Source organism: Silurus aristotelis (genome assembly GCF_946808225.1).
Source record: "Silurus aristotelis genome assembly, chromosome: 17".
In the NCBI taxonomy this organism is placed as follows: Eukaryota; Metazoa; Chordata; class Actinopteri; order Siluriformes; family Siluridae; genus Silurus; species Silurus aristotelis.
This window is the reverse complement of record NC_139590.1, coordinates 11,370,593-11,480,422: the sequence shown is the minus strand read 5'-3', so window position 1 is coordinate 11,480,422 and position 109,830 is coordinate 11,370,593. Positions and strand designations below refer to the sequence as shown.

Here is a 109,830-nt window from a genome sequence, read left to right as displayed (position 1 = left end):
GAGCACAGCTTAGAGGGAAAATGGCGTAAAGCAAATCCAGCAGGGAGACATGAATAGTGATGGATGATGATTAGTGATTTGGTTTATATATAATTACTATTCATAGATAGATAGATAGATAGATAGATAGATAGATAGATAGATAGATAGATAGATAGATAGATAGATAGATAGATAGATAGATAGATAGATAGATAGATAGATAGATAGATAGATAGAGCTATCTATGACATTAAACTTGACAGTGGAGACAACTTTTCCTTTATTTTCATAATCTTTTTAACATCATATACGTTGTATATGAATACTGAAGACATCTAAACTATGAAACAAAACGTATATGAAATTATGTAGTAAACGTAAATATGTTAAATAACCAAGAATATGTTTCATATTTTCAATTTTTCAAAATAGCCCCATTTTGCGTTGATGAGATTTTCTCAGTCAGCCTCATTTGGTAGTCACCTGGAATGGAGTTTCCAGAGGTGTTGAGTGCTAGTTGGCTGCTTTTCCTTCAATTTTCGCTTCAACGCATCGCAAACCATTTCAACTGGATTTAGATCAGGTGATTGTGGAGGCCAAGTCATCTGACTAATCCCTCCTTTGCTCTTCTTTGTCGTCTTCTTAGCTCATACATAACCTAGAGTAGTGTTTGAGGTCATTGTCCTCTTGGAAAACAAGCAATGGTCCAAAAAAATGCAAACCATATGGGATGGAATGTCGCTGTAAAGTGCTGTGGTAGCTATGCAGGTTAAACATGCCCTCAATTCTGCCTAAATCTCCAACAGTGTCACCAGCAAAGCACTCCCACACCAGCACACCTCCTCCTCCATGCTTCACAGTGAGAACCACACATTCAGAAATCGGCCGATCACCCTGTGATATGACTCATTAGACCAAGGGACAGTTTTCCACTGATCTATGGTTCATTCCTTGTGTCTCTTGGCCCAAGCAAATCTCTTCTGCTTCTTGTTTTTCTGAACTAAGTGTTTTCTTTTACCGCAATTCAACCATGAAGGCCTGACTCACTAAGTCTTCTCTGAACAGTAAATGTTGAAATATGTCTGCCACATGAACTCTGAGAAGCATTTATTTAACTGTGATTTCTGAGGCTGATGTTCTTGCTATAATATGGACTTGTAGTTGTAGTAGCACTAATAGGGCTATTGAATTGGTACTCACTTATGTCCTTTGCACAAGACAACTGGTGGTCTAAAGCACATTAAGAAGGCTAGAAATGTCACAAACGAACTCTTGACAAGGCACACAGGTTAATTGAAAACCATTCCAGGTGACTACTTTGTGAATCTGATGAAAGAATATCATGAGTGCAGCAGTCATCAAATCTAAAGTAGCTACTTTGAACAATCTGTAAACATTTATAACCCAGAATAAACACTGGAGGAGATGTGACCAAATGATCAAGTATAACATTATGCAGAGATGGCAAAAGTACTGTACACACATCCTTCACTCAAGTAGAAATACACATGTTTTAAAAGACTCTGGAAAAGGTTTATCTGATTATCCTTTTTTTATTTATTTTTTTTAAGTAAAGAAGTTTGGTCACTGGCATGTACTTGAGTAAAAAGTAGCCATTACTACTAACTGTTTTAGTGTCATGCTTATAACTGGACCTCAAGTCATTTTAATATATTAATACAATACTTTTGCTACCTAATGAATGTATTCAGGCTGAACATCCACCATATAGAACACAAGCAGAGAAAAGATGATGATGGGAATGTCTCTGGAATGTCTTTGTTCTCAGTCATGTTTACATCACTGTCTCCCTCTGTCTCAACGTTAACCCCGTACTTTGTGTTGCCTTCTGCCTTGCTCAATATTAGCTTCGTAAACTAGTCTACGTCTGCGGTGTGTGAGAGCCAGGAAATGATACACCAGTGGTAGATTGAAAAAGCTGGACAATGAGAGGAAATGGGTTGATGGGCTGAAAACGGCGCACAATCAGATGAAAAAATATTCACATTCCACCAAAAAGATTAAATCTAAAATAACGAGCCTGTTTTGAAAATGTATGAAGTAGAAAGTACAGATATTTATGTATAAAATGTAATGAGTGAAAGTAAAAAATGAATAGTGAAGTAAAGCACTGATAACAGAAAAATCTACTTTAGTACAGTAACAAAGTATTTCTCCTACATTACTTTTCACCTCTGACATTATGACATTATAAAATGAGCAGTGAAGTGAATAACACTGATTATCTCTTCATCATGGCACCTGTTAGTGGGTGGAATACATCAGGCAGCAAGTGAACATTTTGTCCTCAAAGTTGATGTGTTCGAAAGAGGAAAAATGGGCAAGCTAGTATGCTCAGATTCAACAGATGAGTTCCTGTAGCTCAAATTGTTGAAGAAATTAATGCTGTTACTGCTTGATGGGTCAGAACTGTTTTGGCATTTGGCAGCAAAAGGGGGACCAACACAATAGTAGGCAAGTGGTCATAATGTTATGCCTGATTTGTGTATATGCATGCGAGCGCACACTGACCACTAAATACAAACACTTGTACCCCAGCTCATTTATGTAATTAACATGCAAATACAAGATTGTCAGTTTGGGTTAATGTTCGCAACAAAATGTGAAACATCAGGGAATTTCATAAAAATAAAAAAAACTCGCCACACTTCCCAAGGAATGGTGTGCAAAAGCAAAAACATCTGGAGAAGCATCTCTTAGGGCAAAAACGCCTTCGAGAGAGAGAGGTCAAAAGAAGAACTGTTTGCTCCCCATGCTGATTAGAAAAGCATCTCATTATACACAGTGTGGTACCCAATACACCTTAAGAAAACATATTACACCTGGGCAGTTTAAAATCGATCAACACCTCTATTCCCCAATATAGGATTCATCTTCATCGTCCTCCTTTCTTCTTTACTCGATACTCCTGCTCTCTGGATGACATTGCAATTGAACCTGTAGAGGTGGGAAATGTGAACAGGTAGTGTGTAGACACGCCTTGTGGGCGGAGCTTAAAACAAGGGGGCGTGTTTCCCCAAACTGAGAGAGTTGTGTGAATTACCGCAGCACGGTGGGCGCTTCTCAGCCGCAGCTCCTTTAGAGCAAAACCAAAGCGCGTTTTTTTAGTCAATACTGAGATTTATTCCTTTTTTTTTTTTATTGCGTCCTAGGAGGCGAAAATCTCAAGACGTGTTTCGGATAACCGTTGTTTTTTTTTTTTTTTGGGTGAAGAGTGTGTTTATGGTTTGGACTGAAGATCTCACCATGTCTCGTACCGACGAGGTCCAACGCGTTACGGAGAATGTCTACAAGGTAAACTAGATTATCATGAGCTCGCTGTCTCTCAGTCGAAACCTGGGATTTAGGAATAATTACGGGTATTTTTAATAGAATCTAAATGTATCTGGAGCAATACTGCAGCAGTAGTTTGACTGCAGAATATGTGCTTCATGTGTTCACGTGTGTTTTAAAGCAGCAGTGTTGGGTGTGAGGGAGGGGAGTGTGGGGGGGGGGGGAACCAAACACAGGCGTTGCAACAGACAAACTTGTTCGCATGATGAGGTTTTTTTTAAATAAATCCTGCTTTTATTTAGTAAAATATATAATAATATATTCTTTCTCTTTATTTCTGCTCTCTGTCTTATATGGCTTTGGCTTGGCTCCATACTTTCTTCATACCTTTCTTCCCAGCTGCTGTGCTGCAACAGGTTTTTTGGTTCGTTCTGCCCTTGAGCAACTCTCACATAAACTCCATCTCCACACCCAGTTTCATCCTGTATTCCTACTTATCTTCACCCCACACACACACACACACACACACACACAGAAATCCACTGGTATATAAGCCTGTTAAATAGGCCACCTGAAGTCCAACACCTAAAACGAGGACAAAGCAACTATTCTGAGATCTGGAGGCCAGATGCATGAATCCTGTATTAGGGTGCTGCTTTTTTGCAATGCAGTGGATGGAAAAATCCACCGCCTCGCCATTCACACCATTCTTTCTTCGGATTTTGGGTTTTTATCTTTCTTTTTTTTTTTTTGATCACTGGTGCTATCTTTCTGAATCACGTTATATCCTTTCTCAAATACTGATGAAATAGAGCAGCGTATGACACACTTCCATGTATTCACTTGGCAGGTTCTTTCTTCCCCCTCTGAAGTAAGACCACGGCCTAATTCTGAGGAACTCAGGGTTTAGATACATACATCCATCCATACATACATCCATCCATACATAGATAGATAGATAGATAGATAGATCTATACATACATAGATATACATACATACATACATATATACATAGACATACAGATGTAGATAGATAGATAGATATAATATAAATAAAAAAAAGCTACATATTTATCTGCACTAGTCTATTTGCACAACTGCTACTTCTTGCATATCTCATCTATCTATCTATCTATCTATCTATCTATCTATCTATCTATCTATCTATCTATCTATCTATCTATCTATCTATCTATCTATCTATCTATCTATCTATCTATCGCATACAATTTACATATGTACAGTGATATGGTGCACTTCAGGGATAATGTCAGTAGATGTTTTCCTCTGTTAGAGCACTAATCCGAATTCAGGACGAATTGTAACCAAGTCCTGATGCCTCAGGAGGTCTTCATGTCTCCATGTTTTCAAACACAATGCCAACAAGTAAATGACCCTGTGTTTTGGCATCAAGGAATGAACATTCGGCGGGTTTACCAAACAGATCTCCACCCAACAGCTCTCCAAGTTATTTTCTTAGCTAGGCAGATAAAAGTGCCAGTATTATGCACAGGTACATTTTTGGTAGCCTGACCCCTGACTAAGCAGTGCTGGAATGTAGTAACAGACTGTGAGCTGATTAGATGCATAAGGGAAAAGTTTTCATTTTTCTTTGCTTTACATGCAATTGACGATATTCACGTCTGGGTACCACTTTGATCTCTTGTCTAAATGTTCAAGCACAATGTGGAAAACTGTTTAATGCTCTTGGTTTTTCCTGACCGGAAACGCTAATTAACCAGTCCGGTTGAGCTTCTCATTCTGCAGTCAGCCATCTTGTGGCTGGTCTGGTGTATGTAGTGGGAGTGGAAACTTTAAACGTACAGTCCAGAGGTCTGACAGCCTTTAAATTTTGTTACTTATCCTTGCAACTGATAATACTGATAATACATGGCGTAAAAAGTAAAATCTTGTCGACTAATTGCATAAATCTACCAGTTTGGTAGGACTTGGTATGTCCTCTGTGCCTTTTTTATTTATTTATTTTTTGCTTTACTGGTGTGCGCTCGGACAGGGATTCCAGACGTTTTTTTTGCAAAACCTCGTGATCCATTGGAATGTATTCTGAACACATGCTTCAGTAGAAGAGATTAGATATTCGGAAAATCTGACCTTTTGTACAAAGCAGTTAACATGGTCAGTGTCGCATTTGCTTACATTAAAATATGGACCAGGAAATAGTGCAGAATTGTTAATAATTGTTGTGGAAGATTTTGAACTTTGCCTTTTTTTTTTTTTTTTTTTTTCAGAAACCTAGTGTTTAGTTTTTAATGAAAAAGCAGTCACATGTTCTCAGACCTTTGGCCCTCACTACATACAAAATCTTTTTGTCAATAAAAAGTTTGGCCACAAGGTGATAATCAATTACCCTGATGTGATATCTGGTTGTCCTGAGTTACTGATTCACCTTCTCATGGGTTTGGCTTTCTGACAGGAAGGACAGGCAAAATTTGGAATGAATGACCTGGAAAACACTTTCAGACATTGGATATCCCAGATGTCCCTCAGTAAAATACACTTTCCTACTATTTCTGTTCTGTCGGGCAAATCGGGTTGCAGAGAAGTGTTGTGGGAGGGTCAGATATGACATTCAGAGCGCCACTGAATAATCCCAGGAGAGTGGAGAATGACGAGCGCAGCACTCTTGACTGCTAAGGTGTGTTCATGTTTAAACACAGGGTGTGAATCCACCAAAGACTCCGTTATGCACACAACACGCACATGTAAATAAGGCACACCCTACCTGTGGTTACAGCTGTCACCCCGCTTGTGAAGCAATCAGCATCTTGATAAGAGTCACAGTCTCTATCGCTTCTGGCATTCGCTCTGCTGCCACAGTATTGCAGTGTTGACCCGGGACTGCGTTCGTTCACCAACACGAACATGAATAATCGTTCCCTGGATGAGAGGAGAACCTCAAGCAGCCTGTAGTTCCTGCCTAGTATCTCACAAACCTGAGTACACCCCTCACAATTCACCAAACATTTTAGATCTTCTCAAGGGACTATACTATAGAAATGAAACCTGGATATATTTTTGAGCAATCAATGTGCAGCTTGTATAGCATTGCAGATTTACTGTCCTCTAAAAAATAACTTAACATACAGCCACTTCGTCACCTTCACCATTCTCTTCCTCAGCATGGCAGTTGTCATCTTTGTCGGTTTATTTGGGGTCGTTATTTTGTTGGAAAACTGCCTCCCAGTTTTTGAACGTAGGGCATCATTTTCTGCTTCAGAATGTCACAGTACATGTTGGAATCCATGTCCCTCTCAATGAGCCGCAGCTCCCCAGTGCCAGCAGCACTCATGCAGCCCCAGACCATGATGCTACCGCCACCATGCTTGACTTCAGGCAAGACACAATTTTCTTGGTACTCCCCACCCCGATATGCTGGACACCATCTGAGCCAAACAAGTCTCTTAGTCTCATCAGACCACAGGAAATGGTTCCAGTAATTCATGCTCTTGGACATGTTGTTTTTCAGCAGGCTTCCTTGTGAGCTAGCTTCAGAAGAGGCTTCCTTCTGGGACCACGGCCATGCAAACTTGTTGTATGAGCACTGACGAGCCGGCTTTCCGCTTCTGCAACCTCTAAACTAATGCTTTAGATTGAGCCATAATGTAGAGCTGAACATTTATATTTTAAATCACCTGAACATATGAGGACAGCATTATTACATCATAAATATATGACCCAATCATAATCCTGTATGCAAATTCTCACCTTCTAGATTTCGCTGCAGTTGTGATCCCGGCAACACTTTCTTTTACTAAAGAAACCGAGGTGCCAAGGTGACTATAACATAGTACAGTTCCAGCATTACCGAGGTGTCACTTGTGCACACCGTGACCTGCAAGGTGTTTCACTGCCTGCTCCAGCTCATTATATACCTCCCGAGTGTCATAAACTTACGCTGGACAATTTGTCGCCTCGTGTCTCTCGAATCTCTTGTCGCTTGTGGATGCTCCTATCTTTAGCTTGCTTCTGGTTGCCATGGTTTCACTGGTATCAGTAGGTTGGTGTGATATCTGTACAGGTTACCTACAGAACATATACAAAGCCAGGCATGTACCAGGGATGTCGTGAGAGAAATAGTGTACAAAACACATCTCTGTAGTGAACCACAAGAATTTGCTGGTGACCATGGGAGCTGGGAGTATTCTGGTGGTGACCAGGACTTTTATCCCTGCCATTGCTAGATACCATGTTGCTTTGCTTCAGCTTTGCATAAAGGTTAACATTTGATGCCTCTACTCACATTCGCAGTTGTTCAGACATGGTGCTATGGAAATAGTAGGACAGAAACTAACGCTTTCTATCTTGTGTCTTTAGGATAAAAGATATCTGTTGAACCATACAAGTTGAGGTCTACTGATTAATTGGTTTTGCCAATAAATCAACACCTATAGTTGGTTTAACTTTCTGGAACTATCGGCAAAAATCCATACTAATAGTTTTTCCGGGTTGCGTTATACAGTCCTAGAGCGGCCTCTAGAGGTAAATAGCTATAGATTGCGCTATTTATTTGCAGTTAATTTTTGTTTGTTTGAATGCATGTCTTTCCCAATATTTATTAATATAATTAATATATTCATATTTATTGATTTGAGCTTTTTTTTTTTTTGGTAATAAATGTCACAAATCTGTTGATTTTCATCAGCAAGATCCAGCCTAGCTATCGTTATTATTACAAGGCAATAGGCTAACTCTAAAGAATAATATTTCTGTTGCCTTCTCAGGTAAAAAACAAAACACCTATGTTACATTTTATTTCTTTTCTTTTAAACCTAACCGGTTTCAACAGGAAATTAATAATTCCAGCTGCTCAATGCCTCCCGTGCTAGACTTTTCTGCATCCTGCCTGCTGTTGCACCACATGTGCATGAGTAGATATCCCCACTGTTGGGAGCAAATCCTTTTGGGTACATTATTTAGCTGAAATTTATGCTAGACTCTGGCATTTTAGAATCAGGAGGTAACACCAGTGCAGTGCAGCGCAGCATGAAATATGCCATTTATCTTTCTCTTGCTCTAAAACAACATGCAGTTTACTATACATTTTAAACCCCGAAAGTGAAAATGACTGCGTAGTAACAATTTCATGTGCTCACAGGCGGAATATTCCTGCCTTTTTGTTTGGGTCACAAAGCTCGAAGCCCGACCACTAGAGATTATTTATTTTCTGTGTTAATCTGTATTAATAAGATTAATTAGGATAGAATAAGTTTTTTTTTTCCGTTTTAGTTCAATTGGTTTTTGGCTTTTGTCCACCGTTGTGAGTGGGGGGAAAACAATGCCCTTTACGTCGATTTGGCCTTTTTCAAATGAGTGTTCAGCCTACTGTGGTTTATTGTATTATTATTCATATTTGGGCTGCATTTAAATAGTTAAAAAAAACCCCACCTAGATTGCATTCAGGACTTTTTTTTTTATTATTGGATTCCTGTTCCATTTAATTGCTGTTAAAATCTCTCTTTAATAATACTGTGTATTTGGAAATACTACCAGTTGGGGGAGTGGCCAAAAATCACCTCACAACCAATCAAATCCTGCTATTGCTTTGGCAGCGCAGAGCACACGTAGGCATTGTGAAGGGTGTGGGTGGATAAACACTACCTGGTTGCTGTGCGCCGGGCAGGGTGTGACTTGTCGGGTCCTCGGCTGAAAAACAACACTCAAAAAAAGGGGAGTGTCCTCGGCACCTCTCCCATAGAGTCAACCGTAGACAGGTTTGGTTGTTTGGGTATTGCTCTGATGTGTCTCCCAAAGGTGTGGCTCTGGTTTTGCACATACCAAACCCATGATGATCTCGGCCTGAATCAAACTTCTCTATATTGTAGGGTTCTGTTTCTAGTGCAGCGCCTTCATGATCTGGCTGATATTAGATTTCGCTCGTTCGGAGACGCGTTTTATTAGTTATCATCGCCACAGGGAGGGGTTTTTTTTCTTCTTCGTTTTTTAAAGAAAAGGACGAGGACTGCGTCGCAGTGTGGATGTGGCGAAATCTAGACAGGTGGTTTCTTAGCAACAACATGCCATTATGTGTTTCTGTCACTCTCGTGTCATATGAGAGAGGAAGGAAAAGAGAGAGACGGGAGTGGGAAGAAACGGGCGATGGGAAGGTGGGCTTTATTAAGGAATTCAGAATAAACAGCGAGAGGAGGGTTCAAATGCCTTCCGGGCAGAAACATAAACTCTGCTTTTGTTGCAGAGGTATTTTTCAGGAGCAAAAGGGCTTTCTTGTCCACTGGAATTACCTTTTGACAACTTTGACTTACAAGGCTTTTACATCAGAAAGTTGATTTGTTCCTGATTTCATTTAAGTGTTAAATGCTGCCTAACACCAGGCAAGGTGTAATGGGTAAAGTCCGTGCGTTCATTAGCAGCTTCCTGACTGTTTATGGCTGCATGTCTCATGAAGTGGGTTTTATAAGCATCCATACACCTACGTTCTCTCAGAGTCTGGGGGTGGATGGCTTGGAGCCACTGCTGCGTCTTATTGTCAGAGCTCTCTCTTTTTTTTTTTTTTCCTCGAACGCAAACACACACACATGCGCACAAAAAACTTTTAAAATGAAACACGACAAGCTTCCAAGCTAATCAGGCGAACCAATCAGGCTCAGTGAAGCGCCGCTGTACATCAGAGTTCCTCACAATATTGATGAAAACGATAATAAGCATCGTTACCTTATATCCGAGCGGTCGTTTCATTGCGCTCGGTTTAGCTGCCTTTTTGCGTCTGTTTCGTAAACGTTTACATAAGCGCACTTTCAAGCGAGCGTGAGGACGTAGGCACTCGAAAGGCACGAGCGCAGAGCTTTGAATTGAACGTGTCGGATTTGATAATCGGCCATACCACAATTAACTAAGCTCATCATTCAATTCATTAGTAACTAATGAACGGACGAAATGGCAGCCTTCTGAATTAAAGAAATCGAATAACGTGGGATCTCAAGTCCGTATCACTGGGTCAGATGTGTAGTCGAGTCTGTGAACGCCAGGATGGAGTGGGATGTCGCAGTGGCCTTTTGCGAGGAAAAGCGAGTGTGGGAGCGAAAGAGAGAGGGTGAGAGAGCGAGGGAGGGGAGAGCGTTTCTCCATCCTTGTGGAAATGGCCTGTAATTGCTACGTGGGGCCGTGGGCCTGTAATTAAGCGGAGAAGAGTAGCTGGAATAAAGGGGAAGGCTGCTCTGCGTCCAGGCTGCCGACGGCTCTCTCCGCTTTTATGTTCTCTCTCTTTCTTTCTTTCTTTTTTTTCTATTAAATTGCACAGAAATATGTTCAGGTCAGCGAAGTGAAATAAGTCTTTGCTGCTGGGGGATGTTAGTCTTGGTCACGTGACCTCCACACCAACCATCAGGAGGATCCTTAGAGTGTGTGCGTTCTTAGAAATATTCTCAGTGACACTACATGCTGGTTTTATTTTCGGTCTTATTAACTAGGGCAGGGCAATATGACACTAATATCCATATTGTGATACATAATGTCATGCTTCACATTATCTTTTAGTCTGATGTGTGATTATCATCATTGTTATCATTGTTGTTGTTATAAGCTCTGGAAGCAGATCTGATCGTTTTCCACTTCGTGAGTCTTTCTCTTAATCTTTAAAAGACGGCGCTTGACATCTGCCACGGCAGGGTGGAAATCCCAAACATTTCAACTGCGGGATGCTAACAAATCTATCGCCGTGAAGCTAGCGTGAGCCTTATCACGTTCCCTAGAAATGCTGGTAGCTGGCGAGGGCACTAAATGCAACCCGGAACGGATACAAACTCTGATGCGTTGTTCAGTAAATAGAAAATTGTGGACTCCTGACCATAAGCTTTCTGTGCTCTTTGCCCTGTTTTTTTTTTCCCCCATTCGCTGTTATAATGATCTCCACTTTTCTGGGAAGATGCTCCACTAGATCCTAAATTGTGCTTGTGCGGATTTGTGCTTGTTCAGCCACAAGGCCACAAAGATCTTCGCATTGTAAAGCAGGGATATTGTCATACTGGAACAGGTTTGGGTCTCCTAGCTGGTTAGTATGGTAAATTCTGTGTCCATAGACATCCTCGACAAGCGTGTCCCCTTCAACTTTGTGTCAACCGTGAAGACCCACATATGGCTGGAATAGTCTGGTTTCTCTTAACTTCTGTTCGTACTAATTATAGAATCGAGCTCATGTATTTCGGGTGTTTTAAAATGGATAATTTTATAAAAGATCAGAACATGGAGCCTAACAGACCCATCAGGAGAAGAGCATTTTAACTGCCCATTGGAGCACATTGGTGCATGTGTGTGTGTGTATATATAGAACATTTAATTGGCGTTAAGGATTTAATTGGCTGTCTGTTGACGTTCTGCCTCATTTATACGAGGATAGCAGTTGTCTAATAGCGCACATGCACAGCCAGTGAACACTTAACTCAAGTAAATGTAATCTGCTTTCCTTGTAGCGAGTAAAAAGTACAATATCTATCATTCAAAACCACGGTGGCCACTATAGAGCTACACACAGCTGGTATAGTTGAATGGATTCGAGAATGAATACAACCGGATTAAAACTTGGTTTTCTTCAAACCAACCATTTTGAGAAAAGCCATGCCGGTGAAACTCCTCCTGAAGCTGCATAATATATAACAGCAATCGTATCTTTTATTATTCTATTAAAATAAAAGGAATAAAAAATAAAGAAAACTCTTCCAGGAGCAAGTGCATTCAGACTGGTAATCTAATGATTAATCACTCGACTGCATCACCGATGCGTGTCTGAGCGCTTTATTATTCTTATACCATAGGAAATATAAAGGATTGCGATTTTATCAGCCTGTACATGTAATGTTTAGTTCCTGTTATCACTTCATATCCGGGTTCTGCAGCCAGAGGTTCACACACTCCCATGGGCTTGTTTGTGGCAAGTTTTCCAATGGAACCATATATCAAGACAAAAAAAGTTGTAAATGACTGAATCATTTCGACGTCCTGCCCATTATTTTCCAGAGTTACTTTGAATGAAAACATATATTCCTAAAGTGGTATATTCTTCAGTTTGTTAGTCTGGAACCAGTAAGTCGTAGTGAATTACATATTATGGAAATGCTTACGTGTATATATATATAACTCATAATCTTACACTCCAGGGCTCATGTTTTCACTCTCCAGTGTTCTGTACTGTTTAAAGACTATGATCACACTCTTGATGTCACCCAGATGAGGATGGGTTCCACTTTTGAGTCTGGTTCCTCTCAAGGTTTCTTCGTCATAACATCTAAGGGAGTTTTTCCTTGCCACAGTCATCAGGGATAAATACACATCATTCACCTTAACTGTAAAATTCTGTAAAGCTGCTTTGAGACGATGTCTGTTGTGAAAAGCACTATAGAAATAAACTTGACTTGCATATATTAGATCATGTACATGACCACAATCCCGTGCCAAAAGCACTGTCCAGGCTGCTGCGATAGAGAAATTATTTGCACTTCCTGACCAATCAGATTTGAGAATAGTGTCGGTGTAGTGCATCATATAGTATATCTGAACGGCGAAAACCTAAACCCTATATACATAATTCCAACACACACTGTATGAATGAAGAGTTCTTCTTTGTTTTTTCTTCTTAATGTGTTGTAAGTTGGCAGCACTTCAAAGTCTCATCATTGCCACATCTTCACATTTAGAAGGTTGAAAAAGTGATGAGGGCTGCAGACGAGCAGCAGCTGCAGTCGTGTGTGTGTGTGTGTGTGTGTGTGTGTGTGTGTGTGTGTGTGTGTGTGTGTGTGTGTGTGTGTGTGAGAGAGAGAGAGAGGAAAAAGCACATGATGTTCTGTACAATAGAGATCTGTTCTGCACCAAGCCTCTGAGTCATGTGCAGGTCCAAAAGTTATGTCTTTTTCTTTTTTTTTTTTTTTTTTTTTTTTTTGGATCACCTTAAATATTGCTGAGTTTCCAAAAGCTGTGTCAAAGAGGGCTGACGTTCAGCTCGCTCTCTCCTGACCTGTGCGCCCTATTGATTTCATTACAGCCCCCAGTGAGAGCCATGATTAGATTTCTCTCTTCGTAGATGTCCCGGGCGCTCCGCTGGACGAGGGTCAGAGGTACAGTGTTTACTGTATGCGCCCAGTCAATTAAAAACCAAAAACGCAGCGCCATTTAGTCGTTCGAAATCTCCTTCTCGTTAAATGCCCAAAAGAATCAGTCCAGAAGGAATGAGGCGAAGAACTAAACACACTGGTGTTGCCATGGACACCGTGTGTGGATTGTTGTGTACAGGGGTCAGGAGGTTACAGCACTGAAGAGCTCTGACTAATGACAGTTTCCGTGGGCAAGGACGCAGCGAATCCGTAAAGTACAGTCCTGTATCCTTTCCCACTCAGTCCTACTGTAAAGTACAGTAGAGTGTCCATTAGTCTTACTGTTATGTGCTTATTTTTTATTGTCGTTGTTTCTGTTAGAACCGCTGCGTATACTGTAGCATGAGGAAAGAGCTGTCTGCCCTCTTTTACACACATGACCTTACAGATGTTTGGGATTGGCTCACGGTGTCACACCGACGCTCTCGCGTCCTCCCCGTTACTACTAACCATGAAATGATTAGGTTTAGAACTCGTGGCTGTTTCTCGTGCGCTATTCTGGAGCCCGTAACGTATTCTTAATGTGTAATAAAGAACGAACCGATTTGAACAGTGGCGTTGGAATACAGCTACGTTTAAGGTTTGTTCTACTCTAGGACAGTCGTCTAAATCTCCTCATGCCTGAACACGAATGTTTATATTCTTAAGACTAACAATGTGTTACAAGACACAAGTTGACCTTTTCTGCTATGTTCACTGCCATTTTATTGATTTATTACTGACAGCATGGTGCTCCAGGGTGCAACGCCCTGCTTACTGTCTATGTGAAGTTTCAGGTGTCTTCTGTTACCTCTGGCTTTTCTTATTTCCTCTCACCCTCAAAAAAAAAAAACCCCATGCCAGTAGGTGGACTGGCCACACTAAATTGCCTCTGGGTATGACTCAGTGTACCCATGGTGCTCTGTGATGGACTGGCAATATATGTAGCGTGTATTCTTGGTTTGTGCCTGATGTTCACAGGATCCTCTATGGGTTCAGTCCAACCCTGACCAGATTGAAAGAACGAACATGTATTTGAACTTGTTTAAGCAATTTACTTGGACAGAATCGACACATTTCGAGTCCTACAGAGGGACTTTTTCTGTGCAGATCAGTTTGAAACGGTTTGATTGCTGAAATCAGGGCTTCCAAAAACTAACCCCCTTCAGCCTACATTATTTGCCCTAAATAGGCCAATTTTTGAGACTTTAACTAGGCTATCTGGAACTGTTTTCATAAATAGCAAGGTTGCCATGTATTAAAAAATATAGTAAAAAAAAAAAAAAAAAGATTACAAATTGAAATTAATTCTAATTTAATAAAGAACTCTTTGTGTTTCAGGAACGCTTTGTAAAACAAATAAGCAGTTTGTTTATTTGTAAAAACAAACCAAACCAAAACAAAAAAACAGCTATTCAAATAACAAAAAGTAGTAAAAAAGTCTCTGGTACCTCACGCGTAAGGCGACATGTTGAATTGTATTACGTTCGAGCACCGACGTGGCTGTTAAATCAAGCCGAACACGTTTTGCAGCTTCTCTCGGAGCGAAGTCATTTGCATCAAATTCAGCTAGTTAAGCCATAATAATGCCAGTTAATGCGTTTTTATCTAACAGCGTGTTACAATGTTAACGTGCAACGCTGATACTTGTACCGAAGGCTGCTTAGCGCTAACGCCGCAAAATCTTTTCTTTTTTTCTCGAAGCACCGAGTTCTCACACGTTCCTGAAAACAGACCTGCGCTTGCTATCCGCTGAGCGATTGTTGGCCTGGCAGGAGTTCTGAAAAAACTATCTAAAGCTAGAAACGATGATCCTGCAGTGCATTCTATGAATTACAGCATAATAATGAGGCGTGCACCTTTTTTTAATAGGAGCCGAAGTTTAACCAAGAGGAAAAAGTGCGTTGTGAGAGCTTTTCCGTTAAATGTTTAAGCAGAGAGAGACGTACACGCACATGTGCTCACCTATGCTTTCTGTCAACTGTCCAGTCATCAAATCGTGAGGCAGCTGCTCGGGGCATTAAATCAGCACCTCCCAGCTGCCACTGCTTGGCCCTTGAGCGAGCAAGAAAGAACGCAAGCAAGAAGCTTTATACTTGTCACATGTACTTTTTATTCTTTGGGTTGTCTTTGTATATGGTCTTTGTCAGTTCAAAGCAGTCTGGCCATTTTCTCTCTCTGACCTCTCATTTCAACAAGGTGTTTACACCCACTATGCTACCACACACTGGCTGTTTTTTTATTTTGCTTTGTTTGGATTTATTTTATTTTATATTTTTTTCCTACCATTTGTTATAAACGTGTGAAAGTCTTAGGAACTCGTTTTGCTCCAAACGGCCCATCTGGCACCGACAACCATACCACAAGATCACATGTTTTTTCCTCATTCTGCTGTCTGAAGTAAACATAAACTGGATGGATTGCATGCATTAAAAGTCTGTGCTGCGTCGGTGTATCCGTGCGCTCTCATGCGTCTGGATAATCTGCATTCCTACATGCCGAAGCATGCCTTTTGATCAGACGCGAACATCCGTTCTTTGGAAAAATGTATTGAATTCCGGCCACCTGGCAACGCTGCCCGCTGGGTGGCCCTCATAGAAAGAGAAAGGAAGTGTGCGTGATGTGATTAAGTCATGGGGTTGAGCAGAAGCCCTGAAGAGATACCGTTGCATTACTCTGTGTACCTTCATCCTAATTGCACACATGTGCTTTGGTCTTGTACATGCTGCCCCGCTACATTCCATTAACTCGCCGACGTTGCCAAACCACTCATTAAACTGGGGGAAAATTGCACCACAGGTGGCCACGGTGGTGTATCGCAACTATCTTTTTCTCTCTTGATGGGTTGGTGAGGCAAACGAAGCCAGATGGAGAGAGAAATGGGAACACTCCTGGAGGAAACATTTGAACAGCGTGACTGGGATGAAATCCTAACACATAAAACCCTCCCCAAGCAAGTTATCTAAAGCATTTCAATCACACGCTCCACGAATAAGAAATGCTATTTTGGCTATCGATAAGGGGGTGGAAAATTTATAGAGAACGTCCCCCTGTGGAGAAAAGCACATGTGCTACCAAGCCCTTTTTTCCCCCCCTTCCCCTTCAGGATGTATGCGAGTGCTAAAGCATTACTGCTTTCCTCAGGCCTCGCATTAGAGCCAGATCCAGCTGAAAACGCAAACCCGTGAGCGTTTCACTCGCGTTCAGGGGCTTCGGTTTTTTTTCTGCTGTCTTTCTGCATATACTGCTTGAGTGTTGCTCAAATTCATGGTAATACATAATAAAAAAATCTGAATTATTGGCACCTTTCAAAACAATGCGTGCATAAAAAACAGGAATTGTTCAAAGTTCTCTCTTACAGTTAAAGAAATGTCTTACAGATTTTATAGTTTATTCTCTCAAGAATTTTACTCAAAATGGGCCCTGATTGGTCGGAGTACACCTTCCAGCCAACCACTGAGGTTTGAGAAAGAAGGTGTTGCATCATCGGTGCTTTTAAGTTGTTTTCAAAAACACATTTGAGAGGAAAATAAAGACCTGGGCATCTGCAGCGAACTTGACCACACTGCCAAAGTCATCAGATGACCTTTTTTTTTTTATACCATTGGTGAAAAATGGGCAAGAACATAGACATGCAGACAAGAACAAGCCTTCCACCTCAGCCCAAAGCCAAAATTGGTGCAGAAGCGTTGACTATATGGTGTTTTGATGCTTGTGAAGGGTCTTGAAACTTCTGTACCAGTAGATTTCAGTCGAGCTCCTAGTTGTAGATGTAAAGGCATGATCATATATTGGGTTTTCAGATCTACATAAAATAGTAAAACTATTAAAATAATAAGGATTGAAGTGGCATTTGCATAGAAGTGAACCCTTACAGAAAGAGACTGACCGAACAAGTGCTTTCTGATTTTAATATTTCATCTTTAATCTTCAATTTATTTAATCCTATTGAACACTAGTCAGGTAAATGATGTAATCATCATAGAAATAAATAAGAAATAGCTCTCGGATAAATATAGCTCCGTAATTCTAAAAGTAAATAAATCGGAACGTTGATCACGAATGAGATCGGTTGGAGAAATCCGCATTATGCACACAGCGAGGAGCACGAGTGAAGCACAAGTCCGTCCGTCAGTTTCAAACAATGACGCATTGTATCTGGGTCATGCCTGAACGAAAGGAATGTAGAACGGAAGTATTATCTCTGGCACATGGTGATCAGTACGAGAGAAATTTCTTTACGGATATTTGCGATTAGATAATATTCAACTGTGGGGGGAAAAAAAGTCCCTTTTCAAAACAGGGTTAAACAGATTCATGCATTTTTTTTATTAGCCAATCGTGTGGCGCTATGCAGGCGTAAAAAAAAAAAATGATGGTAAATCTTGACCCAAAGAAAACATGCATTCTCTGACTTTGATTGTGGCATGGTTGTTCCTACAAAAGTATCTTCTAAACTGCTGATCTCCTGGGGATTTCACACACAAGTCTCTATTGTTTACACTGAATGTTGTGTAAAAAAAAACAAGTGAGCGAGAGACTGTGTGGAAGTGCCTTGTTTATAGGAAAGGTCAGGGGGAAGAATGGCCAGATTAGTTCGAGCTTCCAGGAAGGATCCAGCACCTTAAATAAGCACTTTTTATAGCAAAGGAGTGCAGAAAATGCATCTCGGTACACACATTATATTAACCCGTTTGATATGAAGCCTGGAAAATACCATTGGTAAAACGATTGGTACACTTCTAAGGCGATTCTACATGAATGCTTATGAAAGTAAATCTGCATAGCTGTCATTTTCCCTGTCGGTGCCAATTTAATTCCCTTTTCAATTAGCACAATTACCAGCATTTTTTTAATTGCCAGATGCTGGATATACTGTATATGTTTTTAATTAATGTTAAAGAACTCAAAACATTCTCCGTACTCTTTTTATTCATAACATGGGTTGAGCCCGTGGGACTCCAGATCATGTGAGAGATGAATATCACATGCACTGATTATTCTACATTTGATGCACTATACGGACAAAACTATTGTGGCACCTGATTTCTCCAACCATATGCGGTTCTTCCCCGAACAATTGCCACAAAGTTGAAGCACACAATTTAAAAGGGTGTCTTTAGATACGGGTGCATTACATTTTTCCTTTACTTCAACTTGGAGAACCGAATCTGTTCTTCCATGGCAATGCTACTGGTAGAACAGTGGCCTGCTATAGAGCACTGACCTCAACCTTATTGAACACCTTTGGGATGAATTGGAACGCTGACCGCACCCCAGGTCTCCTCACAATACATCAGTGCCTGACTTTACTAACACCCTTGTGGCCACAAACAATTCGATTCAATGTTTTCCATTTCATTTTTATTTGTATAGCAGTTTTAACAGTGGACATTGTCTCAAAGCAGCTTCACACAGATCATGTGGTAAGAAAGAATGAATAAGAACATTGTTTATAAGTGTACGTTTGTGTCTCAAGAGGAAGCCGGTGGAAACTGTGGTGAAGGAAAAACTCTGAGATGGCATAAGGAAGAAACCTTAGAGGAATCAGACTGAAGAGTGAACCCTTTCTCATTTGGGTGGAACCGAATGTCCATTTATTACAGCTAAATGATGTTGAGATGTGCAGTGATGATGATGATGATGATCATTTCAGGCTGTAAAATCTCAAACACACTCTAAAATGTAGTGGAACATCTTCCCAGAAGAGCGGAGGTTATAGGGGACCAAATAGGGGACTGTTTAGAAACATGCACATGCAAATCTTATAGTCAGGTGTCCACAAACGTTTGTAAGTAGAGTTTCATTCTATTTGACTGATTATTTATTTCATTTTGTTTAATTTCCACCAAAAAGAATTGGCCACATGTATTTCAACCACAATTTATTTCGCTTCCATGTGCCACTTTATGATTCTAGTGTAGTTCACTGGTTGGATTTATCAGCACAAAACATGGCAAAACCTGAATGCTGGAGAAAGAAACAGAACAGAGCAGCTATAAGAGCCCTGGAGTGATAAATGGGTTTCTTGATGCATGAGTTACGTCATGGCTGTGTTCATTCATATGCATGCAGAAATGCAAGCTCGGTGTAAAAAAACACAATAAAATCAAGTCGCATTGTCCCGCATTCTGCAAACGTTGAACTGATCGATCCGATAGACGCAACAATGCTGTTAAATGAACATTTTAAAAGCTGCCTGGGTTCAGTGTCATTGCATAAAACAAACACACTGTATAAACTAATGTCGGCGCGACGTGGTATCAGGCCGCCGCCCGTATCCGCAGCAGGTCTGATGCGAATGCAGGTCGGGGTGTGATTCCTGGGAGCGTTAATCTGGTACCTTGTGCTTATTTAACTCTCGCACACCTGTTTCAGCTCATCAGTTAATGACTAGGTTTAGTGGGGTGCGTTTAGAGCGAGGAAATCGCCCACCCGCACGATACGGGACTGCAAGAGAGCACGCTGTGTTGTTTATCTGCTGTGGCTTGTTAAAGAAAAAGAAAAAAAAAAGAGAAACGGCGTTATTTATTTATTTTTTCCCCCCATGTCTTATTTTTTCGGCTTTCCTGCCATGTCACTGAAGTAGAGATGGTATGAATGCCCCCCTTAACTCGAGTCAGGAATAACCCAGCTCTGCCGAAGTGCCTGCCGGCCTCGGGTTCCAATTAGCTCCTGCAATTAGCCTGGCAGATGTAGCACAAGAGGACTGGGATGGATGATAAATTTAGCACCACTGACAAAATATGGAGACTAGAACCCTGTTTCCTTCCTTTAAGCTCGCCTCGAATTCTAGTCCGATTCATAAAGCTCATGGAATTCGTACGGCGCCTGCGTCACACGAAACGGTTTCATAGCCACGGCGATGCCAACAAATGCTCCGGGTGCGAGATAACGATTCTCTTTGTTAAAGAGCGCGAGCGCGCGTTTGCACATCTTGTTCAGCAGGGAGCGAAGCGCGGCTGCCGTCCCTCTCACTGTTCTGAAGCCCTGTTCAGGAGTACTGCCATGGAGTCTGCTGGCTGTTATGTAAACCTCCCACCTTCTCTCTTTTTCTTTCTCTTTCTCTTCCCTGTTCTTATTCCTCCTATAAAGCTTGTTAAATCTGTAGCATTTCTCCGTGCTTCATGGGGGAAAGGACTGAGGGGAGGGGGGGCACATTAGCGACAAACCTACGAGGGAGGAAGACGACCTTGAAGTCCACGCAGCCCCCTAGCAGACGCAGAGGGGTCTTTCATCTGCCAGGGAGATTTATTGAAGTGCTACTTATCTCCGCTTCGCTTGCCACACACTTTTTCTCTCCACTATACTTTTAAATTTTTGCCTTTTATTCGATATCAGGCTGAGCTAACGAAGCAATGCATAATGGATCAAACAGTGTCAACACCTATCGAGCCCCATTAAAAGGAAATCGAATCCAGCATGTGGTATTCCCACAATAATCATATTCTCTCACGATATGTAAGAAAACACGTGGCCATCACGCACTCCGTGCTGCCTCTCCTTTATCCGATATTCTCGGGATCCGTCATTGGTCTCATTAGTATTCAGCCTGAACCTCGGGTGCGCTCTGGGATTTCTCCATTTTTTTTTTTTTTTAAGTTTTCTCCACTGTTCCAGCGAACTGTCAAAGGTTTGCTTAGTGTCTATACTATTGCACTACTCGCACTGAGTGCTATTGTGATTTTGGTTGGTTTTTAATACAACACTACGATTACACGATGTTTGTTTCTACAAACGTATTTGGACACTCGTTTATTCCAGTTGTATGCGGTTCTTCTCCAAAAGTGTTACCACAAAGTCAGAGGCACACAATAGTATAGGAGGTCTTTTGGATGTGCTAGCATCAAACATTCCCTTCACTTGAACTAGGAGATCCGAACCTGTTTCGGCATTGACGGTGCCCCTGTGATCCATGAAGATATGCTGTACGTGGGTTAGAGTGGAAGGTCTTGAGTGGTCTATAGAACTCCGATCACAACCATGTTGAACATTTCATCTCGAAGGTGGAGTACCCCAAGCACCCCAGTCCTCCTCACCCACCCTACATCATTACCTGACTTTACTAACACCCTTGTGGCTGAATGATCCCAAATCTCCATAAGCACACACTAAAATCTATTGGAACATTTTCCCAGAGGAGTGGAGGTAACCAGCAACTGGGACTAAATGTGGAATAATGCTGAATGTATGTTGAATAAGCAGGTCCCTGGTGTTCTAGTGGTTAGGATGTGGCACTCTCACCGCTGCGGCCCGGGTTCGATCCCCGGTCAGGGAACCAACCCCAGCCACTCTTAGTGCCGCTCCCAAGCCCGGATAAATGGGGAGGGTTGCGTTAGGAAGGGCATCCAGCGTAAAAAGATGTGCCAAATCAAACATGCGGATGATCCGCTGTGGCGACCCCTAACGGGAGAAAGTACGTTGAATAAGCACATTTGATTCTTAAGGCCAGGTTTCCACAAACCTTTGCCCATGTAGTATACAATACGTCTATTAGAATCAAATAAACCCATAGCATCATTTAGGGTTATGAGTCCACTCATTATGAGTGCACTAGGAAGATCATGGACAGAGTAGTAGTCAGAGGGTTTGTATTTTACATGGACGTACAGGGGCCAGAAAAGGTTCATGTTGGTGACTAATCAGCTTAAAATGATTATGATTATGAGGCAGATGTGTTGTGGTAAAGTTGGCACAGGGTCAGAAGTGATTTTGAAGAAGTGTGTTGCTGTAAGAAACGAATAACAAAAAAATGTGCAAAGTTGAATAATTCAGAGATGATGTAGTTCTCGGGCGGTTTTCCCAGCCTTTCCCAGGCTCTTAATGATAGCAGGATTTAAAGACGATTAAAAGCAGCATTGCTGATGGATCTTTTTTTTTTCTGCGTTCATTTCTGGATTATTAACAAGAACTACAGCCGGGCCGCTGAATGTTATGTAAATATCAAATGACGAGCAATTTGAATGTGGCCTTCACAAAGTCTTCAGCAGCATTTGGATGATGCTTTGAGGAGACGGGAGCGATTTGGAAACGATGAAAAGCTCGTCCGCATTATGGAAACCTTATTTTAAAAACGCAATTATTGTTCTATTTGTGTTTATGATTCACTTATTTGAAAAAAAAAAAAAACAAGGCGGTTCGGATTCTTGTTCTTGGCTGATACGAGTGTTCCGCAGTATCAGTCTTTCTCTGTTGTACTTCACCCACCTCTTGGTTTGACATGCTGTGTGTTCTGAGATGCACTCCTCCTCACCACGGTTGTAAAGAGTGTGTTTTTTTTTGTTTGTTTGTTTGTTTTTGTTTTTGTTTTTTTGAGTGGCCTTCCTGTGAGCTCAAACTCGTCCTGCCGATCGAAATCTGTGTGGAAATGTTCTTCAAATAAGCCTAGAAAGACCAAAACACTTTTCAGAAGCATCTCCTTGGCCCTGTGACTGGAAATGTGCATTAAGTAAGTGATCAGTTGGAGGACGAATGTCTACACAAGGTGGTCATTCAGGTCATAAGGAGTCACCCATCAAACAAGCGTTTCATCCAGCAGGCTTTTCTCCATCGCTCATTCGCTCTGTTCAAGCTCTTTCAAGTGTGCCGATTTGCTGAGCCATTCCAGGCATCTTCGTCCCCGTCAGGGCCAGACCCACTTCCCGAGCTGTGCAGAAACTTCAAGGTGACCTTGCTCTCTGGCCCATTAAGACAAAAAGGAATGAACCTGCTTTGTATGATCCACCCTTTGATTGCACAGACCACCGTGTTTTGTGATTTTACCTTTTTTTGTTAATGAATGGTGCATTGTAAAAAAAAAAAAAAAAAAAAAAAAAAAAAACCCAAACACAGTAGTCTATTATCTATAAATACCTGACCTAAATCAGCTCAAATCTATCTTTCACTCCCCGCATCCAACACGGGTCTTCTATTTTTCAACGCACTGACATTTACTAATGATGCAGCCAGCACTCAGGTTTACGTTCTATTTCGGTCCTGTTTTGGCGCTTCGCTCGCCCGCATTCACAAAATCAACGTTGCACAATTTCTCAGCTCAGGTTCCACTTTTGTATTTTGTATTTTTTTTTTTACCACTCCATTGGAAAGCAATATCGCGAGTAGGGGTGGGAATGCTTAAGGACATCGCGATTTGATTTTGATTCAGGGCATTAGTAAATTGATTCTATATACATCTCAATTTTCTAGATTGAATAGCCCATATTAAGGTTTTTTTTCTGTTCCTTTTTTTTTTCTGAGAATAATCTTTACTATTAAGTCTGTGAGGGGGGAGGGGGTTGGGGGGGTGGGGGAAACATTTGCTTTTTTTTTTTTATTTGAGTGGGGAAAAGTACACCCTGGATAGTCCCTGTTCTACTTTCAGTCTATTCGATCCTACATCCCTAAATCTTTGCCTAAATTACCTTCGTGTTACATGATTTGTAAAGAAGGCTGTGGTGTGTGTGTGTGTGTGTGTGTGTGTGTCATATTTCCGGATCCGTCTTGCCTAAAAAGATTGTGCTGTATTATTATTATTTTTTTTTTCTTTTATAAAATGACCAGGAAAATAGCTTCAGGTTTATACCCCATTTGAAGCGATGTGCTAGAAAGATTTCATTATATCCTGTCAGAGGGTTTGTCTGGTGGCCAAGCTGTATGCTGTTTAATTTTATTAATACATCTTAATACATTTTGCTGATGAAATAGACAGCGAATCGTGTATTTTTATCTAGGAAAGATCATGTCGGGGATTACACTGTTTGTAGCACTTGTTCTGGTGGTACAGGCACGAGGTGGTTTCAAAGAGTTTCGAGCCTAATGGTGCTATTCGGACTACATCTCGAGGTGTTTAGAGTGGCACGGGCTTCAAGAGCAGAAGAACATCATCGCTGGAAGACGGCGAGAGACGAGGAAGACCTTCAACGAGCTTGACCTCGCCAGATTTGGCTCAAAGGTCGTCGTTTTGACACCATTGCGGATATCCGTATTGAATCGCAGACGGCGGTCGACCCGCTTGGAAAAGGCGACTTCAAGGTTTTCCAGCGCTGTATTGCTGTGCAAGGGGACCATTTTGGAAAGCCATGGGTGCGTAAACGTAGATAGAGTACTTTCTTGTTGGTCTCGAAATTTTTCTATACCACCGCGTAAAGGTGGAATAAACGAGCTAGGAATTGATCCAGCCATTACATTATGTCAGACACAAAGCGTGAGAATTGGAACAGGACTGAGGAACAGAGCAGCACAGTGCACTTTCTGCTCTGGAAGTAGGTTAACCCTGTGGCCCAGGCACTGCTGCCTCTCTAATTGGAGAACGGCCTGAAGGAGAAGAGGACTAAATTGTGTGTGTTATGGCAGGTGCCTGCACAGCCGAGCACTCTTCTACAGTTATGGTATGGGGCGTGTTTATTTTTAGTCGCTTTTGAAAAAGGAACTAGAGAGATTTGCTTTGTTGTAGCCTTTCCCACCTCGCCAAATCCAAGCAATTTAAAGCGTAAAAGACATGCGACTTGTTACCTCTCGTTACTCAGGAAACTGGTTTAAAAGCCGGCTGTAGGTTTCTGTCTTCCACCCCCACAGTCAGCAACTGGTTTCCTCCTTCAGGAACAGATACAACTACACAAATAGCACGATGCGTACAGCAGCTATGCGCAGTGGGGTTGAGGCGTAATGGGGAGGAATATCGGTGGATCCTGTTCATTTTAACATCGTGCCCAGATCACACAGTCTTTTTCTCAGTGGATAATTTCACCAGGGTCCTGCAGACATGTATATACCAATTGCTGCTATAATTCTGAAGACCATGCCGGTACTGACGACCCTTTCAACGCTCTTAGCATCGTTTGAATTCATAGTATACAAATGTGCGAAACGAATGATCGTAACGATGAGCTGCTTTGTGAGTCTGGTTTCTCTTCAAGGATTCTTTTTTTATGTCTTCAGCTGCCCTTTTTTTTTATTTATTTTTTTTAATAAATTTCCCCTCCACCCAAGGTCGCCTCTGACTTGCTCATTAGGGATGACAAACGAATAAATCAACATTTCGATCTTTTTTTTTCCAAAAGCATGATATTAAATTGACAAAAGCATAATAAATTGACGATGCTGGAGAAATAACTGCATGTTAGCTGTAATTGCTTTTTTGCATCGTTTTATTATAGTCTTGCATCTCAGCCATGTTTGTGCTCTTGCCAAGTCATTGGACGACGAGGACGTACACTATGTACGTACACAAAAATATTGAGATACCCGACTATCCAGCTATATATGTGGTTATTCTCCAAACCCTTAAACACAATACTGGAGGCACGCAAGTGTTTAAAATGTCTTTGAATGTGCTAGCATTTCATTTTTCCTTCACTTGAACTAGTAAAGCATATGGTTTGGCTCTCCATGGTTTGGAGTGGAAGAGCTTGATTGGGCTGCTATGGAGCTCAATCCTAATGAACACCTTTGGGATGAATTGGAACACTGACTGCATGCCAGGAAACCTCCTTCTACTGTATATCAGTACCTGATTTTGCGAACACCCTTGTGGCTGAATGATCTCCACATGCCCACTCCAAAATCATGGAATATCTTCTCAGAAAAGAAAAGTGGAGGTTATTATAACGGCACAAGGAGAATAAATGTGGAATGTGAGGTTCATGTGCCTCTCCAAGGATATGCTAATAAACTATGAATCTTTCATGTGTGTTCATTCTAGTGCTGCTCATACCATTTACTAACTTCTCGCTTTGTTTTTTCCAGACCATCATGGAGCAGTTCAACCCCTGCTTGCGGAACTTTGTTGCCATGGGGAAGAACTACGAGAAAGCTCTCTCCAGTAAGTACCGGCACCATTTCCTCCCATTCTGTCCTCATTTAGCTGCTTCTTCTGGGCAACCCGCCAGTGCCGCCCGCCCGCCTCTCACCTCCTGCTCGCGCCACTTCTTTGAAAGACCGTCATGACAACGACGCCATTCAATTCATCATCCTGCCACTCGCGAACGACCACAATCAACCTTATCTGCTCCAGAGCAGCCGTCGGTATCTTCAGCACCACAGTTGTGTTCCACAGCGATGCAAACAAATTCACAGGACGCTTTTCAGATTAAAAATGATTCATCTCTGGCCAAAGTGATATTTAGTCAATGGGCGCACAGTAATTGGGTAGTGAAGAGTTTTTTTTTTTTTAAGACCCAGACAATCAGCCATTGGTGTCTCAATCACCATTCTTCTAATCTCTGATATAATGACAACAGCTCTTGGAATACAATACCTTTGAGAGTGATGAATAGACCGGTATTGAAGTAAAGATGGTCCGTTAAAAATGGCGTAATCTCGTACGCTATTGAGCGAGGTTTCTCTCCAATATGAGCGTATTATATTAGGTTTTCACGTCCACTTTTCATGACCTCCACCTAAATTTGACCAATATTAATATAACGCTGTTTCGAGATATGGTGGACGTCATAGGGTTTTATTAGGGGTGTGTTTTATTCATTACAATTAAAACTGTAAAATGTAAAAAAAAAACTATTCTAAGTACCTTGGTAAAATCATTATTACTGAATACCATATATTATCTATCTATTGATCGATCTATCGATCGATCTATCTATCCATCCCCATATCCATCCATCCATCCATCTATCCCCATATCCATCCATTCATCCATCCATCCATCCATCCATTCATCCATCCATCCATCCATCCATCCCCATATCCATCCATCCATCCATCCATCCATCCATCAATCCATCCATCCATCCCCATATCAATCCATCCATCCATCCCCATATCAATCCATCCATCCATCCCCATATCAATCCATCCATCCATCCCCATATCCATCCATCCATCCATCCATCCATCCATCCCCATATCAATCCATCCATCCATCCATCCATCCATCCATCCATCCATCCATCCATCCATCCATCCATCCATCCATCCATCCATCCATCCATCCATCCATCCATCCATCCATCCATCCATCCATCCATCCATCCATCCCTCCCTCCCTCCCTCCCTCCCTCCCTCCCTCCCTCCATCCCTCCCAATGCCACTGTGGTGCCCTGTATCGAGTTCTGCCACAGCTATTTTGGAAATGAAAATTCCAAAGAAACGGGGACATTTCTGACATCTTTCTGAGATGATCGGTAAAAGTTTGTTGTCGTTACTCGGTTCCCCGTATTGCAACGAAAAACCAGTCATGTGATCCCTAATCACCGATCATTTTAACCTCATTAAATACGTAAACCTGTAATTCCGCATTACTATTTCATCACCTGTGCTAAAGTCCACCTCCAGGAAAAAAAAAATTAATCCCAAATAATGCACACATGGGCGTGTTTGCTGAAAAGCTGGTGAATGATTTCCAAATCCAGCACGAAGTATTCTGTTCCTTTCCCACCAAAGCATCCATCGCTTTGAAATTCGGATCGATCAGCACCTTTTCTTTTTTATTTATTTATAATTATATTTACTGTTGTGATGCCGATGATAAATTGCTCCCTGAATAATAGTTTTTTTTTTTTTTTTTTTTTTGCTCGTTCTTGACGAGGCTTAACTGTAAGAGAAGCTCGACTTTCCCGTGGTGAAACGTCTACAGGCTGTTCGAAAGCCATGCCTCCGGAGACTCCGTCTATAAGTGCTTCAATAAACATCTCCGTACAGAAAATCTTAGCACATCGATTCGTGTCCTTTTGTGGCCGTTTTATTGACCTCACTTCCACATTTTACTACATATGAAACCAAGCACCGGGATCGAGACCATCACCAGAGGCAAGGAAGGTCATGCCGGTTTGCCATGTAAAAGAAATGATACAGGTTTTTTATACCTGTGATTTCAAAGAGCAATTTAAAGTAGACCTGTGAAGCCTGAGCTTAACGGCAGGCCACATTCTATGCCAACTTCTGATTTCAGGTGTGTTGTTACCTAATCACCACTCAATATGTGTGGTGTTTGTTTTAGAGCAGCAGCAGCAGGCGGAAGAGACCAAGAGAGAGAAAGACCCCCCTTATGTTTTTTGGGGACGACATTTGTAAAGACGGTCCTGTCGCAATGCTACAGATTATAATTTAATTAGTGCAGCATACGAACATGGGGCTCTCTCCAGCTGCTAAAACCGATTCCGAGAGGAGGACCCGCAGCTATCCGCAGGCAGCGTTCCCATCTGTCGAGAAGCATTTCGGCAGAACTGTCTGGCAAACGACCGCATACGTATGCGTGCAGAGGCAGAGCGCGCAACGGCGCCTGTCCTACTTTTCACAAAGCAGCCAGTCATTTAGCTCATGCACGCAAGTAACGGTGCTGTTCACGTGAACGTGCGGGAGGACGGACGGGGCGGCAGGAAAAGTCTTTCTGTGGCGTCAACAAAGTTCTGTATGAACCACACACACACACACACCCCCACCCACCCACCACTCAGGCTGTGTGAGCACTAGTCACGACTGATTACTCTTTTAGTTTGTTTTTTGATCTATTGTTGCTCATCTCTCAAGTTGACACTTTGTCGGTTAATGAGGCATGCTGTGCGAGTCGGGGGGGGTTGTGTGTGTACATTGTGTGTGTGATATATGCGTGCTCGATATTGTGCTTTGGCATTTGTTTTTTTTGTGTGTCTGAGTGAGATCTGTGCAGCCATTAAATGTCCCTGGTCTAAAAGCTGAGTGGCGAGTCATGCGCTTTGTCCCGCGCAGCGCCGAGGCTGAGCCGGAGATCCAGCAGGGTGATGAAGAGCCATAATGTGTTTACATCAGCAGTGCTTTCGCATCACCAGCAGGAAGTGGAACAATGAAGTCGACTATTAGTGTGTGTTCATTCTGACTTTCTGTTTTTTTCCCTCTGCAGCTGTGACGTTCGCAGCCAAGGGCTACTTCGACGCTCTGGTGAGGATGGGCGAGCTTGCCAGCGAGAGCCAGGGATCCAAAGACCTCGGTAAGTCTCGCCGTTAGTCTCCCAGGGCCATGAGCCTGAAAATGCACAGCTAGCAATTTAAATCAGGGTACAATACGCTATTTAGCTGGTTACGTTTAGGAAGAAATCTTTGCCGCATACGAGCATTGAGCACTGGAAAGCGTTTTCCTACTGTACGCCGATATTGTGTGCAGTGGTCAGCAGGGTTGCAAAGGGGCAGAAAATATATATACAGTTCATTTCCAGAAACTTAAACGCATTAAATATATAAACATTTTGTTTGGTTGACATGAATGCAAAATAATACAGATTTGAAAAAAAATGACATTTTTTACTTTGATTTAATTTGTTTTGATTTTGTGGCACAATAGCTCTCACATAGCATAAGGACGTTTTAACTATATATTCATAAAATATTTATATGTAATTTATCTCACCAAGATGGACATTTTTCAACATTATTTTGGTTGTAGGATACAGGACCTGATCTGTTATGTTATGGACTAATGCACGATGCATGTAGGGGGTGTGGCCTCAATAACCCTGTGTGTGCAGGGTAGATATTGTAAATATTTCAAGATATTAAAATTGCATTAACTCTATTTTTCCCAAGTTCCTATATATTCCCCTTAAATCCTATGGAAAGTTTTCAGTCTTGAAAATTCCCAGAACTTTGCAACCCTGGTGGTCGGTGGATGTGGGCGTGACAGAGTTGACGCAAACAGCTAGAAATCTCTGGTTGCCGTTATTGATGTTATTAATCGATTTGACAGCTCTCGATGTGCGTTTTTTTTTTTTTTTTTTTGCTTCTTTTCCTCACCTCCCACCCACAGAAAGACCTTTCCAGTAAATTGGTGTCGCTTAGGTTCGGATTCGGCTGTTCCTCAGGAACGTTAGCCGTACCCGGTTTGCTTGTCAGGTCCTCGACGATCATTTAGTATTCACAGCCTGAACCACTCTCTCCCTGATTGAACATTTAGAGATTTGAGTGAACTTTTTCTCATTTCCCCCCGCTGTCGCAGAGTGTGGGCGAGATTCTGATTCGAGAATTTGGACTCATCACGGCTCCTTTTCATAAAAGAAAGCCACATCTGCACAATTGGGTCTCTGGAGGGACCTTGTCAGGCTGGCAGCTGGTGATTTCAGGTTTAAAATGCCTCTCATGGGGTAATATTCAGACTCCATTCCAGTTTTTTCATTTAAAATCTGAAATGCCAATTAGCACTTGATTTTTTTTTTTTCTCTCTAGTCTTGCTCTCTAGCAGTAGTTCCTCTCCCTTTTTTTTTTTCTTTCATTTTCGCTCCCTTTTTTTATTTTCTCCCTCGAGCACACTGTTCAGTCTGGACCTCAGTGACTCATTACAGGTCCTGCGACACCCTTCACATTCATGTTTGCATTCTGCACGGTCTCGCTCACTTTTCAGGTCACGGATATGTTCAGTTCCCTGTCCCTCTGTGTAATTATACTTCACCACAGCCTGGTTTTCAGAGGTATGACTGAGTGACGATGCCCCGCTGAGCTTGTGACTAGCCTTTTTAAGCTGTGTTTACCAGCCTGTTCCCAAAGTTCTCAAGTGGAATGAGTCATTATTGTCTGATGAAGGCATCCGCGTGTGTAGGCGTGTGGGTGTGCGTACACACACAACATACATTATTCAATGTGCTCTAGAAACCAATTATAAAGCACAGAAAATGAAGAGCTATACTTTAGGAAAAAAAAGAATTTTAGGTGTGTGTGCTATTGGAATAATGACAGGGCAATAGTAGTGATGTTTTTCTCTCACAATGAGTGATCCACACCCTGGGGTTCAAACTTACCACCTCCCAACCTCAAACCATGAGTATACACAGAGAACACATTTACATACCCAATACACACTGCCATGTGGAGAGGTGATATTTGTTTTATTTTTTATTTATTTTGAATTAAGACACAATCTATAAGCTCAGAGATGTATTTTCTCCGTCTTTGCTGCATTGTGTTCTCTCTGCAGTGAGGAAACTTGGTGTCATGTAAGAAATTACATTAAGGTTGACACTGACTGAGATTTTATTAGATTCTTTTTAAATAAAGAAAATTCTTTGGTCAGATACAGAAAGTGTTTTCCCCTGCAGGCTGCCAGTGTAAAATATAAAATGTAGCTTTTTGACGTTTTCATTCACAAGGACATGTCAAACTTGAGAAAAATGCGCATATACAGTATATACCAGTGGTCCCCAAACCCCGGGCCGTGGACCGGCACTGGTCCGTGGGTCAATTGGTACCGGGCCACACAGAAAGAATACATAACTTACATTGTTTCCGTTTTTTTATTATCTGATTCTGAACGATGTTTTATTTTGGAAAATTACCGGATTCTCTCCGCCACATCTGTCTATGACTCACTCTTGATGCCTGTCAAGACGCTTGACTCGTTCACATGTCTTCCCTCTTTCTGCTACCTTCTTAAAGGGGCTGCTCCGGCCGCTAACACATACATTACTGCTAAATTCAAACCCCCAAGCTAGCAAAATGAACAAAAAAAAAAACAACACAGTTTATTATTAGATTTTGAAAATACCAGATATTATGCCGGTCATATCATTTTATTTTGTTGTATTTATCCGCCACACCTTAAAGGCCAGTCCGTGAAAATATTGTCTGGCAATAAACCGGTCCTTGGCGCAAAAAAGGTTGGGGACCACTGGTATATAGAGTATAACTATACTATACTGTGTTAATCTATAATCTACTCCCTAACTGACACTAATGCTAATTTGTCACTAGGCTAGCAAGCTGACGGCTCGACGTGTTCTTAACATTTGTTAGCATTGCCTTCTGCTTTTCATGCAATACATGTGTAAAAACGAATTTGTATTTTCCCGCCGATTATTTAAATATTCGTAATAAATGATCTAAACCTACTATATAAGGACAAAGGTTTGTGGACACCAGACCAAAAAAACGCTTTTCGAACATCCCATTTTATTTTCAGTTCCCTTGTGCTGTTATAATAAGCTGCAGTCTTCTGGGAAGATGTTCCACTAGACTTTTGAGTGTGTTTGTGGAGGCCCTGGGGTGCAGTCAACATTCCAGTACATTCTAAAAAGATGTTCGATAGTTTCAAGTGGTCTTATGTGCGGATGCCAGTGAAAGTTTGTACAATGAAAAGGCTTAAGTGAGGAAGAAAAAGGGGAGAAAAGTAATAATGAGACACAAGTTCTAATTATGAAAGTGCAAGTGGGTGCAGAAGTGTCTGTTCATATATGAAATGAATTATATGAAAATGAACATATGTGACACATTAGCATGAGGTATTTTTTATAAGAATATGGAAGATGGAGGAGGTCAGAGCTATACACTCAAGATCTTACACTCGGGAAAGTCAGGTGTCCCAATACTTTTGTCCATACAGTATAATTTAATATATAGGCACAGTGTGTATACTATAGTTATAGCTACATAATAGAATATAGATTTATTATTACTATGTTTAGTGTATATGGTGTTTTTGTTTATTAACTCGCCTCTCGTTTTTTAGTTTCATTCATTTCTCTTATATTGTAAACAAATATATACGTACATCTCTCGCACTCATCCCTGATGTCCGCTGTCCTTCAGAAAACAAACAAACAAACAAAAAAAATCACTAGGTTAACGGCTCGTCGTTAAAATGCGTGCCTTTTGTCTCGCGTTTGAATGCTCACTGTGCTGCTGTCATACAGAGATTCATGTTTCTGTCAATCTTGGCAGTGTGCAGCAAGACTTACGTGTGTGTTATGCACTCAGTGAGAACGCCACAAGGGTTCAGTCAGAGCCCAACTGTAAATGCTTTACACCTACACATGATGCTGTGCTTCTCTCTCTCTTTCTCTCCCTCTGTCTCTCTTATTTTCTTTCTCTCTCTTGTTCACTTTTGATTGTTTACCAATGCCCCCCTCTTTCCCCTGCAGACAAGTGCACTCAGTCACATAGACGCTTGTGCTGCAAGCATTGTACCAAAAAAAAGAAAAGGGTGCAGGCGCCTCTTCATTCCAAATCGAATCAGACGAGTTTTGTGTTTATGTATATGTTTTTTGCTCTCTTGCTCTATTCCTCCCCAACTCCCCCACACTCCCCCACACACCGTGCTGTTTAGGATAATGATCGCTCTGTCACTGTCCCACCCACTCAAACCCTCCAAGCTCCTTCTCCTGCTACGTTCCGCTCGCTCTCTCTCTCTCTCTCTCTCTCTCTCTCTCTCTCTCTCTCTCTCTCTCTCTCTCTCTCTCTCTCTCTCTCAGTTCACCTCTTACATCATTCTGGCACAGCCAGCAGTGTGGACAGTAATTGGACTACTGATAGGTAACATATCCCAGCTCTCTCGTCCGTCCTCTCTGCCTGATACTATACATCTAACAAGGTTGTACTATGTTCTGATGTGTCTATCTATCATCATGTCTCTTGAAACTTGAGTCCAGTTTAAATTGCACCCATTGGATTGTTGTCCATCACCTGCAATCGGTGCCTTACGTTCTTTTTTTTCTTTTTTTTTCTTTCCCCAATCATTTGGTTATTATTTTTATTTATTTATAAATATAAATTATTTATAAATATTTATTCATCACGAGAGATGAGGAGGGTAATGGATTTTGTTTCTTTATTAGATGCCACCATTGATTTGAATGTCCCTACATTTTCCCACTGAGCAACTATTCAAATAGGAATGAATGTGTTCACTAGTTTACAAGTAAAATATGCATCAGAACCCGAGGCAAGTTGCAGTTTGCATAATGAACCACTAGTCTGTTTCAAACGGTGCCTTTTTCATCATATAGAGCACTTCCTGCCTTTGTGTAGTGCTGCTCCAAAACCCGTGCAGTATTTTAATCCCCTGATTGCCCATAGTAGGTAGTGTACAAATAATCTGCCCTTTTTGGTCACAAAAACCCCCCAATTCCACTCCGTTGTTCGGTTCAATTCATACACATTCCTATCTGTCTTAGAGAAATATAGCCAGTTACTATGGCAACATCCTTGCACAGTTCCCCTTATAATCTTTTTTTTTATACAAAAAATTGTTTGGTCAGGTCATTTCTGTAGTCACACTCATTCTGTGTGTAATTAGCGCAATGTTTTTATAATCCCACGAAGTTTGATATGTCGATTAGTTTCAAATAAATGACGTATGCATTGCTGCAGATGTTCCACTGTAGAGAACTGCACACTTTGTAGGCAGGAATATCTACATAACGTTAGGTAGTTTATGGAAAATTATACTGCAAGCGAAATAGCAACATGCTGAAGATAAGGTTCATCTTATACACCTACAGGCAAAATGCAATGTCAGATCAGTGTTTCATTGCCTGATGTTACTGTAGTTCACTTACAATATGGTGTCTCCTAAACGCAAGAGAAAATCTACTCATTTATGAACATGAGGTTGTGTAGGTCTAAAAAAGCATTTCGCCTTTATTACGTGGACAGATGGATGGATCTAAACATCTGACTGCAAATTCTTTTTATCAATATATAACAACATTTTTCTCAAACAGGAGAATTTCTCCTTTTCAAACACTGAACAAGAAATAGTTCTATGTATACAAAGCTTACACATTCAGAATCACGTGTTCTGCACCGGTGGTGTGTTCCGAAAATGAAAACGCATTCCCGTAGGAAATACACGATCAATTCTGGAGAATGGATCGGAACGACAGGACGCAAATATTAGCCTGGCATAGGAAACACAGGACCGCTCGTCACCCCGTTCGTTCCACTAGTCAATCGTTCGGTTTCTGCATAAAAACTGATGGATTCTGGGATGATTGTGGCATTCTGCTGTCATGAATCCTCTGAAAAACGAAGGGGAACCCATGTGCGGTTACCATGAGAACAAAGCTGCTCGAAACGAGGCTCGATCTCGCGCTCATTAAAGTCAGATTCGCCACTTGTTTTTTTTTTTGTTTTTTTTTGTCAGCTGTCTGTTTGATATGGCGCATAAACCAATTTTGCTTCCTGTCCACTTCTATTAAGCGTCTTTAAATCCGTTCGAGAAGAAACAGGATGTCCTGTTTTATCCGCGACCATATCACCGATGTTTCGCCTCGGGGGAACAGACAACACCGGCTGCCGCTAATGAAAATTTTCCACCTTGCGAACACAGCATGGCGTGTGAACTCCTGCGCAGGGTGAAGGAGGAGCAACGGGTCAGGAATAAAACGTGACTGCTGTTCGAGAAAACTAGTCGAAAATGCGTTTTCAGCGTATAATAACATTTAATGCTGTGTAATGTCCTTGAGACAAATTATCTCCAGGTTGTACTTGTTGCTATAGGAACAGTAGCCTACTAGAAAGCCTGCATTCATATGAAACCTGGAGTTAGGAATCGATCCGGCACTATCATCAGAGCTGCTGCTGTAAAATCTCACACCTCTTGACCAATTAGATTGCACAAAATTTGTTTCTAAAGTTTCTAAAGTTCTTCATATCAAACTTGACCCCTAGCAATAAATAATGCGCACAAATAATACGGTTTGTGGGTATTGGGGGACATAGAGGCAGAATCGGTACTTTAGAGCACTTTAGAGTGTTTGACGTTCTGGGAAATGCAGAGCAAGAGAATGCTGACTGCTGTCATCGGTCTTTCCCCTAGTCTAGTCTTGTCTTGCCTGTTTAAGTGTCCTTTCTTCAGTCTCGCACACTGATGGAAGTGTTGGCCCGGTTGGAACGAGAGCAGCGGGGCTCTTTTATTAGCCCTGCACCGTGGTCCCAAAAGCCTTACTTTCCGCTCTATTTCTGAACGTTGTGCTGCATGCTGGGACGGCAGGTAAACCCATATAGTCCCTCACCTCGACCCTGATTTGCTTGCTTGACTCAAGAGATTGAATTAGTCTTGACACAAACATAGTTTGATGCAAATACACACACACACACACACACACACACACACACGTATATACGTATATATATATATATATATATATACACACACACACACATAAAACATACGAGTGTCAGTGGGTTGGATATATCAAGCAGCAAGTGAACATTTTGTCCTCAAAGTTGATGTGTTAGAAGCAGGAAAAATGGGCAAGCGTAAGGATTCGAGGGACAAATTGTGACTGCTAGACGACCGGGGCAGAGCATCTCCAAACCTGCAGCTCTTGTGGGGTTTCCCGGTCTGCACTGGTCAGAAGTGGTCCAAAGAAAGAACTGTGGTGAACCTGGTGCACATGGGGAGCAAAGGCTGGCCCGGGTTGGCATATATGCTTATTATATGCACACGTAGTCCACATGATTCTGTCCTGACACGAACTCCAGCTGAGTGCAGTGGTGCTATACACCACTCCTCTCTTTTCAAATTAGAGCCTTTCTCCTTTTCATCCTGTAGTGCTTTGTTACAAAGATGCCTTTTCTTCATAATTACTGCTATTTATCTCCCTCTCTCGCTCACACACTCGTTCTCATTGTCTTTTTGGCTCTTATTCTTTCGTGCTCTTTCTCTTGTACTGGCTCTTGCAACTCGCACTTTACCGGTCTCTTTCCCTGTAACTTTCTCCGAGTTTCTTATTTAGAAACAATAGAAAAAGGATGCAGGAAAATATATAATTTTTTCGAGGCCTTCGCTTTAACATGAGGAGGCTGGAGTTGTGTAATTAATACTTTGCATCTCTGATTTTAGTCTCGTCTGAATCCGTCCTGTTAGAATTATTTCTTCAAACACCATAATAGGTAATAGCTGGAAAATTCAGTCAGACCCCGTACTATGTATTATGTACTATATACTATGTACTTTGTTCTATGAGTCAACCGAGTCGGTACGCATTATAGAGTAGTCACTATTCTTGACTTACGACCATTTTTCCGGGCCCTGTCTACGTCCTAAGTTGGGGGTTGTCTACCTGTACTTAGGAGCCTATTAAAAACAACCTCAGTAATGAACAATGGGGAGAACTTTAGTTACTTCCAGTGCATATATGAATTGTGTCTTTTGGCATTGTAACTGTATTAAACAAAACTTGAATGGAAAAAACAGACAACTGTAGCATAGACCTCAAACATCCCTGTCAAGAGAATTGGTTTGATGTGAAACGGAAATTCGAGGAACCGCATCTAATCATCCTGCGAAACGCCACAGAGTTTATTAAGCATGAAACATTACACGTTATTGAAGGACACATGAATGATGTGCCGTGGCATATTGATGATAAAAAAAAATATATATATATGACCGTCATCTCAGGGGACTGATTATGATTTTATTAGTGATCCCAAACCTACAGTGTAAACAAAAACAAGAAGGTTCTTCAATGGCCAAACCAATCTACAGACTTCCTGTTTCCAATTGAAATTGATTAAGAATATTGATAGTGTGTGTGTGCGTGCGCGCATTGGAAATAACAGGTCCCTTAAAATGAACAAGTATCTTAGTGAAATGAACAAGTAAAATTTTATTGCTGAAATTGCACACAAGAATATCTGTGAAAATGGAACCCATTTAGTGCATTTGAGTGCCATATTACCTTAAAATGCAAATAAAAATATATTCATACATGTTAAATAAAATAATAATAAATAAATAAAAAAAGGTACTTTACTGCAAGTTCATTTGTTTTAGTTTAAAATGATCCCAAACTTTGGAAACTGTTGTTGTCTTTGGCCCGAATCGTATGGAAGCTCGTTTTCCGCCACATACATTTATTTTTTTTTTTTCCCTGATTCCGAGTTTATTTTTTCGTAATTCTGACTTTATTTATCTTAAAACATCCAATATTTTGGGTGCATCCACCGGTAACCATGTTGTGGGCCTGAAGTTTGAAGCTGTTGGTGTATGAACGAGGCTCCTCCGCTACATCTGTCTTGTTCTGTCTCCTCCAGAGCTGACTGTCAGACAGAGTTCTCTCCAGGGATCACAGGCTCAGTTTGATTCAATGAAAATAAAATGGGCTGCACTGAATAGAAATGCAATGTGTAAAGATTTCTGAAACTACAGAGGGGGCGACTCTGCCCGAATCTCTGAATACAAGTCAGAATTGTGAGTAAAAAAACTTTTTTTAAATGTGGCGGAAACACAATGCTTTGTGTAGTTAAATGGACTAAACGATACTTTTATATTCGAATTAATTACAAGTTATTTGAGGAATTGTTTCAGCCCTAGTTTGGATTAATGGCCTGCTGTATTCTGCATGGATCTTCAGTGTGATAGTCATGTGTTCATTGTGGAAACACTACTTTCTCTTTATTGGTTATAATTGCTCTAGACGTCATGCTGGAAAACCTAATTCCGTGATATTGATGACACGTAATGTTCAGTGATATTGCGTTCCGTATGTATCAATGTGGGTGCATCCGTGTGGGAGAAGATTCTGTTGCAGGCGTTCCTTTTCTCTTTTCCGTTCCCTTCTTATTGCCGTTCATTCCTCATTAGAGTCACACCGCTGGCGTTTGGCACCTGGAACATCTCTCGATAGAAGAGTTATACGCGCTCTACTTCTTCCCTCTCTCCTCCCCTCCGTCACAGGGCCCAGGCTGTGTTGTGAGGATTCTGTCATTCTCACCTTCACTCCTGAAAGCGTGTTTTGAGTGGAGGCATTCCTGTCGCTCCTTAATTGCCGCAATTGCACAACAGCGTGCTTGAAAGAATCTCTTCGATCTTCTCTACTCTTTCCAGCTTTGCGTCTTTCATTTCTTCAGCATTGCTTGCACTCATTTTGCGCCGCCCTGTTTTTTACTCTGGATAACGCTATTCAGAGGAGTCTTACTAGGCTAGTAGGCCATGGTGTTTAACCCACGCAAACCCACCCTCCTTTAGAAGCCCTGAACGAGCTTCTGTCAGTCCGACATTTCACTGTGTGGTACAGGAATTAATGCTAATTAAGGGGGAAGATACATATGCTTTGTTTTACATACATATGACACTATCATCAACATTTGTCATCACTGTAGTACTGAAACCTGTCAGGGTTACACGATGGGGAGATTCATTTCGACTCTGTATTGCAGGAGGACTGAAAACTCTGCATGTGGTGTTCAGTGCCAACAGTTGAATTTATTAATGAAGGAAATGCCGCTGGTAAACTTCCAAACAGTGTAGTTCCTGTAAGCATCCAGTGGATTAGAACAAAATAATTGGGAGTTTTTGTTGTAAGACCTAAAAACAGTGTTACTGAGATGCTGGAGAAAACATGTACTCGGCCCTGAAACCTTTGACCCTTCCATAAATGCTGAACAAACATGTACTTACGGAAACGTACAGAATCAGCACCAACGGTGAACCTTTTCTCAGTTAAATATAACCTTTAGACAGTCCATTGTAGGAGTCCTAGCGAATTCTTTGTTACTATGGAAATTATAACACGTTCCAGTGAGTTTAATTAGGGGAGTAAAATCGACTTTGCTGTTCTGGATATTTCATTCACCCTCAGATTTCAGGGTGCAGCAGCAATGTGGTTTAAAGCTTTTGAATCCAGCTGTTTGCACATCAGGCACCCTTTCGGACCTTCTACCTTTTGGTGGCACTTTATTATTATTATTATTTTTGGACTTGCTGCTGATGTATATACAAGGGCTCCGAAAATGCTTTTCTGACCAGTCTGCATCAGAACCTTTCGTAATCGATTGTGTATGTGTGATTATTTTATTTTTATTATTTATTTTTTTTTTATGCTTTGCACTTAAACACACTAACCAAAGGTGGCGCATGCTGTACTGTACAATCACAGTAGTTTAGTCCGGTTTTATTTGTATAGCACGTTTAACAATGGACACTGTCCCAAAGCATCTTTACAGTAAAACACGATGTATATAAAATGTGAATTTATATTTTATTGCCTATAAGTTTGTCCCTAATGAGTGAGCCAGTGGCACAAATGGCAAGAAAAAACTCCGAGATGGCATGAGGAGGAAACCTTGAGAGAAACCAGACTCAAAAGGGAACCCATTCTTATCTGGGTGGCACCGAATGTCCATTATTTATAGTTGTATTATTTCTAAGGTGTACTGTTCAGTGAACAGCAGAACTGTTCATGCAAACTGCAGTCGTAAGCCATTGTAGCAGTATATTAATTACAGTCCAAATCCATTTTCATAGTTCTTGAGTTGCTCAGTAACGTCTTGTATATTTATAAGCTCAGCTGTACAGAGTGATCCCAAAGGATGCTGGTGGACATTGTAGCTCCTTGGTCCGGCATTACGTTATGACCACCTGCCTAATATATATTTAATGTAATATAATTTTATATTATGTTGTTGCCCCTTTTTGCTGTTAAACAGTTCTGACCTGTCGAGCATTTGCAGCTTTATCTTCTTCAGCAGATTTACCACCTTTCCATCTTTTTATAAGATACTGACCACTGCAGACCAGGAAACCCCACAAGAGCTGCAGTTCTGGAGATGCTCTGACCCTTTCTCTTTCTCTGCTCCGAACACATCAACTTTAAGGACAAAATGTTCACTTGCTGCCTAATATATCCCACTCACCAACACTGATTATCTCATCATCATGGCACCTGTTATTCACTTCATCATCTAAGAAGAACCAGCACAATTCTACCAGAGGATTCAGATCTTGGTCCAGTCATTCCTGGATTTGCCACTACAGCACAGTCCTCTACATCACTCTCTGCGTAGAACCTCTCGGTGAAGGACACGTGGTTGTGTGACCTTTGTAGTCTGATCCCAGTCCTTTGAAATGAAGGCAGTCTTTTGAAGTGGTAGGAGATTCCAGGGACCATCAGACTTGTGTGTTAACGTGGATTTGCTATAGAGGCGATTTATTGCTAAGAGCTGCAAGCCGAGACACTTTTTCTTTTTTTTTCTTTTAACATTTTAATGTGCAGGAGCTAAATGGTAATCGTGTGCACATCTATAATCCTGTACACCAGGTGTGAGCCGTTCTGCATTAACTGCATCCAATCTGGAAAAGTGGAAATTGAAAATGCATTTGGGGGCGTATAGAAATTTAACAGCCTGGTAGTTGGTTCTAGATGTACGTTAATACCAGGTGTAAAACCTTTTATTATGTCTACCGTGATGCACAGCAAACGCACTCAGTGCAGTGAAGCCTGTTACTCGATCAGTGCCTCGAGAGACCACTTCTGTCTAATTACTAGGATTCACAGACAATACAGCTGATGCTGTGTGTGAGGGGGTGTGTGTGGGGTGGGGGGGTAATAAACACAAAGGCATGCTGGTATCTCCGCTGATCATGGCTACTGTAAGGACAAGATAAGATTGTCCGAGGTCTTTGTAGTTACCGCTCTGAAGCCTCATATCCCACAGTGCCACACACAGTCCTGTCCACACTCGTTTCCATTATCAGCTACCACACAGATGCACTTTTCCCAGGAGAACTCAGGAAAACATGGTCTTTCTCTGTGCTGAATCCTGGCTGCTTTTCCTGCTCAGCTCACATCCATCAACATGTTGGTCCCGAGCACTAATACTTTGCTGCAGATTTTTATTTTTCCTTCTTTTCTTTAGGCCAAAGCATTCTGGGATATGTAGTCTTGATGTAGCGAGCGGCGTAATCCTTCCGTGTTTGTACAAGTGACAGCTGTTGAGAGAAAACCCGACCGCCTACAGAAGAACAAACCCTTCCACTCTCCTCTCGCCTCCTTCTGGCCTCCGCATTTCCTCTGTTTCCACGACACCCTACAGTAATCTGCACTTGACCTTCATCCATGATTCACCCTCCGCCTCTACTTCCTTCTTTCAGACTCGTCTGGCCTGTTGAGTTAGCTCACGGCTACGGTATCTCATGCCCGTTTGGGTTTCTGCTTTCTCGCCCCTACAGCCTGCATGGTGCGTAATGGGTTGGCCGTTTCTGTGTTGTACATCGGAATTTATACAGACACTGCATGGGATCTTTCTAGCATGGGATCTTTTCACACACACACACACACACACACACACACACACACACACACACACACACACACACACACAGGTAGAGGCATGCATGACTACTCCGGCTGAGTCATCTGAGTAAATCTGCTCACTGACTGACAAGCCGAGATGCTGCTTTTGTTCATGTGACAAGCAGTTCTAAAGAAAATCGGTTTGATGAGTCCAGACCCAAAGCTCTCAGACCTGTCGCCTTCACACGCACAGATCTTTCACTAGAACTCGGCATTCCAAGTCCTTGGTTATTCATATCAAACAAAGCGACGCTCTGGGTTTCCTGTGGACTTTCCCTAAAACCACAATGCACAATAGCTCCTCTGTGGCTCACTTTGTCAACTTAGTTTGGCCATGTGTTTGTGTGCATACTGTATCCAGATGTACTTCCACTTTTAATGAAAAGCAAACAATAACTAGCAGAACTACAAAGTGCCTTTTTTTTTGGGGGGGGGGGGTTAAAGAGCCTGTGGCTATTTTGTGACAGGCTGCAGTATGCTTTTTTTTTTTTTTTTTTTTTTCGATCCAGCCGTCTGTCTCAGAGGTTTAGGCAAACACGTTTAAATTAAATTGGCCAAAAGAAAAAAAAAAGTCATGAATTACAACAAGATGCTTCAGTAATCATTTCCTTCCCTCAGGCAAATTTAAAATCCAGTCATTATGTGCAGTGTTTTTGCACTGAAATGTGCTCAAGGCTTTTTTATTTAATTATTTATTTAATTTATTATTATTTTTCTTCTTTTTTCCCCTCCTTGTTTCAGTAGTCATTTTTGATGGTGCTCGGTTACTTCGAAGTGGGCGGGACTAGAAAATGCATTTAGATTAAAACTGGTGATACGCACGTTGGGGGAATAAACCTCAGGCGTTTAAACGCTACTGAATCATTGACGGTACTGCATTTAAGATGGCGTTCCATCGGAGTACAAACTTTTTTTTTTTCTCTCCAGTGTATAGGGAAATCCATTGACGCACCTCAAATGCTATTCAGCCTCCTCAGTTTTGTGACGTGAACCATTACTTGAATGCCTGAGTGACCGGATTGCAGGTCTTTGAAATTGTGCACTGTTTTTTTTCTTTCACATTTCCCTCTGCAAATTGTTGTTCCCATAGTAACTTAGGGGGTGTAATTAAGTCAAGTTCAAGTCACTCTGCTAAAACATTGTAGTATTAAACATATTAGAATTTCTGACACATGCATTATATAATGAAAAAACCTTTGTTGACCCCGGAGCATCCCACCCATGTGAGCTTTTTGAACATTTGAAATATTGTTTCCTCGTTTCTGTTATAACAACCTTTACTTTATATTAAAAGGCTTTCTAGATTTCTAAGTGTGCCTTTGGGAATATGCTTATTGAGACACAAGAGTTCACATACTAATGCTGGGTGTGTTGGTCTGGAGTACAGTGTTAATCCCAAAGGTGTTCAGTGGGGTTGAGGTCATGGTCTTGTGCAAGCCACTCTAACGTTGGCAAAGGATGCTTTAAAGCTGTGGGTCCCAACACCCTGGCCGTGGACTGGCACCGGTCCGTGGGTCAATTGGTACCGGGCCGCACAGAAAGAATTCATAACTTACATTATTTCAGTTTTATTTATTATCTGATTCTGGACGATGTTTTATTTTTTAAAATTAAAGGATTCTCTCCACCACATCTGTCTATGACTCACTCTTGATGCATGTCATGATGCCTCGGTCACATGTCTTACCTCCATCCGCTACCTTCTTAAAGGGGCTGCTCCGGTCGCTAACACATAAAACATTACCGCTGTAATGAACAAAAAACAACACAGTGGATTCATGTTTATTATTATATTTAGAAAATACCAGTTTTTATGCCGGTCGTATCATTTTATTTTGTTGTATTTATTGCCACACCTTTAAAGGCCGCTCCGTGAAAATATTCTCCGACCTTAAACCGGGCCGTGGCGCAATAAAGGTTGGGGACCGCTGCCTTAATGGACCTTCATGCTCTTCTGATTGATATTGGAAAGTGGAATTCCTAAAGCATTACTCTTATTTAATTGTATACCTAAAAGTCAACAGTAATGTGATTTTTTTAAATAAGGTTAACTTTTAAAGCGTGTTGAAAGAACGTTCAGTATCAGCATGTTGCGAATGAGTCAGGACAGATTTTTGATTACAGTAGCAGATCTCGAGTATTTACAACATGCAGATGATTTATACTTGGTAAAGAAAGCCTGCGCTGTGGGCATAAACTTATTTGGAACTTTTATTCAGATACCTCGTGCATCTTTAATGGGATTATTCCCGACAGCAGGATGTGAGTCACGCGTTTCAATGTCTCAATATCTAGTGCGTAATCTAATCATTGGACAATTTTACAGGAAGTGCTAGAAGAACACAAAGACTTCAATTTCTAGCACATAGTTTATAAATGCAGCTATGTGTAATAGGTAAACATTTAATCCACCCCAAAAGAATGATGTGGAAGCTCGGGAATCTCGGGAACGGGTTTACTTACTTAACAAGCAAGAATCTTAAATGCCTTAGACATTATTAATGCATGATCACTCCACTAAGTCGCACCTGTGTAACAGCTGGTTCAGGTTCAGTCGGTGTGTATAAGGTGGATAAGTCTTTGGCCGGCTGTAATGCTGCGCATCTTTTAACGATTGAACCTCTGGGAGCGTTCGGTTGAGCGCAGCCATGTGTAAGCCCCGGGGTTGTGATCACAACTGATTATCTTTAATCGTTTTAAGTAGCCTTCTGAGAGCATGCTCTCTTCTTCTGTGGCCTCTGTGTGTTTGCATCTGGTACACAGGGATTGTTCATGCTCGAAAGAGCTCCTTTTGAGGAGCTGTAAGCCAGTAATGGACCACAAACTGTAGATGTGTTTAATGTGTATAAACATGCCACTAGTTCAGCAACTTCAGAAGCATCGACTTGACTAGATTCGTTGTGGTTTCTAAAAATAACATGCTTTATTAGGTTTATGTAAACTCTGTAACTGAAGATCAAAACTGGCAGAAGTGAGATCGTGAGAAACTCATGTGCGAGGAGATCTGGGTGAAAAGGTGCTCACGTGGTCTCAATTGCAGATGTGGTAACGCACATAGTCAGAGTAGCACCGGTTGCACAGCTCCTGATGGTCAGTGCTTCCTGTGACATGGTATAAACTCTTCTCAAAACCAAATGATACCAAATCTGTATTTGCAATCTGATATATATCGCCCATTATAAGAGTCAAAAGTAGTCAAGTGAAGCACAACATAACCTTTTGGAATTGTTTTATTTCATAGCAATAAACATATGTTTAATGGCTATGCTTTATAACGTGACGGGCGTTAGGTCATGTTAGTTGCTTGAAGTTAATAAATAGCGGTTGTAACGATTACATTATTTGTAGCAGTGCATCTATTTTGGTAATGAACAAATTCACGCACAAAAAAAGCGCCTTGCCGAGCTCCTCGTCTTCTCAACCAGCTGCGAGAAAATGCTCCGTTTATTTAACACATTCAGGTTTCGGCCAAAACTCTGTAGCCATTACCATTTGAGCCCTCGTGTGGCTGCAACAATATTTGCCCCTTTGTCAGTAGTGTACAGGAAATTGTAGTCTTTTCTATCCCCTGATCACGCGAGATCTCTGTCAGCGCCTCAGCCAGTACATCTGCATTGTGGTTCTTCAGGATGAATGTTGTTCATCCCCCCTTAAACATTTTGTGTTCAGTTTTCAGTCCTCCAAAATAGAATGAACTGTAGCAGACATGTAGGGGGGGCCATATTAATGCTTGACCATATGTCTGTGGTCAAATCGACAAAGTCAGGCGCTTTGAAATATTTAGCGATGATCTCCCTCGTTTCAAAATGATCTCCTTCGCGATGTATCTAGAAACAGCTGCTGTGCACCGGGCCCACCTTTCACTGTTTCTTTTGCGCTTGGTGCTTTTTTGATTAGTGATGGATGGCTACACAAATGTAGGCGGGTTTGTCGTTTTGAGACTCTTATACTGAAACAACTTGGGTGCAAAGTTTGCAGATTGCTTGAGTAACATTGCTTGAGCCAAATTGCCGAATCGGCGACATCACCTTTTTCTCGTTGACCAACTCCATCGTTATTTTGCCTCATTTCCCGAAATAAAAAGTCCTGTAACTCGAGTAGACGATGAAATAAGCGAAATACGTAGACAATTAAATGAACCAGTTAAAAAATGATTAAATCGGTTCAGAAATTATTTAATATATGAGCAAACAAGTCAACTATTGCACTGCACCTCCCCCATACTATAGCATCGTGCATTAGCGATCTCGCAGGCGAACGATATGGCCATCTGAAAATTGTGTCTATCGCTCAACACTACTGCCTTGATTAATGTCCTCTGCGAAGTGTGGCTATTTTACCAGAAGCCGTTCTAAGTACAGGCTGTTTCACACTGTGTGAGTGTGAATAAGCCCCAGTATGCTTCTGTATCTAATTAGCTTCTGGCACTGGATTCGTATTGTGCATTATAAAGTTGAGAACAGAGTGAGAACGCCCAGCCTCCCCGTGGCTCCGACAAATATTTTTGGTTTCTCTCCCAGAGTTTTTCCGAACGCCGTGCTTATGATCTCGTTTGTTTGACATCGAGCCTAAGGACGTATCTCTTAACTCCTTCTCTGGAAAACATGTTCCCGTCTTTCGAAGCTCCAGCCTGCAAGTCAAATATGCAAATGAGCTTCACATGTTTACCGTGCTGATTGTGTAATTATCGTTAATCAAACCGGATCTGCTTTGCCAGGATAAAGCCCTCTATTTAGGCGACCTTATGTGTGTTTCTGTGTACAGGAGAAAATCTTTACGTAATTGCTTCGCTAATCAGTTCTTGGAAAAGGTGTGACATTTTCTGACCTTTGGTTAAAAGTTTTAATTTGTACCTTTTTATGGTTAGTTTCGGCTTTGGACTTTAGTTTTGAGATTGTGTGTGTGTGAGTGTGTGTGTGTGTGTGTGTGTGTGTGTGCGCGTGCTCGTCCGCCATTTGCTTTCTGTGTTGTTTTTTCTGCTTCTGTGTATGTCTCCACTGTCTCCTGCTCAATGTGTCTTTTTATTCTTTTTCTTCACAATGCATTGCATATTGCAGAAGAGGCAGCGTGTAGGTATATAACATGCAAAAACAAACCCTCCTCAGCCAGCTGCATGCCTCCTCTGTCTTTTTCCCTCTCTGTTGATTGTGTTTATCGTTTTCTTATTTATATATATATAAACTGTCTTATTCAAATATTCAGCTACTTATTAGGGAAGACAAGCAAAATTACTGGTTTGATCTCTAAAATTTCAATTATGTAGACGCTGAAGATGTTATTTATTTAAATGGCTTACTCATTTTGGGGGAAAAGAAGAAAGATTTTTATTTATTTGTTGCTTCTTTTTTTCTTCTGCTTGGTGTTTTTATTAATTTTTCTCGGTTTGTTTGTTTGTCAATCTCTGTTCCATTGTTTCGTCTTGTCCTCTGTTTTGCTCGTCTCGTCTGCGTGTGTCTTGCGTGACTGCATGGCCTTCGTGCACGACGGGGGTTTCCACTCCTCTCCTGTTCCCGTTGTGTGGTCCTGCAAATTAATAATTGTGTCTCCTCTCTGCAGGGGACGTGCTCTTTCAGATGGCCGAGGTCCACCGGCAGATACAAGTGCAGCTCGAGGAAATGGTGCGTTATCCTTCATGTTCTCTCCATGCGACTTTCCCGGTGCCCTACACGTGGCCTCTGGGATTATATTATCTGATATATCGATCTGGATTCGGCCTCGGCACTGTCTGTTGTGAATAAGAGAGCTGAATGTTTGAACTCTTTCTCTGCAGCTGAAGTGCTTCCACACTGAGCTGCTTTCAGAGCTGGAGAAGAAAGTGGATCTGGATGCCAGATACCTGACTGTGAGTTTCCTCAACACACACACACACACACACACACACACACACATATACGCACACTTTCACAGGGCTCTAAATAGCGAAAGAACAGTCTGCATGTGACTGTTCTTCTGATGCTGCTGTGTAGAAGCTTTCCGCATTGCACAGAGACACTCCTATTCTCATGGCAACTGAAATGACTGACAGATGGATTTCATGCAGCAGCAGACTTATGGGTTCTTATATACGTCTCCAGTCTGCGCTCCTGCAGTTCAAGCTGTTAATATTACAACAGCACAGCAACATCTTCACTTGGTGTTTTTTTTTTTTTTTTTTTTTTACTTTTTCATTCTCACACCGATTCAACTCAGCATTTTAAACAAGATTAGAGGATATGTGCAGCATCTCATGGATATCTTTAGAACGAGTGGGCAGCGGGAACGAAGCCGGGTGCTGCTTCAGTATGGAATCGCATAACTGGGGGAGGTGGGGGGTGTTGCTTGCTTTTGTACTATATTGTCAGTCAGTGCAAACACCCAGCCTTTATTTCATTATCAGTACAAGACACAGTAGAGGTGGGTGCTTCTTGTAAACATCACTGTTTGAAGTTAATTAGGCAGATTGGCAAAAATAAATTTTTTTTAAACAATGCCGTCAGTGTGGGCCAACATTTTGTGTTTATCAGCCCCTTGCTAATGGGGCCAGATGAAAAGAGACTATTTACTGTAGCCTCAGATTTCTGTTCTTGGCTGATAGGAGGGGGAACCTTTTATGGTCTTTGCTTTTGTATCCTATAAGATTCTTATCATTACCTGTGGAAAAAGTGACTCTGAGTTATGAAATTTACAGCTCAAACTATTCTGGTCATTTTTATCTGTTCTCTTTTAAAAACATGCCAGAACTAGATGGGTTTTTTTGGCACCATTCTAGCAAATAAAAATACTAAGAGATCAGCAGTTCCTGATCTACTTAAGCCAAAAGAGAAACCAAAAAACTTTACATTCAATTTACAATCTACATTTAATTTTTTCGTCGATATGTTAATCTAAAATAATGGCGCAGTCCTCATTGGCCAAGGGACAGTTCAGTTTAGAGTTGTTGTTGCTATGGTTACCACACAAGACACGCAAGCCATTGCTGTATAGGAAGCAGTGCATGTGGCTTGCATACTGTATACTATCCGTATGTCCATATGTAATGTAGAAAAAGGCTTTGGAAGCCTGTTGGTGGAGAAGTCTATAGTAAAACGGTCCGTGTTCCGTGTGATGTTTTGCGATTAGTTTCATTGAAGTACTGGAAAATGGCAACATTTCCAGACCTGCGCTAGTGACACGCTCTGCAATAATGGTGTCAAAACGATTACCGAACATGGATGTGGATTTAAATCTCTGGAAAACACTTTTTTTTCAAATGCCAAAAAAAAAAAAAGATACAAAATTTTGATATAAAGAGTGAAACATTCCCTGCTGCTTTGTTTTGAAAAAAGGCAGCCTGAGCCGATTGCATTTTCGTTTTCGCAGTCCACGTGTCGGCCATCCGGTCGGTACGCAGTCGCAGCAGTAAAAGAAACGCAAGTGCCCAGACAGTAAATAGTAAATAAATACAAAAAATTCTAATGTCTGTATGCACGTTGCCGTTTAAGCAAAAAAAAAAAAAAAAAAAACTTTTGTGAGGTTTTTTGTTTGTTTGTTTTTTAAACCACTCACTGATTCCCTGTGCCATCATCAATCACCTCATACCCGATTTCAAGTGCCTCCTGCAGGACTCATTACTTTTCAAAATTTTTTTTCACATGTCTCTCTCTATCATCTGATAGCTATAAGGAATAAAACATGTCAGGGCACGCCATTATAGTTGGCTATGTTCCAGTACAAGTACATCTCCAGTTGTTTCATTTTTCTTATACCCCACAATGTCAACAACTATGATTTAGATTATTTACTTGTCTGCAGAACAGGTTAGTTCCTGTTCTCACATTACAGCATTACAGCAGCTAGTCACCAAGAACCTTCTTTTTCGCTCTTAAACAAAATAATAATAATAAGACGACGACGACGACGAAGAAGAAAATGCAGCTCATGTAACCAAGAAACCACAAAGCCCACCGTATTAAAGCGTTTTTCTCATGGCTCCAAACTCGAGGGTCGGCTTTACCACAGAGTGCTGGTGCTGACCCAAGCCTCCTTTCCTAAAGATTTAATAAAAATCTCCTCAGTGAAAGCTTAACAAAACATGCATTACCAGACATAAATGATGTGGAGTGTCTCTGTACAAGTCCCTGTAAATGAGCTGTTACTATAGAAACAACAACTTGTTAGAACAAGTGCATTCTTTTCAAACTGCGATTTGCCTTGCAGCCAGCAAGATTTTTCTTTCCGAGCTGTTTAGGTCGAAAAAATTCAACTCGAGAATTCAACAATGCAGTGGCATTAAAAATGTTTTATTACAATTTAATTTTTTTTTTTTTTTTATATATTATATTCTTTTTATATATCATCCACATTCAGACACACAAAATTCGTATTGCTGCTGGTGTGTAAATGTGACTTGTATATACATTCTTTGGAATAAATCGGTCGGTTAATGGATATAGTAGTGTGCATAGGATTTCCCAACCAAACTGAATCAAAGGAATCGGAGGCATGCCCTATTTACTCCAATAAAACGTTAATAGTCTGTTTTTGCACAAAACCTGCTCTATCCCATACTCTCTGCGATTTCAGCCAGCGTTTGTGAGTAAGCGTCTGTGCTGCGCTTCTATTTAATGCAGTCCATTTTTCAATTTCTGCACATAGATCATTAGTTTTTTTCCGAAACCACATCTGGACCCTTCTATTCAGCTCCTGTCACTGAGGCTCAACCCCTTACCCACCAAAACTCCAGCTCTGTTTCTTTTATTATACGTTCCGAAGAACCGCTTGAACGCCCAGAGCTGTAATGTTTGCTTCGGTACTTTATAAATGATAACGGGCGGTTTTATCGAGTTGTGAGAACACAGGAGGAAAGTCAACCGTGCTTAGTGAGCGAGGAGCGCCGCTGTACACGTGGGTTTGCCCCGAACGTAGGACAAATGAGTGCTAGCCACCAATCTCATCTTCGCTCACGCAGCCTTCGAGGCGTACTTGTGTTATGCAAAAGGATTCGCTCCAGTGGCCATGGCAACTGCTAGAGAGTTATAAAAATGTGCTTTAAAGCTAAGAACTGCATTATATCAAAATGCCCAGGTGTGTACTTAAGCTATCAATCATAGCGCCATATTGAAAATCACAAACGCTATTGGATTTAAATCCAAAAGTCGTATTTACTTGTGAACGTCAACGAACCATTTAATTAATCGGCTTCTCGTTAGAGGACGTGGACAACAGCTGCAGCTTTTCGGCCTTGTACAAATCTGTTTATCGCGCGTAATGTTTTTGAAGCATGCCTGAGTCATCGGAAAAAAACTTTGTGTACGCTAAGATTTTGTGTGTTTTGTCTCCTGAAGGCGGCTCTGAAGAAGTACCAGATCGAGCACAAGAGCAAAGGCGAGAGCCTGGAGAAATGTCAGGCGGAGCTGAAGAAACTGCGTAGGAAGAGCCAGGGCAGCAAGAACCCATCCAAATACAATGACAAGGAGCTGCAGGTGAGATGACAGTTAGCCCCTTAACTCTTCCTCCTCTGCTTCCTTCTCTACTTTCTGCTCCTCTTCCTCCTGAGTCGCAGGGCGTTATGTATGTACTAGAATATACATCACATCGAACGGTCTGATCACAATACACTATAATAAGAGTGTCTTCTTAATCTAACATGTCTTCAAGAAGGCAAGCCATCTGGCTGTCACGGAACGAACCTGCAACATATTGTAGATGAAGATCTATGTAGATGAATTATGTCCTTCAAAACATTAAAAAAATGTCCTTCAAAACACCCCGACGTGTCTACATATTATGAGAGACGTGTTTTAGTATCTGGATGTTATCGCGATAGTAAGTAGTTCCTCCAGGCACGTTTGACCTGCTTTAGTTCCCACACACACACACCTACTCCTTGTACGTGAACATCTTTTGTCACCGTTTTATTTATTTATTTTTCCCTGCCTGCTCTGTGTTTGCTGTGGTAACAGAACTGGTATCAGCTCACAGTTTAATTTCTGTGAGTACAACAGCATAGTGGCAGAGTCCTAAAGGAAATAAATAGGCTTCGACTCCACTCAGTGTATCCAGGCTCCCGAGAGGCCTGAGCTCCCGAGGAAGCTTTCACGCTTTCCTGGGTGTGAAAACTCGACTCTCTCAACCCCGTTACCTTGCTGTAATGTAACACGGATCTCTAGCCTGTACATGTGTCTGGGATTATGAGTATGAGACAACACATCTGTCTTTATATCTGTTTAGTGCTCCAAAAACCAATATCTATATATTTATCAGAGGTGGAAAGTAACATTTTACTCAAGTTTTTGAAAATTTATTCGTTTTTTGTGGTGTTCTACTTTTTAAAGTAGTATTAGTATTTTTAGTATCAAAAACTTAAATTTTACTTTTACTTAAGTATGATTTGTTCAAAGTATTGTACTTAACAACATTGTAAATCATATGTTACAGAGTAAACATATAAATAAATAAATAAAAAGAATGCAAGGGGAAAAAAAAGTTTGCTCCGGAAACAACCGATTGATTGCATCATAACTGACATTACAGCAGATTTCATTATTTTTAGCTGCGCAGGTGCGTAACTCACGTTAAACTCATGTCATGGACTGCAGTGTGTTTCAAAATAGTTTTATTTATTTATATTTATTTGTTATTGCACTTTTAATGTGTAAAGCAGTTCAAAACTAGTTTGAGATTCATATCCCCTTGTCCTTTTTGAGCTACTAGAATCCCACCCCTTCCCCACTGTAAAAAAAAAATAAAACGACAGTAATTTTTACTCCGAGTGATTTTTAAACGAGCTGCTTTTTTACTTGAACTTGAGTGGATTTTTAGACCAGGTAACTTGTATTTAAGTACAAATTTTATTGCATAACTTCTGAGTAAAATATTTAACCTCTATGTATATATATTTAAACCCATAGGAGTTATGTCATGGAAAAAAAAGAAAAAGAAAGCGGAACCATACCACTATAAACTCAACAGACTCATGCGTGTTTTTAATTGCCATCCACTTTTTTTTTTTCATGCTTGTTCCTGCTACATAGTCCCACAAATTCAGTCGGTTCCCCAGAAAACACTTAAAAATTCAAAACCTCACAACCCTGACTAGGCAGTCACTAAAAATGGATGATGGAGCATTGTATATGCATTGCACGGCATCACGAGTTCATGGTGTTCATCCCCTGAGCTGTAAATCTAAACTCGATGAGTTTAAAAAGCTCCTGCTCCCACTGCAGCCACAATCTAGACTCAACTAGATGCCCTGTGCAAACAGAAGAGTGTCTCCTGTCTGTGTTTGCATTTCGATCTATTTATACCGTGTATCTGTTCAGGCAGGATAACCAATTTGGGTCCAGATTGTTATTTCAATCTAACGTAGCATTTGTTCATGGACGGAATTATTATTACTTGTCCCGTGTACCCCCCCTTCGAGGTTAACTATGAGTATTCTGCGAGCTTGAGCAGGTCACCCAGCTCTGGATTAATCCATTGTTTCCGCCGGTTTGTTGCTAGGACTTGATAAATGCTCTCTGGTTGCCGCCAGATACCCTGCGGACAATGTTTCAGCGTAGGCTTTAGCCATACATCAGCCATGTTGTGGCTCTGCTCCCAGCTCTCAGCATAAATCAGTGTCATCAGCACTTTAGGTTAGATGTGTGTGCTCGGACCGTTTTTTTTTAGTTTGTTTGTTTCTTTCACTTCTTTTGACCACTTCAAACCAAAGGGAAGCAATATTTCATTTCCCTCCTGGCAACTTTCATGTACATGCATTTGTCCAGCTCCAGTCAAGAACAGCCCATGCATATAATATACAGTAGCTGCGTTTAAAGCCAAAAGATTGGCAAACAAAGGCACATGCAGCCAGTAGCGGGGGTGTCAGAAAAACGGTGTTCTAGCATTTTACACACAGCAGAGGGCCCACGCTTTACAAATCTCAGTGTTTAAGTGTACCACATTCTTGAGCCCATGTTTTCCTTCATTTTTTATTCCACTATCCTTTTGTCCTTCTGGCTTCCTGTTTACTTCATCCCCATGCTCATGAAAGCATTATTCACTACTCACTAATTAGCTAATTATTTAGTGCAATAAAAGGAGAGGATGGAGAGCAATGCAGATTGTGGCAGCCTGCATGTCATACTTAAATAACCGTGTGGAGGTGGAGCTGCCACGGCCCATACTGAGGCACATTTGGTGACTAAGAAGAAGCATATGGAGATTGGTGATCCGCATCATTTCAGGATTATGTATGCACACAGGAGCAAAGCCATGCACATGTGTGCGCTCCCAGAGACATGCCTGAGTGCTAAACTCCCGCATGCGTGCACACAAATTATTCAGGAGATGATTAAAGTGCGAGTTCTTCGAGATTGCTTTTATAAATCTGTGTAAAAAACATTCAAGCATAAATCCATGGTATAGTGGTGACGTTTGCCCAGCTCCACTATAAATTATGCAACAGTGCTTGTGGGTTCTCAGATCTGATTGGCCAGAAGTGGTTGATTAATTTCTATAACAGGAGCTCTGACAGTATTTCTGGCTAATGCTTTTGTGTTATCATTTATATAGCAACAGCTTATTGACAAGGACATTTCATGGCTAATGCATGTACAATAAGGATGTGCATCCCCATAACCGAGGCCGATGCAATTCTCATCTCGATGCATAGCCAACGATGCGATACTTTAAAGATACATATGAAGCAGATACCGATATGAAGCAATACGATTCACCCCTATTGCGATGCAGCGCGAGCCGATTTCGACTTGATTCGACACAATGCGATTCAATGCAATACGATGCAATGGAAAAAATACTTTACTTAAAAAATTGTTCACTTTAATGTCTTTGGTTCAGACAGACAACGAATCATAAATTTACTTAAGTGCCTTCTGACTTTTAAAGCATGTTTCTTTTACAAACGGGTCTCCATAGTGCGAAAACGAAAGAAAAAAGTTTCATTAAAACCAGACATTCTTTTCCAGTTCCATCTCTAGGAAGATGCAGCTCTACCTCTGCCATGTTGATCAATATTGTATGTGTATATTGTCTCAGGTGTCCCTAGTGTTGTGATACGTCATATAAGCAGTGGTGCTGAGAGAACGCAATTGAGAAACCGTTTCGTGAGGAGAAATTAATCTACATATAAGATATTGGTCACATATTTAAATGTTTTGAAATAAAACGTATAGTGTGTCTACTATTAACTGGATATAAAGAAATCATTTTTACTGACGCACAAATAGCAAACTTGTGTACAGTGCACACTTTTTAAAATTGATGCATTAATTTAACTTTTATGAATCCTACCATCCCGTGTGTGTGTGTCCCCTTCTTTCGGCATCTCCCATTAGGGGTCGCCACAGCGGATCATACTTCTCCATACCCCCCTGTCCTGTACATCTTTCACCCCAACCACCTCAATGTCTTCCCTCACCACATCCATAAACCTCTACTTTGGTCTTCCTCTTGTCCTCCTTCCTGGTGGCTTCATTCTCAGCATTCTCCTACCGATATACCCCATGTTCCTCCTCTGCACATGTCCAAACCATCTCAATCTCGCCTCCCTCACCTTGTCTCCAAAACGTCCTACATGCGCTGTCCCACTAATTAACTAATTTCTAATTCTGTCCATCCTCGTCACTCCCAACCAAAACCTTAACATCTTTAGCTCTGCTACCTCCAGCTCCACCTCCTGCCTTTTAGTCAGTGCCACTTTTTATAATCCATACATCATCACAGGTCTCACCACAGTTCTATAAACGGTCCCTTTCACTCTTGTAGATACCCTGTATCACACATCACTCCTAACACTCTTCTCCACCCACTCCACCCTGCCTGCACTCTATTCTTCACTTCTCTAACACACTCTCCATTACTTTGCACTGTTGATCCCAGGTACCTGAACTCCTCCACCTTCTCCACCTCTTTTCTATGCAACTGCACCTGAGTTTTATTCCCCTTCTTTCCAGCGCATACCTCCAACTCTACAGGCTCTTCTCAACCTGCTCCCTACTCTCACCACAAATCACAATATCATCCGCAAACATTATAGTCCATGGAGACTCCTGTCTGACCTCGTCCGTCAACCTGTCTATCACCATTGCAAACAGGAAAAGGGCTCAGAGCCGATCCTTGATGCAGTCTAACCTCCACCTTGAGCCAGTCTGTCGTTCCTACTGCACACTTCACTGCTGTCACACTGTCCTCATACATGTCCTGCACCACCCTCACATACCTCTGACACATCTGACTTCCTCATACAATACCACAACTCCTCCTTCGGCACCCTGTCGTACGCTTCCTCTAAATCCACAAAAACACAATGCAACTCCTTCTGACCTTTTCTATAATTCATCAACATTCTTAAAGCAAATAAGGCATCTGTGGTGCTCTTCCTCGGCATGAAACCATACTGTTGCTCACAGATGGTCACCTCTTCTCACAGCAAGGCTTCCACTACTCTTTCCCACAACTTCATGGTGTGACTGATCAACTTAATTCCCCTGTAGTTTGCACATCTCCCTTATTCTTAAAAACCGGTATCAGCACACTCCTTCTCTATTCCTTAGGCATCTTCTCACCTTCCAAAATCCTGTTAAACAATCTTGTTAAAAACTCCACTGCCATCTCTCCTAAACATCTCCAAACTTCTACCAGTATGTCATCTGGTCCAACCGACTTTCCACTCTTCATCCTCTTAATCGCTGCTCTCACTTCCTCCTTTCTAATCCTATTCACTTCCTGCTTCACCATCTCCACACCATCCAACCTTCTCTCTCTCATTTTCAATACTCCCATCTTCTCAACACACTCTCCTCATTCTCAACACATTTCCATGTATGTATGTATGTATGTACTGTATGTATGTGGTTTTTGGACCACTGGAGAAAGGACTTTCATTAATTGCAACTATAAATGGAAAATAAGCATGTTGTATAATTCTGTGATATTGTAATTGTTGGTATATTGTTGTAGTGTACAAGGAATTAAACTTTTTATAGTGCTGTTATAGCAAAATAATCCCCTTCGTACACACACACAGTCTAAATTTCTGGATGCATCAACCGGTGAAGGATCAGGATTAAACATTGCATGACTTTGGACAAAAGAGTCTGAAAAAGTGCAGAAGAGTATCTGATTGCAGCATCATCAGGGATAAATGTCTCTCCCTGGCTGCATTATTTCTTACTGCCTCTCATTTGCCGTTTGCTCTATCTAACACTCAGTAAAGAATTTTAATAAACGTGCTCCACTGAGAAAGCCTCGCTTTATTATTTCATGGTATTATCCCCACGTATCTGCGCGAGCTCTCTGATGGAGTGTTAAACGTAAAGGTTCTTGGGTCTATTGTGCATAATTAATGCACTCAAGTTAGTGCAACGTCATACTTCTGTCAATAAGAGATCCTGTCGTCCGATTAATGTCTCATGAACCATAAGCCAGATGCTCTGGTTCTCCAGAAGCTTTACTCGGACACGGAGGTAAAGTGGGAGTCCAAGCACTCTGAGAGAAGCATGCGAGTGTGGAGGAGTTTTCTCCTCTGCATGCTCATTCGGTCACAGCGACTGAGCCTGTGTGTTGACTGAAGCGTGGCTGGCAGCTGTCACATCTCAAAGGTCTTTCTCCATCCATCCATCATGCACATGTCTGGCTGCACACTCGCTCGCCAGTCTTGCTTCCATGCCACAAAGCTGACCTTTGATACACTTCATGTTACATGTCCTTTTGTTTTTTGTTTTTTTCTGCCATCACCACTCTGTATCTGTTCTATCTGCATTTGTATGACTCATTTCTGCTCTACTGCCTTAGCCTCAGGGATTTTTCTTCTCAGTAAACCTAAAGCCCTGAGACTTTTAGAGGACACGACCCCACCACACTGTGCAGTTTAACAAGCCGGTGTTGAATATATAACAGTTTATCACAGAAGCCTTCATCCTTTAATTTGCAGCCTGCAAGCAAAGAAGTATAAAGAGAGACCTAGAACCCACATATACTCAGCCTACGCATACAGTGTAGATTCTTAATGGTCATCTCTAAGCTTCACATTTTGTTGAGAAACCAGCACCAGCCTGTGGTGAAATAATGAACTGCACCTGTGGTGCTGCCATTGCTTTCTCTTCAGGACGGGAAAAAAGCCCTTTCTATTGCGTTAATCTCGACACGTTCAGCTGATAAGGTGAATGGAAACCTCCATCCATGCCTGCATATCTTGCTGAGTGCTAATCTCAGTATGGCACTTTGCCTTGATTTAACACCATCATGACTGACCAGCGGACATTTCTTTGCTTTGGTTAAATTGTCCGCTTCCTTTCGCTTCCTCCGGTGCAGTCATTAACTTCTTCCCTCTGAAGCTCGGTCCGCTATTGATTCCACGCCGGGTGAACGCATGCGCCTGGGGTTCTTTTCTCATTATGGCAAATCTCCTTCTCCCAGGGTGAAAACAGCGATATGATCGAAGCGGATGTTAATGCTGCAAGCCAGCAGGGAGGCCCCTTACCCCTTTGTGGGCAAATTACATTTGAGTATCGGAACACCTGGATGTCTTTCAGTAATGAGTTCTGTAATAGCGCTGACATTTCAATCAGGTAAAAACTCCTGCGGATAGGACAACAGAGTACTGAGCAGGAGGATACAGGTGAAGTGACATGAAGAGTCTGCATGCTTTTTCAAATGGGGGCAGTGGGTCACTCAGGTTTCATGAAGGAGAGAGAGGTTTTGAGACACACAAAAGACAGTGCAGGTATGTCAACACCATTATCAGTTTGTAATAATACCTCTTTTTAATAACCCACTCCTGGGATTGGTGGTATAAATGGCCTACCAGGTCTTGACCTTGTATTCTTTGGGGGCATGTTGTGGAGTACGGATGACGCGTTGATGGCTGAATGAAAATATCCTGACGAATTAAAGAAATAAATAACGATAGAAATGTTTTATCACAGGGTAAAGGTGATTAATCAGAATGACTAGTCACTTTGCGATTCTCCATGCTCATTTCCCTCTAAAGCAACAAGTGGAACCAAAACATGCTGCAAAATGCCTCCCACAGTATATCAGTGTCACCAGATAATCCTCACTGTAGGGTCAAGCATTCAGGATTTGGACCACTTTCTTGTCGCCCACTTGTCACAAGCATGGTAAAGGATGACTCATCACTGTAGACGAGTTGAGTTTTTTCGCAGGTAATTTTCCATACACCGAAATTTACGTCTGTCGAAGTCACTATTTCTCTTCGAACTATTCAACAGTATTTATGACTGAACGAGGGGTCTAATCCATTTGACCGAACTTGCGCTTGATTTTTAAACATCGAAGTGAACTAAACCGACTCACCCTTTTTATACTTCACACTCAGCATGGTTGAGATGTTCTTGTCTAATCTTTAATTAATTATGCAAGTTTCCCTATAATGTTTTCTATTTACGATGTTCATTTGCATAATCTCATGCCTCTTTTTCTTCTTTCCTATATTAGCCAAAATGCTAAGCAACCAGTGTCTTCCTGGGCGTAGTTAAATCACAGATTTCTACTGTTTGGAATCTAGACTTACTGCTTGTCCCATCCCCCCATCCCCCCCCCCCCCCCCCTTTTTTTTTTTTCCCTCCAGTATGTGGATACCATTAGCACTAAACAGAATGAACTGGATACCTTCATCGCAGAGGGCTACAAAACCGCTCTGTCAGAGGAGCGCAGGAGATACTGCTTCCTGGTAGACCGTCAGTGCGCCGTGGCCAAGAACAGTAGTGCCTACCATGGAAAGGTGAGAGATGCAGCATCTTCATCGGACTGTCTGTTGAAATCTACTAACAAAACTGTCCAATGCAACGCAAAGGCCATTTGGCAGAATTTGAGCAGTTGCCATGGCAATTCCCTGAGCTCCCTGCGGCAACGTTCTGCTCTTAGCTGCATTATGTGGGTTGCGATTACCAAAGCAGAGGAGCCTCATTTAGGTTGTATGAATAAGAAGTATTTAAGAAGAACTGCTGGTCATACTAATGTGTGTGTGTGTGTGTGTGTGTGTGTGTGTGTGTGTGTGTGTGTGTGTGTGTGTGTGTGTGTGTGTGTGTGTGTGTGTGTGTGTGTGTGTGTGTGTGTGTGTGTGTGTGGGTGGGTGGGTGGGTGGGTGGGTGGGTGGGTGGGTGGGTGGGTGGGTGGCCTAAACCCTGATGATGGCATTATGCATGACGTAGTGAGAGAACTACTCTGACGGCAAGTCCAGTAGCAGTTCAGGGGCATGTGTGGGAAGAGTTTAGAAAGGGTGCGCTCACCATGTTTGTGTGTGTGTTCGTGTGAGCGAGTGAGTCATTGGGCGAGGAGTGGGTGGATGGGTACAGAAGCAGGCTCCTCACCCACGCTGCAGCATGTTGGAATAAAGGGCGAAGATGTGAGGAGAAAGAGAGGCCTTGTCGTGATTACCAGCAGACCAGCTTTTATATGCTCTAAAGCATGATCTAGATTACATAATGCAGACTGCATACTGAGATAATCAGTACTGAAAAAAGTTAAAATTAAGACTTTTCATTACTCTTCCTCCCATTATTCTTGTGTCCAGGGCAAGGATCTGCTTACCCAGAAGATCCCAGTGTGGCAGCAATCCTGCTCAGATCCCAACAAGCTTCCAGAAAGGGCCATGGTGCTGGTGCAGCAGATGGTCTCCGGTTCGAACCCGCTTCTTACCAGCCCACTGCACTCCTCTAAAGGCAACCTGGTCATCTCAGACCCAATCCCCGGCGCTCAACCTCTGCCTGTGCCCCCTGAACTGGCAGCCCTCATGGGCCACCCAGGGGTAAGTGGCAGCTCCCCAGCAGCAGCCCATCCTTGCAGTTTATTATTACAGACGACATCATCATTCTAAACAACAGCCTGTAGGATGATTCTACATATTCATATTATATAACTAATCCTCACAGATATTCCAGAGATTCCATATCTGAATAATTTTGAGTGATAGAAAGATATCCCAGCTTATTAAATGCATGTAATCATGCGGTTTGATGGATGGCTGATGCAGAAAGTGCATCAAAGCCTCAGAAATGTATTTTTGCAGAACAGTACAGAGCACCTTCCCCTTAGTGAATTTTCATTTCCAAGCTGGATATCTAGTTACCTTGGCTCTTAAGTTAAGTTGTCTCTTATTAATGCCATGCCTTCATTTCTGGCTCACTTTTTTCTTCAATTTACTCACCTACTCACTTCTGCACACTCACCCAGTCACTTAGTGTTCACTTAGTTCTTTAGTTTTGGCGACTGAGTGAGTGAAGAAGTAAACAGTAAGCTGCATGTTAGTGTGTCTGTTTATTTAAACCCTGCGATTTTAAGTGCCTTTAAATGTACGTGTGTCTTTTGCCTTATCTTCATTTTGTTCCTGTTATTTGCAGAGGCTGATGGGGCCTGATGGCATGTCTTTGGTCAATGGGACAACTGGAATGCAAGGAGAGGAGTACTGGGCTGAAGGGGGTGTGTCTCAGGGAAGACCTGCCTCCCCACAGCCTCAATCCCAGACTCAGCCACAGAGGCAGGTCAGCGAGGTTTACTCCAACACCCTGCCTGTCCGCAGACCCCAGCCCGCTAAGAGCAAGGCCACCGTGGGTATGAAACAAAGCAGCCTGCAAGGCGGATCTAAACAGAACTGGCCATGCAGATCGATTTTGTCTATCATTTTGTTTTCCAAATTGCTAATCATGGAGCTTCAGTCCCCAGATTTTCTGATTGTTTCTCGTTGCATTTGTTGCTAAACTGAATCCTACCTACGTTTAACGATCCCGATATAATAACATTTTTCTCTCTTTCCTTTAGGAGAGACACGAACTCTGCCCAGGTCCAGCTCCATGGCGGCTGGACTGGAGAAGAACGGGCGCTCGCGTGTCCAAGCCATCTTCTCCCATGCTGCTGGTGACAACGGTACACTCCTCAGCTTTACCGAGGGTGACATTATTACACTGCTGGTGCCTGAGGCTCGGGATGGTTGGCATTATGGAGAGAACGAGAAGAACAAGATGTAAGAACCTTGCACTGTGGGAATAGACCAAAACCTGTTTTCACCTAAAGCTGGAACATGACTGAACAAAACTGACTTTTTTTTCTTTTCTTAACATTCCTGCCTTCATGTATTATTGGTTGATTTTTTAAAAAGCATTAAAACTAAGCTTGCTTGTTTATTTATTTAATTAAATGTTTTCAGGAGAGGCTGGTTCCCCTTTTCCTACACACGAGTCTTACCTGAGAGCGACAGTGACAAGCTGCGAGTGAAGTAAGTACCCTGGCGCTTTCTTGCACTTAAACCAATTTCTTTTTTTTTTCTTTTTTTTTTTTTCTTCTCACTGGTGTGAATTTTTTATAACGGCAACATTCTGAAGACTTTTCTCAGGCGGTATAGATTCCTAGAGGTTGACACAGACCAAGTGCACTTGTCTTTTATAGTTGTTGCTTCTTAAGTGGATTGGGGTATTTCCTGCTTGGGTGCTCTATCCCTGGGGCAAAAAAAAAAAAAAAAGCTGGTTTTTGGGTGACACCTTTTGCTTTCAAATAAGGTTATAAAGCTACAGCGAACTCCAGCGGTGCATGTATGGGCCTAAGTAGTCTGGGCTGATTGTACGCTCTCCTTCAGTCTACACCACGGAAAGAGCAGCAGCACGGGGAACCTGTTGGAGAGAGACGACACGTCTCTGCCCGTGCCCGACTACGGTCTGACCGCCCGTCTGCTGGCTCAGAGCCTCACACAGACCCGCCCACGTCCCTACAGCATGGCTGGCTTCACACAGGTACATACGCACATACACCCATACACACACACACACACAAAAGCATGCTTGCTAACTATTAGATTTCAACGCTAAATTTTCTTTTAAGTTTTTTGCACGATGGCGATCTATTCGTCTGCGTTCTGAAGCCTACTGACTCCACCTGCTGGAGCATAACGCACTGGTTTCTGATTACACTGAGCAATGCATGATTATTTTTTTTCTTTTTCTTTACTAACTCTAAGCGCACCTTCTTCACCGGCTCTGCTCTAGTGCACTCCAGAGTAGCATTGAAATGTCCTTTTTTATTTTTTATGGAACTTGCAGCCAGCGATTGAGGATTATGACAGTCGTTTTGCCACAAGGTAAGACTTAATGTGGAGGAACTGATGTGTGTTATATGTAAAAAATAAACAACAAGGTGTCAAGTGAACCCGATTGCAGGGAGATCCTTCTGATATTGAACATTAGTTATCGGAATACGCCATTGCCTTTTGAAAACATCTGCGTCTGTGTGATTTACCATGAACAAGAATTGAAGCTTTTATTTGTTTATTTATTTATTGGCCTTTTTTTTTCTGCTTATTAATGACAGCGTAAGCACAGTCTAAAAATGTATAAATATACTGTAACAATTAAGGCATTGGGGTGAGACAGATATGAGAGAATGTCTTAATAAAGATGTCCTTTTTGCACCCAGCCACATTTTGATAATTTCACAAGAACCTTCTGGAAAGCTGTTCAGTGACTTTCCTAACCCTTGAATTTTAAATAAATATTGCTGCATACACACTACTGCTTCATTTTGATAAACCAGAATATGGGAATGGAGACAGTGTGCCTACAGCTCAGTAAAAACTTATCATGAGGTAGTTGTATAGAATAAAAACATTTAGGGTGTTTTGATTTTTTTTCTCTTGTTTGTTGTTAACCATGAGCATTAATTCAAAACACTGTGCAATGCATCTTTCTTTGGAGTGGCTAAATTAGGTAAAATTCTTGTTCGGGGTGAACACTGCAGTTTTGGTGTATCGAAATGAGGTGTATTCTTTTAACAATTGTCTTTATCAGTTCTTACCTTTCCCTCGCTCATTGTGGCATCTGTCAGCTCAGATAAGTAGCAGATGTTTTTGGAAAAAAAAAGTGTCTACATATCCCCCATATTCCCCTGAAGGAACACTGTATATGCCGTGTGTTTGACTGAAGAAGGCTGAATGGATGTCTTTGTGTTGTGTATGTGTTTGAGCGAGTTGGTGGGTTTGAGGGCTGAGAGAAGCATCATCAACATGTGCAATGCATCATTTCTAACCACATTGTCTGTATCCTGTGAACTCCTGTCTCTAGTTCTGTGCATCTAAACTGAAACCCATCTAGCCATGCATTTAATATACGCTAAAGACGACTTTGATAGCTTAATCCACCACCAATCTGGCCCCTAGTTTGCTTTTCTTTCTTTTTCTTTATTATCTAGTACATTTGTGGAGCTCTTGGTTTTTTTTTTTTTTATATCAAAACAATGCTCCTCTCCTCCCTTCCCCTCAAAGTCACTTTCATTCCTATCATTTCTTCTTTTGGCTGTCTTGTCTTTTCTCCATTTCTTTCTAAGTGTGTCCGACCTGGCAAGCTTCCTTCTCTCTTTGTTCCACAGTTCCGATGGCAAATTGATTTCGACAGTGTGAACACAGACAGGCTATCAGACACAGACACAACTCCGGATAGCACAGGGGTTGCACCCCTTCCTTCCCAGTTTCCCCCTCTAGCCTCCCCCCCTCCCCCCACCCCACCCCAAAAAAAAAAAAAAAAAAAACAATCCTAACACGTGCCTCCACGCACCCCTCCTTCAGTGGAAGAAGGCCGCTCTCATCCCTCCTTTCTGTCCTCTCTTCCTCCCCTGCGTGTTGTCGCCGGGGGCCATAGTGCCGGTGGCGTATGGTGGGTCGGGGGGGAATCTGACAGAGAGAGCCAGAGGGCGCTCCATCTGCTCGCCTCGCACCTTTACAGACACTGAGCTGCTCTTCGCCTTGCCCGCTGCCGCCGTGGACTTCTCCAAATGGACTCCTCTCCCATGCATGTGCACAAGTTCTGCAACTGTTGTGTTTCTATGATGATGATTTTTTTTTTTTTTTTTTTTTTTTTTTTTAAGGACATCATCATGTAAAAGTGCCAAAAGCTATGTTGATATTTTCAAGCAGCGCTCCTTCCATTAAAGACATGTGCCGTTTGTCCTTTTCTTTACGCTGTGGACTGGCACTATTGAAACTCGCGCTCGCCGCAGAGCCTTGTAATCTCTTTATGGTTCAGTTGTGCGGCGTGTTTTTTTTTTTTTTTTTTTTTTTTCTCCTCTGTGTTTTGTAGAGCGTTGTGTGCTTCCACCGTGTCTTTAAGCAGCGCGACGTGCAGCCCAGAGGGTGTGTCACTTTTAACATTGTGGGTTCGATTTACATTGTTCTCGCTTCTCCATTATTATTTTATGAAAGATCCCAAATCATCGAAGAAGATATACATTCCAAGTAGGTCCAAAACCGGTAGGCCGACATAACGGCAATGTAAAATAACAACCTAGAACAGCATGAGTAATAAAACCATGCTACCAACACATAATAAAGCGAAATTTTAGAAGAAAATCACACTAATTATATTTACACCTGGTTGTTGTATCAGTGTCTTGCATCATTCCAAACCCAGCTCCAGTTGTAACATTGTAATGTACTTGCTCTGGCGCAAAAGATCCTGGGAATATTCCCTGTCCTGCGTATTTTATTGTTTTTCCCTGCCCTGACATTTAAATAATTAGCTCATTAACAGTCCTTTCAGTTTAAATCTGTGTTATGGGGCAGGAGAATGTTTAAATGTATAGAACAGAGTATACTCTGAGTTTAAAAGCAGCTAGTGACCAGCATTTAATATTCAAATCAGCTTATTGTACATGACCACATGCTTCCAATGCCCTACCTTGTTTCCAGTTGTTTTACAATGCGTGTTGTACACAATGCATCAGGAAAAGGATTTTGGTATGAGTTTAATGAGTAGTTGGAGATTATTACTTAGTGAAAGTGTATTCTGAATTGTACAGTAAAACTGTAGCTGCAACTGCAATCTTCACATATTGGAAAAGCAATCTTTCTATTTGAGTCTTAATTCTTTATCATGTTCTTATGGGAATAAACAGTGGTGGACGTTTAGGAAGTGAATGAAATTCGTTACTTTTTCATGTATCTGTACTTTACTAAAGTGTTTCCATTTGGGGAGATTTTTACTGTAACTTCACTACATTTCAAAATCAAATATTGAACTTTTTGCTCAGCTACATTTTGTGAAAACAGTCGTTTCTTTTTGTTTGAGTGGATAAAAACTGGCCAAACACTCAGCAGGCCACCAATCAGGATCGAGATCACGCTCTGTTATGAACTTTTTTTTTATTGCCGCTTGGAGGCATCTGCCTATACCCAACATGCGGTTCAGCATCAATTCAGCAGCAAGCAGAACACTTGAGAGGAATAAATGATGGAAGAAACTCCTGACTTGAACTCACCACAACACCAGTGACCTTATTTGTGCAATTCTTTTTTTGTTTTATTTTTTAAGTAGTTGAAAAGAAGGTTTTGGGCTCATAACCATTAATTAATTTAATGGATCTTAGTGTTTCTCTCATTATGTTCCCTGGTGGTCTAGTGGTTAGGATGCGGCGCTCTCAGCGCTGTGGCATGGGTTCGATCCCCGGTCAGGGAACCAACCTCACCCATTAGGGTTGCACAAGCCGTAGTGCCCGTCCCAAGCCTGGTTAAATGGGGAGGGTTGCGTTAGGAAGGGCATCCTGCGTAAAAACATGTGCCAAATCAAACATGCGGATGATCCGCTGTGACAACCCCTAATTTGAGAAGCCGAAAGAAAGTTTAGTGTTTCTCTTATTAATATTATATTAATAGATCGCTGTGCTAAGAGTAACAGAGTCTTCACATACATTGAGTTGATTAAGTAAAAATAAGACATTATTGCCATAAAATAATACTTTGGATACTTAAGTACATTTAAAGGCATATATGTTTGTACTTTTACTCAAGGCATATATGTTTGTACTTTTACTCAAATGAGAGATTAAAAGGAGCACTGTAGCTCTACTTTAGCTCGAATAAATGGTTTGTGTACTTCGTCCACCACTGGCAATAAGCAACTTGCACAGCTATGCACTTCGTACTCTGTATGAATGTGTATGCAGAATAATAAATGTTTATTACAGTGTTCATTTTACAAATCACTGGTTACAATGCAGCAGGTTATGAGCAGCTCAATATCCAACTGTTTTCTAGGCAGTGAAAAAGCAGAAGGCTATAAGAAAGGCAAATCTCACTGTAGTCATCATAAACCAAAAGCTTGAATAAGTGTTTGTAAACCTCTCATAAGAAGTGGACATATAAAAGAAATATAGAATTTTCATACCGAATTTTCTTACACCTACACTTAAAATAGATGGATGGATTTGCTGACTCAAATGTGTCTCCGATTGAAACTTTTCCTGTGTAAATGTATTTTTAATCACTGGATTTCTGGTTTGAATCCTCAAGATGCATGAAACAACCAGGTGTAAATGGCGTCTCGCTTTTCTTCCCTGCCAACTTTGCTTTCTTTTACATCTCCTGTAATTTCTATAAAACAAAAAAATCTGTAATGTGTTGTCACTTCTAATCTGTCGTGTTCCAAAATGGCCATCTGACAGATCCTCTGGAGCCGTGGTGTACTTTCCTGCTGTGCTTTTGTACCTTTTGTCTCTTTTAAACTGCTTTTTCTTTTTCTTGTAAATCAAATTTCAATGCACAGAAATCAGTATACAGAAAACATTCCATCATGAAAAATGCATGCTATGGAGAAACTTCAGCAACATGTTGACCTTGAATGTATTGTGAATTTTTACAAAAAGTATATATAATATATAAATATATCTATATATTAATAAAACACTTGTTCAAATTATATGATTGTTAACTTGAAGCCATGCTGTTGAATCCATGGTGTGTGTGTTTCTGCATTTCTGCACTACATCATATTTATCTCATCTAATGCCCACTCACCAACTTCAGTACCAAATCCTTTTTGTAATACAAATAGATTACTGTGTGTGTGTGTGTGTGTGTGTGTGTGTGTGTGTGTGTGTGTGTGTGTGAGAGAGAGTGAGAGAGAATGTTTAGGTTTGTGTCTTGTTATCATGGAGTTTTTGTCACTGTGGGATAGTGCTGTCTGTCCTGTGTGTGATGTGTGTAGTTAAGGTTAGCTGTATTGGTTTTAATACAGAGCTCTGAACACCTGGTAGTTTAATATATTTTATGCGAGTGACTTATTGGTCTCAGCAAAGCCAAATTGAATGACTGCTATGGGCAGACTCTTCATTTTACACTATATTTTGAACCCGCCATCTTCTTAGAGACGTTTTATTTACTCATGTATGAGCAAAGGGTTGGAATGTCCCTCATCCATCTGAGCCAGTGCAAAACTCAGACATCATGCCACAAAATGAGTAACCTCCCACCATCCTACACAAAACTAACAATCTGATATGTAGCCATGCATAGTCCTAGTCTAAGATGAGCTCCGGTACAAACCCATGGACTCTCTTTACCTTCCAGTTTGGGTCCTGAATTGTCCCGGTTCTGAGTGTACAGGACCTCCGTAAGTCACCTGCCTCCATCACTGCTCAGCCAAACAATCATGTCCTCCCTCTCGCTCATTTTCCCTCTGCTCTCATTGGTTGTCTGGCATATAACTGGGGAGTGGGGCTTCTCTGTTATTACTTTTTATTTCCTTCATTCTGTCACCGGCCTCTCTGGTTGGTTCTCTTTCCTTGTGGTGTAATTTGTACCAGCCAATCAGACAGGTCATTGGTTGCCAGAAGGTGGTGTTTTCATGGAGGCAAAATGTTGGCACTGGAGGTAACTCAAAATCTAACTCTAATGCATGCTTTTCAATGCCTAACAAATGTACACACAAGCACTTAATCGACGACGTCTTGTTTCATTTGCATGCTTGCTCAAAACACCCTCCATAGAAGAGAAAGAAAAAAAAAAAAATACTTTTGTTCATAAGTATATGTCAAATGAATCACTGTATGCCTTTCAGCAGTACTTTTTAAATCTTGACCAAATTCACTTATACTTTATAGTTTTGTTGTAAATAGATCAATAAATTTGCCTGCTTTATTTAAATGGCAAGCGCCTGTTCCACCGCATCACACATTGACGATTTTTTTTTTACCCCCCCCCCTTCTTTTAGTGACCGCGCCCTGGAGGCCTACCTCAGATCGAGCTTGATGGACGGCCACACAGCTACACTCTTCTACTAACGCAGCCTGTTCATGGGCCTGCGCCCTTTAACCTGAAACTATACACTAAGCCACACGCTTCAGACTCTATAGGGCAACTGGAGATAAAACCCTGGTTTCATAACTCGGGCTTTTAGGAATTAAACATGTTTCGTATAGCTTCCTGAACACTGCTGTATAGTTCTGCACAAATGTCAGCTTTAGTGTAAGCTGCTCCGAAGAGAAACTAGCTGTGTCTGTGGGAAAGATTTCCGAGGTTTCGAGATCAGTGCTCTTACCGATTCAATCCAATTATGCTGATACACAGTCATACGTTATGGTTAAGGGTTTTGATATCAAATTAAGAAATAATTATAATAATAAAAAAATAGCTATATAGAGAAGGCAAAAATGGCTTGCCCTTTATGTAATGATAGATTATTTTAATTATTTTTTTCTTTTTCTTTCATCCTTTTATTTATCTGTTGTCGCAGTAGGATTTTCTCGCCTTTAGCTGAGGTAAGATTAGAGCTTCGGTTTATATTAGATGTTCAATAAACAGTGATCATATTTTCACACTGTAATTTCAGGCTCCCCCCTGCAATTGCTATAGCTGCTGTAAATTGAGGCTTTTTTTTGGACCGCTGGTGACTCGGTGATAAAGGCTCTGGACTGCTGATCACTTCGAATCCTTTGGATCACTCAGAATTACCAGTAACCACTGTTCGGCCCTTGAGCGTACCCTTTAACCCTCAAAAGCTCAGCTGAGATACACGTCGCTGTGAATAAAATTGCTCGCCAAACTAGTAAATGTACAGTAAATATACCTTGGCGAAAGCACCATCTAGAGGGCGTCTATACTGTGGACACGACAGCAATGAAAGTGTCACTGCAATCATCTGTATAGCTTTAATATACAGTAAAGCTCAAGTAGTTTCTCTAAGTTTCCTGGCAGGGAAGCTTGAACAGGGTATTTTGCACCAGGGGTTTGTGCCTTCTACTGCAATGGGTGTTCTAGAGAAAAGAAAAAAAAAGCTTTAGGAAAACATCCAGCTGTTCATAGGCAAAGGGGAAATATTTGGATAATTGTATTAGTTTTTGCTTCTTAGTTTTTCATTTTTAATTTCATTATAGACACCACAAACTGCTGAATGTATTGTGCTGTTTATTACAAAAAAATTATAATGTTAATTTTTTTTTTTTTTTTTCGCCTCTTACATTAATACTGCTTCTTAATAATTTAGAATTAGGTTTGTGGGATTTGGAGCACATGCACATCTGCTAAAAATGTACAATTAGTGTAAATAGTTTTCTCCAAATTCGCTTAAGCAGTTTATTTAGGCCATGATGGGGTCTGAAGCCATTACCAGGATTAATGAGCACGAGGTGGAACCCTGGATGGGACACTAGTTCATTACAGGAATCCCTACACACTCAATCACACCTAGGGACAATGTAAAGTCTCCAGTCAACCACAACATCGTCTTTTTGGGATGAGGGACACGGAATGAGGAATAGGGAGAAAACTCACGATCATAGGCGACCCATGTTCAGGATCAATCTGGGAACTCTTGGTTGCACTACTGTGTCTCCGTCATGTTACTATGGTAATAAAAAAAAAATACACGTATCTGCATATCTTGCATCACTGTTGTGCTTTTTTCAAATCTCCTGCAGACTGGACTTAAATGTTTGTGTCTTTTTTGTGTGTGTGACATTTTCTCTAATACACAGGGCATTGCTTGTTCTGTGCTGAAAACAAAAATCATCATATAGAAAAATTCAGCAGTTGAATTGTGAGAAATAGCTTAAATACTCATGCTTGGAAATATTTTGGTTTCATGATTATATTTTTCTTTATCGTTTAACTACAGTAGATGTCATTTTAAAGACTTGCAACTTCTAATTCTAAATGCTGCTTCATTTTTAAAGCTCACGTGTAATTGCAGTAGCGTGTCCTGGTATTAATCGAGTGTACTGTTAAAGATGGTAAGCATCACTTGAGTGTCTGAGTGAAATAGTACAGAAATGGGAGAATGTGTGTGGGTGTGGAAAAAAAGACTGCTTTTCTTACATGTCGAATCTCTTTGGCTTTGTCTGTCTTCTGTTCATTCTTATTTATGTTGTTTTACTTATACATGTTTCTGTTCTTTGTGAAATAAAATGATCAAATCAAGTGGGTTACTGAGTACATGATTCGCAAACCCGCACCGAATTTGACAAGAAATGACTGCAACCAAATGAAGAAACCACAAAACATTGTTGGGGTGTTAACAGTGTGTTAATCAACAGTAGGCATTCATTAGTTTTTGGGGGAAGTCAGAGGTGGGTTTAGTTTAGATTTAACCCTTTGCTTCAACAATATAATCACAAACTACATTTTTTTCTATTTGTATGACTAAAGCGGGAGATTCTCCAACAAATAAAGTGATGTTCACTGGGAATGAATTGCTAATTTTTAAAACAGTAATCACAATAGACATTTCCCCCCTCGCTCTTTTCCTAATGCTCTGTTGGCATACAAAAATAAAATCCAAAAAATAAAATAGCCTTTTTGCCCTTCAACAGCACCATGTCATTTGTGGTAAAAAGCAGTGTCTGTCTGCTACAATTTATGTACCAATGTATTTGATAGAGTGGAGAACCAGTGACTAAACTGGGGGAAAAGGTACATTCAGTTGATTTCTGATAATATTGGCACATGACACACACACGCACACACACACCTCAGTCAGTTCTTTTGAAATTCTCATTCTAACGATTAGAAGCTTAGATAGCAAGTGTAGATGGTGTTCTGGAAAACGCAAAACTTGTTCACTACGTTACAGTACACATGTGACACATAAGGATAAACTGGTTGGTTTTATTGATTTATTTTGGGATACTACAGTCAGCATGGAGTGGGTTGAAATGAAACAACAGCCATGGTGCTACTACAAGTGCAGGAACAAACACAACCACACACTGAACTGTAACAGATTGATTCACTGAGCTCCTGATGACCAGGTATCACTTTGGCAACAGTTGTCTATCCGTCCTCTAGAAAGTACTGATATGTGTTCCAAAAGTAGTACAGTGCTGCGGGAGCTTACAAAAGACCTGTTAAAGAGGACCAGTTTATTGTATACTGATTATTGGCACAGTAATAATTTATGGACGTGGGTCCTGGTTTGAGCGTGACTGTGCCGCTGTAGTAAGACTGTGTAAGACACATCTTTGTGTCGGTTCAGTAGCACAGACATGTAACTGAAAATAAACAAATGTATGAGAATGACAGGAAGTCCACAGGCATTTATTGGACAGGTGCTTTCTTTTACACTTCTGTTTCTGTTGTTATACTGATATGGTGTGGTAAGTTTTCTCTATCAATACATTTCCAGCCTGATGAGGTACCGTTTATAGAAGCTGTTCGGAGAGCTGCCAGTGGCTGTAATTAGCCTCTTTATTTGACATTGTTTTTTTTGTAAAGGTTGTATGTTACCTATATGTTAGACTAAGTCAGGAAGAGACTTGGTTTGAGCGGTTTACAAATTTTTTTTTTTTTAAGCTGTATCACAAGATCCTGAATGTTAGGTGTGGGGTTTTACTTTCCAGTAATCACAGTCTTCACTATTTAACCTACACTCTTAGAAAAGAAGATTCTTCGGATTGGGTAGAATCTGTTTACAAAGCTAGAGCCTACTCCTTTTTTTTCCTTTTTTTTTCTTCTAAGATTGTATGCAAAATGTATTGCGAAAGATTGTAATTCAACATTTCGGTCTACGGTTCATCTCACTGAAATTAATTTGGCAGATTTGTGAAATTGTCTTTGAAAATATGCATCTTAATTAGTTATGTAGTGCTCAGTAAAATAATGACTACTTAAACTAGTTAAGGCAGTTATACAGCCATATTACTGGAAAATAATGGAAAGTCTTTTGTGACAACCAAGATCCCATCACTGTGTAGTTAGAGCTCACTGACACTAATGACGAATGTGAAAGACCCAACAAATGTAAACTGATAATAATGAAATGCTAAATCCTGACCTTTCAGGGACATGAAAGTTCACTTGCATATAAAGGTGAACATTAGTGACAGGAATAAGACGGGGCTGTATCTCTATAAATAGACAAGCATCCTGACATTGTTAATGAACACAAATTTGCACATGACCGCTAGGCTTCAACGTAGAAAGTGCATTTATGTCATATTTTCCACATACTCAGGGTTGTATAGCAGCACAATGGCAGGGGAAATGGGGAAAAATTGAGGAAGCATATGATATTTAACACAAGTATCTTCATCTTGTGCCTTAAACTTTGAAGCCATCCCAATTTTTTCCTCTTTACAGCCTTCAATAGAGTTTACCTGAGCCATAATCATTTTGCTTAAAGTGGTCAAAAGCAATTGCCTTCATTTCTCCAAAAAACTGGTGCACAACCCGTTGTAGTTGACAAAACTTGAATGATTTTAAATGTTATTTTTCCACTTACTTTGCAGCCAAAAACCAACATCTGGAAGATCTGACAAATAAGCGATAAGTTCACTGTAAGTAGGCCAGTGAGAAGTACAGCAAAGTAACCAATACCCTTATGGTTGCTACAGTTCGTAATAAAGTGATTTGTTGCAATGTGTGTATGTTGATAAAGAATGTCGCAAATCATTTGAACTCCTAAATATGCATACATAACATTTTGCTTAGAGATTTTTCAGAACTTTTAAATGCTGTCCTTAACAGACAATGTCATGGCCATCCTCTGGCTCAAGACACAAAGAAAGGTTGGCCAATATAATTCAGTTACAGCATGAGGCACTGTCTTCCGGATTCAGAGAACCCTCGTCCAGGACATTAAATAAACACCAAAGAGGATCTAGAGCTGGATCAGGCCAAAAGGAAATCTTGAATGGGTTCATGCCCGGTCTCCATCTGAACAGTTACCTGTGTGTAGATGACAAGAGTACAGAGCATGAGATGCAACACATTTTGTGTGTAGGTTGTGTAGCATGTATGTACCCCACGTATAACACAATGCCGTTATATTCATATTGCAGGGTGTTACTGACCTCCAGTAGACTCGGCATCCGAATCAGACACATGTGTAATAGAGAAACGGGAAACACTGAAACGAGAACCCTGGTGTGCAGGCTTCTCCTCTGGAAGTTTGATTGGAGAGTTTGGGGGGGAGCAGATTTTGTCAGAGGCAGGTTCTAATGTTGAAGCATTTGGCATTAAGTGAAAGTCCTTCTCCCATTCCAACATCCCCCCTGGTTGGAAAGAGGATCTATTATTTTTATTTGATTGCAATAGTGGACTTTTGCAATATGGTGAGAAATAGAAATTAAAAAGTGTATATGCAAAATGAAATCTACACTATATGAACAAAAAAAATATTGGGACCCCTGACTTTCCCAGCCATATGTGTTTTTTTCCCCCGCAAAACTAAAGGTGTGCAATTGTAGGGTGTCTTTGGATGCAGTAGCATGAAATATATCCTTTATTTGAACTAGAGCCAAACCTGTTACAGCATTACAGTGCCCCTGTGCACAAAGCAAACTTAATGAAGATATGCATTGCACTGGTTGGAGTGGAAGATCTCCTGCTATAGGGCTCTAATCTCAACCCTATTAAGCATCTTTGGGATGAACTAAGACGTTGACTGCCCCCCAGGTCTCCTCACCTCACCTACATTAGTGCCTATATAGTGTACATATGAAGTGAATATTTTTGATTTGGTCCACAACACTTACCGTCGTTTAAGATATTCCCGTTTAAGGAAATATCAGAGTCACTGACGTCCTTTTCTGATGGATCTTCCTTACCCTCTGCTGCCTGGCTATTGGGTTCCATTCCTGATGGAAAAGTGTATTCTGCCAGTTCCGCTGTAGGACTATCCTAGAACACAAATACACTATTTCTTAGACATGAAATGTCACTATTAATAACTGTAATGCATTTAGGTCATAAATGAAAACATGTATGTTTCAATTTTGGATACATTACACATTTCAGAAAATCCTTGAGATGTCATGTAACTGACCTGGTCAAAAAGGAACACAGTGACATCATCGAAAAAAGATACAGCTTTCTTCTTGCGTTCTAGCTCATCGCAAAAGGACTGGGTGAGCAGGGATGGCATTTTGAGGAGGCTGCGCAGATGTCTGGAGCTACTTCGCTCACTCACAACTACCATCGGAACAGTGGTGAACTCCTCCTCACTCTCCTCGCTTTGCTCTTGGACGCTGTAGCTACGCAACTCTTCATCTGACTCATCGCTGTCATCAGTGTCTTCATCCTCCTCACAGTTCCCCAGGGGTGCTGGCATGTCCAGGTTCTCTGGTAAGGCAGGCAGAATGTTGTCCAGAGAACCAACCTGCTTAACATTTAAAAGTGCTTTATCTACCACCTCTGCTTTTTCCTCCACTCCGTTATTTTCATTTTTCCCATCCATTGGACAGTCTGGACTGTCTTCCCCATTCTCACAGTTATTGACTTCCAATATAGTGCACACTGAACCCAGGGAGTTTGCAGATGAGAAGCCTATGCTAGTACTGTTAACTTGGTCCTCCATGGTTGTGGCTTCTTGTGTTGTAGATGAGCCCTCAGAAGCCGTGCTGGAAAAGCATTCAGGGGCTGGCTCTTCTCCAGGGTGCTCAGATCCAAGGCCATCTTCTGGAGCAGACTCTTTGGTCAAACAGCCACCCATCTCTGGAGGAAATGGGGCCAAAACTGTAATCACTGGACTGGGTGCAGGAGATGAAAGCTGCCTATTCCTCCTGTCAATATACAACTGTTTGACACTCAGCAAAGCATTATCTGTATTTTCTATCAAGCTTGGGAAGTTATACTCCTTCTCCTTCTGACTTGCTAGGAAGTCCACTTCAGTTCCCGCCTTCTTGAGAGAATTGTTATTTACAGGTTCTTTTCCAAAAAAATAATCCAATTTGTTGTCAAAGAAGACGCTGCCTCCTTCACATGGACTTTTTTCATTTTCAGCATCGTAGTCTGAAAAGTAAGCTGAGTCTCTATATTGATTCCTGTTTCCCAAACTGGTCAGCTTAAGAGTACTATTGCTAGTTGTGGTCAAATCATTTTCTTCAAGGTCCATCTGAATGACCATTTCATACTCTGATTCTATACTCGTACTGAGAACTGGTTTTCCTTCGAGGTCTTTCATGATAAACTCAGGCGACTCGTTGTTCTCCGTGTCATAGCCACTGTCCAGTGATTTGGGCTGAATAGATGTGTGATAAGCATCTGGACTGAAGACTTCACACGGGCTAATACTTGAAGCAAGATCTATAACTTCCTGAGGGAATTCTTGGTCTCGAATCTCTCTATGCAAGGGCATATGTGCTACGTTAATGTCTTCAACATCTGCAAAGTCAAGAGGAGAGTCTGCAAACACCTCGGATGTTATTTCAGTAACATCGCCATCACTGCAGTCATCAATATTTACCAGGCTGATGCTGCCGCTTGTATGACAGCACTCGGAGACACCCTCAGACAGAGCTCCATTCATGACTGTAGAAACAGCTGACTGCACTTTTATGTCTTGTGCTGGAGTTGTGCTTCGGTCCTTAGTCACTGATTTCTCGGCTACAAGAGAAAGAGGATTGCTACTTGAATAATCCCTTAGAGGGAAGTGTGTCATGTTCTCTCTGATATGCAGTTGAGGAGTGGTGTTCTGGGCTGAATGGGTAATTTGGTGTCTTTCTTGGGCTGATGACTTTACCACCTTCTGCTCCTCAGAACAAAGTTGTATATATGACACGCACTCTGTGTATGAATCTGTGTATGAAAATGCAATGGAGTTGTTGCCATCAGCCTCCATGTGTGAATGTTGTTTAAATGTATCAGAGTGATTACTTGGAGAATTTTGCCTGATTGTTATTGTTCCTGTCTGTAAGCTCTGGGCGGCATTTGACGAAGGTGTGGTGTGGTGTACATCAAAATAGGTGTCAAGAAACCCCCTTGTTTGTCTGTCATCAAAGTTTAAAGTGTTGTTATTTGTGGAGTGGTTCGAGGCCCAGTTAATTGTTTCACTCTCAGTAAAACGATTAATGTCATCTTCTGGATCAGCAGTACCCATAAGTAGACAATCGGCAGCTTCAACGTCAACAGTTATATTGTGTGTCCTAGGAATATTCTTCGGTAAACTACCCATCATAGCATAATAGGCCTCACTGGCGGTCCTTTGATTGGCTTCAAGGTAGGGGTCACACTGTCTCAAACTGGGGCTGCTTAGTGTAACCGATATACCACGTGGAGTTTCTTGTACACCTGTGCTTTGTAAGCTCCCTGGCAACATACAAGAATCAGATGGTTGGGCTCTTTTTAAAGGAACTTCCTGTTCTCCTGAGTGTGTCTGTTCACAGTGCAATCTATCTCGGTCACTGGGAGAAAAGTACTGGCTTACCTGTTCTGCCGAATTTATCGGCTTTTGTGTATGAGGTGGCTCCACACTGTGGACAGTAGTTGGACTAGCATCTGAATCAATGATAAAAATTTTAGAGTCTTTTGCTCCTGACCAGTATGCATTTGTATGAGCCTCAGTAGGACTTTTCATGTCAGCCATGGAGAAGGTGCAATTGCTGGCTTCAAGTTCTGGACTGTAGTCAAGAGTGGCCTCCTCCACACTGATATTGCACTCTACAGGTTCCTCAATGCGGATATAGTACTCGCTGCTAACAGACGGACTATGTGCACTCAACACTGGGACCACACCTGGGTAATCTGACTTATACAGGGATGGAGAAACACCCAGAGTGAGACTCTCCCCTTTGCAGCTTTCTGAGGAACTGCTAAGGGGATAGTATATGTCCTGGTAATGAGGGTTGCTACTTCCCAGAGGCCCACTTGTCGATGAGGAGCAGTATGGCTGTTCAGCTTTAGCCTGTTCCCACTTGTACTCAAAGTTGAGCCCATCACTGGTCTCAGTGACTGTTAGTATTTCATCACCATTCTCAGACTGAAAACTGTCAACCATGGAGAAGTGCTCCAGAAGGGGGAATGAGGAAGTAGATGAGGGCACCTCTAGGGCTGGGGTTCTCTGAGAACTGCCTGTGTCTAGACTTGGTCTGAGGGAGTTCCACCGTTTTTCAAAGTCCTCCTCTGCCTCAGTGGTACCTTTAGCACATAGATAGTTCAACAGCAGGTAGACCTCCTCCACCACAGGCCGCTGCTCTGGTTGCAGCCAACAGAACTGCATCACTTCATACCTGCTCACACAAGGAACATGCACAATTATTAGGATTTATTAAAAAAAAACTGCAATGCCTGAATTATCGATGCTTACACAACTTTGGTATTCAAGAACCATGGCTAATGAGAATGTTCATAGAGACCAAACATTCATATTATCATGAACTGGCAGGCTTACAAAGCAGTCTTTCATTCATACAGATCAATATTTGCAACTTTAGTGTCTTGACTACATTTGTAATTTATGGTATTGTATTATAGCAGTATTAATGATCACAGACGTCTAATAAAAGCTAAATGTATGATGAATTGGACTGTGAAAGGGGAAAATGAATGACTAACCACACTGGACCTGAGCAGTATTGATTTGTTGGCTTTGCAAGGGAGAAAATGCAATGAGCATTCGGGAAGACTCTGATAGAAGTACTTTCACTGTGTTGATAGTATTTATTTTCAGGATAACTGATGACTGCTCAGCTTGCCTGTGGTATGTTTTGGACATGGTGATGGGAGAGTAATGATTGGAGGAATGGAAGAATGGACATGGAGGTGATGATTTCGAATTGGGAGTTAAAATGGCTCACCAGCGTTCAGACAGGGGGACTTTCAGCAAAGGTTTTGGCAGCTTCAGTTGCTGCTCTTTCACTGCATATGTCAACACCTGCCTGTCGGTGAAGTGTCTGTATGGCTGGCTTCCTAGCTCAAACAACTCCCAGATTGTCACACCCAGTGACCTGAAAACAAAAGCCTGGTGTCATGAAAGGTATGTTGATTCTGTAGTTCTGTATTTGATGTATAAAGGAATTCTTACCAAACATTGCTGGACTTTGTCTGGTCCACTATTAACAAGTTGCCATGGACTTCATCAATGAGCTCTGGAGCAATCCAGCGCAATGGTACCCAAATCTGATCTGCCGTCACAAAGTAGTCGTCCTAACAGAGACAGAAGCAACCTCTAAGCACTGAAGTGATGGACTGAATAGAGGCTGATGTAACAGTGTCTTTACAACAAAATTAGCACTGCAGCTCAGCAGTGTCTGTTCATGCGGTCCTGACCCACCTTGTATTTGCTATGAGACAGGCCATAGTCTCCGATCTTCACAGACATCTCTGAAGTCAGAAGACAGCTCCTGAGAGCCAGGTCACTAAGGATACATAATCATTCTTACTCAGCGAATAAAGTTGAATGTTTACTTCAAGTCTAATAAATAAAAAAAAAGTCTGATTATTGTACACCACTTTGTAAATGCCACTGATAGCTTCCGAAGAACAACAGGTTCACCTCCAGCAACAAAATCACTGATGCTGGAGTCTGTAAGAGGCACTCAGGCAGCATCAGGATATTGTTTCAAGAAGAGACCAAAAAACAGGCTGAAATCCACACTCTGGCCTGTGACAAAATGGACCAGAGAATTAGCTAACAAGGCAGGCATGTTTCTCCTCACCTGTGAATGTAATTATGTTTGTGGAGGTACTGAAGCCCGGAGGCAATTTCACATGCCATTTGTTGGAGGATGAATGGGTCAGGGGTGGCTGAACCTGCTGTCCGGCAGCTACGGAGGTATCCTTTGACATCACCCTGAAACCAACCAAGAACTACTCATCCGCAAAGCTTTGATTCCCAGAAAATAAACAGCACTTAAAGGGGTAGGCAAAAGATATATTTCAATAACCGGACCAGTCACTTGAACAAACTGACCTTATCCTGACCAGCAGAGGGAGCCTTATTCCCTCAAAAAATACGCACATGTGGCAGGAAATGCCGATCTGATGTGTGTATTTTTATCGTCCAACTTGCATACAACAGCCTAGCAGAACAAGGTGTGTACTATATGTATATGTTTGTGAGAAAATCGAGAGAAAGACAATTACCAAGGGACAGTATTCCATAATCAGCAAATAGGGTGTGACATCTGTGCACTGAGCCAGGCACTGCAGAAGGGCAGGATGCTGCAGAGTACTGTTAAAATGATACATAAATAAATAAATAAATAAATATATATATATCAGAATAAGTCCTATTGTTTTAAATAATTGTTATTAATTGAATAGTGCTAAAATCAAGATCTACACAATAATTAAGAGACAATATCATGAGTGCAGAGAAAGTGGACAGAGAGATAGTAATGACAATGGGTTTAGACCGGTAAGGTAAAGCTTCTTCCAGGAACTGAGTCTGCTCCTGTATACTGGCACTAGCTTTAAGCTCTTTCACCACCACCTGTGTGGTGCTCAGTCCAGCATTCACCTCTCCCAGAAAAACCTGAAAAACAAACACCCACAAACCTTTGAGTAAACATTTATGAACTATCCTCTAAACCAAGCAGCAGAAAATTTAAATGTGAAGATTATGTGGAATTCCCTATACCCCAGGAATAACCATGTTGAAGGCTTAGCTGTATTTTTTTTAAATATATATAATACAGTAGCACTGAATGAGTCACATCAGATTTACACTATGTGCCAAGACTGCATGCGAGAGCTGGACCCTGCATTGTAAAGCCTTTCATTGTAAAATTATGTTTGTTTTAGAAAGCTCACCTTGCCAAACCAATCATGGCCAATCTCCTTTAAGTAAAGCAAGCTGTGACGTCCAAGATCCGCTGACTTCAGCAGCTGAACTAAAATAAGGAGAAAGGAAGAGAGATCATAAATTTAAAGCATGCAGTCTCTTTAAATAGAGGTTATGTGCCTTGTTCAACAATGAACAGTGCATCGTGGAGAAAGAGCCTAAACGCCAAGGCAGTTCAAATATTAGCTATCTGTTAACCAACCAAGAAGACTGTTTACAAAAAGTTATCTACTCATCTTATTTTACTTAAAAAAAAAAAAAATAGACTATCAGGCAATTAAAAAAATAAAGTTTCAGCAAGTTATTTTTTCTGAAATGGCACACCAGGAAAGAAATACATTTGTAGTCAGCAGATGATGGTGAAGAGGCTAGCGCAGATGGTGAAGATGATGCAAATAGTAGTCATCACGCCATAGCAGAAATCCATGGCTGGGTCTTCAGGGAGGAAATAGAACAGCAGTGCTGGCCCAGTCAAGTCCAGTATGACTCCTAAGAACACTCGGAGCTCTCGTCCAGCCAGGAATGCACTCCCTATTCATTTCCTTTCCAGTGGCCATGGGCATCCTGTCCCTCCACACACTGTACCTCAACATTCCCAAATGTCTTGTGGCTGCAACTGCGGCCTGAAAGCTGGCATATACATCGCTGCGATGCTCTTGAAATGACTGCCCAGAGCTAAGAGCTCCGTCATCCTTTAGTCTCTGCTGGGCGTCTTCTCTCGGTCTCTCTGCTCTACGCATGTCAGAATGTGTCTGAAGCCCCGAACCCTCCAGCAGTGACACAAGAAGCATATAATAGCCCTCTCTATACTATGCTGTCTCTGTCCATGTCCCTGTCTCCCAACAGTGCTGTGGGGGCCGAGATAAACAAACAGCGCTTTGTAAGCACCAGAAAGACCTCTGTCAAACACATGACCCCCCTCTCATACACTTACAGCCTATCTGTTCCCTTGTCCCCTCCTACAGTTCCCTCCCTGTATTATTTGTAGTGATGTGGCCCATCCTCCCCCTCCTCAGTGTTCTAGAGGTCACTCATTCCAGCCACTCACAGCCGCTCACGCTCTTCTCTGTGGCAAAATTGCTGCCTTTGTGCAGGACATGATGCCGCTTGGTACCCCAGTACCAGGCTGGACACAAGGCCCATTCTCTACTCCTCAGAGCCTGGATTGTCACAGTGATAACAGCCTGCCCCCCTCCCCAGTCTTGGCCAGACACACAACTATCTCTCTCTTTTCTTTCCAACTGTGGTCATCAACTGGCTCAACTGGCTCTTTTATATTATTTGAGTGGAATTTTGGAGCTGTGCATTCTTTACCCCACAACTGGCATTCCCACTGAAGGCCAGTACCAGCCTTGCACCATCTTAAAAATGCATTACAGCTTTTTTCAGATTAGATTACACATTTGTGTGGAACATTTACCCCATGTAAATATATGACATCTATTTTATAGCTATACTTGTGAGCCTCATGTCCACAGAGGAAAAAAACATTGAGGATTTCTTCTCATTTTTACAATTCTGTAATGCAATAAAGGAAAAGCCTTCTTTCCCCTGCAAACCTAGATCTTATTATTGTCCGATAGTTAATCCATTGGAACACAAGTTTTTATTGTCTCTGAACTTCTTAACTTGTCCAAGCTAGAAAAAGTAAACCAATTAGGGTCTCAGGAGAAACAACTCCAGTAATGTAAGATTGTTGCTCAATATTATTAGCACAATTTTTTTTCCATCTTCTTATAATCGGTTTCTGTTAAAATTATATTGAAATCCTTAAATGCCATATAAATGTCACTGTATACCCTGCATGTGCAGTGTATTGTACTAATTGGTCTGTTATGCCATTGTTCTTTTTTTGGTGGACTTGTATTTGTAAAAAGAAAGCCATATGGGGAGGAAGAGAATATACAAAACTTTGCAAAAGCAGTAACCAAACATGTTGCAATATTCTTGCATTCCACATAAAATGTCTAGTGTCCCACATTTACCATTATTTCTGGAGCATTCCATAGCAATTAATTCATTATAAAAATTGTGTTAGTGGATAGTGTATGGACTAAATCAGATAGGAATGTCTCTATTTTACAGGGGTATTACATTATCATGTTGTACTAATCACTCACTGTCGATTTTTTAGGAATTCAGAAGTTCAGCAGATTCATGCAGTATTTTTAGCTTCTCTATTATATCCGAGATTTTACAAAAAGAAAGTTTTACAGGATGGAAACCACTCATCAAAAGGTCTTCAATCTTTTTTTGATCAAAAAACATATGCATCGACATTTAAAGACACATCACGTATGCCTAATTATAGAGATTATATACAAAGATTTTAAATTCTGATCCAATGTAACATCAGCCGGCTGTTCTTATTTAAATTTTCCAATTTAAAGGTTGAGAAAGAAGATGGACGATGAAAAAGTCTGATTTGGCTTTACAGTGACCAAGCACTGCTTAGTCTAATGGGGGGACCTAGAGCCACATTTTCCCTCCCTGCAACACCTGAACCAATCATATAGCTGTAACTATAGATGACTGGAGGAAATGATCCTATTGGCTTCCCTGCTAAAGGATTTTGCTTCAGTCCAATGTTCCTCCTTCTACCCCCTCCTTAGTCCACACAGAGAGAGCATGTGAGTCATAAAGCGAGCATCTGACATACTGCACCACACACAGACACACAGTCCCACTCATGCTCAATCTGCCACCCAGTCTGCAGTTTTCATGTAAAATCCCAAAAGATTTGTATTTATTTTCTACAATCCTCCAGATTTGAAATCAAAGACATTTTCAATCTCGTTGGATGAATAGACGTATTGTAATTCTCTACAAATGACCAGAGTATAGCAACAGTGAACAACCTAGCTTCTATGTTTTTCTATCTTTGCTTTCTAGTTCTGGTTTTCAGATGGCTTTCTCAAGCCACGCCACAATCCTCTGGGCCACTCTTGCTGCATGTTATGCAACAGACAGATGTGCATCCAGCTCTCTGAGGCAGCCATCTCCATGTTCAATGTGAGAATGCAAACAAACCGACTCTTTTTTCCATATGCAACCCCAGCAAACTAAGCCAAAGGTCCTGGTCTTTAAAGGCCAATTAAGACATGCATAAACTATACCACACTAGTGTCTACATAATACCAGTTCGGTATGTCCCTGCTACACTCAGACACACTACTGTTTCCAGATAGATTAGAGATTGCTGAAGCATGCACCAGCACAATGGCTGTTACAGTCCATGTTAGTGCACACAAAAACACACTTGAACCTCTGTCATACATTCAGTATTTGTAGGGATACATTTTAAACACAAGCTAGAGTACAGTTCTTGGTTTTATCAACAAAATCTAACCTTCCCAGAAAAAAAGAGTAAGTCATTTATTTAATAGCAACACTAAGGTTACAAATCTTCAGTAAATAAATCACATAGTTTTGAGGGTGGCATTTATAAATGTATCAATCTCTGAAAACAGAACAGAATAGAATATATAGAATAGAATATAGAATTTATTGTGCATATGTACATATAACATTCCAGATTTTAAGTATGAAAAACACTAATACACTATACTACTGTATAATGAATTTATGTGCATACTGGAGACATTCCATAGATATTATGTCTACACACCCTTAATTAAAATGGAGGTATTTGTGAAGTAAAAAAAAAAATAAAGAAAATACTTATTTGCACACCCTTAAACAAATAAAGTGATAAAGAATCTTTTGATTTTATGATAGCACTGTCATACTTTGGGTAAGAGTCAGCATGGCACATCTATCTGGAAAAAAAACAATCCACAACCATTAAATTGTAAGGCTATCACTTGTGTACAGAGCACTTCAGGTCACTTCTTTTTTTATATATACGTATATTCGGGTCTGATCTCTGGTTAGATCATTCAAAAAAGACAGATTTTTGTGTCAATTTTAACTTAGAATATGCCTGAAGGTTTTGCACTGGTCGACTGGTATTTGTAGCAAGCCAGTGATTACTGAACCAGTCCTGGCCTAAAGCAAAATGCTGCCACAACCATGCAACAATGTTTCCTTATGGTCATGTGCATTTTTTGTACCAAACATACCTTTTGGACACAAGTCTTTTTCATACCATAATACATTTCGCCACAGGGTTTGGGTTGATTAGCTGAGAATGGATTTATTTTCTTGTGTACCCTGCTCCTGATCAATATCGTTTAACAAGTATTGCAAGTAAAATAAACCAAAAAGGTTCCAAGAAAATTCTACAGAAACAAATGGTCTTTATTTTGGGGATTATAGGAATACTCTAACTGATGTGTTCATCCTGAACACAGCCAATTCCCCACTTGTAGAAGGATGTGCACACAAATATGTCATAACTTTTTCAGTTTTTCCTATTTTTGATCTAAAATATTTCTAATTGGTTCACACTTAATTTGTATACATTGTTTACACTGAGGGTAAAAAAATAATCAGATGAAATGAATCAGTTTATTAAATTTCTTTACTTAGAAAACCTGCCATTATAAAAGGAGTGGGTAGATTAATTATGAATGCATTTTTTCATATTTGTCATATTTGTTAGCTGCACTGGAGATCCAGTAGAAAACATGGATTAACTGACGACATTTGATGTATGTGGAGAATTTGATAAATACTTTAATCAATATAATAATAAACCTTATATGCTCTTGTATATTAATTACAATTATACTAGTGTACCGTAAATCTACCACAAACACCATTGTTTTTTTTTTCTTTTCAATCTTTTTATATTAACCTTAAAAGTGACAGTGACTATTTTATAGCTGTTATATAATATTATAATGTTTTGATATAAGATTAAGGAACATAACAATTGTTATAGGAATATAATCAACTGTGGTATGGAAACTCCCTGCTGCTTTGCAGTCCGACATGGTACATTCATCTACAACATGTTCTTACTTGATCTACATGGTTGTTTGGCCACAGGCAGTGAAACCTCAGTGAGGGGCAGGACATAGACATCTGGGGCATCTTGAGAGCCAGAGGAGGCAAGAGTGGACAGATCTGCCTGGTAATCCTCACCGGGGTTTTCAAACTCCTGCACAGTACAAATAAACAAAGGCAAACATATTATATTACACAAATATTCTATATTCACATAGAACCATATATTGTTAATACACCTATATGTGCTTCAACATTCCATTCTTAAACCATGGACATTAGCATGGAGTTGGTCATTCATTTGTATAACAGCCTCCACACTTTAGGTAGAGCTTTTTTATTAGATTTATGGGATATGACTGAGCCTATTTAGCCACAAGAAAATTGGTGAGTCAGGGCACTTATTTTGGACACAGAGGTATTGTAATGCTGGGACACGTTTGGGATAGATTCTTTGTTCATATGTTTTCCTTGACAAAGTCATTTCTTGTCCTAGCAGTGTGGCTTGTACTTACTAATTACTCGTAAATAAATTGGATGCATTTCTCTGTAAATTGATAGAATGTTTCTGTACACTTTTAAATTCAGTCTTTGTCTACCAGCATGAACTACATCATTAATAATGAGGAGTGCACCTGTTCCAGAAGCTGCCACACATACCCCAAGCTAAAACACTACCTCCACCTCCATCAGTTTTTTATATCGTTTATAACTTTTCTAGTATGAATGACTGAAATAACGAATTTGCTAGTTCCTTGAAATTTTCTAAAAGGAGTTTTACTAATACTATATCTGAGAATATTAGTCTTTTTGAATTCATAAAAAGCAGTTTACAAGCATACAAAAAAAACAACATACAATTGTGCTAACCAGGAGGGGTTACACAGCATTTTAGCTTGATTGGATACTTAGATCCTGAACTACATGTACTAGCTTGAGTATGGAGCATTTGGTGAAGACTACAAAACACTTCTATAAGTAGCTCTGGATAATGCAAAAGTCTGCATTTTGTGTAGGTATTTTCTGGATTATTGTAGATATCTGTTTACTTAGGCGGTTTAAAATCACTGTACTGAAATATTTTATGAACACTATTGGTTATTATTGTTATTATTATTATTAATAAACTGATATGAGAAATCGGACACAGTATAAACAGAAAATAAATAGTAGCAAACCTTTTTTAATAGCAGTCTTAGAGAACATAACCAAATCTTCTAAATAAATATTTGACAGATTCGCCCACTTGATTTGTCATGCTATTTGACTTTGTGGTAAATTCAGGAGTGGACTTCAGGAGCACCTTCTATTTCCTTGTCATCCAACTTACCCCCAGTACCATCAATATTATTGATGAGACCATTAATTTTTCATTAGTAAATTTTGCTACCGAAATTGACTGCAGTAATTAATGTAGCTCTCTGCCTTACAGAATCTTACTGCACCGTTTAATCACTTTCTGGTGTTTGGAAGTTCAACAGACTGACTTCTATATACTGAGGAACAGATGGAGTAGGAAGCTGGGCTGGAAAACTATGACCTACTGGACACTCTCTCCCTCCCTCTCTCTCTTTAGCCCTCTTTTTCTCGCCTCCTTATGCTGATGAGACACAGATAAAGCTTCTATTTAACTGATTCTTCACATGCTCCCATTGACCCAAAAACAAGCAGGCATTCATAGATGCACATACACAGGAACTGGTTTCTACAGAATCAACCTGCAAATCACCTCCACAACTGTCCAGCCTCCCCCTCTTATTATAAACCCTTACCCATACAGAACAGTGGAGCCCTCTGCTGCACCAAGACCCAGTACCTCCAAGAACGAGAAAAATAAAAACACTCACTTGTTAATTTTCATTAACTGACACGTAATAGGACTGTAAATACTCATCATTCAAACACAACTCAAGAATAAATACCAAAGCCAAATATTCTTTTTTAAATTATTCATCCTTTAATTTATTCATTCATCATTCTCTCATCATTCATCAAGTCCTGGTTACATTATATCAGTCAATTGCTATTATTTAGACAATTGTGTTGTTAGTTCATGGAAAAAAAACATAATCTAAACTTTGGCCAAAAAACTGTGCTAACAACAATCCTGTCTCTTGGTTGCTCACATACGCAAGCACAGACATGTCATTTGTAGGTTATGCCAACCCGGTGATTCACTGTAAAGCTAAAATACTGGCACGGATTACGTAGGTGAAATATCTAATCATATGTTATTGCAAAGATTTTACCGCACTACGCCACGGCTGAACTGACATCACCTAATCTTGATAATGTGTTAGTTGTAACTCCACCCCTTTATACTATTACATCAGTCTTCTCAAGGTTATGAAAAAAAGACTAGTATGAAATTGTCATAAAAAAAAAAAAATAGGACTAGTCTGTTTGGCTATTTGGCATTTTGCATTTACGACCCTTCCGTTGGATTAACACATATCAACGGTGTTTAAAAAACAAGTCCTCGCAATTCTCGTTTGACGTGCAAACTTTATGCTTTAATGATCGGTAAAGAAGGGGACGAGGGAGCTCACTAAAGAACAAGCAGCTGCAGACAGCCTCAGAGCAGAGGAAGAGGGGGCGGAAAATACTACTGCAGAGCGACTCGGTTTATACATTCCGTTCCCTTCCCCCTCGCATCCTGTGCCTTTCCCTCTCGTTTTATCCCTTTTTACTCTTTCTGTCCATTTCTAATCTCTGTCTAACTAACCACTGTCTGACCAATGCTCTCTAATGACAACCCACATGTACAAAGCTTGCCTCTCAGCAGGGTGGCAGCACTGCAACGTCCACATCATAACAAACACTGCCCTAATTAGCAGTGGCATAGTGACATCTCTAAACCACTAAGCGTGGGTGAGCCAGCGATAAACCTGCCACCTACAGTACGAATACACATACGCACAAGCCATTCCCCTACTATAAAGTACACTTGTGAGGAGCACAGAGGTCCAGACTAATAAAACCATGATACATTAATTACTAGTGTATCAGAGTTGTCATTGGAGAAGCATGCTGTGATGCCTCACGCTTCATACTCTCTAAACAGGGCCAATGGGACCTGGAGATAAATCAGTATACGATCCATACCTGCATCTGTACGAGTGCATGACAAAGCAGCCTGCTTTGTCTTCTCCCCCTGGGTTTAAGCTGAGTTAGGAAAGTCCACAAACTCTTAAACACGATTCAGTACAGTGTTCTGAATTTGTTTAGCTTTTTTCTAGTATCCTCATGTCTTGGAACAGACACACTTCCTATTTTACCAGTTTCAGTTCACACGAAATCCAGCAACTCTGTCTGTCATAATGTGACCGCATCCAAACTGCTGTTCATCCATGTTCTGATGTTTATTTTTCCACTTGCACATGCGAGAGAAGTGAAAACTCCATAGAGAACTGAGAACTACCAAAAGGCACAGCCCTGAAGTTTTCATTCTGTTCAGCAACAACTTGAAGACATTCCTCCAACAATATAAATGATGCCACTGATATTGTTCTCTAAACTTATTTTAGCTGTTTCTTATCTAATTTTATATTATTTATCTTATCTGTATTATTGTTAATGCACATTGATTTGAAATTCAGACTCATTGTTAATCTTATTGTAGATCATTCCTGCATTTGTACAAACCAAACACTTCTTTCCAGTTTTATCTGAGATACATTCTCTTTGTGCCTTCTATCGACACGCCTTTAACAGTTTACAGGTTGTGTAAGGTGATCTGAGTGGCAAATTCTGGAGTAAATATATTCACTTACCATATATAAGCATTGTATGTACTGCATTTACAACAACTATGCTTATTTAAAAGAGTTGTTGCAGTAATGACACTCATTACACCAATATGTGGAACCAGAATAAACACAGATGCTGTTTACACGACGTCTCATTATCTCATGTCAAGTGTGTGGAAACTGCAGCTGACTCAACTTCGTCCCGACAGCTCTGTGTTCTATTAAGTTTGTTATACGTAGGCTTATTTATTTCATTATTTTTGTTCTGTTGTTAGCTTTCCATCAAAAGCGATCTAGTTTAAGTTAAGAATATTAAAGCAAAACGGCATTATTTTTTTTATTGTTTATCACAGCAAAATTAGTGTTACATTTTTAATTAATTACTGAGTCATTGATCCCCGAAAGCAGGACCAATACATGCTTACCTGAGCTGATGTCAGTGACTTTCAGTTTTTCGAGTAAATTGATTTAAATGTTATGATGAAATTGGTACTTTTTGAAATCATTTGTTTAATATTTAATGTAAAAAATGAAATGCTTCTATATGTCTGATATAAGCTGCGGTTCATTGTGGGAATCATTGATTCCAACATGTACTACGACATTCTGAAGCAGAACATGATGCCCTTCCTTTAGAAACTGGGCAGAACGGTTTTTTAACATAATAACGACCCCAAACACACCACTAAGATGGACACAGTTTTGACATGTTCACATAGGGTAAACTCACTTTTGTTCCCAGCTATTTTTAAGAGGACAGTAAATCTGTACTGCTATACAAGCTGCACACTGATTACTCTAATATTTATCCACGTTTCATTTCTATAGTATTGTCACTTGAGAACATATAATAAAATGGTTGAATTGGTTGAATGAAATGTGAGGGGTGTACTTTTGTAAAGTACTGTACATGTCCAATATTGCCACACCTTGAGTTTTGGGAAAATCCTTTAACTGGATAAAAATTCCTAGTGTGAATTCTAGGTCAGGTTCCAGTTTTGTCTCTAATATAATTCTTTTTTTTTTCTCTTTGTTTCACTTCCTTCATCTCTGCTAATAAATCAAGCAGGGACTTTATCTGTGTTGTGGAAATTATGATACTGCTATACTATTACTCTGATAGTGAGTCATAGTTATATTAAAAAAAATCTTTCTCAAGCTAAGAGCTCACCATTTCATTTCTCATCTGCTTCTAATTTTTCCAACCGGTTTGATGGATGAAGTGAGTTAGCGAGAAGGACGCACTCACCTTGAAGCTGATGTCCCCTTTCTTGCAGCACAAACAGGCCAACATGAGGAAGATGAACGTGAAGAGGCCAGAGAACGAGACGGCCACCACAGCAAGAGAGGATGGCCATGACAGCTCACTCAGGGGGGTGCCACCTACAGGACCCAAGCAGAGAAGCAACCATTATTACATCATGAATATAGGTATAATCTTGTCAGGTCACTTTTTTTTATTTTTTATAATGAAGACGTTTTATTCAAGACACTAAGGAGAAATAAGACATGGAAACAATGAATGACTTAAAAGCTGGGAAATGTCAGCAATGCAGCATGAAAATAAGCTTTGTGTCCTCCTGTAGCGCAAGGAATAGAGACACTTTTGTGGCCCATTTAGAGTCTATTCATTTCCCAAGTCAGTTTATCTGGATGTTTCATAAAACTCTATAAAACAGTATGTGCCTCCTGGTGGTTGATTTAATTTTGTGGCTGCCATGTGTGAGTGCTAGATCACATCACCTCCTGTGCAAGACCATGATGAGAATAGTTTTAATGGACTGTAAATTGTCTTTCACTGTTGCTGCTACACTAGGAAACAAAATCAAGGGGAGGGAAAAAAAATGTAAGCTGTGATATGAAGAGGTTCTCTTCAGTAGGAATGATATCACTCATCCTTAAAGTAGCCACAGACTCAAAAATGTGCTCCTGAAATTATTTGCTCCTCCAGCAATATTTTTTTTTCAATATATATATTGGTGTATTTGTTAATTAAAAGAAAAGTTTTTCCATGACACTCAGAGAAAGTTCCCCATTTTAGAAATGACTAATGACATCTAAGCAGAGCCTGAATGCTAAGTATCTAATTTAGCTAATATTAGTGATGCATACAGTAGTTCTGCTTGATATATATTTACAGATCAGGTACTGTTTGATAAATTGCTGAGGAAATATGAAAAAAAAAATCAATGCTGAGTGACTAAAATCCCAGTTGTATCTACCTGCTACAAATGTAGCTTACATTTGGCTAATTAGCTAACCTGCTAATGATAGACATCTACAGGGTACAAGGTGATACTTTCTACTGTATTTCGTGTAGGTTGGTTTAAACTCTAATACGTAGGTGTATGGCACATCCAATATTTGGTCATTCAAGTGAAACGTGTGAACGAAGAAATAATAATAAAAATAAATAAATAAAAAGTTTTTTCATGGTCTGTTTTAGGCAAACAAATTCAAACAGATGTATAAACTGAAAGTATGGAGCAAGATATTAAAACTGGCACCGATGCTAACATTTACATTCTTTTAAGTAATTAAACAAATATTTCTCTTTTTCTCTTCTGAAGAAAACATTCTACAACAACTATATAGACTAACAACTATGTTAGTTTATATATCATAGGATCATAGGAAATCCCAAAGGTAATCTTTTCCCCCCTATTTTAGAGAATAAGGCAGAAACTATACAGTTAGGGTTATACTGTAATAAATGTGTGTATCTCTAATTAATATTGTCTCCTTAATAAAATGGGAGAAGATATTTACTGTATTTTGATGGAAGGAACCATTGACGATGGTTTATAATAGCGAATAGCTTACCGAATATAAAGCAGTAAAAACAAGGATAGAATCTCCTGCTTAAATGTAGAGTCATAGTGCTTAAAGATCAAAAAATAACAAACGAAAAAAAAAAAAACAATACAGCATCTGTGGTATCCGGTGGCAGAAAGAAAACTTTGGTGGAGGCACCAAAAATCCTTCCTATTAAAATACATCAGATAAATAGTCGTCCTCAGTGACACGAAAAAAGAGGGAATTCGTGTCTATGAACACAAATCAACAGATTAAATTGAGACAATGAGACTGGGCTGGTCAGGATGTGAATTGTAGACAAGGCTTATTTTAAAAGACTGTCACAGTGGATTGATTTAGACATGACTGTGCTTTGAGCCTTATGGTATATTATGTTTTGTATATTTTGAATTTGAAAGTCCCATGCTGTGTCTAGCGGTGTGACATGTTTGAGCTTCTTTTTAAGCTAGCTGGCTAGTTACGTAGATTTTTTAAGCCTGAATCTGGTAATGAATGTAAAGATATATTGACTAGCAGACCATGGCGAATTATTTTAGCAGCTTAAACAAAGAGTTCAAAAAATATAGTGATGAAACCAACCGTGTAAAAAAAAAAAAAAACCACTCCAATTTTTCTAAATATGAAAGCATTTTTGTAAATTGTTAGCAAAATCGAGAAAAACCTTTAAAATTCCATGTAGCTGTATTTATCTAGACAAATTATTAAGAATCGCCCTGATACAAAATGTACTTATGTATTTTTTTTTTTTGGACATACAGAAATATGTAACAAATATTCTACATATTATAACAATGCATTATATAAAAGATACATTACATGGTCAGGTGTATTGTAGTAAGCAGTAGATATTTGTATGTAAACACAGCATTAATTATAGAGCTTGAGCAGCTGTTTCCTGATAGATGATGACAGGAGTTTTGGCTAAAAATCACACAAGCCTTTTCACAGGCTGTCTGGCGGTCGAGATAAAAGCTGCAGGGCCAGATATCACAGTTTGCAGCATTCAGATTTAATCTGATTTTCAATTTAAGCCTTCAACTGGCAAGTGAGAGTGGGTAATATGACAGTAAAGTCACACTCAGTCTCACATGTGCAGGCAAATGAATACACACATACAGCCAAATTGCGTACAATCTTGTTTGATTCTGTTGCACTGGCTAATGTGCAAAAACCTCAAAAACACACACATACACACAAATATACTCCGTTCCAAGAGTAATTATGTGTCAGGAAAGTAATCTCTTGCTTGGTTTTTACTTTAGTAAGCATCCCGCTGAGCACGTAGCCTTAGGGAGAAACCGTAAGCACAACATGACACATGCTTATAAACATAAGCGAATAAGGAACATGGCCGGTGATCTGCAGTCTGTCTGAATACACATGTTCCCTCAGCTCACTCCCATGACTCCATGGTAACAGCCTGGTCAGCTGACCCTGTCATTTCTGACAGGCTCTCACAGCATCCTAAATCTCTTTTTTGCTGCCTAACCCCTATTTTCATCACATTCCAGCACATTTTCTGCTGATTCATTAACAGCTGGGCCTTCAAGGGCTTCTCACTCACTGTCTCTTGCTTCTTCCATCTTATTTATGTTTTCACTCATCATCTTTGCTGCATGCCTTCTCTAACATACAAACACACACTAGCTGTGCTCTGTCCAAGACTAAGCATTACTGTGATGACTGATGTGACACATTATGGTGGCTGACAGGCCAGGAATCAGATCCATCCAAGGACATTCTGATTGGAAACCGTGTAGGGGCTAGCGAGTAAGAGTATGACTGAGTTCTTGAGAGACTAGACTAGAAATGCTATGCTACATTCTAGCACTGACTCAAATCTGTTTTTTACTGGCAAGGAGCTGGTTCTTTGACCAGAGCCAGCAAATGTTTAGGAAAGCAGACAGCATTTTTAAATCCTGACCAAAATATTTTCAAAAGTTGTAAAGTGCTAGTCTGTTAAATATTCAAATGTGAATTTCCACATGCACAGTAATCATGTATTCGTTACCTCTGAACTGAGGGAAATATTTTACATTGAGATCAATTACCTCAGCTGCTACACACAGCTCATCACAATTATAAATGACCTTATGTGCAAAATGTGCCATGTATGAGGCCTGGTATTTCTTTTAATCTTAGCAATGTAGCTCCTATTATTCAGTAGACTGCAGATTAAGCCTATTTTATATTTACTTGCATGCCCTGTTGCATTTATACTTCATTTTAATCAATGCCAGTGCTAAGGTAATTTTACAGGTTGAAAAAATGAATTGACATTCAGTGTAGATTTCTCTCATATTTTTTCATAATTTTTATATTAGGAACGAGGGATTATATACGAGGAACAACAGAAAAATATTTCCACTCCAGTGGAACAAGCGCAATAATGTCACATTAGATACATTTATTTCCTTCTTTCTCCTGCCAGTTTCCTAACTCTTATAATTATTGTGATTTTGAAAATGGGCAAAAGAAACATTCACACCCTAAATCCTTTGTGTATCTGATAAAAGTGACTGCATCACCATTTCCGAAAATGAGAAAATACTATTTAATACTTATTAATATATATGATATTAATAATATATATATTAATAATTATATATAATATATCAATATATAATATTAATATAATTCTATGCTGTTGTTTTTGCTAAATCATTGAACAAAAACTACCTTCGGATATACAGCACTACAGTTCTTTTTTTTTTTTTTTTATAAAGAAATGAGTAAATGCATTTTTGTGCCATCAAAATGAAATGTGGTAAATTGTGGAAATGTGTACCATTTAAAAAGAATGTAGACTATGAGCATGTGACACTCTATGTAGGACCAGTGTCCATATTCCTCAGAACCAACCATTTTGCACTGCACTACAATCTCCAAAGCTGTCCTCTACCCAGACTGTATGGCCATGTACTGTAGCTCCTTGCAATGTATAACTGAGTCCTGCTATGGCATTCGACAGTGGGTGATAGAGACATAACAGAATATGGGATGTGAATGCTTCTTTCTTCAGCTGTTCACACCACTCATTTTAAATATTACCTCAAAAAGTACTTGATAAGCTGTATAGGCTGTATGAGATATGTTAACTGCATAGCTACAAGTCACAGAGGAAATGCAAACAGAGCCACAAAACATTTCCTGCAATTCAGGTAAAAGATTAGCCGGTATCAGCCTATTCGGTCCTATATAGGCTCAATAATGCTAAAAAAATAGCCAAGTAATAAAATAGCTGCCAGATGGATCAGCATAGACACATATGTTGTCTTCATATGCACTTCAATATCTGTCACAGGCAATCAAAAAGTCCAACCTTAATGTAAAGGTTATTGTAAAAAAATACTAAGTAAAAGAAGTTTAGGAAAAAGAAAAAAAAAAAAAGTAGAAGTTTGTGTGAAAGACCACACCTTAAACTATTCCCTTCCGATCCCCATGACAGTGTATTCACACCCCCCGCCTCTCTGTCTCCTTAATCAACACCTCTTAGGCAAGACTCATCATTAGGAGCCTGGCTGTCTACAGCAAAGCTAAAAGCCTCCCACAACTCAAGCAGTAACTCATATTCCACTCCCATTAAATGTCTATAATCATTCTGCATTCTGCAATCGTTCTCATCTGAAGGTGACAGTCATGCAAAATTTAACTTAATAAAATCTGTAGGTTCTTAAAGGAATCAACATAAGGATGGACAGGTTTCCTTTTGAGTGGCTTCTCTCAAGCCTTCCTCTTTGTCATCTCAGACAATTTTTCTTTTTTGCTTATCAAAACACAAATCTACATCTGGATTTCTTTGACACAGAAGTTATTGTTAATGAATTGAACAGATTGAATTTATTTGAATTTCAAACAGAAAAGAAAATACTAACATTAGATGGATACTAAAAGTAAATTTTCGTTATTATATCAATGTGCCAATCATCAGCAAGAGAATCTTGAAAAGACTCACCCTTAACATGTCGAAATTTCCATCATATTTGCTTTCGCAACATGGACGTCTGCATTAAAACAATAAATGCAATGCCACAAACTCTGCCTAGAAAAACCCTGATGGCCATACTTTTATAGCTGTATTTGACAAAGCAGAAGTCTATTCAAGAACTTTGGCAGCATGGGGTCTCTCAAGGGCCCAGGGAAAAGAAATGAGTTGTCGTGGCAACGGTGAGCAGCAGACCATTGCCTCATCCTATGCTGTAAGTAAGCGCACAGTCCATGCTAGAATCAGTCCAAACACTACTGAAGCAGGAGGGTTTGACACAATTGCATAGAGAGCAGCAAGAGGCTGCTGATTTGACTGCCTGCTTTTCTTTTAACCATCCCCAATCTATCGGTGTGTGTGTCTATCTTTTTCTCTCTATTTGCAGTCTTAGTATGACACAGAACAAGGCAGATACAGTATGAAACTGCTTCCTCTGCTTGCACTCCTAAACAAATATACAATTATTGCCCTTCGGTCCTGGTAAAGAGTGTTGATGCTACAAAATGGAGTTGTACCAAAAATATAGTGAGACAGAGTGTGACAAAGATATCAAGGTTGTTGCTAATGATAGTAAAGAGGTTGGTGCACAAAGCATTTGAAACATTTGGAAGTACCATTCACAATTCTCCATCTCTCGCTCTTTTTTTTTTACACATGCCTAGCAACCTCTTGCTCCATTCTCTCTTTGGATAGGCGTGTATTCGTGAACACTGGAGTGCATCTTAATGCAGCACGGCTTTGATGGCAGACCTCATTCAGCGCCATGGCAAAGCTGACCTTTCTGGACTTATGTAGGGCAGAATGTATTGGTCTCTGCTTTGGCAGTGGCCATGGATATAGCATCTAAAGAGATGCACGAAAAACAGTGCTCGAACATTTGTGAATCGTAAGGCTTCTGAATGATTCATTCCACACATAGGAAGCGGGATTAATAAGTATTATAATAAACTTTCTTTTCGGCTTCTCCCGTTAGGGGTCGCCACAGCGGATCCTCCGCACGTTTGATTTGGCACATGTTTTACGCTGGATGCCCTTCCTAACGCAACCCTCCACAATTTATCCGGGCTTGGGACCGGCACTAAGAGTGGCTGGGGATGGTTCCCTGACCGGGAATCGAACCCGGGTCGCAGCGGTGGGAGCGCTGCATCTTGACCACTAGACCACCAGGGAACATTAATAAGTATTATAATAATGCATAAAAAACAAGATCCACATATGATTTGTTTTTAGAGACCAGGATATTAAGGATGCACAAAAGACACCAAACAGCCAGCAAGAAAGCGAGAAAAACACTTCTTCAGAAGGAAAGCATTATCATTTTTATGTCATCAAGGGATATTTAAAGGAAAAAGGAAAGGTTCATGGAGGAAAGGCACCACATCCTGCAAAAAAGGAAATATGAGAAGCACTGATAGAAAAGCCAAGGCTGACATAAGTTCTTAGTCCCAGAAAATGGGGATAAAAAATTGGGATGAATTATTGCCAAAATACCTTTTGGATGATGTCGAAATAATAGTGATAACAGTAATGTGGCACTTTCTTCTATCCTGCTCATTTAGCACAGATGGCAACTCAACAGGTTGTCTGTTTTACTGTGAAGACCACAGTCACTCTCTGACTCCGGAGCATGATTTCTACAGAGCCACCGCTCCCCGACGGTGTTGAAATAAAGCTGTCTCCAATACCATAGAACCGAAACTAACAACATTTTTAAAATGTGCACCTTTTTATGTCATGGCTTGTGTGGCTACAGATGGCTCAGCAGTTTTGGAGCTGATGCGGGCAAACTGTTCACAGCTTGTGCTCACTTAGTTGAGGAAGTATTTTCCTCAGTGTGTTCGTGGTCACAGTGCAGCTTCTTTATGACTAAAGGAAATATGGGTTTTTCCACCCTGTTTGTGGTTGTGTAAAAGTCACACTCAGGAAGGAGGAAGCCTGAAGTGTTTACACAACTGTTCCTTCCCCAGGAACAACATGTGTGTCACAGATAACCAGCAATGGCATAGACATACATACACATCAGAGTTACAAAATGCCTGTTTGCTTCTATGTACAGTTTTTGTTTTACATTTATAACCAAGCATCTTAAGAATTGTATAATAAAAGCATGATTCAACATGTTCCGCATTTATAAATAACAGAAGGCCTGACCTTGAATTACTGGGTTCACTGACCAAACTCCTATTCAAAACAGGATGTCACAAATTTCAGCACATGCATTTTATTTCAAGTTCATGTTTATGTTTATCTATGATTTCTGTGCTCGCATGTTGAGTGTTAACTTGATTAATGTGGTTATTTATGTGCTGTTCTTTCTCATTGTCTATGATGTTTGTCGCCTTGTTAAATCTAAACACTGCTTCTGTGTTTTCTGGTTTGCACCCTCCCTTGATGTTCATATGTTGAATATGGATTATCCTGCGTCAAGCCTGACCACCACTGAACAGAACTGAAGCTTATGCAAACAAAGAAAGCCCATGTCAATTGACATGAATGTGAACAATGCATGCACAGTGCACATTCCTGAAATTATTAGATTTTGGTAAATAAACCAAGTCTGATACAAAAATTACTGCAGAAACTGCAGTTTGAGCAGGTGATCAGCTTTAAATCGACCGACACCCCATATCATTTTTTGTCCATTATCAAATTCATGATGAGTTTTGCCTGTAAATATACTTTGAATACAAATGTCGAGAGAATGTGTGTCTTTATGATGTTTCTTATTTCCTAAAATGACCCCTGACTAGAAATGAATGTAAAGTTATTGCCCACATAAGATGTTTTTTTAAAAGCCTTGCTGTCTTAGCCAGACTACATTAGCTATGATAAGTTATAGTATTGGCATGGTCCTGTCTTTCAGGTCCTAGCAGAAACCACTCTGCATTACTCTTTATTACCTTGGGGAAAAATATAGAGAATACAAGACTTGGTCAATTAATAAGAGTATAAAAGGATTTTTAAATAAGATTATGACTTAAAAAAAATAGCAGTCAGAGACTGATTTATGCTTTTGACTGTTGTTGGCTTCAATTCAGGCAGAAAGCCAGATGTTAAGAGCTGGCAGCAGGCAGTGTCACAGAAATTAATAAGGCAAATGCTCTACTACCAGTGCTCTTTCACAATAGAGAACCTGAATAAAAAGGCTAAACATCTTAAATCCACAGCAAGTATTTATTATCTCTTTAAATTTCTGAAAAGTTATTAATAGCTAGACATTTCAATACCTCAGAAACTTAAGGTTTTAAGTCTAAGCCATAGAGCAAATTCTAAAATGATTTTGTGTGGCTGAAAATCATCCCCTACAAGAGCATTGGATTGTCAAGGCAAATTCATTTTGAATTAGCTAAAATATAAAAGCACTTGGGTTTAAGATCAAAAGATGACAGATTTATGATTGTAATTTCCTGATAGTTAGGTCTAAATGTGTTAATTTAAGCTCAGACATTTTTGGGTGCACAAAGGTAAAGAAATATATAACTTAAAAGAAAAATATATTATTAAAATAAAACAACACTTGATATTTATTCTTGGGGTTATTCTCTTCAGTCTCCTCTTCGGAAGGTGAATGCATGCTCAGTTGGGTTTGGTAAAAGTCAGTCTAATAATTTTGACCTTTCCCCTGGATGATGTGCTTTGTTGTGTTGCTATTATGTCTTGGGCCACTATGTTTTAGGGCATCATAGAAAGAGTTAGGGCATAATTTTTTTTTCCTATTTAAATATTCTTTGGAACTTGATCATCTGTAAATCACAGAGTGCTTTTCATTCAAAAAATAATTGTTGGTGAAAATCTGTTTTATGCCTATTATGTCTGCCAGGACAGGTGCAGCGTGAACAAATCCACTCTCCATGGTGCTGAAACTCTGCACAGGTATTCTGACGCCTGAGACTGGCATTGACCAATATTCTGTAATGCAATACATATATTATGAGTCACGACTATGTTGTAACAGTGGACACAATCACAAAGGTAGAATTCATGGGCAGTAATTACATGCTCCAAAAATCTGGTGCATTTTGTTGCCAGCATTTGTTTGGTCGCCAGTATAATAGGAGTGTTGTACTGTTCCATGAAAGAGAAAACAGGTTGTCAGTCTTCATTGTAACTAAAGAATGCATTTACAAATGCATGTTGGCTCGGTGTCTTGCGCGAAACCATTTTAACATATGATAATTTAAAATGTATGCAAGAACTCAGTGTGGGAGCAGACAATCGCTCAGTGGCATCGACTATTAAAACCTTCTAAAAGTCACATGTGACCACAATTAAGAGGTCAATCAGCTACGCAGGCCATCAGTACCACAATTAGTATTGATCCATTCTGCTTTATGGAATGTTGATAACAAAGAAAAAAACCCCACATATTTTATTGATTGACATGGGAGAAAAACAGTGCTTGTCCTTTCCTGATTTGAATCAAGTCAGTATTATGTGAGTGGGATCTTATAATATGTGTGAAAACAGATATAATTGAAGGTCTCTCTGACCACTTCAAAATCCACAGCATGACAAAGAGAGGCAGTTTGAATATTTTGACTTTGAAAGCTAACATCAAAAAAGTAGGACATGCAATTGCCTTCTCAGCATTTAACCTATTCCAGATAAATGTTTTAGTATTGTGCATTAAAGACTTAAGACTATAGTTGCACAGGGTTATTTAATGTCCACCAATAAATGTTTAAAGCTCTGTACTAAAAATCAAGTGATTCATCACTAGGTTTTAATCCATCAATAAAAGCAAAAAAATAGAGTCCTATCAAGTCAGCATGAGTTCAGAAAATAACTGCAATAAACAGGTAGGTTTCTTTAATGACCTTGTTTCTAAAGTAAATGAGGATGCGTTTCGAGATTCTGTGTGCTTGACCTTGAGAAGATACAGTTCAAGATGAACACAGACCTAATAGCAGGTTACACAAACTAAATTATATTTTCAGTCAGTACAGTTTATACATTTTATTTAACTTACTATTTAAATCAGCAGCCAGTCACTTTATAGGCTGAATCTGATGTTAAATCTCATTTGTGCAACATAACTGGGATAATTTTAGTATAATTTACAGGCACCACTCTGTGGTTTAATTTCCATCCAGATCTGCAATGTTGGCAGGGTTTTCTGTTGTTGACTTTTTTTATTTTACAAGGGAAATTCCAGCCTGAATTACTTAATGTTTTTTTTTTTTTTTTTTAAATCAACTGTGCTGTTATAGTATCCAGTAGGATTCAGTGTGAATTTGCTGAAAAATGCTTTTGCTTAAATGCCATTTAAATATTTTGTCCACAGAATAAGATATAATATTTCTGGTGTTAGCAAAATGATGAATGTTTAGAAAACAAGTATTTTAAAATGTCATTATTCTTTCTTATTGTCTATGTATTTTCTTTAGCAGGGGGCAAAATAATTGTCCCTTGGATGTGATTCCACAGGTAGAATATTGAATATTATCTTGCTTACAGGGATTGGGATATTAAACCGTTTTCTTGAGCCGTGTGTATGTCATGATATTGTGGCATATGCTATTAATTATTTCTTCTGACTTTAGTTGTTACCTTTGTTTGCTTGCGTGTCTTTTGTCCAAGATTTCTTCACAAAATATGTAAGAAACAGGAATGGCAATGGTTTAATATCCCAATCCCTGTAAGCAAGATATTAACTTTAGGGTACTAACACACAACACACTTGCATGTCTTTATCCTTTTACAAAGTGTTAAAAATGTTTGTGATTTGCACAAAAAAAGAAAATCACTGGTCTCTTGATTCACACCCATATAAACAACATACTATATATTTTATGGTAACATAAATTCTCAAAATCCATTACTGGGCCAGTCATTGTAACAGATTGCCACTGACTCAGGCCTGTTATGAAACATATATCACATCAGCTGAGGAGGCAGCCTACAGCAATTCAGCAGAAAGGCAGGGGGGCACAGACAGACAGGGAGGAGAGAGAGAGAGAGAGAGAGAGAGAGAGAGAGCGAGAGAGAGAGAGAGAGAGAGAGAGAGAGAGAGAGAGAGAGAGAGAGAGAGAGGCTATAGACCATTTTCATCAATTTAATCAAGCCAATCCTTCCCACTAGAATGAACTCTCAGCCTGCTGTAGCAAGGCACACACACACACACACACACACACACATATATATATATATATATATATATATATATATATATATATATATATATATATATATATATATATATATATATATATGCCTGACCCCTGAACTGCACCATGTCTCACTAACAGCTTTCATGAGAATAAGGGAAGCCAGCAGGCTTTACAACTCCCTTCGGTGGGCAAGAAAGGGGCAATGCAGTTTAACCAGGTGGACTGCAGAGCCATTCTGTCTGCAGTACTGAGGAAGCATTTACATAATAGAGCATTACAGAAAAGCCAGATTCACTACTAATGAAGTGGTCGTCCAGCTCAGAGTATATGCAGCATGAACCACAAGCTCTCTCAGACACAAAAAAAGAAGAGCAGAAGGAAAAATCAGATCAAAGAGAATTCAAAATGATGAAGAATTAATCTTAGTATGGTTTAGATCACCAGTATAGGCATGTGGGGCATGATGATAAACCCCTAGCTTGCTAACATGTGGTAAAACCCGCATTGTATCTAAAAAGGCAAGCTCAATTTGGACCTGGATGCTGCATGTTGGCATGACACGCCTGAGCTGAAGAAGTCGTTTTTTTACCGATATTTGTATGCTCAGCACACAGCCTGCCCAAGACGCACTCTCACACATCTAGGGCACTCAGACCAACATTGATCCCTCGTGCAGGTCCTTCTGGACCCTTGAGGGCCCATTGCAACCTTAAGCACACATTTATACACACACTACTGACTCTAGATAGGAAGTTCACCCTGGACTACAGCTTCAATGCAGTGTGACCCGAAATAAAGCCCATCCATGAAATGAAATCAATGGGGTGGCCTTTGTGTCAAGGTTGTTCTCATCGTCTCCTACAGCTCTGCCTGCTGTTCAGTGTGTCCTAAAGACCTTTTGCAGGCCAACAACCTCTCCATGGAGTAAACAACAATGCTATGGGGTAAGCATGCAGCCATGTTATGTAACAGGGCCACTGTGGGAACACACACACACACACACACACACACACACACACACACACACACACACACACACACACACACACACAACCATAACCACAGACAGGAATGCAAAGGTTGGCTAGTGGAGGTTTGGAAATGTCTCAGTGTTAATAATATATTTTACTTGGAATGTTTAGAAGGACCAACACACGCTCCAAAAAAAAAAAGGAAAGAAAGAAAGAAAGAAAGAAAGAAAGAAAGAAAGAAAGAAAGAAAGAAAGAACCGCATTACATCAAAACCGTCATGAATAAAATGTGATAATAAAATAGATTATGTTTTTGATTTAATTTACGCTTGACACTCACCTGTGTCGTAATGTGAGCTGAAGGCAAAGCTGGGGTTCAGGAAAACCGAGGACATGACCACGATAAAGAGCGACGGTGGCATCCTCGTCCTTCGGAAATCTTGACGGAGCTCGACTGCGGTATTTACACCCCCCCCCCCCCCCCTATTATTTATTTATTTATTTTGTACAAATATTAACTATTAAACACGGTCGTACTGACAGAAATCAGAGCCGACAGTGAAGGTGAAGTCAAATGCGGCATTTTACTCGTCACGGTGTCAAACATCAGCCTTGAGCACTAAACGTCTTCTCTCCGTCCTCCCTGATATCTGCCTTTATAAGCGCAGTCACAGGTTTGATTGACAGGCCGCTGTCCCCGCGCATTTCCCCGCACATTTCCACGCGCTTTTATATTATTATTATTATTATTATTATGACGCTGGTTTATCGCGTTAGTTAATGTCGTAGTCTGGACGGATGTCTCTTCCGCGACACACTGTTCCTCTGCGTCCCTTCTTCGTCCCTGCACCAATGCTGTTGGCCGTCGTCCAGTCCCGGTGCTGCTAACATCAGAGTTTCCTGTACGACACGGTCATTTGTAGCCAGCGCCGGAATGCAGCATCGGAGCTGTTAACAGACTCTAATCTGCTGCTCGTATCAGTCAATTAATAATACCGCTTTATGACGCGGCTCTTTATAGACTGGATGCGCTCGAGGTGACAAGCGCGACATCTTCCGGCGGAACGCGGAACAGCACGGAGGTCAATGAAATGTGATTTTTGGAACCGTTGTGCGACTTATACAGATAACTACAATAATAATAATAATAATAATAATAATAATAATAATAATAATAATAATAATAATAATAATAATAATAATAATAAGACATGTAGCATGTTTGGTTATACATTTTACACCAGAGCTTGAACTTTAAAATAATTAAGTCAAGTCAAGTCAAGAAGCTTTTATTGTAATTTCACCCATATATAGCTGACGCAGTGCACAGTGAAATGAAACAACGTTCCTCCAGAACCCTGATGCTACGTACAACAACAATCACAGAAACAGAAAACACAGGGCTAAGGACTAGTAAGTGTCCTCGACACATAACGTGCATGTGTGCAACCAGGTGCAAACATTGCAAAGACAACACAGGACAGTGCAGGACAAAACACAAAACACACAATAAGGAATTATTTAGGTAAGGAATTAGTAAAAAATGAAAATAAAATTGATTTATTTATGTATAAAACAATATAAAAGAAATTTACTTAAGAACGAATGTGCATAAAAAGTACGAAATATTAGTATGCATACTTGTAAAATAAGTTTGCATACTTAAAATATTAGTATGCATGCTTAAGCATACTTGAAACATTAGTATACATACTTGAAAAATAAGTATACATAAATTATTAGTATGCATACTTAAGCACACTTGAAAAATAACAATGTATCATTGAAATATTAGTATGCTTGAAATTAGTATTTGTATTCTAACTCTCACTTTATTGTGTTACTGCAAGTCAGTAAGTCTGTACTATTGTGACGAACATATATTTTCTTTCTCCTTTTCCACATTTTTCATATTTTGCACTGATAATAATCTTTAATTAAAATGGACATAATAGAGCTTCTCTGAAATACTTTGTATATAATTTCAGTTTAGTGGTAGCAGACTTCCACCAAATATATATCAGCGTTACATCAAATGTTAATCTTTATAAAGTAATTAGATTAGATTAGATCAGATTAGATTAGATTAAACTTTTTGGACATTGTGCAAGGTACATGTACAGAGCCAATAAAATGCTGTTAGCGTCTAAACAGTAGTGCATAAGTGGCAAATTTACAATAAATAGCAATAAAATAAACTGGGTATGAGGTCTATCTATACAGAGATGAGGGTGAATAATGTACAGAAGGGGCAGTAGGTAATAATATATGGTGTGTATATATAGTCATATACAATATACTGTAAAGATTATGCATAGACAGACATGTCAGAAGATAATATACTTAAATGACATGATATACTTATGTAGAAGTATGAATGTATGTATGATAGAGTATATACATAAAAAATATGGGTGGAATACCCAGTAGTGCAATGAACACTAATATACTGTAGATGCATACAGGTTTTCTTTAGCATCTTCTACTTCTTTCGGCTTCTCCCATTAGGGGTTGTCCATCTCCATACTAATCTGTCCTCTACATCTGCCTCTTTCAAACCAACTACCTGCATGTCTTCCCTCATCACATCCATAAACCTTCCTCTTTTCCTACTTCCTGGTGGCTCTATCCTCAGCATTCTCCAACCGTTTTACCCCATGTCCATTCTCTGCACATGTCCAAACCATCTCATTCGGGCCTCTCTCACTTTGTCCCCAAAACGTCCTAATAAACTAGTTTTTTAATCCTGTCCATTCGCGTCACTCTCAATGAAAATCTCATCTTCAGCTCTGCCACCTCCAGCTTCACCTCCTGTCTTTATATTTTGCCTAAAATAAAACATTAACATTTTTTAAATATACATACTAATATATTAAGAATGCATACTTATTTTTTTAAGTATGCATACTTGTTTTTTTTTTTAAGTATCCATACTTATATTTTAAGTATGCATACTAATATTTTAAGTATGTGTACTTGCATTTAGTACATTTTTTCATGTGATTTTATTTTTTGTTTTATTATAAAAGACCATTTTGAAAGCTGTCATACTTTACCTGCTTCTTATTAGAAGTAGGTATTGCACAAACCCGATTCCAAATAAGTTGGGACACTGTACATATTGTGAATAAAAACAGAATGCAATGATGTGGAAGTTACAAATTTCAATATTTTATTCAAAATACAACATAGTTGATATATCAAATGTTTAAACTGAGAAAATGTATCATTTTAAGAGAAGAATAATTTTTAATTTCATGACATCAACACATATTAAAAAAGTTGGGACAAGGCCATGTTTACCTCTGTGTGGCGTCCCCTCTTCATTTTATAGCAGTCTGCAAATGTCTGGAGACTGAGGTGACAAGTTGCTCAAGTTTAGGAATAGGAATGTTGTCCCATTCTTGTCTAATACAGGCTTCTAGTTGCTCAACTGTCTCAGGTCTTCTTTGTCGCATCTTCCTCTTTATGATGCGCCAAATGTTTTCTATGGGTGAAAGATCTGGACTGCAGGCTGGCCATTTTAGTACCCGGATCCTTCTTCTACGCAGCCATGATGTTGTAATTGATGCACTATTTTGTCCGGCAATGTCATGTTGGAAAATGCAAGGTCTTCCCTTAAAAGACGATGTCTGGATGGGAGCATATGTTGTTCTAGAACTTGGATATACCTTTCAGCATTGATGGTGCCTTTCCAAATGTGTAAGCTGCCCATGCCACACGCACTCATGCAAACCCATACCATCAGAGATGTAGGCTTCTGAACTGAGCGCTGATAACAACTTTGGTTGTCCTTGTTCCCTTTAGTCCGAATGACATGGCGTCCCAGTTTCCCAAAAGGAACCTCAAATTTTTATTCATCTCACCACTGAACAGTTTTCCACTTTGCCACAGTCCATTTTAAATGAGCCTTGGCCCAGAGAAAACACCTGCGTTTCTGGATCATGTTTAGATATGGCTTCTTTTTTTGACCTTTAGAGTTTTAGCCGGCAATGGCAAATGGCACGGTGGATTGTGTTCACCGACAATGTTTTCTGATAGTATTCCTGAGCCCATGTTGTTATTTCTATTACAGCAGCATTCCTGTATGTGATGCAGTGCCGTCTAAGAACCCGAAGATCACGGGCATCCAGTATGGTTTTCCAGCCTTTGACCCTTACGCACAGAGATTGTTTCAGATTTTTTGAATCTTTGGATGATATTATGCACTGTAAATGATGATAACTTCAAACTCTTTGCAATTTTTCTCTGAGAAACTCTTTTCTGATATTGCTCCACTATTTTTCGCCACAGCATTGGGGGAATTGGTGATCCTCTGCCCATCTTGACTTCTGAGAGACACTGCAACACTGAGGTCTCTTTTTATACCCAATAATGTTGCAAATTGACCTAATAAGTTGCGAATTGGTCCTCCAGCTGTTCCTTATATGTACATTTAACTTTTCCGGCCTCTTATTGCTACCTGTCCTAACTTTTAGTGTAGCTCTCATGAAATCCAAAATGAGTAAATATTTGGCATGACATTTCAAAATGTCTCACTTTCAACATTTTATATGTTATCTATATTTTATTGTGAATAAAATATAAGTTTAGGAGATTTGTAAATTATTGCATTCCTTTTTTATTCACAATTTGTAGTGTCCCAAATTTTTTGGAATCGGGTTTTTATTTGCATGTGTTGTATAAGCACCCACAAAGTAGCCACCTTTTGCTTTGATTACTGCTTTGCACACTCTTGGCATTCTCTTGATGAGCTACTTTGAAGAACCTACAACATGACATATTTTCAGTTCACTTTTTTGTTATGTATATAATTCCACATGTGTTAATTCATAGTTTTGATGCCTTCAGTGTGAATCTACAATTTTCATAGTCATGAAAATAAAGAAAACTCTTTGAATGAGCAGGTGTGTCCAAACATTTGGTCTGTACTGTATAAGCATGTATATTAAATTGTGATTTGTTTAGTCTGTTTTGCAAGTTCATTTCTGAGATTAGAATTATTTTCTTTATTACTAGGATTAAGATATATGCATAATTTGCCCTTTTCATACTAAAGCATATGCAGTTTTTTTGTGTATGGTTTGTCCATCCACTGATAGCTATTTATTTGCAGACGTGTCTGTTTCTACACACTTACAAATTACTGATTTGCAGTGGTGGGAAGTAATGAAGTACAAATACTTTGTTACTTGTACATAAGTAGATTTTACCAGTATGAGTATTTTACCTTACTATTTAACTATATAACTTTTTGCTTTCATTTATTAAAAATATTTCTCAAATATTTGTACTTTCTACTTCTTACTTTTTCAAAACAGGTTTGTTACATTAGATTCAATCCACTTGCTTAAATGTCAATATTTATTCTTCTCATTGTGCATTTTCAGCCCATCAACCTATTTTCTGTCATTGTGCAGCTTTTTCAATCTACCACTGGTGTATCATTTCCTGGCTTCCACACACAACAGATGTAGACTAGTTTACGAAGCTAATAATGAGCAAGGCAGGAGGCAACAAGAAGTATGGGGGTAACATGGATGAGACAGAGGGAGTCACTGATGTAAACATGACTGAGAAAAGAGACATTTCTGATCACCTGATCATCATAATCATCTTTTCTCTGCTTGTGTTCTTTATGGTGGATGTTCAGACTGGATACATTCATTTCATAACAAAATGTTACATTTGTTTTGTATTTCTATACAGTATTAATATGATGCAAGGTCCAGTTACCAGCATGACACTAATACAGGTAGTAGTAATGCCTACTTTTTACTTAAGGACATGTCAGTACTTTAACTTGAGTAAAAAAATGTGTAGTCAGTACTTCAACTTTTACCAGAGTCTTTTAAAACATGAGCATCTGTACTGCTACTTGAGTGGAGGATGTGTGTACTTTTGCCACCTCTGCACATTTCCTGTTTTGGATAAAGGTAAAGGAGCAGATGTGAAGGGATCATGGAAAAAGAATGTTCAGTGAACTGGGATATTTGTATGCTGTTGTCCCCCGACTCTCCCCAAAATGTCCCAAAATGCACAGTGTCCTTAACTTTTATTCAACAACATTGATACCTAATAATCCATAACTTTCTCTCCCTGTCACCCCTTCTCTCTCTCTCTCTCTCTCTCTCTCTCTCTCTCTCTCTCTCTCTCTCTCTCTCTCTCTCTCTCAGTCGTTAATCACGCTCAGTTAAACATGCTCCTGAGGTTCTGCCCCTCTCCTCTTCTCGGATCTGTCTGCTTCGTCCCGGGCCACCTCTGGATGGTGTTCTCTTTGACTTGAGACCACTCTGTGCACCTGGCGATGTTTTTACATATACGGCCTGGGGATCCATGAAATTAAGCAGTAACACATGAGCTTTGAGGATGTATTTGGACTTTAAACTGACTTAGGACTACAGTTTGCATTTTATACCCATCACTGC

At 40.2% G+C, this 109,830-nt stretch overlaps 2 protein-coding genes across 13 annotated transcripts; one reads left to right on the top strand and one right to left on the bottom strand.

Annotated features, from left to right (window-relative positions):
• The first annotated feature begins 2,973 nt into the window (after nt 1–2,973).
• On the top strand, nt 2,974–71,279 carry baiap2a (BAR/IMD domain containing adaptor protein 2a). 9 transcript variants are annotated; one of them, XR_014537592.1, is made up of 15 exons: nt 2,981–3,297; nt 26,098–26,173; nt 29,186–29,272; nt 47,684–47,745; nt 47,898–47,969; nt 51,430–51,567; nt 59,682–59,834; nt 60,627–60,860; nt 61,453–61,663; nt 61,871–62,072; nt 62,256–62,324; nt 62,682–62,835; nt 63,142–63,179; nt 64,732–66,453; nt 66,712–67,235. XR_014537592.1 is itself a non-coding variant. In XM_083566659.1 (15 exons), the coding sequence occupies exons 1-14, from the start codon at nt 3,226–3,228 to the stop codon at nt 68,458–68,460; spliced, it is 1,596 nt and encodes a 531-aa protein (XP_083422785.1). In that variant the 5' UTR covers nt 2,981–3,225; the 3' UTR covers nt 68,461–68,475; nt 69,076–71,279. The 9 variants fall into 9 exon arrangements, 8 of the variants coding, with proteins under 8 accessions (XP_083422783.1, XP_083422785.1, XP_083422788.1 ...); XM_083566659.1 differs by lacking the exons at nt 64,732–66,453; nt 66,712–67,235 and adding exons at nt 68,433–68,475; nt 69,076–71,279; XM_083566657.1 differs by lacking the exons at nt 64,732–66,453; nt 66,712–67,235 and adding an exon at nt 68,669–68,853 and having other exon boundaries at nt 2,974–3,297.
• Nucleotides 71,280–71,946: 667 nt separating this feature from the next.
• On the bottom strand, nt 71,947–104,448 carry aatka (apoptosis-associated tyrosine kinase a). 4 transcript variants are annotated; one of them, XM_083566616.1, is made up of 14 exons: nt 103,743–104,448; nt 90,769–90,902; nt 85,786–85,924; nt 80,829–80,908; nt 80,432–80,550; nt 80,160–80,247; nt 79,733–79,866; nt 79,348–79,432; nt 79,099–79,220; nt 78,872–79,021; nt 75,124–78,304; nt 74,834–74,978; nt 74,150–74,350; nt 71,947–74,024 (listed from the first exon to the last, which is right to left on the bottom strand). In XM_083566616.1, exons 1-14 carry the CDS (start codon nt 103,822–103,824, stop codon nt 73,996–73,998), a joined length of 4,689 nt encoding a protein of 1,562 aa, XP_083422742.1. In that variant the 5' UTR covers nt 103,825–104,448; the 3' UTR covers nt 71,947–73,995. The 4 variants fall into 4 exon arrangements, with proteins under 4 accessions (XP_083422742.1, XP_083422743.1, XP_083422744.1 ...); XM_083566617.1 differs by lacking the exons at nt 90,769–90,902; nt 103,743–104,448 and adding an exon at nt 88,876–89,010; XM_083566618.1 differs by lacking the exons at nt 85,786–85,924; nt 90,769–90,902; nt 103,743–104,448 and adding an exon at nt 81,184–81,819.
• Nucleotides 104,449–109,830: the final 5,382 nt, after the last annotated feature.

Bases quoted from the DNA above. Each gene is read 5' to 3' on its own strand.
- baiap2a (XM_083566657.1), top strand. From the start codon at position 3,226: ATGGTTTGGACTGAAGATCTCACCATGTCTCGTACCGACGAGGTCCAA. The intron at 51,568-59,681 runs GTGAGATGACAG...TTTTCCCTCCAG, and splicing joins ACAATGACAAGGAGCTGCAG to TATGTGGATACCATTAGCAC. The intron at 62,073-62,255 runs GTAAGAACCTTG...AAATGTTTTCAG, and splicing joins GAGAACGAGAAGAACAAGAT to GAGAGGCTGGTTCCCCTTTT.
- aatka (XM_083566616.1), bottom strand. From the start codon at position 103,824: ATGCCACCGTCGCTCTTTATCGTGGTCATGTCCTCGGTTTTCCTGAAC. The intron at 79,221-79,347 runs GTGGGTCAGGAC...TGTCTCTGTTAG, and splicing joins TGTCTCATAGCAAATACAAG to GACGACTACTTTGTGACGGC. The intron at 78,305-78,871 runs GTGAGCCATTTT...TTGTGTGAGCAG, and splicing joins GTCCCCCTGTCTGAACGCTG to GTATGAAGTGATGCAGTTCT.